This window comes from Urocitellus parryii, chromosome 10 (genome assembly GCF_045843805.1).
Source record: "Urocitellus parryii isolate mUroPar1 chromosome 10, mUroPar1.hap1, whole genome shotgun sequence".
Classification (NCBI taxonomy): domain Eukaryota; kingdom Metazoa; phylum Chordata; class Mammalia; order Rodentia; family Sciuridae; genus Urocitellus; species Urocitellus parryii.
In genome coordinates this window covers 87,163,876-87,285,771 of record NC_135540.1, presented here as the reverse complement: position 1 = coordinate 87,285,771, position 121,896 = coordinate 87,163,876, and the positions used below count along the sequence as shown (strand labels likewise).

General features: G+C 40.2%; 1 protein-coding gene across 2 annotated transcripts; it reads left to right on the top strand.

Moving 5' to 3' along the window:
* Positions 1-5,567: 5,567 nt before the first annotated feature.
* Parm1 (prostate androgen-regulated mucin-like protein 1) lies at positions 5,568-108,715 on the top strand. 2 transcript variants are annotated; one of them, XR_003302558.2, is made up of 5 exons: positions 5,568-5,851; positions 72,135-72,839; positions 94,067-94,145; positions 105,005-105,208; positions 107,820-108,714. XR_003302558.2 is itself a non-coding variant. In XM_026408462.2 (4 exons), exons 1-4 carry the CDS (start codon positions 5,809-5,811, stop codon positions 105,087-105,089), a joined length of 912 nt encoding a protein of 303 aa, XP_026264247.2. In that variant the 5' UTR covers positions 5,568-5,808; the 3' UTR covers positions 105,090-108,715. The 2 variants fall into 2 exon arrangements, 1 of the variants encoding a protein (XP_026264247.2); XM_026408462.2 differs by having other exon boundaries at positions 105,005-108,715.
* The last annotated feature ends 13,181 nt before the right edge of the window (positions 108,716-121,896 follow it).

Below are 121,896 nucleotides of genomic sequence, written 5' to 3'. Positions count from 1 at the left end.
ATAAGAGGTTTTGTTATGGGCATCATATCTAAGAAGCCAGTTCATTTCTTCCTGATATATTTTAAGGGCTTTATCCTTAATTAAAAATTACTGACACATAGTTTATTGTCCTCAAAGAGCTCATGCAACTTCAAACAATGTTATTTAAATCAGGCAAACAATCATGTTTCATCATGCCCTTTTAAAACTGCCCTGTTCAAGCCCATATTTCTTAGCTAAGTTCCAAATTTACACTTTTGCATGCATGAATCTTTCTGGTCATTAATAAAAATAAGAGGATGGGAGTTAGAGATAGAAAAGCAAAGTGATGGGGACAAGTGTGGCAGATCCAAAGGAAATATTCTTGCACAGTAGCTTGTTTGGAGAGTCATAGGAAGCCAAGACAAAATTCATCAAGATCTTGAGACTGCTGCATTCCTGCCTTTGAGGAGTAGAGGGGGAATGAATAGGCTATCGAGATTGTTCAGCACTTTCCACTCCAGCTAAACTGTAGCAGGAGTGGAATTACTAAGGATAATAGTCACACAGGTGTGTGAGTCAATAATAGCTACAAGAGATATTAATTTTTTTCCTTGTAGTTTGGACCCCAAAATATATCTCTAAGTTTCTTCTCTAATAATGGCTGACATTTATAGGCACTTAGAATATGCTGAGCCTTTTATGTATGTATTCAATCCACCTACTAATGTTGGGAGGAAACTATACTATGCTTTTCCACTACTGTATTTTGGAAGCATGGAACTTGTTGCTTTCAGAGTTTAACAGCTAGAAAGAAATTTTGCCTCAGAATGAATCATCTCTCAAGTGTCACCTGTACCTGTTTTAGAATGATAGTTTGATTAGGACTTAGAGTTGTTGTTGGAATGGGTTGTTAGAAGACTTTGGGTCTTCTGAGATGGGTTGAAAGCATTTTGCATGTGAAAGGACATGGATTTGAAGGGACAGAGGGTGGAATTTTATGGATTAAATGCATCCCACCACTCTAAATTCATATGTTGAAGCCCTAATCCCCACTGTGACTACATTTGGAAACAGGGTTTTTAAGGAGCTAACTAAGCTTAAGGGAAGTCAGAAATATTTCTTCTAAGGACACCTAATCCAATAGGATTAGGTGTCCTTATAAGAAAAGAGATACCTTGAGTGAGCAAGACAGAAGGTCACATGACTAGGGAGCAAGAAGTCTGCCCTCTGTGAGCAGAGGAGAGAGGACTCACCAGAAACCAACCTTTCCATCACTTTGGTCTAAGACAGTCAATCTACCAAAATTTGAAAAATAAATTTCTGTCATTGAAACCACTTGGTGTGTGGTATTCTGTTATAGCAGCCCTGTCAGACTAACAGAATCTGAGGCATAGAAATGCCAAGCAATTAATTAGTCACTCGGTTAGTAGACAACAAAAGGGAATTCTGACCCCCTCCTCTAACCACTGCACACACTGCCTTTCCAGCCCTATTAACCAAGTTATTCCCTCTTAGCCATGATGAAACCAAGAGTTCAGAAATAACACTTCAATATCACCTAATGCATATTATCTAACATCATATATATATATATATATATATATATATATATATATATATATATTACAATAAATTCAGGATGTCAAAAACTAAGCCAGCCAAGGGCTTTTGTTTTGTAAGATGTTGAAAGCCCACAATACTAAAAATTCATTTTAACCATGATCAAAAAAGAGTGAAAGTCAGAAAAATACAGATTTCTCTTAGATTTTATCCCAGGGGAGTATTATTTTTAAAAAAGAAAGAAAGAAGGAAAAGGAAAAGCAAGCGAATTCTAAGAGGAAACTGGCTTTTGCTATAAGGCATTAAAGGGAAACATGCATATTCCATTCTGAATCCCACTGAGCATCTAATGGTCCTCCGCTGTTACATCTCATAGCATCCTTTGTTTTCCTTCATAGTTAAATGCTCTGCATTTTCTCAGTTTCTTTATTTTAAAATTAGGATAGTATTTTCTATCTTTTTAAGTTCTTAGTTGGCACTCCCTATAATGAAGGGCATATTAACAAGAGAAAATAAACAAGTTTATGAACACGTATGTTCACATATATATGGAAGATCCCCATAAAATGAGAAATTCTCAAAGAAGAGGCTTTGAATTTAAGCTTCAATACCATCTGCAGCTGAAACAAGAAAATAATGATGCTGGGCTATAGCAGCTGTGAGCAAGTGACAAGGGGAGGCTTCATAAAGAAGTATAAGATTTGCTATTCAGATTTGAGTGGGTGCCTTCTCTACTGATAAGAGTCTCCAGCACATTAGACTCATCCTTCTCTTCCCAATAGTAAGAAGATAATTGTTTCACTCAGTTTTTTCATTGTTGTGACCAAAATACCTGACAGAAATAGCCTAGAGGAGGAAAAGTTTATTTGAGGCTCATGGTTTCAGAGGTCTCAGTCCATAAATGGCCAACTCCATTGCTCTGAGCCCAGAGTGAAGCAACACAACATGTGGAAAGGAACCACTAGAGAAAAGATGCTTAGCTCATATGGCAGGGTCATGAAACAGTGTGGGCACAGGGAAGATGCATCCTTTCCTTTCAGGGCATGCTGCCAGTAACCCACCTTCTCCAACTCTGTCCCGCCCTCCTACAGTTACCACCCAAACTAGGCTGAACTGATTAGGTTACAGCTCTTATACTCTAATGATTTCACCTCTGAATATTCCTGAATTAACAGGGGCTTTGGGGGGACACCTCATACCCAAATCATAACAACACCTATACAAATACAGGTTTCCTTCATAAATTTAAATTCCCTTTACAAAAGTAGCATAGATGACATATTCTGCTTATACTATCTATCATAAAAAGTGTAAAATTTAAATAGATGAATATATATATATATATATATATATATATATAATGCTTAGAATAATTCCTAACACATGGTAGAAGCTCAGTAAATATTGATGGATATTATTGTTTACAGCATTTAACATAATTTTGCTGCACATAGTTTTGTGACTATTCATTCAATATTTGACTCTCCACTAGAATGAGTTTCCTGATGGCAGAAGAAATTAAACACTGTGGCACACATCACAGTTCTTCCTTGCTATTCATTTCTTCTCTCCAGTAGGAGCCAGAAGGAGATTGTGCTTCCTTGCCTTCTCAAAGTTGGGCATGGCCATTGACTTACTTTAGTCAATGAAATACATACAGAAGTGTCATGTCTGGTTCTATTTTCAAATGCTACTCTTTATTCTTCACTTCTCTCTTCTCCCACCTCACTGAATGTGGAAGTAGTGTTTGATCTAATGATATAACACTGAGTCCTCACATACAGGACAGCTACTCTGGGAAGTAAACTGGATCCATAGTAGACATTGATAAGCAAGAAACAAACTGCTATTGCTTAAGCCTCAGAGACTTTGGGTTGACTTATTTCAGTAGCATAATCTAGCCTACCCTGGATTTTGTAACCATTACATTTCCACGGTATATCATAAAGTCTGGCATATACTAAAGTGATTAAATGTGCTTTGATTAAATTAATAGATTAAAAAGTTTTAATCAGCAATTAAAATGAATGATTTTAATTAAAGAAATTATTTCAACTTGATTCTGTGTACAATCAAAAGTCTTGGAAATTTTAACTGATTAATACATAGGGATCACTATCCTTTAAATATCAAACCATTATCTTTGATAGAGTCACATGTGCTTGCCACTCCAGGGGGACCCCATTAAAATTTTGCGTTTTGTTGAATTTCAATTAAATAAACTTTTCTGTGACTTGGTCTTTGAAACCTTTATTCACTTACTTAAATCACCCCCATTTGAAGGCACCAGTGCCTCATAGAATGTCCCTGCAAAGCTCCATCTGTGTGTGTGGTCCCTGCCTCCATGACAACCAAAACCCAGATGCAGAAATTCTTCATAATCACTTAGATTACACTAGAAACCAGAAGGACATTGAGGTCAAAAATGATTCAAAGAACATGTTTAACAAATTGAATTTGCAGTTTCTACCACCAGGGAGGAGGTAAGGGGGATAGGCATTTGTTTGTGGTATCTTTTGGTTCTCATTTCAACAGAAAAATATGAGCCCAGTATATACTCATTGTGGAAGTGAAAGCAAGATCTGTGAGGGGCAATGGTGGGATCAGACAGAAAATTGACCTTGCCACAGAAAAAAGTGATGATACCCTAGAGAGTGAGGAAAGAGCCCTGTGTATGAGAAAGAAGTCACAGATTAAAGGTGTTCTCCAGAGCTGCTAATGGTACCAGGAAATCCACTTATTTAGGAAGGTTCCTCAACTAACTCCTGGAGCTCCCAGTTCTGGTGACTAGGGGACTGTCAGACTCATAAACACAGGTAGCAGGAGGATCTGAAATCTGATTTGAGGGGTAAGAACTAAGTAAGTGTAAGTCATAAGAAAGGGGGGGGCAGGGAATAAAGTGAAAGGCCAGTTTTGATCTGTTCTTCAGAAAAGCTGTGGGCTTTGGAGAGGCAGCAGAGTACAGAAGATGAGCCAGGGTGCCTACTTGGGTGACTTATTATTACCTTTACTAGTTGTGTGATCTTGGGCAAGTCTTAAACCTTCATTTAAACCTCTCTGTGCTGCCACTTCCATCCCTGAAGATGACTATACATCAGCGCCCATCTCCAGGGATTGTCAAGGGGAATAAATGACTTGATTAAGACCTGTACAGCTGCTTGTCCAGTGCCTAGCCCACAGCAATCTTTCAGGAAATGCCGGCTTTTGTTATTATGGGCCTGGTGCACAAACTATTCTTACCAGCTATGTAATCTTGAGCATGTTATTTTTCTTCTCAGCAACTGTTTTCTCATCTGTAAAATGGAGTGGTAATCATTTTCATGCCTTGTTGTTTTAAAAGGAGATACAACACTTTCAATAGCACCTTGCTCACTTATCTCATGATGGATATTCTGACAGTATTATTTCTTCTGATAGATAGGAAGCTAAATAGGAAGCGAAAGACACCCTACCTCTGAGAGGAGGAAGTGCAGTGGACTTGAATGTGGGTGAAGATTTAACATACACTCAAGAATATCTGGAGGGACGAGGATCAGTTTCTTCATAGTTGGAAAGAAATGTGCTGGTTCATCTCTTTAAAGACTGTAAGCTCATGTAAGAAAAGCTGAGATGGATTCTTGAAGACAGAGATCTGCTCACACTTTGCATCCCCCTTAACATAGTGCAAGGCGCTCTAAGCATTTAGAATCCACTTAAACCAAGGGTCTATGATGGACAACATAATCCAAAGTACATGTATAAAGACACGAATTGGTGTGAATATACTTTGTATACAACCAGAGATATGAAAAAATTGTGCTCTGTATGTGTAATAAGAGTTGTAATGCATTCTGCTGTCATATATAAAAATTTTAAAAAATTAATTAAAAAAAAAAAAAAACCTAGGGTCTCCCATACTGACTTGACTGTCCAGCAGAGGCCGCCCTGGGCCGTAGCTCCTGGGGCCTGAGAGCTGCGAGGGGGAAAGCCAGCGGGGGGGGGGGAGGCCCTGTCAACGCCTTGGGGCCCTGGTGGGAGGGGTTTGGCGGCGGAGGCGGCCCGGCCTCTAGCTGCTAGGATGGAGCAGAAGTGCGCTGGAAGCCCGAGGGCACGCAGCTGACTGAGCCGCGCAGCTTTGCTCGCCCCGCCGCCTGCCACCTGGGCTGCCCCAGCCAAACGCGTCTGCACTTCCCAGCTCCTACCGCAGCCCGCTGGTCAGAGAGGGAGTCTCCCGCGCTCGGAGCGCTCGGTCGGCCCCAGCAAACTCCTCCCGCCGGCACCAGGCTCGGCACTGAGCACCGGGATACCATGGTCTGCAAGACTCTCCTCGCTCTGTGCATCTTCACAGCAGGTACTTAGCGCAGACCTCAAGGAGGGGCCAGGCTCGGTGTGGCCCCCGCGGACGTAGCTGGGGCTCCACCTGAAGCCGGGAGACTGGGAAGTAAGTCGCGGCTTGCGGGATCCTGACTGGTGCGAACCTCCGGGGCTGCGCGCAGGTGTGTGCGCACTTAGATTTGGCAGTCTTGAGCGGTGCGGGAGGAAAGGATGAAAAAGCCTTCCTACTGCAGCCCGAGCCCGCACAAACTCTGCTTTGTGGAACAGGTGGCTGGCTGGCACAGCACATTTGAAACCCCCTAGGGCTATACTGTCTACTCCTCCTTTGCGTTCTTCGCCTTGGTCCCTGAGCGCACCCGCCAGAGTCCGGATCAGACTTCTGGTCGCGGTTCGGCCTGGGGAGGGATTCAAAAGCAGGGGAAGGAGTGGGGTTTCGGGTAGTCGCATCTCGAAAGGTTTAGGAGGTGACTGCCTGCCCAAGTGGGGCTGGTTTTCATTCCGGGTTGGCGATCTCGGGATCTCCAAGGTCCCTTTTTAGTTATACTTAGGTACGATATGGCTCAAGAGGTCCTAGGGAGGGTGGACCCGGCTGGGGTCAAGCTCGCGACTTCACATCAGGGTTTTTTTTGCAGGTCTTTCTTGTGTCCGGGAGCCTTTCAAAAATGTACCTTTTGGAAGAAACTAGAATGTTGATTAAAGCTAGCATTCCCCTCACCCCAATTCCACCCATTTCCCCATTCCCACTCCTCACACAGGCTCCGGGCCAAGTCCCCACGCGCGCGCCTCTCAGGTCTTAGGACTACCCGCAGCCACGACCTCAGGCGGGGGGTTCTAGGGAGAGTGGAGCAGGCAGACAGAGTTCGTCTTGGTAGGGGCTGGAGAGAGGGCTAGACAATACTGAGTCTAGAGTTGGGTATCCAGCTTCTCCCCTCTGAGTTCCTTAAGGTTCCTGTAATTGTGGCCCTGAGTCGTTACTGTCCCTCGAAAAGAAACTACTGGTTCCCTGGCAGCTTACAAAAGACAGATTTAAGAAAAAGTTTCCAAAGTTGAGGTACAGTGCGGTGTTTTCTCTACTTGCTGAACGTCTGTTTTGGCGTTTGCACGGTTTGGAGACTCATCTGCTGACGGTTCCAGAACACTCCGGGCTCTTTGGCTTGTGCTGCCTTAGGCTAGGATGAAAGAGTGGATCTGGAAGGTGTAATCTGTCATTGGTCGGCAGCTCTTGGATGGCCTCGCATGGTAATTCCACAGTCTTCAAACCAAGAGATGTTTAGGAAATGAAATGGAATGCATCTTTACTTTTACCTTAAAATCTTTTCAGGAGGCTCAGAAAACCTTAAGCGAGGCTGTAGATGGGCTTGTTTGCTAATTTGATTTGTAGCTGCCGCTTTATTTATTTTATATTTTTATATTTTGAACAGCCCAGGCAATTGACAAAACCGGAATTAATCCTAGCAAGCAGTTGATTGTAGCATTATTTTCCTAAGCTCAAGATTTTCTTTTTTTTTTAATCCAGTCTTACGGTTTACCTCATTATTATGAGAGAAGGAATATTGTCTTCATCCACTGCCCCCAGAGAGGGGGCTGGTGGGCCAGGGACTGGCAGAGCAGCCCCATCCATGCCCCCACCTACATCTGTAGGGATCAGAGCCAATAAGATCAGGATAGTTCCTGGGCTCCTGGGAGTCAGGAAGGCACCCTGCCTCTTTCCCCTATTTGGTCTCTATGGACCTATCCCAGAGAGCCATGGAACTAATGGAAGCTTTGTTCTTACCTCTGAAGCTTGTGCCTCTGAAAAAATCTCTTTAGGTTTCAGTTCATTGTTAAAGAGTTACTTGCAATATATTGTCAGGAAAATAATACAAAGATCGTTGTAAATACCTCCTGAAATTCTTTGCATTCAAAAGTAAGATGTTTTCAGAATCTAAAATATTATTTTTCTAGGAGAAAAAAAAAAAAACCTGATGTGTTGCAAAGAGGCAAGGGGGAAAGGGTTCCCCAGAGTAGCAGGCATGTTTCCACACCTATCCTAGAGCTCCCCCGGCTCACTTCTAATAAGAACTTCCCTCAGGCCGTTGTTTCTTTTCTGTTTTCTACCTTTTTTCCTCCAGCTTTAGAGGATTTAACAATTTTTTGTACAATCCTCAAAATGATACCTTCTTGAGCCAGGAAAAGGGTTGGGCAAGAGCCTATTATTATCCTAATAAATCCTCTCAATATATATATAGCATTTCCTCCAGGATTTATAATGGACATTTGAAGATAACCTGTGCCTTGTCAACAATCCAGCCCAGGTAGATCTCTACATTTACCCACCTGTATTTTAAATAGTAGGAACAAAAATACCTTGGATTAATTTCAGTTCTCTCTTCAGTCCTTATTATGGTAGGACACAAGCACTGCTTAAAAACTATTTTAAAAAAAAAACACCTCTTATATTATGCCAGTATAAGGTATATAGGAGAACTGCTTTTAAATTAAAATACAATCTGGAACCTCCAATGTTTGGCCCCAGAACCAGGCAGGAAGGGAAGATGGCCTGTCATTGGGTAACTTTCATCTTTAGACTTTTCCTGCTCACTTGTAGTTTATCTTCCTTCAGTCCCACCACCATTGTTCCCCTTTAATATTCTATGTCCCAAGTTTTTTAAAAAAACTCCTTCACTGAGATATACTGGAACTTTCAATTATTTTTTAAATACTCAAGGATAATTAAAGAGAAACACCTAATAGGTAAGAGAGGTACAAATCCTATGATCCTACTTTTCCTGCCCTCACAGAAGTCTGGCCCTGGTCTCCCTCTGGGAAGAGTACATTCCACACCATTGCCAAACACTCTAGGCATACTTATTGATCACTTGTAAAGAACAGCACAGTAGATTTCCAGTCTGCCACTCAGCAAGGGATCTTTTGTGGATTCTAAATATGTCAGATAGCTCTTCTCCAGGTAACTAATACTTAGAATGTCCATATCCTTGAAGAAACCTCTCTCCCTACAGGGTTATGGCTCTGTGCATACTACCAGTCCTGATATGTATCAGTTCAGTAACCTTTTCAAAAATATATTAAACAAAAAATGCATACACATTTAAAGGAACAGAAAGTTGCCTTTGGTTTGTTATGGGTGGTAGAAAAGAGTTGTTTTCATTCTTTTAGCCCAGTTAACCACTATTCCCCTGAAATTTGTGGTTACAGTCAAAGACAGGTCACCTCCTTCATAGGAACCCTGCTCTGAGATGATGGAAGTTCTTCATTGTTCACATTTACAGAAGCATCATATTCTGCAGCTAGGTTGCTTGGGTACAAAACTAAGCTTTACTACTTATTAATTGTGTAATTTAGGGCAAATATCTTAACGAATCTTTAATTTTTACATTTACAAAATTAGGGGAAATAAGACTTCATAAGATATGGAAGGTTAAATATATGAACACACCTGCAAATAAAAAGTGCTAGGGACATAGTAATGTGCAGTTTTAGCTCTTATTGTTGCAATTCGTATTAATAAAATTTGCTATAGTCTAGGCAGGCTATCCTCTTCAAAAGCAAAGTTTATGTTTGCACTTGGACTATGTAAATCAAAGATCTCAACTAATATTTCAATGCCAGCTGTTCCAGCAAACCCAATGTCAAATTAAGAAAATATTCAGCTGAGTCTACTAAATGCCTAATTTGAAAAGGTTAATAATGTGCCAGCTCAGATTTAGCATAACAATCCAAAAAGTATGCAGTAACAAATAGAAGTAAAGTCTCACCATTTCTTCTAGAAGGACTCTTGCAAACTACTGTGTTTCAAACTCCCAAGTCAGCTAAACCTTAAAGGTCGGGCACTCAGTGCCACAAAATTCTGGGCAATGCAGATAAAACAACTTAGAAAAAGACAGGTCATTTTTTTCTGACATTTTTCAGAATGGTTCTCTCCAGAACCCAGAATCATCAGTAATTGCCAGATCCCTAATTTAACTTCAGTATTTGGACCTGGCCTAATTGTGCTTGTGTTTTCTTAAAGAAAATATTGGTTAAATATTTAGACTGTTTGAGCAGATTTTCTCAAACAATAATTTCTCCTTTGGGTCAATTGCACCCACTGGAAATGGTGGAAAGTGACATGTTTTAAATGTTTCAGAAGGGATTAGTTATCTTATCTCCTAAAAGCAATCTGTATCAAATGAAAGGAATTTTGCAGTAATAGTTACAACAGTGTGCTTCTTTTTGAAAATATCTGTCACTGAAATTTAAAAAAAAATGTTAGTTAGGAATCAGATATTTGCCTTGCTTATGAGATATCAAATGAAGCTGACACTTGGAAAAGTTAGTTTCATGTAGAAATCAATGGTAGTTCTTAGAAGTGGTCAGGGAGTTAAGTGTCTACCCAACATTTTCTTTTTTCTTGGAAATGCAAAGCTAGTAGGTTAATGGGCAAGCCAGGTGACTATCAGTTAAGGCTGGTTTGTGTATGTAGTTTATAACATTTCTTTTTTTAGTTGGATCTTAAATTATTCAAGTAGCAGGAATTGCTGTCACATCAGGTTTTCTGATATGTGAACTTTTAAATGCTCATCACAGCCCTTTCTACCAGCAAGCCCATTTTCTTCACCTGCCTTACCATCGTTTAGGGATCTCTGCCATTTTATAAGTAATAAAAATCTTTAAAATAAAATAGAGAATTATGAATTCTTTTCATCTGCTTTCCATTGGTGCAGGGAGGTATAATGGCAATTAAAAATATATTATCTTAGTTTTCTTTTGGCTCATGTTGCTGAATTTAGCTAATAAAGATACAGATTGCCCAGTCAAATGTGAATTTCAAATAAACTACGATTCTAAGTATGTTCTATAGAATGTTGAATTCAAATTCTAACGAGTGTCCTATATTTTGTCTGGCAACCTGAATTTGGCCTTTCATCTGCAGTTCATCTATGCAATGGGTTTGATGTAAGATCAGTTTTAGTTTGAATCTTGCCTGATAGAGCTTTGGTTGCACTGTACCATTTCATTAAATATAATCTGCTTGTGGGAAACATGGAGATTTAAAAGCAGCTGTCTTGGTTAGCAACCACGTGGATTAGGATTCAGGGGAAGCTTTCACTCCAGTGAATTATTTTGATTCTGATAGCATATTTGTTAACTGAACATTGTTGTGTGCTTCTGAACAATTGGTGGAATTTCTATGGCCTCCTTGACCTACATTAATGATCCCCTCTGACCCTTCCTTTAAAAAAATATATTTCTCATAATTGCAATGTTTTTGCCTAAGAACTGGAACTAGAAACCTTCTAGAATATGTCTGGTAACTGATTAAAAAAGAAAATTATAGAATAGCTTTGCATTTTAGTGCTCTCTTTTGTGCCAAGATCTTAAGACATCTTACAAATATTAATTATATAAGTTTTATAAGCCCTGCTGGGTAGGTTTATTGATATCACTTAAAAGCTGCGGCTGTTCAGAGCCTGAAGCAATATATTAGACAGAATTTTTTAAGGCAGATGTTTTTTTAAAAAATCTCTTAAGCAATTGAACTGTGTTGGAAATGTGCACCCTTTATACCTAAGCTGAAATCTATGAATTGCCAACTGTTCATTGTTTAAAAACTTGCAGAAAATTACCATGTGTGATATTTAGAAAATATGTCTATTCAGTTCAAAAGGTGAGTAGAGTATATCTTTGATGATAATATCTTTCACTTACATTTCAAATTTGACACCTGATTTTCTCTTCCATGGGCAAGGAAATGTGGATATGGGAACTTTAGTCCAGGTGTTGAACATGAAAGGATTTAGATGAGAGACAGTTTCATTTTTTATTTGGCTGTGGTTGTAAACTTAGAGCTACCATGCAGACTTCCACTTAGATCACATTATATTTCTTTATATAGTGTTAATAAAATGTATGTCATGTTTTACATTGTGATATTCTTACCAACTTCATGTAGTCCAGAGCATAACCTTATTACAGATAGGTTATTGGTGCTGTTTATCTCTCCTGAAATGTTTTCAGTTTTATTGGAAAAGCTTTTTACGATCTCTTAGTCCATTCAGGCAGCTATAAAAGCCTGGTTCTATAAACTGAGTAGCTTATAAGCAGCATACATTTATTTATTATAATTCTAGAAGCTGAGAAGTTCAAGAGCAAGGTGCTGGCTGATCCTGTGTCTAGTGAGGCCTCCCATTCTGGTTTGTAGATGGTGCTTTTTCATTGTGTTGTCATGGTAGAAAAGGCAAGGCCGCTCTCTGGGGCCTCTCCTATAAAGACATTAATCCCATTCATGAGGACTCCACCCTCATGACCTAATCATCTCTTGAGGGCTCCATCTCCTCATATCACCTTGGGGGTAGGTTTTTAACATATGAATTTTGGGGGCATAAAAGCATTTAGACCATAGCATGACCCCACAGGTAGACAAGAGACAGATACCATGAAACAAGTGTTGAATATTTATTTGATTGTTAAACACTCTATACTGTATGACCCTTGTTTTGTATTGCAATTTGGATTCTTTAGGAAGAACAGTAGCAATTATTGCAAGAATAAAAGGGCATTCTTTTTATGTGTTATTTAATAGTTACAGTGCACTGTCTATATGTGTCTAGGGAAATGTTCAAGACCCCAATTGTTCTGTTGAGTTAAAATATGTTTTATTATGAGAGAATTTCAGTATATCTCAAAATTATAAACTGAGAGGGACCTTTCTGCCACTTGTTTATCAGAGAACCTTAAAAAAATCTGGGGACATCTATTTCTTGGCGTGGGAAAAAGACAACTTCCTAGTGGATCGCACACTCTGCCAATCATGGGAATTCTTGCTGTTGATGGGCTCTGCTGTGTGAGAGGCAGCACCAAAACATGTGCCATCACCACATTCAACTAAAAGGAAACCCTGGATATTTTGTATTCAAAATTAAACTGTTGCCCCATAAGGTGGCACAGGCCTATAATCCTATGTCTCAGGAGGCTGAGACAGGAGGATCACGAGTTCAAAGTCAGCCTCACCAGCATCGAGGGGCTAAGCAACTCAGTGAAACCTTGTCTCTAAATAAAATACAAAATAGGTCTGGAGATGTGACTTAGTGGTTGAGTGCCCCTGAGTTCAATCCCTGATTAAAAAAAAAATTAAACTGTTGATGGAGATAATGTTCAATGACATTCTCTCTCTCTGATCCCTGATTCTCTCTCTCCCTTGCTCTCTTTTTGAAAAGCTAATCAAATAGGTCAGAGCAGGAAAAAAAGACTATCATTTTTGGGGTAAAGGATCATTCATCATTCACATTGTAGGAAAATGTTGTGGGAAGGGGCTATTTCAGCATTTCTGCATAGGCTGTATAGATTGTTATCAATCTAATCAAGATTGCATGAAACTCAGAAAATATAAGAAGCCTAGATGAGAGGGGGATGATAATTAAAACTATTTGGTAGTACAAAGGCCCAAACTACCTCTTACTGCTGCTGCTACTGCTGCTAGTGCTGGAAATTAAAAAGTAATAAAAGCTGGGAGATAAGTGATACTTCCTCAAATGTATATGAATATAAAGTTTATATTACTGGATCATTTTAGTTCTGTGAAAGGTTGCAAATTGAGTCAGATTAAACAACATGGCAGCCCCTGTGGCAGGTAATTATCTTCAGCATTATGAAGCAGAGTATAGAATAAGAAAATGTCTTCTACTAGCCACAGTGGTCAATGTCTATAATTCTAGCACTTTGAAGACTTGAGCCCAGGAGTTCAAGACCAGCCTGGAGAATGGGGTGAGACCTGGTCTAAATAAATAAATAAATCCTCAATGACTGATGGTGTAACTCACTGGTAAAATGTGTGCTAAAAAAGCAAGCAAGAAATGCCCTGAGATGTCAAAATGAATTCAACTGCATGGTTTGGGTCATTTAAGGAGAGCTGAGTGGCCTGGGTTGCTCGTTGTCAGGCACCTTTCCTAGGCTGTATTTTAAAAATAGTCCTATTGTGCATATTCTCCTTTAAATGCTTACATAAAGAGAAACACAGCCCTGATATTTATCAGGTGAAGATGGAATTTGTGTTATTATATATGAGAGGCAACATGGTATGTAGAAGGGGGCTTTGGAGTGACACAGGCTAGCATGAAATGCCACCTCTAGAATCTCAGTTTTCTCCCTCATAGTATTATGATACTATACATAGAGTGCCATGTGGATAAACATTTAACCAGTGTCTATTAAGCACCCACAACAAAGGATAAAGATATTTTTTATTTTGCTTTCTTTCCATGGCTGCCTCCCACTACTAGATTGTAGTGTAAATGAAAACAGAAACTTTAGCTGTTTGATCTGAGGCTATATCCCCAGGAGAGTGAGACACAAAGTGGGAGCTTAATAAGTATTCGTTCTATCAGTTTTTATTGAGACTCTGCTTGTGCTAAACAGTATCCAAGTATCTGTAGACACACTAACAAATGAAATAGAATTTTACCCTTAGGGAATTTACATTCTTTGTGGATGAGAAATTTTAGTGTAGTCAAAAGAAAACCCACAGTTGAACAACTAATAGCCATCTCAAACCCAACATGTCACAACTGAGTTCCTAGACTTCTTTTCTTCTCCCAGAGGCTCCACCTGAAACCTTGATCATCTCAGGGAATGGCAACTCCAACTTTCCAGATGCTCATACTGATATTCACGTGTCATCTTTAGGTCCTCTTTCTCTTTCAACACCCCTCACCCAATGGTTCAAGACAATCTGTTTGCTGTACCTTTAAAGTATATGCAGAGGCCCTTGCCCTTGCCCTGGTCTGAGCCACCATTGTCTTTCTCCTGGACTACTGCAGTGTCCCACTCCAGATCTGCCAGCTCTCACCTTTTCCCTCCCAAGGTCCGTGTTCTACATAGCAACATTGGATCCATTGGAAATAGATGGGATGTCAAAGTCAAAGTCTTTACAGTGACCTTCAAGATGTGCATGAGCTGGTGTTCCATTTGTTTTCCAACCCAGTCTTCTACTGTCTCCTTTGCTCACCGTGTAGAAACACTGGCTTCCTTATAGTAAGCAGAGGCTGGTTCCTCTGTCTGGAATATACTTTCTCTAGCTATCCTTGTGGCTAATTCCCTCACCTTCTTAAAAAAAAAAACTTTTCTGTTAGAGCTTGCCATTACTACAACAAGAAACCTGAGATAATCCACTTAAAATGAGGAAAGGGTTAATTTGGAGGTTTCAGTCCAAAACTGACTGGCCCCATTGCTTTAGGCCTGTGGCAGCACAGGGCATCATGGTGGGAGCACATGACCTAGAAGGACTGGCTTATGTCAGGGTTCAGGGGGGAAAAGAGAGAAAGAGACCAGCATCCCAGAATCCCCTTCAAGGGCATGGCCCCCAATGACTTCAAACCTCCCTGTAGGCCCTACCTCTTAAAGGTTTCTACCACCTTTCAAAGTGCCAAGTTGAGAGCCAAGCCTTAAACATCTGAGCCTTTGGGGGACATTCCAGATCCTAACTATAGCAACTTTGCTCAAACACCAACTTCTAAATAAGACCTACCCTGATCAACATCTTAAAACTGCAGACTGTGCCACCTGCCAACACCATGTGCCCAGTGCCCATTGTCTGACTCTTGCCTCTTCTCTATCATTAATGTCTGTCTCCCTCCACCCCTCCCCCTTAGTTCTGAATAAAACACAACTTCAGAAGGCTTAGGCTTTCTTCTCTTTTGTTTGCTGTTGTATTCCTCAGTGCAAGAACACTGTGTAGCAAACAGTGGGTGCTCAAAATCTATTTGTTGAATTGAATAATTAAAATATATTTGGGGGGGGGGTCTCGCAAAATGAAAACTTATTTCAGATTTTTCCTTAGATCACCCAAAAACAAGACACTGGCAGACTTGCTTATGTCTAGTGATTCTAAATAGCTTTTAAAAAGCAATGGTCAGGCCTTTAGTCTTCACTGAGGATTACAAAAACTAAAATTTAAAAAATCAGCTATATTTTTAGCTATGCACATACAAAACTCTTCTTTTTAAAATGTAAGCTTTAAGCTTTTTTTTTTTTTTTTTGCCATGGACATCTTCTTCAACTCTGTGGCCAATTAAAATGTCACCTTTGAGCTCAGCTAGGAAGGGTACTGTTATCTCCACCATTTGAACATTTCCGAGAGTTCTCTGAATAACTAAAAATAGCCTGGTGATGAAAAGTGATTTGATTCTAAAGGAAGCTCAGTTGGCAATTTTTCCAGTAAAGTTTGAGAAAGTTAAGTAAATTTAGCTGCTGAGTGTTGGAAGTGTAAGCTAGTAACTAATAAACTCAAGAACCTAAAGGGAGTTTTCTTGGGCTTCAATATACCACCTTCCTTTAATGATTCTGAAATATGAATTGTGTTTCAGACTAAGGAACAGAAGTAATGCTGAAGTTTTCATTCAAATCAAACCTGTTTCCTGGGGGTGGAGGGAGGAGGCATCATTTACCCTGGTGAGATGACACCTCTTGACATGGCTGTTATTAAAGTCACCCAGGTTGGCATATACCCCAGCTTCATCATGCTGTAAATACTCCCGATACTTTTTGACTTACTGAAAATAGGAATGATTAGTTATTTAGTAGCTGCCAAAAGGAATGTGAGCTTTAAAAACATAACAACATACTTGTCTTGATTATATCAACTTGAGGAGCAACTTATAAATAAAGCAAAGAAGGGGAAAGATGAAACTGTTAGAAACATTGGACTTGCTGGTTCCTTGAGGTCCATTGCTCATTCTGGAGGAGGGCAGGCTCTCCATCCTCTTGAAGTTCAGCAGCCCTGGCAGTAAGCAGAGTTGTGCAAAGGAGAGGAACCCTGACCTTTTACTGGAGGCCCCAGAATTTGTGTCTGGTATTGTGAGCATGGCACTGGAGTGGCCATTCCACCACCTCTCCTCCCCTGGGTGATACCATGTTCCCTAAGTGATATAAAAAGCAGGGCCTAATATTTGACTGGCAGGAAAAGGAGCACACATCAACAAGACAAAGTTCATGATGCCCAAAAACTCAAAAAGACAAATGTGGTGTAGAAAGAACAAAAATAACTACCCTCACTCAAAAAGCTAATCAGATCAACCAGCATACATTTAGCATTCACACTGAGCAACAATAAGCAACTGCTTAAGTAAATGGGGTGGTTCATTGTGTACCAGTATGTAAAAAATGGTTACAATATATTAAATCAATATCTGGTAACTTTATATTTCCCAATATTGAAAAATCAAGAATAAAATGACCTTCTGATGAAACACTTAACGCATTATGCATATATGTGTGTGTGTGCATATATGTGTGTGCCTGCAGAGAAGAGTTTGGAATGATGTAGTGGTTATCTCTGGCAAGTGAGTTTTGGGTCAGTTTTGCTTTTCTCTTTCTTTTTCAGTTTCTGTCACTGTCTCTGCTTCTCTCTCTCTCTCTCTCTCTCTCTCTCTCTCTCTCTCTCTCTTTCTCTCTTTTTTTTCTCTCTCTCTCTCCCTCCCCCCACCCCATGAATTTTTTAAAGAAGATATTATGAATATTTTGACAACTTTTAATGTGGCCATAGTAACTACTAGGTGACTGTTTTAATTCTCCAACTCTTGACTCAAAAAGCAGTCTGACGAGCTATCAAAAATAAGGTCTTAGAGAAGCAAATAACCTCAGAGAGGTTTCAGGGCATTGCTGATGTAATGAGCAGGGAAGATTCTGGGAAGGAATTGACCTAAGGTAATATTACATTTTTTAAAACTAGAGTCCTTTATAAATCATTGATTGGGATGACCGGCTTGGATAGTATTTTAAGGGGCTCTGAGCCAACTTATCAGTATTTAAGTTACATTGTTAGGTTTATATCTTTCATTTAATCTCTTCCGATTTTGTCACTTAGAGAAGCAGTTTCTGAATACATTATTCTAAGTTTCTCAAAATGAAAGTTGGCAACTTAGATATTAAATAAGAAAAATAGCACTCAGAAGAATATGTAATTTGTTTTTCTCTTGGCAACATTAAATTTCTTATATCATCTTTTCCATAAAGTAATCAATAAAATGTGGTTTGGGCAAATGCTAGAAGATCCATTATTAATCCTCCATGGCATTATCAGAGAACACATGTAGGTGTGACCAGGGAAGGCAGCTGAGCAGATAGGACAGGGAAAAGCTTTGGCATAAGCTAGGCCAACCCTCTGTAATTGATAAAACTAGACTCATGGCTTGGGTAGGGGAGTTATGTTTTTAAGTTTTTCGTCTTACTAGGTGTCACACATTACGCTACATTGGTTTCATCTGCTACCTCACCTAATCCTCCCAACAATCTTCTGGGGTAGGCAATACTGTTCCCATTTTGCAGATCAGGTCACTGCAAAATGGGAAAAGAACTGTGGAGAATACAGCTAATAGGTAGCAGAACAGAGTTTATAACCTACATCTCTCATCTTTACCCACCTCTTCCCCCACGGCCTTGAACTGCCAAATTAGTTTCTAACTCCTTTTGTGTCACCCACTCTGATTTTTTCTCCATCCCCACAGATACAGTGTTTTTTGGGAATCTTAGTATCTCTTCCTAAGTAAAGGCAGTAACTCCTAACTGGTCACCCTCTGTCTTCACATAGACCCTTACACAAATTCTTTGGATCCATTTAGTTCATGTTGAGTTGCCAGCTACTCTCTAAAGGAGGAGATACAGACCCCAATCTGCTTAATACTCTTGTGGGTACTCAGATTTTGGTTCCTAAATTCCATTTCTACTAGCAGGAATGAAGGCTCCTTGGAGAAGTGACTAATTCCAGGCAGATCTCTTTTAGGAAATGTATGAGTAGAATATCTTATTAAACCAGGAACAAAGATATTTTTGAAGACTGCTAAGATCCTGTCAGAAGAACTCAGAACCAATTCCTGAGGCTTCCAGACTGAACAGGGGAGTTGATGGGGGTAGCAATCATAGCAGCACATGAAATACATTTACTCCTAAGTTCAAAATGATTCCAGAAACAAGATAATAATGTGATGCAATCTTTATTGATCTTCATTGGTGTATGCCAAAAAACCAATATATTACTTAGGAAAATGGCAGATAACTAGAAAGAATCAAGTCTTATTTATTTATCTTATTCTGCTGTTATTTTGTGAAGGGTACCACTAGGTGATCAAATACTAAATGATAGGCTGATTGGACTTGTTCTGTAAACAATTGGGAGATATTAGATGCTTTAAAAAACTTTTTATAATGGAGAAATGTATTCATCTACAAAGCAGGAGAGCAGAGTATAATGAAGAGTATAATGAGTATAATAATACTAATTGATTGTCTTTGGCAGTATTTTAGCTTATAAGTGAAAAAAAGTGCACTAGAAACAGAGTATCACCATTATCACATAGACTAATGAGCTAGTGAATCTTGTCAGTGATCATCAGTGACTGCCAACGTCACGAAGTGTGTCATAACCAGAATTATATCTCCCAGTGGAAGGGTATGCCATTCCCTTTCAAACAGTTTTGTCAAATGAAAAGGAACCTACATCTGAACAAGCCTCTACATCCAACAATTAAGTTTCAAGAGACACAGAGGACTGAGGAAGATGTTCAACAACACCTAGAGAATGAAATCAGAAAATCCAAGGCAATGAAAAACTCTGTGGGATGAGCAAACTAGTTTGTCCAGTAAGTACACTGCAAGGGGAAAAAAGAGATTGATAGGAAGATGGGTGGAGGAGGGGAAAATTTATAAAATGAGAAGAGACTTAAGGGACATAGCAATCAATCACAGTTGTGGACCTTATTTGGACTCTCAAATCAAGACTGTAAAAATAAATGATGACATTTATGAAACAATTATGAGTCTGAACATTGAAACTAAATATTCTATGATTTATAGGTTTTAATATTTTAACTATGATAATGATGTGGTCCTTAGGTTTTCAACAACCTATATCTTTTATGGACACATATCATTATATTTATAGAAGAAATGCTGAGATCCTTTGAAATAATAAAGAGTGTGAAAATAGGAGGGAATGTTATAGGAAAAAACCAAAACTGTGGGTTAGTAGTTGCTGAAACAAATTGAAGGGAATATAGGGTGTTCATTATACTCTTCTCTCCTGCTTTGTAGATGAATACATTTCTCCATTATAAAAAGTTTTTTAAAGGAGTGACAAACAGATCTCTCAATTGTTTACAGAAACAAGTCCAGACATTTAGTCAAATGGCTTAGGATCTGAATCAGAGTCAGAACCAAAAAAGGTGGTAGAGGTAAGCATGGCATGAGAGGCCACAGAATCAGATAGGCCAATCTTGTTTGGAAAGGTTCCCCAACAAGAGAACACCTGCCGCATACCTTTAGCAATCAATCAGGCTCTTAGGCCATTCTGGAATGCCATTCTAGAATGCCATATCTGCTCTCCTTAGTTTATTTGCACATGTTGGCACTCCTAGTGTTTTCCTGTTCTTATGAGAGCAGGAATCATGTCATAGCTTCCTATTCCTTCCTTCCTTGTATGAACTTATATGTGGTGGGTACTCAGAGCTTGTCAAATTGAAATAAAGAGATGAAGGATCAGAGATGTGGAGCCCAGGGTCGAGAGAGTAGCTGACATTAGACTACAAAACTCATGAAAATCTGTGTCCCCTGACTGCAGGGACTCCAGAGTTCCTTTAACCTTGTTCTTCTCTCCTTAAGAATTAAGATTTAAGGCACTGATGGTCTCTGAGAGAAGTAATAGATCAACTTAGAGTAGCTGAAAGTTATTATGTGTTGCCTTGTACAGGCATGCAGAGACCCCAGCCTCAAGGGAGCTGTCTATAGGAAAAAGTATATCTTGGTAGAGAAAGTGACCCAGGAACTGTGACACCACCTGGATCAGGAGTTTCACAGAGGGGCGTTATGAATGCAAGGAAAACCAGAAGGCCTCAGAGGAAGCACAGAAGGGAGAAGAGCAAGAGGTTGTGGAGATCCAGGTTACCTGCTTCCTATGATGGCAAATCAAATGAAATTTGGAAAGGAATTACAACCACTTGCTGGACAAACTTGTTATATTTGGGCAACCACCCTCACATGCACATCCTTATAAAATAAAACTTCACTCTAGACTAGTGAAGGCAATAAAGATTATCTTTTAAAAGATCCACAGACAGAACTAGCCAGTGCTAAATCTCAGGGGAGATTTTTCAGAGGAAAGAGACAGTATGCATATGTCCTCTGAAAAATGCATCTATTTGTTGGTTTCTGTACTCAGTGGGAAAAGAATAGGAGCTGTGTTTCTGTATAGGAAGGTCTTTTCATTTTAACATTGCAATCCAGTTTAACCTTTGAAATGTGTTGTCAACACAGAGCCTAGATGAGGCCTATAAACCTGAGTTCATGATGGCCAACATGTCCTATGGAAATGAAGAAGAGGTACTTGCCCGTGGCCCCTTTCTCCTTTTTAACAGGATCTGCTCTTTCAACAGAAAAGGAGTGACAAAGAGGGAGTTTCATTTATTCTCTGGGTTTTTATGTCACTTCTCTTCCTTTGAACTTGGGACTCTAGAAATCCATCTTGGTGTCATCAACCAAGATTAGAGGAATTTGGAATGTAAGTGTGCCCTCCTGGCAGAAGAGGATATATTTTTACTATATTTTTAGTTACCCAGCTGCCCAGGTTGCCAGAAGTAAGTGTCTTGTCCCTGAACATCACTCCCTACAAACCACTATGAGCTACTTATCCCCTTGAACCATGCCAAGGTCATTCTTGGGATAAATACAGATTATCTATTGTCAGAGTTTCCAAGAGCTGCCATAATAAATTAGCACAGACTTTCACAACAGGCCTCTATTCCATCACAGTTCTAGAAGTTCAAAGTCCGAAATCAAGTCTTCTTCTGAGTCACACTCTCTCTGAAGCTTTAGGAAATGATCTCCCCTTACTTCTTCCAGTTTCTGATAGCCGTAGGCATTCCTGGACACAATGATGGCAGTAAAATTTCATTCTCTGCCTCTGACTTCACATAGCCTTTCTCCTGTTTTTTTTTTTTTTTTTTTTTTTTTCCTGTCTGTGCTCACATTTCCTTCTGAGAAGGACGTAAACCAGTCATACTGGATTAGGACCCACCCTAATTCACTGTGACCTTATCTTAACTTGATGACATCTGCAAAAACCATATTTCAAAACAAAGTCACTTTCACAACTATTAGGGCTTAGGGCTTCACATATCTTTGCAGAGAACACAGTTCAACCTTATAACAGTTACATTGTTTTTACAACTAACCATGTTCATGAAAGACCTTCCCCACAGATAAAAAGTAGCTAATAACTTAATCAAGTGTTAATCAGTTCTATTCAAGAGAGCAGTTGCTATCGCTTGAAGTACTTTTGTTTTTTCGTTTACTTCTTTGTTGTTCTTGATGGTAGAAGGCTGATTTAATACTATTTAAATGAGATATTTCTCAACTTGAGTTCTGCAGGCATTTGAAGGGCAATATTTCTCCAACCTTCATGGATTTCTGATCACTAAATAACTGTAGCACCCTGCAGGCACAAATTTAAAAAAAAGCAGGGGGAAAAAAAGGAAAGAAAGAAGAAAAGGAGGGAGGAAATACTTTCAAACACTTTGAAAATATCAGACTCATTGAAAACCAATAACCTAAACTAATGAGGGGTTTAATGTCCCTCCTTAGAACTCCAGCAGAGTGGATTATACTAAGCAATGACAGCTCTGGTTACCCTGCCAGCCTGCCAAATGTGAGAGGCCTCTAGAGGATTCAAGAACATTCTGATTTGAGCAAGGTTAGTGGCAGCCTGAATACTATTTTGGATGCATATGGCAAATTTTGAGCACCATTTCAATTCTTCTCTGCCACATTTAATACTACGTTGTTGCTTACAAAACTGCCTGGCTGGGCAAGGTGGCACATGGCTGTGATCCCAGCAGCTCCAGAGACTGAGGCAGGAGGATCACAAATTAAAAGCCAGCCTCAGCAACTTACCAAGGCCCTAAGTAACTTAGTGTGACCTTGCCTCAAAATAAAAACTAAAAAGGGCCAGGAATGTGACCCAATGGTTAAGGGCCCCTGGGTCAATCACCAGTACCAAACAAACAAACAAACAAAATCAAAACTGTGCCTGCATTGGATTAGGAAGTGTATAGAATATGGTAAAGCTTAAAGATATAGGCAATGAAACTAGCCTTCTTCTGTGTTTTAGTTTAGGTAGCAGCAATATAGAAATGGAATATTTCCTCTGTTGGTATGGGGAAGGATCCACTTTCAAAAAAGGATCTTTTTGTTACTATTGTTCTATGTCATGTATTATTAGATGAGGGAACATAATCCATAATCTTTCATTGTGACAAAATGCATATATTGTGACATTCTAGAACAGTGGCTTTCTCTTTGCTGGTGTGAAGAGTGTGTGTGTGTATGTGTGTGTGTGTGTGTGTGTGTGTGTGTGTGTGTGATGAGTAGAATGAGAAGAATTTTTAAATGGAGACATTAAAGTTTATATTACAATTTTTTAGGGAATATTAATATATAATGGATTCAGACATTTCTATACTATAAAAAATTTATTTTCTTCCCCCAAAACATGTGGAATATTTTATATATTTAAGAGCCATAATGATATCCATCAATTTCTTCTGATTGAATAACTAAGATGTATATTAGGTGAGCATGAGCATTTTTTTTTTTGGTTCTGTAGCTATCTATTGGATGTTCTCTTAGATTTTCTTTTAAGTCAGAGTGAAAATCAGCATTTGAAACTCTAAAAAATATAATGTCACTCATAGGAGGCTTCATTACTTAGAGAGTTTGCTTATATAGGTAAGAGAAATATTCTAAAAACAAAGTGAGAGGTCTGCTGTCTAAAACTTTACTTATTTGAATTATTCTGTAAAAGATAAAACAATTTAAAGCTCTGATACTATAAACAAAGCTCCTTGAAGAGAACTGAGTTCATGCTGAGATAAAAAGTCGGCTTCATTATATTTTAAAATCCCAGGGAGAGTCATTGTGTTGCCAAAGCAATGTGGTAAAGCAGCCTGGGACCCAAAGTTGGTGCCCAGGAGACCAGGAATAAAGAGTTTTAGAGGCTTTGAGGGTTGTTTCTTTCTTTTTTTTCCTCCTAAAACAATTACGATTAAAGAAGTTAATCTGGAAATCTGAGGTTATGTAAGGGGTGAGCAAGTCAACCAGCTCGTATATCTGGTTCAGGGCACATGCTTAGGATGAGCAAACATTTCCATGGAAGATTGTACTTTATGATAATTCTTCCAGAATGAAAGAAGTGGGAAGAAACATTAAAGTTTGAAAAGTGATCCCCGCTGCCACCGACATCTGAGAACCCCTTGGCCTCTCCAGAGATACCTGAGGGAAGCAGAGGACCAGCTGGGCTCACTCCGAAGGGCTGGACAGGACAGGGAGGGAAGTGGGTCACGTCTGGCGGAGCAGCTGTCTCTCTTGGCAGCCCGGGTTGCTCCTGTGGCTGGCCTGGCCACCTCCTTTCAGGGTGACATGGGTTGTAGCTTGAGACTTGACATGAACGTGAATCCCAAACTGAGAGTGAATCTGCAATGTAATCCTCTGAAGCTGTAAGGCTCAGCATCATGAGAAATTCTCGAGATTGGTGGGAAAAGAACATTTCCTATTGAAGCAGGAACTTCCCAGGAAGAACCAAAAGCCTTCTGAGATGGTGTGTGAAGGGTCAGGAGTTCTGGGGCAAGATTTGATTTCTCCTTGACTTGGGTGTTGGGACAGTGGGAAGACACAGAACTTTGGAACAGAAGAGGAATGATTGTTTGGCATGTGCCATTTGACACTTCACTTGCTAGTGAAAGTGTCATTGTTCATGTTCTTTCTTAAGCTGGGTCTATTCTGGTCAATCTTTTCCAGCAGTGGCAGCTTGTATTTGGAAGTGTGCCTGTTTTTCTTTGCTGAGCATTAACTACAAGGTTTTTTTTTTTTTTTTTTTTTTTTTTTTTTTTTTTTTTTAAGAGAGAGTGAGAGAGGAGAGAGAGAGAGTGAGAGAGAAATTTTTTAATTTATTTTTTAGTTCTCGGCGGACACAACATCTTTGTTGGTATGTGGTGCTGAGGATCGAACCTGGGTCGCATGCATGCCAGGCGAGCGTGCTACCGCTTGAGCCACATCCCCAGCCCTACAAGGTTTTTTAACAACATAAATTTGACTTGTGTTCCACTCATAATGCCAAACAAAAACATGCTGCTAGTGTTTTGAAATTACACAGAGCACAATGTGTAGCTCCAACGTTGCGGTACGCTCAGTGTCTCTACCTGCTCACTTTCTTTTCACTTTGTGGTGCTGATGGCCCCTTCTAGTGTCATGGTCAGAAGACACCCACCAATGCTGCCCTGCAGGAGAGCAGTTTCCCCTAGTGGTGATGACAGAGGAAAGGGAGTAAGTCCTAAAACCCGTCTGTAGTGGCAATGATGTCCCTCATCATCCAGGTTCCTGTGTGCTTATACAGATAAGCATTTCCTTCATTTCATTTTTATAAAAATGCATCTTTTTTTCCCTTAGCATCAGACCTAAGTAACACTCAGTTTTTCTTGTGACAATGAATTTGCCAGAACATAGGCAACTAGTTAGGAGCCATGTAAATTCAGAAGACTCTGTTAACTGTTAAACAAAAAAAATTATCTGAGAATTGAGACATATCTGCATGGATACATTTTCCTTAAGAGCCTTGGACAGTGTGGTTTTCAGAGGAGCACTCGATTAATTCAGTCTGTACTTTCTTGCTAAACAGCATCATTTTGAGTACAAATTCAGTTTATATTATGGAAAATGGGAATATCCTGGTCCCTGAAGTATTCCAAATAACAACTTACTCTATATAATGTAAGTTGCAGATTTTGAAAAATGGAAAAGAAAACCTAGTTTAAAACTATATTTTAATCATTGTGGTAAGATCACTGATAAGTTCCTTCTGTGACCTAGCAAGGAGTATCAGGAAGTCTGTGAATTTCCTGAAATTGTATCAAACATCATGTTTATGTACTTATGTGCATTGTTTTTCCCCCTTGGGAGAAGATCCATGGATTTTCTTTAATACCTGAGTTCTGTGCTCCCAGTAGGTTAAGACCATCTAACATCCATTTGTGATTAAATTTGACTATTAAATGATTTAGGCCTTCTTTGAAAATTCATAAGCCTCCTCTGGATGTTCTGGTTCTTGAATAATCTTGAATCAGTGCGGTAGCTCCCTGTACAGGTTGCTCTTACATGCATTCATCTTGCCCTCAGGTCACCTTTGAAGGCAGAGAATGACCTCTCAAGTTACAGATGAGGAAATGGAGCACAGAAAGTCTCTGAGGTGTGTCCCTGGGCATGGCAGGCAGTCAGGGTGTTTTGGCTTCTTGCTGTGGTGTGCTTTCCATTACAGTCCATTATGTAGATTATAATAAAGGCAATTTAATGCACAAAACTCAGTATTTTGGAAGCCATTTATATTAGCAGAGGTCTCTAAGGGTTAGGCCCCCTAAGAACTGATCCAAAGAAATCAGACTACTGGCAAGTTTGAATTTTAATGGAAAAATTGAAAATAATACTCAGAGAATAGAGTTCTTCAGGTTCCTGTTCTTTAGATTCTAATTACATCTTTGTTGTTGTTGTGTTCATGAAACGCCCGTGGCTTCCTCAGAAGCTTTAGATGCAGCGTGGCATTCAGTCCTCAAAAGCTTTTGGCAGTCAGCTAATGCTCCCATTGCAGAGATGAGAAAAATTGAGACATCAAATTATGGTGACATATACACAGTCAGAGATTAAAGGGCAGAACTAGAACTCAATGATGACTCCATAACCACAAGTTTGCACTTGTTCATCGCATCTCAGCTATCTCTACAGTGTTTCTGGGACATTAGGCATAAGGGAGGGGTGCACAGGCTGGGATGTATGTTGCCTGGTGAGACCATTTTTTAGGTTCAAGTATTGTAGTGAGAACTATCTGCAAAAGAAATTCCATAGTAAGACAAACAGTGCATTCTCTAGAGTCTAAGGTGAAAACTTTTTTTAAAGTACGGAATCGTTCTCCATATCAAACAAACAAAAGACAATATATCTATGACCAGCAAGAAAACTACTGAGAATGAAATCTCTCCCAGCTGGAAATGCAGCCTACAACTTTTTATAAGAACATTTATCGTGGACTTGCACTTTTCTCTTTCCAGAAGAAAATGCAGCCTGATTCAAAACAAGAGGATGGCAAAAAAGATTTAGGACGAGTAAAGCTATTGCTACTCCCTCTATCTTACTGGATTTTTGCAAATGCCATAGAAGCTGGAGCACAGTTATCATCATCATCATCATCATCATCACTATTATTTTGCCAACTTCAAGCCTTTTTCCCAAATAGGTCTATGACATTGTCTGGCAAGATGGTTTTATGATCAGTCTGGCCTCGAGGTACATTAAAGTACACTGGGAAATGCATGATTTATGCATTTTGATTTTGACTTCTAAGAGATTTATATCTGGGCATAGACACATGAAATAACAGATAGTGGTTTGCCCAGTATAAAGGAATCATTCAATTTCAGCCAGTATGATTATATCGCCACGGTGATGGAGGAGCAGCTTAGACAAGTCCTTATTACAAATCTGCAAAGAACTTAGGTTTGGGAGCGCATGACACTGCTTTTGAATTATAACTCTGATATGTAACAGACAGGTAAGAGGAAAACAATATTTATTAAATCTAATAAGATGCCAACCTTTACATTAGATACTTTGCAGACATTTTCATATGTGACTCTATAACAGCCCTGGAAAGTTGGTATTATTTGTTTCTATAAGTTTCAAAACAGATTTAATGAGGCTCAAAATTTGTCCAAAGCTATAACCAAACACAACAGGCCCACCCTTTGGTAAGAATAAACCAATAAACAAAACCAGGAAATAAAGAATGAAGAGAAATTTATTACTAGAAAAAGTAACAAAAGCACTCCCAAAGCAAAGTTTCCCTGAACAAAGAAACAAGGAGGGGTGACTCATACATATTCATACTGGAAAGATTCATCCTCACATGCAGATATGGACACACTCCTGAGCTTGCTAAGTTCTTCTTCATACATTGCTTGTTCAGAAATGGTGGACAGGAATGGTTCCTAGGCAGAGAATTTAGCATTAAAATGAGATTATAATGAGCTAATCTTACTCTAGTTCACTCCAAAGTGTGATTTTAGCTACTTCTTTCTGGAGAGCCTTATCTGAAATTAAAAAACAAACAAATAAACAAAAAAACTGAAGGAATGTTAACAGCCATTTCAAGGAGCACCAGCACCCTGCCCCCATCCACACACACAGCCCACTACCAGCAAGTACAACTGCTTGCTCCTAAGAGCTCCTGCCTAGCAGCTTACAAGTAGAGCTAGTGGCTCCCAAATCTGAACTCAGATCTCTCTTACATGAAGTCCATGCTTGTTCTATTTTTCAGTGATATTTTCTGGGCTTCAGTATCTCCATCTGTAAAATGAGATGATTAAGCATACCTTTTAGAATTATTGGATTACAGGAGATTAATTTACCCAGAATAATTCTGATATGCAGGACATCTTTGATAAATGGTATTTTTCTTCCTACATTTTGTTCTGGTAAAAGCTCTGATTTTTCTGTTTGATTTGTCTGCTAGGTTGATGAGAATTTTTGTTTTGTTTTAAAATTTGAGCCTACCTCAGCTTTCTCTAAAATGCAGAAGCACAAAGATAGCTCAAAATAGTAGTGCCTCCATGACTCTTGAGGACAGGGAAAGCCAGAGTAACATTTTGTTCTTTCGTTATCTGTTTGGGGTGAAGAGCTGCAAAGAGCAGGGTGGAGAATAGGGTGGTGCTGTTCCCTGGGAGAATGTGTGGGACTGCCAGGTGTCTTTTAACTGTGCACCCAAATCTCTGCAAATAGCATTTATATTAAGCAGCTGCAGTCCAGTTGCTCTAGGGAGGAGTGGAAGCAAGACAGCAGAACTGTGTATTTCCAAGTAGCCCCTGTCTTTGTAAGCAGGTAGCCCAGAGTGTTGTCAAACCCTGGTGCGTGGTAGAAAATGTGGACAGAAGGTCACCAGCATTGGTAAAGTAGGCAGCAGTAGGAGGTGATAGACTGCTTGGAGAGATGCTTAGGAAGAACTATTTCATCTGAGAAATATTTTGTTTGTTGTTGTTGTTTGTTTTACTTTGCTCTTGAAGGTACTGGAGCCCTCTGCTTGCAGGTAATGAATGGAATCTAAAGTGGGCGTTCCAAGAACAATAGAAAGCATATTGATGAGCTCTAGTGTTTGCAAAGAGTGATGACTCTTCATCTTAGAAAAATATTTTTAATTGATTTTTATTTTTTAATTACATGACAGCGGAATGCATTATAATTCTTATTACACATATAGAGCACAATTTTTCATCTCTTTTTGTATATAAAGTATGTTCACACAAACTCATGTCTTCATGTATGTATTTTGGATAATGATGTCTATCACATTCCACCATCATTGCTAACCCCCTGCCCCTTCCTTTCCCCTCCCACCCCTCTGCCCTATCTAGAGTTCCTTTAATCCTCCCATGCTCCCTCTCCCAAACCCACTATAAATCAGACTCCTTATATCAGAGAAAACATTCGTCATTTGTTTTTTTGGGATTGGATAACTTCACTTAGCATTATCTTCTCCAACACCATCCATTTACCTGCAAATGCCATGATTTTTTCTCTTTTATTGCTGAGTAATATTCCATTGTGCTTTCATTGACTCAGAACCTTCTATGACCTGGGGATAGACACACACACACACACACACACACACACACACACACACACAAATTAGGGCACTGGCTTCATCTTGATGAAAACAGTCTGATAGAAGACTAGACCTGTAAATAGATACCATAATGCATTCTAGTGGGCTTTGTATTTGAGGTGTGAGTGGAGTGTGGTAGAAGCCCCAAAACAGACGAGGTAACTATTTCGCCTGATAGAGAAGATAGTCAGTTTTTACAGGATAAATAAGAAGTTGACAAGCAAAGAAAAGGAGAACAGGGTGTGCATTCTAAAGAAAACATGTATACAGGATCAGTATCCACAAGGGGCATTGTGAGGAACTTGTAAGGCATGACCATAAGACAGTGGGATCAGAGACCAAGCTGGGGGCCAGAGTAAAACTTGTGGGATCTGGATTAGGACAGTCACGCGGGCTCAATCCCTAGTTCTGCCACTTCTATGGTGTGGCTCTGAACAACTCAGACACTATGAATCTTGCTTCCCTCTTTTATAAGATGGGCATAGTGCCATTCCTATCTCCCAGACTGGTTGTGAGGATTAAGTCAAAATGGCCTTTAAAAAATTCTCACAGGCAATCATGCTCAATAGACATCACCTCTCAGTAGTATCCATAAGAGCAACTGTTACTTTTAGAATAAAATCAACAATATTGCATAAGAACTTAAATGATATTCATATTAGACTTCTCAAGGGTCTTTTTGAAGAAAGATCTAAACCGGGGATGGCCAATTAAACTTTCTATTATGTTGGAAGTTTTTTCTCTGTGTGATGTCCAACTCAGTCTGGCTACTGAGCTTTTGAAATGTGACTAGTGTACCCAAGGAACTTAAATTTTCATTTTGTTGAAGTTAAATAGCCACATATGCTCTAATTACTACTCTGTTAAGACAGTGAAGGTCTAGAGTCATGAACTCATTAAATATTTTACTTGTAAAAGACATTAGAGATTGAAACAAAGCTCTCATCCTCTCCTCCTAAAACAAGTCTACAAATATGAAAATGGAGGGTCAGGGAGGGAAATTGACTTGCCCAGTTCACATAATTAGTTAATGACAGACCTAGTCCTAGACTCCAGCAGCTCTACTGGCTCTTATTATAATGAGATCTGATTAAATTGTGATTTTTCCACTTTAGAAGGTGCCTATTGCCCAAGCATAATGTCCTCTGACATCCCTCTCAGCCACCTCTCCTTCCTCCACTGAGCACATTTCTGTTCCTTTTTTTCTAATATAATACACAAGCTGCACCCTGTAGATATGGAATAATTCATAACTCACTGACAGATATTTAGTTCCTTGTTTTGACAAGTGCTAATAGGAACACTATGTATTGGTAGCAGCTCATTTAGTATGAAATACCCAATACTGTTGTTTCCATAACTAGTTCATGTTTTTGCTACTGTTGGGCTATTTTTAATTTTTATTACTGTACCTGAGTGCTAAATGCATGTCAGCAAAAATATGGATCTTAAATAATTTATAAAACATGAGTACAAATTGTTCATTATTAGAAAACTGAGGTTATCAAGTCATTTAGCAAAGTCAGTGGTCAAGAAAGGATGATCAGGAGTTGGGGGGAAGATGGTGGAATAGGAAACACCAGGAATCTGTCTCCCCATCTAGAAAATAATTACACTGGAAGAATCTCTCTGACTTAACTACTTTTGAACGCTGGAATCTTCTAGAAGGATTACAACTTCCAGGGAAAGGATTGAATGAAAAATTGTGATAAATTTTAATTTCAGCTCACAGCTTCTATTCTGGGTAGTAGATACTCAGAAGTAACTTGCAGGCAGGTCATGGGAGCTAGGATGAACAAAAAAAATGAATCTGTCCTCCAAAAACTTGGGGATCTATCTCCTTATTACAGGTTGCTGCTTCTTGGAAGTGAGGACATATGGTGGAGGAACCATTATTGTTCTCACTGTTTCAGGCCCCTTCCCCATTGACCGAGGTAACTTCCAGAGTAGCCAAAAGGCCAGCAAAATTTTTGTCTTATTTTTTTCTGCCTCCCTCCCACTCCCATTCATTTTCTCCTTCCCCCTTATAGGAGGCAAACATCTAGAGAGTATGAAAAATTTAAAAGCAATCACATAGGGTTGAGGCAACAGCTTAGCAGTAGAATGTGTGCCTCATGTGCAAAACCTTGGATTCCAAGAAAAAAATAAAAGCTACCACATATATGCAGGGATTTTAGAAAGTCACAGCACATGCTCAGGAAAAGGCACAGGCTTATAAAAGACCTGAGGAGACCCTGTGCTTGTGACCACCACCATGGATATGGTCTACAGTATCTAAAACCAAAATTAAAAATTAGTAAACCTGAAGAAGGGAAAGCTCTAATCTCCAAAGTTATTACATTCCTAGATTTGAATATTCAGTTTTCAACAACAGTAAAATAAAGGTCACAAGACATACAAAGAAACAGGAAAATATGTCATAGTCAAAGGAAAAATAAAACAACAGAAACTGTCCCTGAAAAAAGACCTGATGAAGGCTTTATTAGACAAAGACTTTAAAATGACAATCTTAGTGATGCTCAAAGAACCAAGGAAGATGTGGAGAAAGTCAAAGAAATAAAGTATGAGCAAAATGATAATAGCAATAAAGAGAAAGAAAGCCTAAAAATAAACAAAAAGTTTGGAGCTGAAAAGAAAATAACTGGAGTGAAAACTTCAGGGATTCAAAGGCAGTTTAAGGCATACTGAAGAAAGAATCAGTGACCTTGAAGGTCAGACAATAGAAATTATTCAAGCTGAGAAAGACAGAAAAAATACTGAAGAAAAGCAGAGAGTATAATGGATCTGTGAGACCTGCATCTAGTAGACCAACATACATATTATGGGAGTCTCCGGAGGAGATGGGAGACAAAGATGAAAAAAGATATTATTCAAGAAAGTAATGGCCCCAAACTACCCAAATTTGATGAAAAATATGAACATAAACATTCAAGAACCTCACTGAACTCCAAGTAGGATGAACTCAAGAGAAGCCCCCCCCACACACACACAAAAAAAGATTGTAATTAAACTAAAAGCGACAAAGAGAATCTTAAAAGCAATGAGAGAGTGTCTCATTACATGCAAGGAATGTCATAAGATTTTCATCAGAAAATTTGGAGATCAGAAGGCAGTGGTCTGATATATACAGAGTGCTGAAAGAAAAACAAAAGATTATATGCAGAAAAACTAAACCTCCAAAATGAAGCAGAAATTAAGACATTCCCAAATAAACAAAAACTTGAGGAAGTTCATTAAATCTACTCTGAGTACTAAGAGTTCTCTGAGCTGAAATGAAAGAATACTAGATAGTAACTTGAAACCATATGAAGAGATAAAGATCCCAGTATAGATAAATACATGGACAATTTAAAAGTTAGTATCATATTAACTTTGGTTTTAACTTTACTTTTTGCATTCTACATTATTTAAGAGACTTAAAATACTAATTTTTAAATATTAATATTATTATGTATTAGTCAGCTTTTCATCACTATAATGAAATTCTTGAGGCAATTAACTTTCAGCAAGGAAAGGTTGATTTGATCTCACAGTTCTGGAGATTTCAGTTCAAAATAAGTGCCCCTTTGCTTTGCATCTCTGGTAAGGGCAGCATATCATGGTAGGATCATGTGCCAAAGCAAACTGCTTGCATCATAACCCAGGAAGCAGAAAGAGAGGGAGGAAGAGGGGAAATCCTATAGTCCCCTTTAAGGACACATTCCTAGTAACCTAAGTATCTCTTATAAATCCCTACCTTCTAAAATTACACAAACCTCCCAAAATCACAATCCTGGGGACCAACCCTTTAACCCCTTGCACTTTGGGCAACATTCAACATCCAGAGAATAGCAGCTAATATTCTTGTAACTTTGGCTTGTAACTCCACATTTAGTCCTCTACATATTTAAGAGATTTGTTTATAGAGTTGTTAGCTTTGCTTTGGGACAATGTTGTAGTTTGGATCTGGAATGTCCTGAAAGTCAATTTTGGGAAGTGATTAGATCATGAAGCCTCTGATCTCATCTGTGGATTAATCCTTTGATGGCTGATTGGGCTACTGGGAGGTGGTACCTCATTAGAGGAAATAAATCACTGGGGACAAAAATAAAAAATCAAATAACACAAAAGAAAACTATAATGCAGGAAATAAGGGACAAAAAGCTCTAAAGCATATAGAAAAGAAAAAGCAAAATGAGGGGCTGGGACTGGTGGCTCAGCAGTAGAGCGCTCTCCTAGCACGGGTGTTACCTGGGTTCAATCCTCAGCACCACATAAAAATAAAGGCGTTGTGTTGTGTCCATTTACATCTAAAAAATAAATATTTTTTAAAAAGAAAAGGAAAAATGACAGAAGTAAAGGACCCTTTACTAGTAATTACTTTAAATGTAAATGGATTAAACTTTCCAAACAAAAGACAGAGATTGAAAGAATGGACTTTGAAAAATGATTCAACTATATGCTAACTACAAAGACACTTACTTTAGATTTATTAAAGATACAAATAGATTGAACATGAAAGAATGGGAAAAGATATTCCAAGCAAGTGGTCCCGAGAAGAGAACAGAGGTGTCTATAATTAAGTCAGCCACAAAAAGACAAATACTGAATGATTCCTCCTATAAAAGGTATCTGGGGTAGTCAAATCCATAAAGGCAGAAAGTGGATTTGTTATTGCCAGGGGATGTGAGTGATTGCTTACTGGGTTCAGAATTTCTATTTGGAGAGGTGAAAAATTATGGAAATAGTGGTGATGGTTGAACAGCATTGTGAATATAAATATTATTACCAAATTTTACACTTATAAATGGTTAAATTGGCAAATCTTATAGTATGTATGTATATATACATACATACTCTGTGTGTGTGTATATATATATTTAAATGTTTTTTATTTCCCCAAAGTATATTTTATATATATAGTATATCTTTCCACCAAAAATAGAGACAGAGAGGTAACCAAATACAAACAAGTCTTTGAAGCATCCCATGTAGTTAATTATCCTTGAACGAAGAGGCAGAGGTGCTGATAGCACTATTGTTGTATCTAATCTACATAAATGTATTTGTTTCCTTCTGCAGAGAGAAATCTCAACTGTTAGTTGCAAAAGACCCTAGTTAAGACAGGTGGTGTCAGGGAGTTTGAGTAGGTACTTCAGATTTGCTGTCTCATTCCCCTCTTTTCCTCTACAGAGGTATTGGTGTGGAAGGAGCAAGGATTGGTAGCTAGGGGAAGTAGGGACAAGTCAGTTAGCATTTTGTTCATAGTACAAACAGCACTATTCTATGACATCAAGGAAGTACTTAACTTTTGCTTTCCTGAACACTTCCCACTGTGCCCTGCATGAAGGACAACATTCATCATCTTGAACTTCATCTTAACCTGGCCCTGCATAATTGCTGAGGTCACTTCAGTCTCTCCACACCAAACCTGCTGAGGTCTATTGTACCCAGAATATTCAAGGAGGCCCTGCTTTCACTTTCTTTGTTGGCTAGTTAAGCTGTTATTTATTCTTCAGGTCTCTTGCAAATATTGTTCCTGGGATAAGTATTCCCTAACCCTACTCAAGAAAATCGGTTTCCTCCTACCCCACAAAACACACACACACACACACACACACACACACACACACACACAAATAGACTCACTGAATTCTTCCTTCATGTTTTCTTTATGACTTTCATCACAGTGGGTGATGATACTTTATAATTCAGTGTTTGGTATCCATCTATCTCCTACTTAGACTACAGATTCTATGAGAGTAGAGATTGGGTCTGTTTCATTTACTACCCTATCCCAAGGGTCTTTTTCAGTCCCAGATACTTAGTAGAACTTAGTAAATACCGGTTCAATTAAAATATAATTCAATAAGAGAATAACTATTAATGGGTAGAAACTAGCTATTTAGCAGCTAAATACAAAGAATAATTTTTAGTTGAGTGAGTGAATGAATACCTTGCCTTTCCTTCAGAGAATTCTAGGTTAACTCTACTTCTCTGAGAAGTCTAGGGGTAGTCTTGACTAAAGACAACTTAGGACACACAGATAAGGAATAAGTGGCAAACACTAAAGCTAAGTTATTAGTGAATTTGTGATTACCTACACTTAACAAATGTGTCTTTTAAAAAAAATAAGAATGTACAATGCTAAACATTTGGACAAAGTAAGCTCTTAACAATTCCACCACCCAGAAACTAGGAGAAAGACAATTGGCCTCAACCCTGCAGTTCATTTTGGATGAGTGGACACCACCCCAGAGTCACTTCTCACTGACATATTGTGGGAACAAAACTTTTTTTTTTAATAAACCTCACTTTATGTTAAATAAATAAGTTATTTATGATTGAAAGAATATTTCTTGTTTACTGTCCCTATGTGCCTTCTGGGTAGATGATTTTAGAAGGGCCTTTTTGAACTGGATAATTGTTGTGCAGGTGCAAAAAGGAGTTGAGAGGTTAGGTAATGAGGTGCCTGTGGGTTGGAGCTGGTGGATTTCAGAAGCTAGGTGAGTGGAGAATACAAAGGCTGATTTTTTTTAAGGGGAAATAATTTTTAACAGGAAATTCCATTAATCTGTGTTATAATACATGCAATGTAACTGTTTCCTCCTACCCCTCCCCTCCCTTCCACCATGAAATTATTGGTAAAATTCCTCCCTAATGCCTTGGGTACTGGGTTTCACTTTGGATAGTGATGGGATATGAGGAGTCATGCCTCTGAGATTAGTGAGCAAAGTCTGCCACATTTGCAATGTGCAGAACAATCACAAGTCACCACAGAAACATGATCATGTGATAAGAAGGTCCCTGCACTTCCACAGTGTTCTTTCCAAAAACTATACACCCAGGCTAATCAAGAGGACATCAAACTAACCCATATTGGGTGACATTCTCCTAGATACCTCCAAGTATTCTCAGGACTGTCAAGTGATTAAAAACAAGGAAAAATTAGAAAATTGTCACAGACCAGAGGAGACTGGCATGACAGATGAATGCAATGTGGTACCTAGATTGAATCTTAGAACAGAAAGAGAATATTAGTTGAAAAATTAATGAAGTCCAAATAAAAGCTGGATTTTACTTAATAGTAATTTAACACTATTTTTTTTTAGTTTTGAGAAAAATAAGGTATTAACAATGGAGAAAAAAACAGTAACTCTCTGTATTATAGCTATAACTTCTCTGTAGATATAAGATTATTCCAAAAGAAATAGATTATTTATAGGTCAAAACTTAGCCAGGCATACTGGCACATACTGCAATCCCAGAGACTTGGAAGGCTGAGGCAGGAGGGGTGCAAGTTCAAGGCTAGCCTCGGAAATTTAGTGAGGTCCTAAGCTGTTTAGCAAGACCCTATTTCAAAATTAAAAAATAAAAAAGTGCTAGAGATGTAACTCAGTGGTTAAGCACTCCTGAGTTCAATTCTCAATACCAATAAAATAAATAAAACCTTAAAACTTATAATAGTTTTAAATAGTCAATGTGGCCCCTGGTTAAACTCGTCGCAGAAATAAGTAAAATAAATAAAGTTTAAAAATAGCTTACTTAAAATAATTTTTAAAGGAAAAATTAAGGTCCCTGCTAGTGGATAATGACATTTATTGTCACCAAAGTGCCTTGAACCTTTGCTACTGTAGCATGGTCATAATTGTTAAAGATAGAACTGTTCTGACATTTATTAAAATGATCAGGAAGAGTTTATTCAGGATTATTGCAATTGTGTCAAGGTAACCATAATAGGGAAAAGAGCAAGCTTAACTCCAGATACAGCAATAAGGAAAAGTGGGGATTTATAGTCAATGTGTGTGTTGGTGGATGGAAAAATCACTGAGAGCTGACATCAAGATTAGGAGGATTCTTGCCAAATCAACTTAACAGGATTTTTCTTCAAGACAGTCCAATGACTTACACAGCAAAGGGAGCTAGGGGGTGGCAGGGAGGGGGAGGGCGCGGCTTGCTATGAGAAACTTGATCAACTGTGTAGGGTAGAGGGATTCTCACTAAACTGACTTAGGAGAATTCATGATAAGACTGAGCCAAGTAGGACAGGGCCCCAGGCAGAGGCCTAGTTGAGAAGATGGCTGAGAGAAGCCTGACTAGATTTGGGTGGAAGAGACAGTCTATTTCATGGTCAGTCACATTAATACCCTCTGATTCCAATTTGAGTGGTGCCTGCTCTACCAGCATTTGCCTGATAGCTTGACTCCTCTCCATATGATTTAGTTGCAATCATAGTCTTGGCATGATACAGCCTGGAAGCAGATTCCACCTGTGACTTCACATCCAGAGTCTACATCTTGTCTATTGGGATTATAGAGTTGGCCAATTTCCTCCCAAAATGATTGGGTTGGGGGCTTGGAGGTGGCAAACTTTGGGATTAGGCATATGATTTTGCAGATGACTTGGTACCTAGCATCCCCCAAGTAGTCCTCTCCTGGGGCCAAAAGCCTTGAAAGATGCTGATATTTCTAGTCCAAAGATGCTTTCTTAGATGTAAGAATTTTATATTTAATACAAACAAATTCTTCATAAATCTGCCACTTTAGGTAAAGAAGATAAACAACAGGAGGACTTTGATTTTCTTCTATGCCAGTCTAATACATCCATTCAAATTAACATATCCAGGTGTGGAGAGCTTAAAAAAAAATTGATCAATTCAGTCTCTGCTTTGCATTTCTCTTGGGGCAGAATGTCATGGGTTGTTTGTCATTTGGGTAATTCCTGGAGCAGTGCCTGCCACGCAAAGCCAAAAAGATTAAATGAGAACAGTCAGGCAATTCCAAACAGAACCAGTTTTGATTTCGCCCTGTATTCTGACCTAAAAGCATGTGCACAATAGCCCCATTTCTGAGCCTAGCTTTGGCTGTGGAGATACCCTAGGATCCTGTCTGCAAGAAGATAGATTGTATCACCAGGAGCATTAAGGCTTGTTAGGGAGGGCCATCGGGCCAGCATAGATTGACATTGGCTGCTGAAAAATCAAATTTGAAGGTGGTTCTCCACACACACACACACACACACACACACCTCTACCTCTCTCTCTCTCTCTCTCTCTCTCTCTCTCTCTCTCTCTCTCTCTCTCTTGGTTTCAGTTCAAAAACAAAAAAATTCATACTCTAACACAGTCTGACTCTTCCAGCTTCATAAATATTCTGAAGGGACATGAAAGAAGGTCTTAAAATCCAACCAAATACATGTCTACCTGTGAGGTCTTCTTGTTTTACTGTTATTTAACTTATGATTTTTTCCCTAGGGGCTACTTTAATATATGGAAAAGGAGAAGGTGATACTGTGGCCAGAATACCAGGCAAAATGTAACCATTATTAACAAGCAACATATGGACAGATTGTCAGACAGTACCCCAGTGCTTTGGTGAATTACTTAAGAGCATAAAGCCCCAAACACAGAATTCTGTTGTCTTGGAAGAGACTGGCAAGAAAATATAAGTGTTTCATTATTTCTGAAGTGCTATAGGTTTTCTCCCCTCCTTTCATTTTTCTTCTTACAAAGCTCTTTAATTTTAACACCATCTCTTAGCCAGCTTTCAAAATAAAATTAATGTATGTCTATGACTTCATTTCACTTTAGCAGTTTATAATATTTACGGACAAGCCAACCATAATTTATTTATAGAATTTGATCCCATTTCTGTTGTCTCCTGGAAAGCAGTGGAAAGAGATCTAAATATATCAGAGAAATTAGACATTGAACTTTGCTTTCCCCCAACCACAGCAAATAAAATTATAGCATTTGTCTCAAGACAAAATTAAGAGAAAAGAACATTGTATCATCTGAAAATTAGATTACTAAAATATCAGGTCTAGATAATTGAGTTTATACAGGTCAGGAAATAAGAAAGTTGATTTATTCTGGTTTTAAGTCTTACCCTTTGTGTGGGTGATGAATTTAATAATAAGTCCTTAGCCTTTCCTGAATTCTATGCCATCTTAACTTCAAATAAAATTTGATATGTTTATAGACCACACCCAGATTATTTGTTGGTGTTCATAGAAGTTTGAAGAAAATATAATGCTAGCTTATGAATTAATTGAAACAGAAATTAACTGTGAAATTAGCCATGATCCCATGACATGATCCTATTGACTGCAGAAAAAGAAGTTTGGCTCAGTTGTCTACTGTGTTTTCTTTGGTCAGTAATCATCCTGTTTATTTATTCATTGGTTCGTTCTAGAAGGAAGAAGATTTCCTTCTTAATCATTTACTTCTATTTCCTCATTACCCAAAAGTAGAAAAATACATGGTATAATTTCTTTGGGAAAAAAATTAAATGAAGCTTGATTTGGGGAAGCTATCAATATAGAATTCTAAAAATATAGGCAAATCTATAAGATTTTTTTATTTCTAGTCATTCTGAGAATTATGGTATGTTCCCACACTAAAGAAATGCTTTGAAAGACAATAATAGATTATGGGCTGCTGGTTTGCCAAAGTAGTTCATGTTCAAAAATAGAAATAACCTTTCAGACAGAAAACCATTCTGGGCTGAATATAGGCAGGCAGGTAAGCATGCTTGGTGGCCAGTCACTCCTTGTGGTTGACTATGGTGAGTACAGATCATGGTGAGAATGAAGGGCTTCTCCTAATGATGAGTGAGGAAGAGCCACTGGGGTCCTCCTGCTGCTCTCTGTCCCTTTTAGAAGTTTCCTAGGAGCCAAGCTCACAGGACCTTGGCAGTGGTGTTGGGGGATCCGAGAACCCCTCCTGGTTGTTGGTGTATAAGGAGGGTTTGCAGGCACACAGAGGGAAAGAACAAACCTGAACTCCTACTTAACATGTAAGAACGGACTTAAATACCAGGCATACAGCGCCGCACTGAGAATGTTGTAACCTGCAAGTTGCAGGCAAGCAAACCCCCAATGTGGCTGCAGTGGCCCTCCCTCTTTCTCAATGCTAGCATGTGTGTCCTGCTACGCAGACTCGCATGGTGGCTCTCTACAGCCAGAGGAAACAGAGAGGAGGCATGTCCTCATGTTTCATCATGAGGGCTAAAGTGCCATCCTGTTGCAAAAACACTCAGTGTCTCCTAGGAATGAGGTGTTTTCTCAAGCACTGGTCTGGACACAGTTCTGAGACTGTCCTTTCTTCACCAGGAAGGCAAAGAAAAGAAAGATCAAAACACTAAGTGGCAGCGTGATGGAACCGAATCCCTCATGACAAGGTGGATGCCTTTGTTCCTGTCCCAGCATGGGCAACGGGGCGACTCCTTCTCCTTTGGGTGCCCTTCAATAGCTTGTTATCAGCCAGCAGGCCACAATAAAGTAGCCCAGGAGCAGCAAGAGTGTTGTTTGCTTCTGTTTTTGAGATAGTAGAAATGGATGTGCATGGCACTCTCATTTCAAGATCAGCTGAGCTGCCAGACCACCTCACAGGGGCCCAGTGAGTCTGGGGGCCACCTTTGTTGTTGCCAAAGTCATGGGCTCACTCAGAAAATAAAAGCAATTTATAGCCAGATGAGCAGCATAGCGGAGTAGGCAGTGACAATGTTTCTACCCATGTATGCTACTGCTCTGAGCTTAAGGAAGCATATTCCATATGAAGAGTTAGAGGTCATACCTCCCAAGCAAGACTTTGAAGTGATAATGTGTGAACAGGAAAGATACTTTATCTGGAATTTTCTGGGGCCTCAGCCAGATGAGACATTCCAGATCATTCTCTTCCAAGCTTAACTTGTGACTCGATGCCACCCTGGCCAGAGGAAGGACTATAGAGGGAACTGTCCTTTGTGTGGCTCTGTCCCTCTTCTCAAGTCTGAGGGGCTTCTGGGTCAACCGGGACTTGTGTCAGCCATTAAGGCACATAGTTCTGAGCATGGCAGACTTCTACCATTTCAGCAGTGGCATAGGAGTTGGGAAGAATCTTAAAGCTCCTGCTGTGTTGTAGAAAGAAGGGCCAGGCTTATGGGAAAAATAAGATCATCCTCATCCATCCCACATTTCAGTAGGTCTAGAGCTAGTAAAACATTAAATCCAACCATGACAAAGCTATCCCACTGCCTGGCACGTGGATTGCCTACTTTATATGTTTTACTGAGCACATTTCCAATCTAAGGATGCTAGATGCTAGATCTCAGATTGGCAGACAGCTACCCAAGCAGCTTCCAACCTGCCTGCGTGTGTGCAGAGCAGCAATTTAATTTTTATGTTATCCTAAGCAAAACCTAATCAGGAGGCAAATGTTCCACAGACTAATTTCGTTCTGTTTTTCAGAGCCAGAGAGAAATCCCTTGGAGTGAGAGGCCATATAGAGTTGTGGGAGCCAGCTCACAGAAGGCAGGGGCCTCATCCCATCCCTGGCTCTGATCCTAATTATTAGCTGTGTGAATTGGAGTAAGTCATCCAACCGCTGGACTTCAGGTTTCTCACCTGTGAAATAAAACTGCATAGTAGTGGGAGTCAAAAAGAGACCTAACAACTGAGTAATGAGCATTTGAGGGCAAGTTGCTTATGATAGTGTATAGCTCATCAATTCTAAGCCTGTTCATTTTTTTCTTCTTTTCTTTTTTCTTCATCATCTTCTTCTCCTTTTTTTTTTTTTTTTAATCTTTGTTTTTACATCCACCACCCCTGGAACTAAGATGCAACTCACAACATCATAGATCATGGTTTATGAGAAGCCTTTTGTCTCTGTTCTTAATAATACATAAAATAACAGTGTGTCTGATAATAGGCACTTTTTAGATTTGTTTTCTGAACAAATTGCTAAACAGAAAGGAAAGCAGGTGAGCTAAGCAAGTACTCAGGCCTCTTTTCTCTTTGATGTTCTGAATTCTGATTTGCTGAACTGTCTATTCCATCACCTGCTTCTGTGGTGGGGCAAATGAAGAGCTGATATAACCTTCAAATGACCTTGCCTCTGATCCTAATCTCCCAACCTAGTCTAGACTCTTTCCAGGAGATAATTCTCAAAGTTTTTGAGAAGTCTGAGGTATTGAAACACATTCTTTCTCCAGCGCCAATTTGCTGAGTGGCATCTGCCCATACCAGGGGACACAGGACATATTTTATAGCCACAAACGTAACGATTTTCTGTCACAGATACTTTTTCATTCCCATGTAGTACCTTAAGGTCACTGGTAGTGATTCTCAAGGTCACTGGCAGAATGTGACTGGGGTTGTACAAGGGTGAGCAAGAATGTAGACATGTGTGCCCTGTCTCCGAGCAGAGCAGGATGAAAACACTAAATTCCCATATTGTGCCGGGGGGGGGGGGGGGCAATTCTGCCTGCATCACCTTCCCATGGATCAGAGAGACCGAGCAAACATGAGCTGGAGACAGCGCCACATGGCTCTGGAATCACCTGAGTATCTGCAAGCTCTTGATCTGGGGGTCACTGCTTGTTGCCCTAAGCATTAGATTTATTTAATTTTGTTTTTGACAATATTTTTTAAATGCCTGTGACATCCCTCTCCTTTCAACCATATTCTTCATTTGGCTTTGGAACCTCTCTTTGTTCCTTTCAGAACCTCCACTTACCACTGAGTTGTATATTTTTATGTTTCATAGCAATAAGGAGGCTTCATAAAGAAGCACAAGTCTCAATTAAAACCTTTCTGAAACCTTTGCCTTTTTTAAACATTCACCAATGACTCTGAATGATCTCAAAATTCTGTCTTTTCATGCAGTTCTTCAGTAGCATTATGCAAGCTCTGGCATTCTGCCATAAATAGCTTCTTAGAATCAAGAGTTATATTTGAGAGGCTTGTCATTTACTTTAACACACTTGTGAAAATTCTCCTGGCAAATACACAAAGTAGTACTCCACCACTTAGGATCAGCAGAGACCCGAAGAACGTGGTCTAGGCACAGTCTAACAGGTAACTCTAAATTCTCAAGGTTCTTTTATTTGAAGTATTAAGTCCTTGATGGTGTCTGCCTTGATGGCACTCTCATGCACCCAGAAGTAAGGTGAGATGAAAATTTACAATTTGGGAACAGGAAGTTTAAGGACAGTGGAAGCTCATACAGTATGGTAAAAAAGGTATGGGTTTTGTTTTCAGTCAAATGACAAATCAAGTCATAAGCTTTGTCCCTGAAGTGCCATATGATCTCTAGTTCTTGGAACCTCTTTTTTCCTCATTTGTAAATAAGGAGACTATCATATCTTGAAGTGTTATTCTTATTCTGAAAATTATACAAAATTAATATGAAATGTACATTCTAAAATCCCATCACATAATAGGTATTTAAATTTACTCCTTCCCATTTCTATACTACTTTTGAAAGCTTTAAATTTTTTCTTGGTTTTAATTTTGGTTTTGGTTTTTTGTTTTTCAACCAAAAAGGGTAAAAATCTGGATGTTTTCACATATACACATTGTACAGAACACAAACTTTAAATAGAAAAATTAATGAAACCTCTTGTCTAGGAAATGCTGGAGAATATATGTGGAAGAGAGTCACATTTCTTCCCCCAAAATATGAACAGACTTTCAAAATATTCAAAAGAATAAACAATCTCAGCATATAAAGCACTTTTATATGATTTATAAAGATTTCAGCATCTTATAAACAGCCAAGGATTCTCACTGTACCCTAGGATTAAAGCACATTCCAGGGGCAGACTGGGGCCATCTGCCTTGTGGAGGTTACTGGAGAGTCAGGTTCCTTGTCTGCATGTAGTTTCTGGAAAAACCCAAACTGAATACAGCATTGTGTCCTGAGGATATGGATAACCTCTGATCGTCCCTAGGAACATTCTTGCACAGGCCTCAGGATGGGCATGAAGTTGAATGTACATTCTTCAAAGATAGTGACCATACTGTCCACACTATGCAGATTCCCAGCTCTGTCCTCTCTCCTGACACAAGTTCTGATGGTGTTGTCAGGGAAATCCAGGTCATCACACTCAGGTTTCAGGACACTGGGCTTCTGTATTAGGAAAACAATGGATTGTATGTGTGTGTGTGTGTGTGTGTGTGTGTGTAGAGAGGGGGGATTTGTAACGAAGAATTGGTTCATGAGATTATGGAAGCTAAGTAGTCCCACCATCTGCCATTGAGAACCAGTGGTATAATTCAGTCCAAATCTGAAGCCTCACAATCAGGAAAGTAAATCATATAATTTAGTCTAAGGCCTGGAGAAGATGAGATGTCTCAGATTGAGCAGTGAGGCAGAAAATGAAGGGATGAATTCTTTCTTCCTCTAGTTTTTGTTCTCTTTGGATGTCAGTGGATTGTATGATGCCTCCCCACTTTGAGGAAGGCAATCTATTTTACTGAGTCCACGGATCCAAATACTAATTTCACCTGGAAGAACCCTTACAGACCCACCCATAAACAACGGGTGCTTGACACATAAAATTAGTCATCACAGATCAGCAGCTCCCTTCTGATACAGCAAAGATACTGGGAAGGATGGGTCACTGAGAATTGTTGTCCCTGTTTGATACCTTAAATTCTTAGGTATCATTTTTAGAACAAACATAGGAAACACCTGATTAGTTAGCTGAATATTGGAGCTAAAAGTTCTGATGACACACAACCAGAGAATTTAGTTAATGAGAATTTTGCATTTCCTAGTCATGCTACATTGTGACTTTTTTTTAAAAAACAAAACAAAAGCATGCAATGTGAAGTTCCACCCAGAAGCAGTTTAATGGTCTCAATTTCCTTCATTGACTTTATGAGTTTGGAGGAGTCAAAAGATATATATAACAGCCGCTGTAAAAACAAGGGAAAGTATATTCCTTGCTAAGTTTTAACATTTCCCAAAACTTTACAGGAATCTAAGTTCCAGAGAAGTTTGTAAAAGACTCACAATGACTCGCCTTTAATTCCTTTAATTGTGTCAGTTAATTAGTTTCTTGTCTTGGTTAGACTAGTTAGACAAGTAAATTAGTAGTTCAGTGAACTCTGTATTATCATATAATTAGTCCTCCCAATGGCTGAGTATTATTTTTTTAAATAAATTTTCCATTTTTATTTTTCTTAATTAATTTTTTAAATTCCAATTTGTTATATATGACAGTAGAATGCATTACAGTTTATATTACACATATAAAACATAATTTTTCATGTCTCTGGTTGTACACAAAGTATAGTCACACCATTCCTGTCTTTATACATGTATTTAGGGTAATGATGTCCATCTCATTCCACTGTCTTTCCTATCCCCAGGCCCCTCGCTACCCCTCCCACCCCTTGCCCTATCTTGAATTCATCTAATCCTCCTGTGCCCCCCAACCCCATTATGAATCATCTTCCTTATATCAGAAAAAACATTCCACATTTGGTTTTTTGAAATTGGCTAACTTCACTTAGCATTATCTTCTCCAACGCCATCCATTTACCTGCAAATGCCACAATTTTATTCTCTATTAATTCTGAATAATATTCCATTGTGTATATATACCACACTTTCTTTATTCATTCATCTACTGACAGGCCTCTAGGTTGGTTCCACTGTTTAGCTATTGTGAATTATGCTGCTATAAACATTGAATTGGCTGTGTCCCTATAGTATGCTGTTTTTAAGTCCTTTGGGTATAGACCAAGGAGTAGGATAGCTGGATCAAATGGTGGTTCTATTTATTTGCAATTTGTAGGAATTGTAGAAAATTGGAAGACTCAGACAAGCACAAATCTAATAGAAACTTCCTCTTCCCACTACCCAAAGATCATCACTGTTCAACACTAATTCTTGAGTACATTTTTCAAATGAAGTCAATGACTCCTGAAATTAAGGTTTGAAGCCTGCTGCCATTGGCAAATGTGAATCTGCTCTAGAGGCAACGGCCCTGCATTTACAGGATAACTTTCAGAAACATTTCCCTCTGGGAACATTTTTAGAGAACTTCAGTCTAACTTTAAAGGAAAAAAAAATCCAAAGCAATTTCTCCAAAGATATGCCTGAATTAAGTTGCCATTATTCTGAGACACATACAGTTTAGTTCTAATTCCCTTCATACAGAAAATCACTATCACCCCTTGAGTCAATCAGCTCACTATTCAGAGGATTCTGTTCGGACCCTATAAAGTACAGTTGTTAGTCTCATGCATTCCTTGTCTGGCTTTCCCATTAACCCTGTAAGGGGTCTCTGTAAAGGTTTCCTTTCCCTGTAAAGGAAAAAATAAACCTCAGGTCCTCAATGCCATACCTCACCACGGACACCATTAAAAAAAAAAATCCAGGGACTAGACAATGCCATGTATCTACAATAATAACTCAGAATCTTACACTAAGTTAGAGGGGAAACCAGAGGAATTTCCTACAGCCCAGGACCAGGAGAGGTGTCACCAGGTCCATCCAGAGCATTAGTCTTCTCTGTCCCTCTGACACCTTTATATCCATTGTAGATCTCAGTACATGGTAGACTCTTGTGGCTTTGGTCACTGACTACAGTCTGAGAATAAGGTTTTATGGAAAACTAAAATCTTTATTCCTTTTCCTGAGGGATTTTTTTAAAAATCATAGCTCAAAACTATATTTGAGGGATATCTTTGAAACATGTACTTTCCCGACTCAGAAAATAAAACAGACTACATCATTCTTGATTTTCAGGATGACTTGAGGTCACGATCACAGAACTTCCATGATGCAATGATGTCACACTCCCCTTCCCCAACTCCCACCATTTACTTCTCTATCCCACTACTTTTCTTCTCAGGTTGGTCCTGGAGAGTCTGCTTTTCAACTCTAACCCATGCCTGGGCACTTGTGGACATTCAATTATCAGTTCCCTTTCTCCCTCACCCCTTCATCTCCCAGTAAAGCAGTACTTGGGAGACCTCTTGTAGTCTTTATTCGTTATGTCATTGATGTATTTTTTCCTTTTTAAAACTTGTTCTTTTTAGTTATACATGACAGTAGAATGTATTGACATGTTATACAGGGAGTACAATTCCCATTCTTCTGGTTGTATGTGATGTAGTATTACATTGGTCCCGTATTCATATATGAACATAGGAAAGTTATGTCTGATTCATTCTGTTTTTCCTATTCCCGTCTCCTTCCTTCCCTTCATTCCCTTTTGTCCCTAAAGTCTTCTTGACTATTTTTGTTCATCTCCTCAGAAATGTCTTGGACCACTAAGAGTTAACCACTTAGTATGAATTATTAGTGTCTCTTGTCCTTTGAGGAAAAACCATTCTGCAGTCATCTGGGATCAGTAAAGGATCTGTGTGCCCCTCTGGCTTCCATACCAACTACAGTATATTTGAAAATGATGATGTGAAAACTGAAGACCACCTTGTATTATAGACCAAAGCTTTACTTTACTGAACAGTAACTTAATGACCTGAAGCCAGGTTTAACAACCTTCTTCATGCCTTGGCACACATAGAAAATTATCATATTTGTGTAGCACACTGGAGTGAAGGGATGAGGAAGACTAGCCACCCTGGAGGCTGGGGGTTCAATGTCTACAATTACACCTGAAACCTACTCCGGGCACTGTGTTGAGAAGCCTGACATAAAAGACTGTTCTGGGGTTGAGGTTGTAGGCTCAGTGGTAGAGTGATTGCCTAGAACATGTGAGGTACTGGGTTAAATCCTCAGCACCACATAAAAATAAATGAATAAAATAAAGGTATACACAAATTAAAAAAAAAGACTGTCCTGTTTCCAAAGAAACAGAACTCACTTAGAGGAGTAGGAAGAACACTGCATTTTATGTATACCAGAAAATTCCCTTATTATTTGAAATCATTCCTTGGAGTTTTAGTGGAGTTTCCTTGGGCTTAGAGATTAACAAAATAAAAATTGATAATTTAAAAAATCTTTCATTAATATAATACATACTGTTTTAAGTTCTTTACATGCATACCAGGAAAGAACCACAGCCTCATGAGACTTAGGGTCAAATTCAGTCTAGTTGTGCTCAACCCATTAGTTGAAAGTAGTTCTTACCTTTTTAAGGGTTGTTAAAGAAAAAAAATGCACAAGGAAGAATATGCAATGGAGACCTTATGTGACCCCAAAGCTTAAGATACTTACTATCTGGCTCTTCAGAGAAAAAGGTTGCCAACCCATGACCAGAGGATGGCAAGAGGACTCCAGAAAAGATCCCAAAGACATGAGTAGGCCAGCAGGAGGGCTGGCCTGCCCAAGTCCAGACAGTGCAAAAGGAGACACTAATTCCCCATGACATGGAGGCCCAGCTGACAGCTGTGCAGGCAGCTGTGCTTAAGGATCTAGGACCAGGGCTCAGCACCTTTTACAGTGAGTAGGGAGCAACCCAGACTCCATCCCCTGGGGAGTTCATAGTCATACCATTGTGACCTGTGTCACCTCAACTTGCTTTGCTGACTGTGTGAGTGGCTACAGAAGTGGCTTGGCATCAAGAACCACCTGGCACACTTAGCAAGGACAGGCACAGATGCCTGGGTCCCTGGCAGACTTTCCTGACCAATAAAGTTGTCCCTTTCATCCACACCACAGTCCTGAGAAAGAGGTACTGCTATTACCCTATCTTGTGATTGGAGACAGATTCAGAGAAAGGAAAATAACAGAATAACTTGCTTAAGGTCAAAAGTAACTTGCCTAAGGTTGCAAAATCAGTATGAGGGGAGCAGTGACTTAATCCTGATCGGTCTGCAGAGCACAAACAACATAGGATTGCTTCAGTTCATTTAGCAGGAAGCCAAGAACCACAGGACTAGACTTAATATACCTGAGAAAGCAATTCATTGTTTTGCCCTCTTTTTAATAACAATAATGCCAAGAGATGGCATTTTTTTTACAGTGCATAGGGCCTATGATGCACAAGGAATAATAACCCATTTTAAGATTTATGTTAGGTTTCAATGCCAGCAAAGCCTGCCAAGACTTTCCCTGATTAAAAAATGGATTTGGCTTAAGTTTTACCTTTCCCAGTTATCTTGAAAAAAGTTTCCATTGCAGTATGAAACATGAAACACAGATTCAATTATCTTCCTCTAGCTAATGTTTGAACTGCCTAATTACACTAAAGGCATTAATTGTAGATATTACGAAAAGCAGCTCATAATAAAATATTACCTCATGATTTAACCAGGCTCATCCATGAAAGAAAGTCCCAAACATTTTCCTTCAAACCCTTTGCATTATTCTCTCTATGTTACAAAGGACTGATTTCTATGGATAGCATAGAAGCAGGTGCAAGATGTGTTGTATACAGTGTGTGTGTGGAAAATGAACACAAACAAGAGAAGAGACTGCTGGAAATAGGAGTGTGAGCTTGCACACGAAGCTCAACAGCAGTGGCCATTGATAGCCCTAACATGAAGGGGACAGGGCAGTTATAGGGATGTTAATGATGTAGGTAACTAAATCCCTGAAATGGTTTATGCAAAAGTGGAAGAATTAAAAGCAAGAAAGTGGTCTTTCTCATAATATCCAAGAACAGAGAATTCAGATAAGTACCAGGCACAATCAGAACATCTCACTAAGGAAGCCTCGCCATCTCTATCCTCTGGAATAATGTGTTCTCTTACCCCTGCTCAGCTGCTCCAGGGGAAGACCATGCCACGGTTAATAAGCTGGGCTCTGGAGTTGGACTGCTGGACTCACATCCTTCCTGTGCCTCTTCCATTAATCTCTCTTTGCCTCAGTTTCCTTAACTTCAAACACTTGAGTTGTTTGAAATCTGTGAGAATTAAATGAGGTAGTACCTAACACTAAATGCTTGAAATTCTTTGGGCTTCTCTTTCATATTTACTTCCTTTGTTCCCATCTGCGAATTTGCATCCTTCACACGGAAAGATGCCCTTACAACTTAAAGACGTCCTTTACAAATCAGTAGGAATTTTAATTCCTACTTATGCCCTAGTGTTTCAGTCCCAAATATGATTATTTCTAAAAAGAAACCTGATTGGCCAATCTTGAGTAAGATGTTCACCTCTGGTCCAATCAGGTGTTGCTGGAGGACGGGATCAGTGTCTGGGTGTGACCACAGAGACCCATTATTTTACTAGTCTGGAGTGTGAGTTCTCAAAGAAGACTTAGCACAACCATAGTATTTTACTAATTATAAATAAAATAGTTGTGAATGAGAAACTGAATATTCTAATAGTCATATCTGTAAACAGTTTTATTAAGGAAGGATGAACATAAACCAAACCCTATTTTGTTGTTAAATGGAATCATGAAGTAAAATCTCTTGTAAAGACTTCTTTTAGATTTGAAATAATAGGTACACTAAATATTCATATTGTTTATTGAAAATCAAAGTATTTGAGGTGTTAAGACAGGGTCAATAGATGAAAGTGTGAAGTTTTATTAAAGTTTGCCACTCAGCTTGCCACTCATCTTGATTACGTTTTGAAGAAACCAAACTTGTTGGATTCTGTACTTTTGTGGTTGATCAATAAGAACAGAATTAGTTTCTGCTTTGAGAAGTATTAGGTCAAATACAAAGAAGCAAGACAACACCTACTTCTGGGGATATTAAATGATCTATGCCCTTCTTTCAATTATTCAAGACATAAACAGATCATAAGTATCCTTCTGATTCTTGTTTGATTGTATTATTTCATTAAATCAGAGAAGAATTCATCTCTGTTCAATTCAGCATTTACTGTGTGTCATGTGAGATCCTGGGCTAGACTCAGGGAGTAAAGTCAGGAGGAGTGAGATGTGGTCTGTTTCCTTGAAGACCTTGTTGTTGGAGAAGTCGCACATTTATACAATGGTGAGAGAAATGGCCACAGGCAGCGCAGACCATTACTGCTATGGGAGACTCACTGTGACTGTGAGAGAATGGCCTTGCACCAGCTGGGTGGAACCAGTTCAGTTCAGCTCTGATATCATCTTCCTGGAAGAAGTGCCAGGTTCCACAGGCTATGAGCTAGGTCTAACAGGACTCCATTCTGCTTCAGACACCAGTTTCAAGAAGAGGGTTGTCACCTACACGTCTGACCAACTGGCTATCGGTTGGGAGTTCTCATGATTACCTCTTCAGGTTTGATTAATTTGCTAGAGTGGCTCACAGAACTCAGGGAAGCATTTAAAGTCATCAGGTTACTACAAAGTTTATTACAAAAGATGCAGATGGCTTAAATGATGGTGCATCCTTGTAATCCCAGCAGCTTGGGAGGCTGAGGCAGGAAGATGGGGAGGTCAAACCAGCCTCAGCAATTTAGCAAGGCCTAAGCAATTTAGAGACATCCTGTCTCAAAATAAAAAGTAAAAAGAGCTGGAGGTGTGGCCCACCAGTTATGTAGCCCTGGATTCAATCTCTTGTACCAAAAAAAAAAAAAAAAAAAAAGCAGATGAACAGCAAAATAGAAAAGATGAATTGAACAAGCCAAATGGGAATGGTCACAGAGAGTCACCTTTAGGCCCTCTCTGGGCATACCACCCTCCAGAGACCTCCACATGTTCACTTATCTGAGAACTTATCTGTCCTTTCTGAGTTTTTATGGAGGCTTTGTTATGTAGACATGATTAATTAAATCATTGACCATTGGTGATCACTCAACCTTCAGCCCTGGAAATTGGGGGTTGAGGGATAGAGCTGAAACTCTCAACCTTTTAATAGTACCTTTGTCTTTCTGGTGACCAGGCCCCATCAGCCACCAAGCATACATTTAAAATAACAAAATATTCTTATCACTCTAGAGATTCCAAAGGCTTTAGGAACTGAATGTCAAGAAATGGAAAACCAATATTATAAGATATTATATGTCTTATAATATCACAGAAAGATTCACATAGCAATGCTATGTAGGATGGATTAGTTATGCTAGAAGCAGGTGCATGGGGGATAAAGTCTAGTAGCAAGGGAGTAATAATGGGAATACAGAGGAAAAGACAAATATGAGAAATATCAGAATATTAAAATCTGTAATATTCTTGTGATATAGTACATGTAAGATTGCAGAAGAAGGGGAACATTTGGAACTTGTAAGCACACAAGATGAAAAGAGTAAAAAATCAAGATGTCAAAGATAACTCTAGTTCGAGTTTACCCAATTAGGAGATAGAAGGCATCACTAATGAAAACAGGGACCACAGAGAAGGATCAGATTGGCAGGGAAGATGAATTTTGGATACGCTCTCCTTGAAGTGAGAGCAAAGTGTGTGTGTGTGTGTGTGTGTGTGTGTGTGTGTGAGAGAGAGAGAGAGAGAGAGAGAGAGAGAGAGAGAGACTTTCATATGTGAAATTATTTCATTGACATCTTCATCTGTAAAATCAGTTTTTCCAGCTGGAAGGAGAAAGAGTTTTGTAGCTACAGTATAAATAGGGATTAGTGAGTTCCTCCAAAATACTGTTGGCCTCAACACAGTATCAGAAACAGCAAATATAGTTCAGGTTCTGTTTGTGATCCAAAACACAAGGACTTAGGACCATCCAGGGAAAGTCTTAGAAAGTTACAAATTGCTACTGGACCAAGAACCTAAGTGGGGAATAGAAGACTAGGATCAGGAGGTAAGGAGTGGATCAAAACAGCCATTGTCAACCAAGCTTAGTATATAATTAAGATAATCAGATTAATTTTGCCAGATGGCAGAATTTTTCACCTGAGTTCACCTTTAAAATATTTGGCACATAAATGCGGGTTTGAAGCCATCTGGTATTGCAAAGATGCCACTCAGATTTTAACAAAGATAATAACTGAAGCCATCAGATTGGATGTCATGAAGGGAATCTCCTGTATTTATAGATGGTCTGAGAAGTTAGATATAGAAAAGACTGAGATAGGAAAGGATCAAAAGAATATACTATTTTGCAGGCAAAGGGAAGACTTCACATGTAACTTTTCCAAGAGAGCATGTAAACAGTGTTGCATATTTTTCAACATGCACATCATAGCACTGTGCTAGGTGTAAAAGAAGTCAGCTAATATGAGTCTGACCTCTAAGGGCACTTTCTCACTAACATAAGGGATATATGAAAAGTTATGGGAGTCAACTCTTAAATATTATTGAAGCAGGTAGAACAGATTTCCACTTCTGAACATGGAGTGATAACAGATTTAACTTTCCATGGTAAAGAAAAAAAACTAGAAAAACAAACTAATTAAATCAATCAATAGCTTTTTGACATTGGAAAATGAGCAGTAATCTGTAGGAGAAGGGAAGCAACCAAAGTAAGTCCTGCACTTCTTCAGCTTGCTACCTAGACTGAGTTTACTGGAACTTAAGTAAAGCCAGGCAGTATCCCTGAATTGAGAGAGCAGAATTGAGAATTTCAGAGGAAGACCAAACTTCTAGGAGTCCCCAGGCAGGGTACCAGAGTTTCATAGCAAGGGAGCTCCAGAGCCAAATTAACCATAGCACCGCTCAAATGCAAGCTGAAAGTATCAAAATGTTTCCAAATAATTTAACTATTTCCCAGGACAAAGTTTAAAAACTAATGCAAAAATAATAATAACCCCTGAATGGTGTCAATCATCACAATGTCTACCACCTAATTAAAAATTACCAGGCATGTAAAGAAGCAATAAAAATTGACTCATAATGAGAAGAAAACTCAGTCAGTGGAGCCTGATACAGAAATGATAAACATGATAGAATCAGTAGAAAAGAACATTAAAGTAACTATGATAAATATACTCCATATGTTCAAGGAGATAAAGTAGGAACATGTTAAGTACAGGTGTGGAAGATTTTTTTAAAGAGCCAAATCAAAGCTCTAGAGAAGAAAATTATATTGTCCTTGTGTTTTGGATCACAAACAGAACCTGAACTATATTTGCTGTTTCTGATACTGTGTTGAGGCCAACAGTATTTTGGAGGAACTCACTAATCCCTATATTTGTATATTGTAAAAAAGAAAAAAAATGCACTAAATGTAAAATATATATATATATCAAAAATAGTGAATTTGAAGCCAAAGCAATAGAAAATTTCAAAATAAAATGGGGGGCAGGGCAAAATACATAAATAAATAAACTGACAGAGGAACAATGAGTTGTGGTAGAGCTAAGTACCACAAAATAAAGGAGGGGTACAGACAAAATATTTGAAGACCTAATGTCTAAAATTTTTCCAACTGTGTGGAAAACTATAAACTTGGAAATCCAAGAAGCTCAATAAATCCAAACAAAAGAACATGAAGAACATCAAAGCACGTGTTAATCAAATTGTTTAACATCAATGAAAAATTTAAAAAAAAAGACTTTAAAACAGACAGAAGGAAAAAGAAACACAATTAGTAGCCAGAAACAAAGATCAAAATAGTAACAAAATTCTCATTGGAAAAAAACGAGTGAGAAGACAATAAAATAGCATCTTTATAGCACTGAAAGAAAAGAAATGTTCAATTTAGAATTCTGTACCCAGCAAAAAAAAAAAAAAAATTATCTTTTAGAAAACAAAGGCACAGTAAAGACTTCTTCAGACAGAAAAATCAGAATGTTCCACCAATAAACAAGAGATCCTTCAGGCAGAAGAAAATGGTACCAGATAGAAATCTGAATCTGAATCTAAACAAAGGAATGAAGGGCTCTAGGAATTAGGTCTTCTTTTTAAACAGAAATAATAACATGGTGTTATGAGCTTTGTAACAATAAGATATGGTTCCATCTTATTTGTATCTGAATAGCTGACTGATCCACACTTCCTGGTACAATCCCTTGGCCTTATAAAAGGAGAGCCCCAGAGACTTGATACTAATGGATACAATACAACAAGACAGATAGGATGGCATCCAGGGATGAGTTTGTACACGCTGACTTCCATCTTACTCGATCTTGCTCCTCACTTGCTTACTCAGAAAAAAACATCTGTCACGTCTTGTGTTGCCCTATGGGGAAGCCCCATAGGACAAAGAACTGAGAGTAGACTAGCCAAGAGCCATAGAGAAAGAGAAGTCTCCGGTTCAAAAGCCCTCCAGGACCTGAATCCTACCAACCTTGATGTGAGTTTGCTGTGAAGTAGTTCCTTCCCTGGTTGAGTCTTGAGATGCCTGGCCCCCTGGCCAGCACCTTACTTGTAGCATTATGAGAGATGCGGAGAAAGGACCCAGCTAAGCTGCATCCAAACTCTTTACCCACAGAAACTGAGGAATAATTTTATTTTTAAGCTGTTTGGTCTGGGGGGGTTGTTATGCAGCAACGTATTATTGCTACAACAGGAAGAGGAAATGGAAGTATGTGTGATAATAAATATAAAATATCCCTTTTCCTTATTTTTTATGTTTCTTCAAAATATATGTAAAAAGTGTTGTAAAATAACAACAATCAATTGTGATTTTATAACAAATGAAGAAGTGAAATGTATGACAGTTTTTTATTTTTAATGACAGGAAGACCAGTGGTTGTTGGAGACTGGGCTGGGTGTGAAGGGTAGGATTACAAAGGGGCAGAAGGAAACATCTGGGGTGAAGGGTCTGTTGGTTCTCTCATTTGGTAATTGGTCCATGGTTTCATGGGAGCACACAAATGTCAACTTTTAGCAGTTTTGTGCACTTTGAGTACATGTTGCTTATTATGTCAATTATACTTCAAAAAGAACAGATAGCAGAGTTTTAGAGAAGAGAAAGTTCAGAGAGGGTTGTAATTATTACAAAGACTGCACAGGGGACCTAGCAATTAGGTTAGGCTTTGATGAAATGGCAGAGAAATGTGGAGAGGTAATTAATGCAGAGGGTAGAGCATTGGAGAGCCAAGAAGCAGGAATTGTTCTGGTGTGTGGAAGGGATGAGGAAGTCAGTGCCCAACACTGAGCAGAGAGAAATGTTCTTCCTCTTCCTTTCAAGGGTAATTTCTTATTGAAAACTGATGAAGCAAAATCCTATAAATCTAAAACATAATTGCTATTAGTTTCAAGAGATGTTGATGCATCCTGAGCTCTAAAATTAAGCCACTTCTACTAAAACAACACCAAATCTTCTTAAAATGGACACTATCACTTTAGCAGGTGACACTAATTGTCAGGGTATAGCTTTCCAAGGCAGTTTCCCTACATTAATTTTTCTAAGACAAGACCAAATGCTTTAGTTCTGTTCATCATTGGCTACTGCATATCATATACTTAAACCTTTGCTGTTCCTTTTTAGCCTACAAAAGATAAAATAAATCAATGAAAGCAATGCAAATGATGCATAAGATTGCCACTATTATAAACATGAAAACCAAAAATACTGGGAATTCTTCACCCCTCAGAAGCTGACCTCCTAGGACCTATCTTTTCCTGGTGCTCAGATGTTTGAGAAGTACACACAATACAGCACAATCCAAAATAGCTCTCATAAACCAATACAGATATTACCTGAAACCTTTTTAAAATTTAAGTTCTTGGAAACTAAAAGGGCATACCTTAAGACATAGCTGTGATGAGAAATAAATTTGGAGAAGAGTAAATAAGATCAAGTGAAAGAAGGGTTTTTTGAACGTTAATTAAGGATTTTGAACTTAACGAGGAGGCTTTTAAGATCTACAAAAGTATTAACTTAGAAATCATGCGCAGGGTAAAATTGGGCTGGAAAAGAGTGAGATGGGAAGGATATTTAAGTTGCCATCATGCAATAGATTGGGTAAGATGTGATTAGATTGTGAAGAAAAGAAATGGCAGTATAATCCCAAACATATTTAATATAACATAATAACATGTGCAGAATGCTTCTCACGTGGCTAGCACTGATCTGAGTGCTTACATGTGGTGACTATCTAATTGCTATATATTTATGGTAGAATGTATACCATATTGCCCATATATTGTATCTTAGAAAACAGAGGCACAAAGAGATTCCATAGCTTGTCCATGATCTCAGAGCCAGCGAAGAACAGAGTCCGGGTTCCAAAGGGGCAGTCTTGCTCCAGAATTCCGCATGACCTCTGCAGTCCCTCTAGCATTCACTGCAGATGGGCCATGTGATAAGCCACTGGGAGCGTTGTTAAAGAAACAGCCAACCCCAAGTGAGATCCTGAGTGCATTTACTCAGCTCCATGGCTTCTCTCCTAGTCCTAGACAGTGTCTTCCCTCTGCATGAGCTTCTAGCCACTTTCTCTGCCTCCAGCCATACCAACCTCCAGTTGGTTCTCCACTCTCACCAGAGTGATCTTCCAAGAGCACAGAGATGATCACACCTCCCAGCCATTCAAAATCACTGGGATAAAGTCCAAAGCTATTATATGTACCTTACAAGATCCTCTACGATCCAGTCCCTGAGGATGTCTCTAGCCTTTTCTCTCTTGCTCTTCTCATTTTACATTCTAGTTTCCAGACATAAGACTTAATCCTCTCTCAATTCTAGGGTTTGGGACATAGCCCTCTTCAAGTTGGAAATGTTGTTCTCCCTCTGTCCACACCCCACTCTTCATTCTTCATGAACTCACTTTGACCCATCTCCCACATCTAATCTGAAAGGTGACTTCTTTCAGAAAATCTTCTCTGATACCCTATCCTGCACCTGCCTTAGGCCCCCTCCAATGTACCTGGACAGTGCCATCATGAAATACACTGCATTCTAGCCATGAACTTAATAATTGGTTTGTTCCACTGAATATTAAACTCTCTGAGGTGGTGATTTTTTAAAAATTAATTATATAATTTTTAAACTTGTTTTAATTAGTTATACATGACAGTAGAATGCATTTATGCACTTGGATATACATAGATGAGTTGTAATTTCTCATTTTTCTGAGTGTACATGTTGCAGAGTCACATTGCTCATGCATTTACATATATACATAAAGTAATAATGTCTGTTTTGTTCTACTATCTTTCCTATCCCCACATCCCTCCTCTCTCCTCCCTTCACTTCCCTCTACCTAATCTAAGATAATGCTGTTCTTCTCTAGTGCCTCCCACTTTATTGTGAATTAGCATCCACATAGTAGAGAAAACATTCGGTTTTGGTTTTCTGGGATTGGCTTATTTTGCTTAGCATGATATTCTCCAGCTCCATCCATTTACTGGCAAATGCCATAATTTCATTCTTCTTTAAAACTGAGGTAATATTCCATTGACTATATATACCATATTTTCTTTATTCATTCATCTATTGAAGGACATCTAGGATGGTTCCATAGTTTAGCTATTATAAATCGAGCTTCTATAAACATCATTGTGGCTGTATTACTGTATTATGCTGATTTTGAGTCCTTTGGGTATAAACCAAGGAGTGGGATAGCTGGGTCAAATGGTGGTTCTATTCCAGTTTTTCTGAAGAATCTCCATACTGCTTTCCATAGTGGTTGCATAAGGGTGGTGATTTTGTGATTTTTGTTCCAAACATTAGCATAGTATACAATACTTGGTGGGCTCTAGTTAATTTTTAAATTAAAGAATAAATAAGGATTGGTTTTGATAAGTTATAGAAAACAAAAGTGATAAAGAAATCAAACTTTCTTAGAATACTTTAAATCTGACTAGTACTAGTGGCAGAATCAACCAGCACTTAGGAAACATGTTTTGGAGGCACAAAGGTGGCAAGAAATCACTCAGTTTAGATTGACCTGTTGAATATGGTGCTAAGATGTCATCCAAAAAGAAATTCCCTGTGTGCAGCTGGAGTGGATAGGATCTGGGCTTATTTGAGGATGAGGTTGGAGATCCAGACATGTTAATTCCTAGAGATTTTACCACTTTTCCCTTAGAGAATTCTTTTTTCCTCCCCTTGCTCAATAGCATTTACCTAGATTGTTACAGCAAAACAAATAAAAATTATTACTAGACATACTCCTTTCCATGTTATGTGTGCAATCATAATATGGAAGGAGAATTAATTTTCTCTGCATCTTTCAGAAAGTTTGCTTGTATGTCTTATAGTGTGCTGTTTCTTGCTTAGATAGTGAATGAAGGTTGGTTTGTGATAGGAGCCAAAGCTAAAATACTCTTGATTCAATTATACAGTGAGTAGAAATGCTATTTCTTATCTTGCAAAAGAATAATTTTGGCTTTTTCATACATCATTATTTGATAAGGACTTAGTAAAAGGTACATTTTCTGCATGAAGACTTGTGAATGCAATTACAGTCCCATAGCCATACCACGCTGGAGAGCTGGAGCTTCAGCCTGCAAAGACCTGACTAATAGTTATTAAGTGCTTTTAGAGCAAAATGTGAATCTCTGGTGCTAAAAGCAGCTCTGAGCTAGAGCAGAGGCATGTCAATAGCATGGCTGACAAGTATTCCTGCCAAAGGACAGGTGAGCATCTATTCTATGGCCTAAACAATGACCCACTGCTTTATTTCTGGGTAATTATGTGAGGAATTTGTATGTTTGGGGAAAAAAAAAGTTGTGTGTATTGGGTATTCAAGTGTATAATATTTCACTCTACTATAAACAAATGATTTCCCCTTAGTAGCTTCCGTATCTATATTCCTCATTACAAAAAGACCTACAGGGTTTATTACCCACAATAGTCTGATATATCTGGGCCCAAACTCAGCTTTGCCTCTTACAAGCTATTTGACTTTGGATTAGAACTTCAGTGAGTAGGGAGGGCAATTATGTAAAGAAGGGAAGCCCAGAGGAGCTGGTTTGATGAGTAAAGATAAACCATATATTAGACCTACTGACTTAGGGTATAAAACCCAAAAGGCATTTGGAGTTAGAGGACTAGAATGCAAGAGATAACACAAAGCTGGATATTTAGATCTGGGGGTCACCTTTAAAAGACAGCCATGAAGTAGAGTGGACTCGGCTTTAAATTACACTTGTGTGTTTGGGGGAGTCACTGTGTAATACAAGCACTGCCAGAGAGAACGTAGGAATATATCAAAGAAGTGGTTTATGAGATTTTAAATGGGTAGTTATTTTTGGAATAATTTTTTCTAAGCAACAATTTACATTTATTCTAAATAAGTCTACCAAAAGCAAAATTATTCTTTGTGTTGCGCTATCAGCAGAGCCAATTTTTCTACAGTTCCCATAATTCTCCTGAGTTAGCTCACAGTGCCAGGTCCTGTCCTTCCAAACTGGTATATTTAATAGTATCTGTCAGCAATGGCTGCAGAGTAGCATTTTAATGGATCCCAAAGATTTTCATCAGGATATGATGTACTCCAATCACAGTGACAGAGACACCTCCCCAGATGGCGTTGCTGACACTCCCCTTAGCATAGGTGGCTCTGCTGCCGGCATTCATGAGATGCTGGGGGTAGCAGCAGTTGGGGGCTGTTTAACAAATGGAGTGCTGAAGATATTTGTGTGGCTATGTGTATCCCAGTAGGGATTTAAGTTATTTTAAGCAGAGATGCAAAGTCTGGTGAGTAAGAAGAACACGCTCCATCTTTCTGGAGTAGTGAATGTGTTAGGTAGCAAAAGCACAGGTCTGGAATTTTAGGCAAATTAAAACTCTGAAAATGTCTTCCAGGGTGACAAATTGGGAGATAATTAATCACATCAAATGAGGATTCGTCATGGAATTTCTTCACACAGCCATTTCCCCTTGCCACTTAAAGTATGTGATTAAAATTTATTACCCACAACATCTCTTGCATAAAGCATGATTCGTTGTGTTGATTTCATCTGATTTAGTTCATTTTTGTAGAGGGGTTCTCTCCTACAAAATTAATATGTGACCTTAATACTACCTTATCTTACTCTATTTTGTACTACTATAATTGAATACCACAGACTAGGCATTGTATGAAGACTAGAGGTTTATTTCTGACAGTTCTGGAGGCTAGGAAGTCCACAATGAAGGGGTTGGCATCTGGCAAGGGCCTTCCTGCTGCATTATTCCATGGCAGAAGGTGGTATGGCAAGATAGCGTGCCTTCATACGAGAGGGAGAAAGCACATGAGAAGGGAACCAGACTCACCCTTTCCTCAGGGCCCGCACTCCCATAGTAACTAATTCACTCCTGAAATGACAGCAGTAACAGCCCATTCATGGAGGCAGAGCCCCCATGACCTCATCAGCTTTTAATGACCCCACCTCACAACTCTTGTCCTAGGGATTAGGTTACAACACATGGACTTCAGGAGCCACATTCAAACCATAGCACACCTAAACTGGAAGTCACATTTGCCCTACTTTATGATCTTGGTACTTTTGGTGTGAGCCACAAACATGTGCATGCTCCTGTAACCTCTCAATGACTGGATTTCTGATCTTCATTCAGGGAAAGCAGGGGTACAATATCCCTGCTTCCCTAGGATGGTCTGCCTGTCTTTAACAGCATGTCAGGACTTAGAAACATTCCATGAGGGAAAAAAAGACCACAAAGCCGCCTTCTGGAGTCTCTGGCGATGGGCTGGGTCTACTGTATAGTGTGGTTCTCTCCATAGCATCCATCCTCCAACCAAGTTTACTTTCCAAAATGACCCCTCACAACAGAGAAACCAAGTACAATAGTGAGGGGCCCTGATGGGAAAGAGGGTTAATAATGAAGGGAACCAGATGTCCTAGAGGAATCCACTCATCCTAGAGGTTTGTCCTTGAAACCCAAGCCCTACCAGCCCGGAACACACCAGTGAGTGACAAACCGCATTCTCATCTAAACATCTGTAAGGGACAGTAATCTCCAGGTTCCAAGAACTAGATCCTGACCAGTAAAAGTTTTAGAACTTGCAGTTTAGGATGCAGTTTAGGGAGCAGAAAAAAACAACTGAAGGAGAGAAATCCTAATTTCTCTAAGTATCTTTCATGGGTGTTTTACTTTATCACTTACTAATCCCTTTTACCTACTTGTTTAACCCTGTCCTCTCAGCATATTTGACCAAATAGATAATATATGTAAAGAAAAGGTGGTAGAGGAGGGAACATCACTCTCCCAATATCAGAGGCCTTCACTCAGAAGGCCAAGTCCAGGAGATAATAAGTGTCCCCATATATGAGGAGGAGACAGAGCTGACTTGCAGGGGTCGAAGGGCAGACTGTGAAATACGAGGGAATGCAAGCCTCTTCCAGAGTGCCTTCCTCCATCCCATTCAGATGCCTAGGTGCCCTGCTCAGAGCAGGAACCTGGTACCTAGTTGTCAGATTGGACCTAAACAAAGATTGAATAGAATTTTAAAAACATAAACTGCAAAGCGATGCTTAAAATTTAGAAATGATAGTAGGACGGCATTCTGGTGAGTGTGTTCTAGCTTGTACCTCATAGCACTGATAAAGGCAGGCCAGCTTGTCTAAAAATAACAAGGCCTGGTCCCTGGTGGCTGTTGAGTGCTCTTTCTCTGCCTCTTCCATGCCTGGAGGCACTCAACAGGATGCATGTCATATCAAGACTCATTTTGAAAACTGCCCCAGAAGTTTCTGAATTTTTCTTTTAATGAGGTGGAAAAATACAAATTACATTTAGCTGGTGGTTTTTGTTTTTTGCCTTTTTGGTATGTTCTGTGGTGTGTGAGGCAGCTTGGCTTTCATTAGGCAACAGTCCAGAGAGTACCTTGGGGACTGACCGGTCCAGCTGCCCATTACTTTGTTGAAGGATGTGTGAAACTTCTGCATCCCTGAGGCTCACAGCTAATGCCATCAGGAGCATCCCTCCAATAATGCCTAAAAATGCCTTTTGAAAATCATTAACTAATTAAAGAGGTGAGGGCATTTGGGCTGAGGTTCCAATAGAAGTCAATATAAAAGCCTAATATTTGATGAGCTCTTATTTTGTGGCAAACATTGTGATAAACTTTTTACCTTATACCGTTGATATTCCATGCAATGGAAAACCTGATCAGCAGTACCTTAATTACCAAGTATATACTATCTATTTAATAGGAAGTCTAGACATAGATTTTTTCAGGTTAAGGGGAAAGGTTCTTTTTCTCTTTCATTTTCTTTATCCTTAGTGGATTGACTTTCATCCTTGTCTTCACAAGATGAGTGCCACTGTGCCAGACATCACATCTGCTTTAAAGACGAGCAGGACAGACAAGCATTAAAGATAAGCTCGAGAGAGTTCCCCTTCCTACATATTCCTTTTATAAGGAGACAGAACTTTTCCAGGAGTCTCTTAGCCTAATATTCTAACAATTTTATTGCATAGAACTGAAGTACATTGATACCCTTTAGCTGCAAAGGACTGTAGAAAGGTAGCATTTAGCTTTCATATTCTCTATTTAAAGATAGCAAGAAGGGATTGGAAATGGCTGTTGGACTAGCCAAACAATGGCATTATCCTTACATGAATTATTTATTTAATCTTCACAATAACTCTTTGAATAAAGATAGTATTATTATCCCAAGTTTGTAGATGAGGAAGCAGAGTGATTAAGAAACTTATGCAAGGTCACACAGAAAATAAATGGTTTGGCTTCTAGTTTTAACCATTGCAGGCAACTGTATAGCATGGTGGTTAAGAGGGCAAGTCTAAAGGTAGGCTACTTTCTAGAGTTTGAATCCAAGGTGTATTCTTTTCTAATTGTATATCCTGCAAAGCATTTTAAATCCTCCATGTCTCTGTTTTCTCACTTATGAAAAGAAAATATCAATAACGCTCACCCTAAGTATATTGTGAAGATTAATGATTTAATACTTGCAAATTGCACAGAATATGGCAGATTTAAAAAGTGTTCAGTGAGAAGCTATGAAGCAAGAAGCTTTATTTGTAATAGCCCTAATCTGAAAACAGCCCAAGTATCCATCACTAGTGGAATGGACAAAGAAATTGTGGTATATTTGAACACATTTACAATACAATTGAACACAGTCCTTTGGTGAAAAAGGCTGAGCTGGAAATACACACAACACAAGTGAGTCTCAGAATGACTGAAAGAACAGAGATTTAAAGAGTACACACTGAAAGCTTCCTCTTATGTAGAGTTCAAGTGCAGGCAAAACAAAGCTAAGTGACAAGAGTCATAGAGGCACATTATGAGAGGACACTGGGAACTTCCTGGAGTTCTGGAAGGATTCTGAGTCCCTATCTGGGTGGTGGTGACACAGGTGTGGACACATATAAAACTTTATTGAGCTGGATACTTAAGATGTAGGCATTTTACCACATGTAAGTTCTATTTTCATTTTAAAAATAAAGAAAGAAACCATGAAACATTCATGACCAGCCTCTTTAATAGAAAACCTTAGATGAATTGGTTGCAGAGAGAGAAAGGGACATACCAGTGTCACAAGCTATAGATCTTCTCTCAGAAGGTCCCTGCTGCCTTCTCCAGGATCAGAGAAAACATCCTCAGTCATTTTCTTAGTGTTTGCCCTGAAGCCATCCCCAGTCTCTTGCCTGACCATTGATGGCCAGCGTGGACTTTGGAGGTGAAGCCAACAGCAATACAAGGCCTGGCTGTACTTCATGGGTGTCATCCTGTGAGCAGTCAGATTGCCTGCTAACTCACCAACAAAAATGTTGGAGTGCATCTGCCTGGGTGTCCCAGAGACCTGCCCCTCTAAAGGCAGATTGCCAGGGAGCTGACCACTCAGTGGGTTCCCGTTCTCTGTGGAACAAGGAGTCATGGAGGGTGCCGGCAATTGAGCTGGAAGCCATGTAGAAAAAGAAGTGGACAAGTGCCTGTGGGCCACCTCAGCTCTCTGGGCCATCGGAAGCCTGAAAAAGACCCTTGAAGAAAGAAACTCAGTGCAGAGTGATTGTATGGGCTTTGTTAAGTTCTGATTCTTTGCAGGGTCTCGGGGATAAGAAATGACTAGATTGGGACTCGGGATTGAAAGAGGTGGATGGAACAGATTGCCACCCCTCAACTCCGCAAGAGACCCCTGAATTTTACAAACATCCACACACAAAGGCATGTTTCTTTTTAATCCCATGAGGCATTTTAAGTTTAGGTCAGTCATTGAGCAAACAGGAAAGGGACCTGGGAGGTGACCTGGGCTGGCAGGGCAGAGGGCGTGGCCTGCAGCACACAGGGAGGGGAGGAAGGAGAGAATCACTATGTGAACCAGAGCGGCTGCTTCTGTTGAAAGCTGGTCACTGGTAAATCCTGAAGTGTGGCCTGCATCTGCTCCTTCCCTTCTACATGGGAATGTCTAAAAATCCTCCTGAGAAAAGTGAGGCATGGGGAAGAAGAAACTGCACATAAAGATGCCTAGGGCAACCTGTCCAGGTCACCTCCATCCTGGGTTTGGGTGGACTGAGGTGCAGTTTTGGCTTCCACTGCCCCAGCAGATCCTGGTCCCTTAGCTTCAGAGTCACCAGAGATCCCTTGTTAATGGCCTTCAGAGACCTGGATGGGGCACAGACCGGGCCATGGCTACAGCCACATCTTAATGTATAACAGTTGCCTATTTGATATTGTCCATGTGGGATTCTGTGTATACTCTTTCTCTGGACCCCACAAATATTAGGGTTGAGCCTGTGAAAGGGAAGAAACAGAGATCATGACATTGTCCTTCAGGAAATCCCCCAATAACTGAACATGTTTTTTTTCCCTTGCTACTACCCACTACAGGAGGCTGTACTCCCTGTCAACCATGAAATGACTTTTAAAAAGTTATTCGCCCTCCTCCATTGTCATTCCTTCTCTCCTCTGTCCCACCTGAAAAGCTTCAATATGGTACCCTCAGAATTTTAGGCATGTGTCAGCATCCCTGCTCACACAGCCTCCCCAGGGGCCAACCACCCAGCCTGGAGGCAGCAGCAAGTATTGGGAAGCATTTGACTGACAAAGACAGATGTTGCTCCTAAGAAAAAAAGAAAGAAAATGGCATATTTTTTTTCCCCAGGAAGCACAAGATTCTTCACAATGTTATTTTCTCATTAGCATTCATAGCACCCACAGGGAGCCTGGTGATATCATTAGTACTGATTTAAAGGATGGAGAAATTGAGTCATATGCCAGGTCTGCAGGTTCTGATTTGGTGGCCAGAAAACAGAAGCTCTTTCCTCTTTTTGGAATGAATTATATCTCATTTCCATAAACAAAACACTCCGGAGAATACAGCTTTTCTACTTGAAACGAGTATCTTCTTAAACACAGTTGGATGACTTTGGGGCATACACATTCTGTCTAGACATATGCTTTCAGATACCATATGGTTGGACCACACTCTGATGAGTAATGCTTTTGCAGATGTTAGATGAACTTTCTAGAGTATGGGGTGTCCTCAGCAGCCCCAACCAGACAACATGGGAAACTTGTGGGGGCATGTCTCACTCAACCTTTTAGACATTAAAACCCAGCTTTGATATTGAAAAAAAAAAATGTGTACACACACACACACAGTCAGTATTTCAAGAGCTGATGACTCAGGTCTATAACATGCATAAAGAAATGACTGCAGTCTCTGGAAGAAAGCAAATAAAAATAACAGCCTATTTGGAGGCCCATCCAAAATTGCATGTTAGTTGATCATTTTTATAGAACTTAAAAGCTAATCCAAGAAAGGATTTATTCCTGCAATGGTGACTCAGCATATAAGCCAAACAATATTCCTGTTTTTCAAGGGGTAGAAAATCCATGTTTTTACCCAATATGTATCGAGCACCTTTTCTATGCCAGGCACTAAGGCAAGAAAGGCAAGTCACAGTCCTTGTTATCAGGGCTCCCGACGTGATCCGAGACAAGTGCAGCAAGAAATGATGCTTCATGATACTGTGCGCCACAGTGAGTCTGTGTCGAGTGCTGCATCCACACAGAGAAGGGTTCCATCCAGTTGTCATTATTCAGAACTGGAATGGCAAAAGGGGAGTCTGGGAGGAATAGTCAGGGTAGGAAGAACAGCAGGTGCAAAAGCAGGGAGGCAGATGGTTCTAGAATATTTCAAGCATTCATTGTGATTCAGATTGACAAGATCTCAGGCCCATGGGGGTGGAGTGGAGAGACCACAAAAACTGTTGTGTTGTGCCAGAGAGCTCAGGATTTATCCCCAGGACATGTACAATCCTGTGATAGGATTAAGAGAAGGGAAGGTTCCTACAGCCAGACAGTGTTCTTAAGATCACTCTAGGGGTCCTTATTATAGACTTTATTAGGGGAGACTGATGAAAATTGAGGGTTGATTGCCTTGCAAACATAGAGGCTAGACTTCAAAAACACCCTTACATCTCCCAGTTCAATACCACAGAATGATTGGCAGGCTGGGCTCGGAGCAAGACAATTTGGGGTTCAAGCTTCAGCTGTGCTGCCTATTAGCCTGGTAAACTTAGGAAGTGATTTAACATTTTTGAGCCTCTGTCTAATTATCTGTGAAACTGAGATAACAAAGGTGCCTACCTTGTAGAGGTTATGTGACGACAAAATGAGGTGACACTCGTAAAGCACTCAATAGAGCATTCAGCTCCTTTACTCACTGTGTGTGTGTGTGTGTGTGTGTGTGTGTGTGTCCCCTTGGCCTTTCCAGAAGTCCCCTGTGGTGCTGTGTGGAGTCACTGTTAGCAATCACTCAGCACGCAGACCTCCAGCCGCCTTGGGGCCTCAGCCAGGAGGGCACAGGCAACACCTGGCTGACTTGGCAACAGCAGGGGATTGCTTAACTGTGTTTCAATCAAGTTCCACCAAATTGGCAAAAAGCTTTGTCACATGTTTTATCAGGTACTCGACAAGCCTGGAGCAAGAAAGGAGAAGGCATAAAGGGAAAAAAGAGTGAGCAATGCAGACACTGGCCCAGGTTGCTACTCATGGAATCCAGGAAAGGTGACAGAGTTCAGACCATTCACTGACCTGCAATCCTGATACTCAGGTGGGTCAGGAGGTGCAGAATGCAGACTCCCCAGCCTGGAGTGTCTTGTAACTCCTCTCAGCACTAGGAGGATTTGCCTGCAGGTCCCAGACCTCAGCCCCTACATCCTTATTCCTAATAAGGCCAGAAACAGGGAGGAAGCCAAAATGAAGCTCTTTCAAATACCAGAGAGATGTAAACAATGCTATTGGTCTCCCCCATAAAAGACAATACACATAGAAATAAATAATTTTCTATCCAACTAAGAATCTGGATGCCTTTTCTTCAGAGCAACAATCTGTCAGCAGTTCCTGCAACATGGAGGCTTGAGTCAGAGTGAACTCCAGCCAAGATCACCATTTGTAAACTCACAAGGAGGAACTTCAGATTCGGTTGCACTCATGCCCTTTGACCTCACATTGGGCTAATTCTCAGAGATATCTTTCTGGAATCATTCCATTTCATGCATGTGGACCTGTCCATGGCTAGGCAGGGCCCACCATGTCCAGCATTGTCATCCTGTTTTTAAAACAATGCTTATTCACCTCTATATGAGAAATTAGTGGGTTTGATCTCTTCATTCTGTTAACTGCCATTTTTCTTAAGGAAATATTAAAACTGATTTTCCCCCCAACCCCAGCCCAAAGGAGAATAGCTTTCCTGTGGGTGGGAAGGAGTATGGGGGCACTACATTTGTTTTACCTCCTTCAGTTGCCAGTCTTCCATGGGCTCCCACTTGCTTACTCTGTAATGAAGCCTGCTGCAGTAAGATTTACCAGCCTTCTTGAGGCTGGGGCACAATGTGTTTATGGGGGCAGAAGGTGGAAGGTCCAGTTCTGACTCTGTCTTTACACAGTTCTTTCTAGGCAGACACTGCCCGTTCACATCACTTTTCCTTTCTGTATCTGTCCCCCTATTTGCAAATAAAAGGTTATACCCACTTATCCCTTAGGCCCTCTCCAGCCCGGAAATTGTTTTTGGAAATCCTAAGAAAACATTTATTCTTCCCTGTTAGACTTATTAAGTTTTATATCCTTCAGGAAACACAAGCTGTACGTATAAGAAAGCAGAAACCATATTTCAGAATGTCTTAGGGTTTTGGAATGTCGAAGCCTTAGCCTGCGAGTGATGGTTTAGAGATGTGGCCTTTGGGAGGTAATTACATTTTGATGAGGTAATGAGAGTGGGTCCCTCATGATGGGATCATTGCCCTCATAAAACACACCAGAGCATCTGTACTGTCTCTTTCTCTTCCCTTCCTCCCCCCATCCAACTTTCCCAAGGAAAGGCTATGAGAGAAATAGCTGGTAGGTGACCATCTTCAAGCCTGGAAGTGGACCCTTGCCCGAAACTGAATTGACTAGCACCTTGATCTTGGACTTTCAAGTTTCCAGAACTGCAAGAAATAAGTTTATTGTTAAGCACTCAATCTGTGGTAGTTACAGCCGTTCAAGTGGACTGCGACAGCCAGCATTCTCTAGGAGAGCCAGGGTGTCTTAGCCTTGGCTGTCTTCATGCATCAGGCAGTCAGGGCAGCATGGAAGGTCCCATCAAATATGGCAAAGCAGAGGTTTCGAGTGTCTCATTCAAGTGATAATCACCTACACTGTCACACAATTTCAAGCATCATTGGTTTGTTAGGAGTAGAAACTACCTGAACTAGACCACAAAATACTCTAAATAATTACATAGTAGTTAATCATGAGAAATGAATGACCATTTCCAGTCCTCTTTGGAAGAACATAGGGTAGGAGTATGAAAGTATATTAATAAGAATTAAACAAGAAAATGGGAGTCTGCAGCAACCAAACTCATTCTTGGAGCATGTCATCTGTAGTACTGTAAGGATTTCCATAGTGAAGTTTTTAGCTCCACTGGAAATGACAATGCAGGTGTCACCCTGAACAACATAGATCTGAAGCAGCATCATGTACATTCTTCTCCTTTCAGAACCGATTCAAATGTCACCTCTTCTAATGACTTTTTTAAACGTCATTTGAAAAGGACATTTGTATATTTTACATTCTGTATTCTCCTTATAGAATTTATTAATCTTTTCTCAGGGCTCTCATTGCAAGTCAGTTTTACTTTTATAAAGTACTTTCCACATCATACTATAGGAAATTGAATATCCTTTCTGTCCTATTAGACGGAGAACTCTCCAATGGCAAAGCCATGGACATAGAATCTGCTCATTAAAAACTTGAATGAATGAATGAATAGATGGCTTCTTTAAAGATCTCTTGTTTGTCTCAGACTTCCAGAGATACTTTGACTGGGCTACCAGACAGAGGTTCTCTGCCTCCATCTGCCCATATATGATTCTAATGAACAGAAGTTAAACAGAGTCATCTTTTTGCCCTTAGAATCTTTAATCGGCCACAGGGACTGCCAGGAAACAGCCAGTAAGTTCCAAAGGTCACATGTGAAGTTCCAATGTTTTAATAATATTTATCCTAACTGTTGTTTTGTTCATATTTCAAGTACTTCCTGATGTGTCTTTATTCCTAAAACTGTTGACTGTTCATGGCCATCAAAAGACTATTATTACAGCATGGAATACCATGTAGCCTGTTTTCCTGTTTAGTATGACTCTCTTGTAATTCATAGTCTTGATCAACTTATTTTTATTTTTTATTTTTCTTTTCTTTTTTTTCAGTGCTGGTTATTGAACTCAGGGCCACACACATGCAATGCAAGTACTCCAAGTACTCTACCACTGAGTTATATCCCAACCTCCACCAACTCCTTTTAAATAAAATCTATTATTTTGATGAAAATCCAAATGTTAAGTTGAATACAGACTCTGTAGCACAGTTTTCTATCAACTCCCAAATCTGTTGCATGGGGTAGAATGGTAAGTCAGCAGATTTTATGTGACTGCTTCCCCATTGGTCTTTTATCCTTTCTTCTATTCTGGTATCTAGCCTAAGTTCTCCTCCTTCAGAGTCTTGATCTTGGTTGGCCTTTACCTATGTGCATGCTTCAAGGAAATCTCCCAAGGGTATGTAAGGTTAAATAGTTGAAACCTAACAAGACAAGACGTCAGCAGTGGGCATATGTCATGGTGGAATAACAAAGAGTTAGACAAGAAACTTAGCCTCTGATAGCACCAGATATTTCCAGAGTAGTGTCCTCAGGACTTACTACTGGATTTGATGTGGTGTGTGAGGGACAGAGAGGCATGAAGGATGGTGTCCCAGTTTTTAGTGAGTAAATCTGTGAATGGGGGTCCCACCTAACAAGCTGGAAATGAGTAGGGAAAAACTACTTGGGGGAGGAAAAGGAGGTGGGAAGGCAAGCAAGAGAAGTATTACCCAGAAGGTGAGATCCTAAACCTGTGTCTACCAGAGCATTAACTAGCACATAGAAGCTGCTCATTAAACAATAAATGAATGGATAAAACAGATGGATAAATGAAGGATGGAAGGGAGAGACAGAAAAGGAATTTAAAATTCTATAAAACATGAAGAACACGTGGCAAAATGATATGATGGTGAAAAGCCCAGGCTCGGATTTCAACAAACTGGGTTCCAGGCTCAGCATATATTTCCAAACCTCAAATCACTCCTGCTAGCTTCTGTTCTGGGACCTCCCGCCTCTTTCTTCCTCTGTTGGAAAAGTGCTCACATATGTATTCATCACATCCACCAGGTTCTGCTTCCCTGTGCTAAGTGCCAAGGGCCAGCGAACAGCCAAACAGGGAGGTCCTCTGCTTTTGCTGCAGGGTGGGGCGGAACTGAAGTCCCTCTGCAGATACAGCTTCCTTTCCTGCCAGTCAGCACACAGGTCCGACCACACCTCTCTCCCCACTACATGCACCTCAGCATCCCTCCAGTTGATGTGAAGCCAATGCCCCAGCCATCCAGTCAAATTCCAGCAAGTCAGCTGGCTGGGAGGGACAGTCTCACGAGAAGGGGATGAGACTAGTTCACTCCACTTACTTGAGCTGACTGACCCACTAATTGCTCTTACAGAGCCTTCAGGCTGGTTCCTACAGAGAGTCACAAAGCAAGAGGAGAGCAATTAGTGGGAAGAATATTTTTTAAAAGTCACCTCCACAATCATGGAGGGCACAGTGTAAAATGAGAAATACCTGTGACAGTACTGGAAAACAGCTGCGGGGCAGGCACCTCACTGCTATTTCATATATTATATGGTTTTCACATAGTAACTGCTTTTGTACTGGCTCTTTCACAGGATTGAGGGTCCAGAGCCTGCCTACATCAACCTTCTTACCTGTTTCTCTTCCGGCAAAAATAACCCCACCGGCCTCCACCTGGACCAGCTCTGCACAGAACCCTGTGGCCCTCACGGCGTCCCCAGCCAGTGGCGTTCACAATACCTCGGTACTCCCAGTCACAGACATAGCCCTGACATCTGCACTGCCCAAGCATGTGTCCACTGAACCCACAGAAGAGGCAATCACCAGCCCATCCCCGAGCTGGGAAGGCACAAACCCAGGCCCGTCACTTCCTGGGTTCTTATCAACCAGCAGTGTGGTCCATGTGACACCCACGTCCGAGGAACACAACGCCAGCAGTCCTGAAGTGAGCGTGCCAGCTGAAGGGTCGCAGTCCCCTACATCCCTCTCCCCTCAAGCTCCAGCCTCTTCACCCTCCTCCTCCTCCTCATCCACCTTGCCACCTGAGATCCCTTCTGCCTCTGTCACCTCCAACCACAGCACCGCTGTGACCAGCGCCCAGACCACAGGAGCTCCAGCTACATCAGAGTCCCCAACAGAGGAGCACAGCTCTGGTCACACACCTACTTCCCGGGCCACAATGGAGCCAGTGCCCAAGGAGAAAACACAGCAGGAAACTGAGCCCAAGACAGTGATATGCGAGTCCGAGACCACCACCACCTTCCTGATCATGCAGGAGGTAGAACACGCGTTAAGTTCAGGTGAGTCTCCATCTAGACAACACAAGTGTTCTTGCCCATGCTGAGACATTAAGAACCCATTCTGTTACCCAAACACGAATCCGTTGGAGTTTTGGAGTGTGACACCTGAAGGTAATGATAACTTGCAAGAGTTTCCATAAGAATGCGAACGTTAATTTTTGTCACTTGATAATTTCCACATGACATATTATTCATTAGAGCTGATGGTCACCTACCTGTTTTGTCTCCTTGTCTTCTTACCATGTCACAGAGATTATAAATGAGTGATGCTATAGAGTGAGAGGATTAATGGCACGACCTTGGGTCAAGCCTCCTAGATTTCCATTCTGACTCTGGACCTTGAGCAAGTGACTTCATCTCTTTGTGCCTTTGTCTTTTCTCACATGTAAAATGGGCACAGAATAGATTCTACTGCATACTGTTCTTGAGGAGATAAAATGAGATTTTGACATATAAAGTGCTTAGAATAGCTCCTGGCAGGGAGTAAGTGCTCAGGAAATATCAGTTATTATTCAGCTCAGTTTTAAAAGAAGTGTTTACCTCTTGGAAACCAGTCAAAGTAGGGTAGAGATGGAGAGAACTTGCTTATTCTTTATTGTCACTGATGTAGTTCATGGGAAAGGCAAAAAATTTTACAGGGTATTGCATTTGTTTTGATTCTCCCAGCAACACTGTAAAGTTATTATTTTTATCTTCATTTTGCAATCTTAGAAATTCTGATGGAGCAATATTTAGGGTCTTTTCTGAGGCTACACGTATCTGCCACCAATGTAAATTTTTTGAAACTGTAAATTTTAGGGTGTGGGATGGGAAAAGGCTTTCTTGAGAGCACTTGGTCATTTGGCTGAGATAGAATGAGGTGAGAACAGCCAGAAGGTGAAGGGGCAATGGAGCTGCAGCTTCCCCTGGGTGGGCACAGGACAGGCACAGCTACCTAGAATATTCTGGACAGGCGAGGGTCAAATGAAAGGCTGTCACTGAGAAGAAATCCATATCTTTTAACAAATAATAAATGAGCACTATGAGTAAAAACCATGCTAGACAGTGTGGCATGAAGACAGAATGAAGATTAACAAAGACCTGATTCCTCCTGGAAGAGTCCACACTGCATAAGGGAAAAGTCCCAAAGAATTGTAAATTCCTATTTCAAAAGGCTCAGAATATCAGTGAGGGTCCCAACAAGAGAGACTCTCAAACTGAGATAAAGGAACGAATTACGAAATCTGGCAGGGGAACAGGGGACCCACAGGGGGTCTTGATCAGGCCTGAGAGGGAAGAAGGGAGTAGTGACCAGAACCCAGAAGGGGAGAGGCCTGTAGAAGAGACGGTCTTGATGGGAGCAGTGACTCCTGGTTGAAGGACACCTCTGTTCCAAGGTCAACTGCCTGTGAAGGGAGCACTCTGCCTTCCCTCTCCCTCTCTGATATGGATACAGAAACCAAGAAAGCTATTAGTAGTCTCAACAGTTCAGTCTCCTAGATGACTACTCACAGAAGGGTCAGGGGTAGAACTGCAGAGGCCAAAGGAGGTTATCTAGTTCCCATCCCCTTGGTACCCTGTTTATACCTGCAGGCCAGCACTTACAGCACGACCATGGGTGTGCGCCTTCCGTCTCTGTCTCTATCCTGCCCCCAACCCCCAGCCCCACCACCATGACCCCACCCACCCTCCCTCTCATCATGCGAGTAACAAACATCTGTGGCATTGAGGGGTGCCTGGAGCAGAGTGGGAGTCTTAAAGACTCTCTCTAACAAAGTGGACATCCAAGTATGGCCTTGTAGACATGGCCCCCCCATCGCTTTTCTCTTTCCTGGTTCAGTCTTCTACTACCACCTGTGTGCACTACTTCCATTTTCCAACTGGTCTCCCTTGTTCCACTCTCTGTCCCCTCCAACATAGTACAGACATGGAAGATCAATAGTCCTGAACAAAAAGTCTGAATCTGGCATATTCAAATCCTCATAATCTGACACATCCATTCCTTTCTACAAGTACTCTGGTTTCTTGAATTTTTTTTTAAGAGCTCTGTTCTAATATCTCATCTTGATTTTTAGGCCACATGTCTTGATATCTTCAACTCAGCTGGGTCATGAGCAAAAATTTAGTGGCAGAATTGGGTCAGAACCTCTGTAGTTCTAGAGAACTTGCACACAGTAGAACTCCAGAGTAAATGAATGAAGGAATGCTTGCATGGATGGGAAAGAGATTGGCATGGCAGGTGAAGGGGAGATAACTGAGCATGGACCAGTGTGCATTTCACAGTCCAGAGAAGATTTATCCCTCGTGATCTAGTAAAGAAAAGAATGCTTATTGTGCTTGATGTAGAGTGTAAGTTCTGATTTTTGAGTGTTAGAGTTTTTCATAGTTCAAGGAGAGAAAGGTCACAAGCACAAGGAACTCTTCACACCTCCTTAGTTTCTGACAATGAACTGAGACGGGTGGAAGGATCTTTGGGACAAAGTGGTGCAATCTCAAAGTTCATTTCAAAGTTTCTTCAAACTCTGTCCTGGAAGTCTGAAGTGTCTTGCTCAAGGTTACACAGTTCAGTGGCAGAGATGGCCCCAGAGCCAGATCCCTAACCCACAGTCAAGTCACTGTCACCACACAGCATTGTTGCACTGCTCCCGCTGAGAATCTGCCTCCAGGATCTGGGGATGTTCTTATTCAGTGACGTGTGTGCTGTCTCTGGTAGGGGCAGCATAAGACCAAACTTTTGCAGGGTCATCTGGCTTATTCCAAGTGGGTTCACACAACATATTTCTCTTAACCAAGGACTCATCTGCTCAACAAATACCAAAACATGGTCACCAATGAATAATTTTGAAGCAAGACAAATGCTTTGGATGCTAAGCCTGACTACAGGGATTGGGGAAGGCTCCCTAGTGGAGGGAGCTAGGAGCTGAGCTGCAGGAGATAAAGGGGATTAGGGCTTAAGAAGAGCAAAAGGGGATTTCAGCAAGGGTATTTCTTGTGCTTGTGTGTGAAGGTGAGGCTCAGGGGCATGACAGGTAATTCTGCACACACAGTGCTACAGAGAATTCCCCCACCCCGCAGTTGTGAGCACTGAAACCGCCCTTGGTGAGGAATCAATGCCTTCCACATTTCCAGTTCTGGTGGTTAATTCTCAGGCCTGGTTTCAGCAGACCTGTCAGCAGCCATGGACCAGGACAGTTATGGTGACTGCCCTCATCTTTAAAGCACTGCCTCCACTAAAGTCCTGGACAAGTTCTGTCTTGGTACTTCATCTATTCTGACCTCTGCCTCACTTCACCCCCTCACCCTGCTACACCGTACAGGTTGAGCAGACCAGGGCCACCACTGTCTTCTTCCCTCCACGATCTCTCCATCTTAGAGTTCCCTTCCCTCTCCTCCTCCCTCCACACTCATTCTTGAGTTGATTGCACCCTGGTTCATGACTTTAAATGACATCTGTATGCTGATTCCCTGAGATATAAAATTCTATCCCTGTTTTATATCATTGAAATCATATGAGATGAGTTCCTCACCTCTCAGTGTGCTCCTCCCTCTCTCTTGCCCTTTTTTCTTTCAGTTCCTTAGGCCAAGACCCTGGCAGTGATCCTAGACTCCTTTCTTTCTCACATACTCCCCATCTGACCCATCGGCTCTGCACTGATCACTCCTCACCCTTCCATCATCTCTCAAGTGGATTACTCTATCGTTCCTGTAACTGGTCTCACCACTCACCACAGCCTTGTCACTTTAAAACTTAAGGACTTTAGGGTCTGTTTGATGTTTGTCCTGAACTCTGCATTGCTGTCTGATAACCAGCCTCAGCTGCCTCCTAGTCAGAGGAAGAGTTCAGAATCCAAATGCTCCTCTGACCTTGACCTCTTTTTCCAAGGATGTGGCTGGTGCTCATGTCAATCTTCATATCTGAGCTCTACAAGGTCAAAAGTGAAGGGAGGGCTGCCTTGTTAGGCTGATGCCTGTGTGGCCAGTTCAGCAGCCAATATCCAGTTGTGGCTTTTGAACATATGAAATGTGTAGTCCCATTTGAGATGTTCTGTAATAGTAAAATACACATTGGATTTCCAAGACCTAGTACTAAAAGAAGAATGGAAACAATATTTTTTAGATGGGTTGCATGTTGAAATAATAACATTAGGGTAAATAAAAACTTTTTTTTTTATAAAAAGCTCAGAACAGATTCTGCTGCTCCTTGGCTATAACTTCTATAATTGTTTCCCCTCTGAATCAGAGTAAAGGGCAAAGTCTGTTTTGTGCCCACAATGCTCAGCATGATCTGAACCTGCATGGCCTCTTCTTCCACTCTCAAACACGCTGGCAATCTTTCTGTTTATTGAACATACAAATAATACTCCTGCCTGGGCCTTTGCACTTATTGTTGCCCCTGCCTTAAACATTCTGTCTCTCCAGGCCTTTAATGGCTCTCTCCTATTCATTGTCAGGACTCTGTTTAAAGCCTTTATTCACTTCCTTATCTGAAATAGGAACCCCATCATTGTTGGTCCCTCTGCCTCATTTTATTTATCTTTTAATTGCTAACTATTTTCTGACTTCATCTCCTTTATGAGATGAGTGCCTGTTTTCTATCACTGGACTGCCAGGTCCATGAAAGCAGTGGCCTGTTCACAAAGAGGAAGATGTAACTTATATCCCCAGCTTCTAGAACAGAGCCTGACCCATGGTAGGCTTTCAATAACATTCGTTGAATCAATGAATTGAAGAATATATCAGCTAGTTTCAGGGAAGTTGTTTAATTTCTCTGAACCTATTTTATCAGTCAGACAGAATAGGGCTAGCATCAGCATGATGGAGTTATTCTAAGGTTTGGATGAGACAATAAATTTCACTATTAAGCAGTGGCTTAATCAATGACTGTGTTCATATTTTACTACTATTCACTGTTATTATTCTTGTTACTACTATTTTGCTGTAGCAGTTATCATCATTATTATATTCACCATAACTAGAAATACCCTGTATCTTTAACACTGAACTTTCACTATGAGCTGAGAATCTGGCTAAGTATTAGGAGTATAGCCATGAATAATACAGTCATTTCTCTCCTGAAGTTTGCAGTGTAGCATGTACAGAGCATAGAAAGTAGCATAGTTTGACAGACCCAGGCTGCATGGAGGGAGACATTGCAAATGTAACAGGAAGGAAGACCTCACAACTTGTGCTGGAGAACCATTGGGAGTACGATAAGGTAATGATGTCCCTCTCATTCTACCATCTTTTTAAAAAAATAGAGAGAGAAAGAGTAGGATAAGGTAATGAGCTACAAGCAACAAGTCACTGATAGTCACCAAAGGCTTTCAGTCAGGACTTGCTAAGAATTATATATCTATATGTTTTTAAATTATATCATTATAGTTACACATAGTAGTTGGGTCTATTAACAGTACACACAAGGAATTTTATTTAAATCCCCACTTTTTCAACCCCTCCTGTTCTCCTCCCTCTGTTCTACTGATCTTCCTTTCTCTCCTTTATTTATTTAGTTTTGATTGGTACTTTTTACATAGGCACAAAGTTGAAATTCCCTTTGGTATATTTATATGTGCATATAACATTATTTCCTCCCCTTTCCCATCCTTCCTCTCTCCCTCTCATTTTCTACCTTCTACTTCACTGATCTTCCCTATATATTTATGATTCAATCCCCCACCCCTAGCTCACTTCCTTCTTTGCCATATTTTGCTTTAGCTTCCACATATGAGATAAAACATTCAATCCCTGATTTTCTGAGTCTGTCTTAATTGCCTTCAACTGACAGGAGAAATAGCTAGGGCAAGTGGCAGGCAATTCAGGACTTAAAACACATATAGCAGTTTATACCTTGTTTCTGATTTGTCATTGTCCATGACAGGCTATGTCACTTAACTACTCTAACATTAAGGGCTCTCAGATGTAAACTGAATAAAAGAGCAATCTTTCAAGTCCTTTGGGCTTATCAAACTATGACAATTGCCTACAACATTTATCCTGTGAAGAAATGGCAGTTATATTCATAAGAGCTTACTTGAAAATTGGGCTCATCCCTAACAGGTAGCCCTTCATCTGATCCATGGAATCATCCATTGAGGGGAACTCAGTAGTGTCTATGCTGCAGGTGATAGAATAGATCCAAAGAGATTAAATGTCTTATATTCTCTGATAAGTGACCAGGCCAAGATCCACTAATGCTAAGTCATTTTGCCCCACTGTACCTATCTTACCTGAAGCAGTAGAGACACAAAGTCAAGGAAGGACTTACAGCCCCTAGCATTACAATGGAAATTAGCTATATGGGATATTGTCAGATGTCACCAGCTGGGTCTAAGGGGTAGAGCTGCTCCATGGGAGGAGAAGCAGGTGGCCATAGCAGAAGAAACTAGTTTTGATTGGTTTTTATTTTTCAGCCTTTGACTTTTAAAGGAAGACAGAAAGATGTGATGAGTTAAATGTGGGTGATCTTGTGTTATTAAATGAGAACTCTTCATGTGTGGAAACTCTGACTCCAGTTTGCTTTTTATCCCGTGAATGAAATTGAGTGGTTCTGAGCATAGTTCAGGACTCAGTGAATGCATGCTTGAAGGATGAGCTGACATTGCAAATCAAGTTACATTCAAAATGTCATCAGTTCTGACACATGCAAACTTTAAAATTATATCCAATCTTCTCTCTTCGAAGTGTATGTTCTCTTTTGTTCATAAGATCCATGTGTCCACTTGTCTTATATAGCCCTGTATTTTCCATTACAAAGAGGATATGCAGTTGTGGGAATTGGTGAAATCCTTTGAACTTTGAATTGCTGGTTGAGCTCCAGCATTTATTTAGTATGAACTATGCTAATAAGTAAGTACCTTAAATCAAGGTCATTGAGCATCACAGACATCAAGACACTTCTCTGTACCTGTGAGGGACATTTGCTCAACCAGACATCCATATCACTCATGACAAATATAGATTTGATAAAAGAATAAGATAATAGGAAAGAAGAAAGAATAGTTTTAAAGTATGCCTAGAAAATGTTTAGGAGTGAAAAAAATTGTATTCTAGTGAGTTAATGATCATATTTAAAAACATTAAAAAATAAGTTAAACATGGCATAAACAATAATCTCATATAAAATATAGTTGTAAGAAGATCATGTAAAAGTCCAGAATGTATCAGAAAGCAATAATCGGTAGGCTCTGGTTTACAAATACCGCATTATTGTACATGTGCAGGCCTGGGCCTCTTACAGTGAATGACACATCTTTCCAGGTCTCTCTGTTCCACTTCCTATCTCCTCTCTATCACTAGGTCTATTGATTTTGAATTGTTAGTAGGTACCACACTCATTCACTTCTTCTTACGCTCATTCTCAAGTCAAAACTCCCATAATCCCACAGCATCAACCCCTTAACCAGCCCCTCCTCTCCTCCTCTGCACCGATCTCCCCAATCTGACTTATTCTCCATACAGCAGCCAGAATGATGATAAAATCCAACTCTGATCAGATCATACATAACCTGCTATCACCTACATCCCAGCCCCTTGAGGGTATCCTCTGCTGTTAGGGTGAAGCCCTCAGCCTCTAATTGGCCTCTATCTGCCAACCCTGGGTCAGCCACACTCCTGCCTCTCCCTCTCAGCACCACCCATGCTGGCTGCCTCTCCGGTTCACCCACCTGCTGCTCTCTGACTTAGGGCCTTCACTTGTTGGGATGCTTCTGCCTGAAATCCTCTCAGGACACAGCACTTTGCCTGGTAAATTCCGATTCATTCCTCAGATCTTCGCTCAAACGTCACTTGCTCTGGATGTTTCTTGTGGGCCTCCCCATCTATCTCTGGCCTCTCTGTTGTACACTGCCACACTTCAGTCACATCTCTTCTTCATGGTGTGTGATTATATACCTAGCAGTGTGGCTCCTGGTTCACAGCCTTCACTTTTTTTTTTCAAGGATGGGCCTTTGTCTGTTTGGGCTCACAAATGTGTTCTCAGCACCCAAGAGTGTCTAGCTCAGTAGGTGTTCAATAAATGTTCAATAAATCAATCAGTCAATAAATGAGTGAATTTTGGTGATGAAATATCAAGCGTAAGGTCATAAACCCACTTATTTTCTTAGCCTTATTAATCCTGACCTTTAAATTGAGAATAAAGAGAAATTGAAGAGTCCCACTATGCACACAAAGACTCCTCTGACACTCATCACTGTAGAGAGTGTCAAGGGATTTCTGCAGCCACACTGGGCTTCTTCCCTTGCTCCCCATTTCCCATCACACCTTTCTGTTCCCATCATTCTGATTCCTACTTTTGGCTTTCCCATGGGCTGCCATGGTTACTGTTATAAGCCTGCAGTCACAATTTTTTTTTCTTTTTTTGCCCAATTCTTTAAACTTATGCTAAACCATAAAGCTAGCGAAAGCAAAGCAAACTCCCATAAGGAGCTCCAACTGTCAGGTTTTATTTTAGTTAAAAATTATTCTGAATTCTTCTCTGTACTTATATTTCTCCTATGGCTTACTTTTACTACCTAAATCTTCATCTACTTTTGAAATATTTCCAGAATGCCCTTTGAAAAATATATGTCAAGGTAATAAAGTCAACTATTTACCATTTATGTTGTCATCTAGCAGCAAGACAACTCCATCATACATTTTAATTGTACCAATGTCACCTTTTATTACATTTGGAGAGTTTATGTCCCTCTGGAACAATTTTTCTGTTTCAAATACTTTCACCAATAATAGATGACTAAAGTGATTCTGGAAATGCTTCCTGAGAAAGAGAGGTTTAGCTTACAAGCACAGCTAATGTTGTCAATGAATCTACAGCTTATTGGCTCATTGGGAAAATTGTTTGGAATGTGTCTGATTCCATATCCAGAGCAAAACTTTATCATCACCTTCTAACTCAAAAAGCATGCCTTTTTTAGTTACAAGGTAACTGGTCAGAGAAGTGAGGATAGATGAACAACAAGCCTTCAACTTATCAAAAAAAAAAAAAAGGGGTTTAAAAGTCCTGCCCCAGAGAATTGAGTGAAGAGTAGTATATCAGGAAATCACATTAAAAAATAGTAAATTGATACTGTCCTTAGCATGACTTCTTTCTCAGGAAAGAAAAATATTGGCCAATAAAAGATGGCCTTTTATTTTGTAGTATCTTGCTTTCACGGTTAAACTCATAGCCTTCAGGGATAGACCACAGGCTCAAAAATGAAGGTGACCTTACATTAAATCATAAAATCTCAGTAAATTCATGAGCATGGGCATCGGAAATACTTTATCATATTTCCATTTGGAGAAATTGTGAAGTAATTCCAAAGGCAGGCTCTGTGTCAGACTGCCTGGCTCAAATCTCACCAGAGCCATTTTCTAGTTGGGAGGCCAAAGGGCAAGTTCATTTATCATTGGGTGTCATATTTCCTTAATCTATAAGATGAGGGTACAAGTATAATACTATACCTGTTCTACAGGATTCTTATGAGGATTAAATTAGACAAGTATATAAAGTCCCTCTTACATAGTTAGCACTAAATAAATGTTAGCTATTGTTATTACAGTTGGGTCCTTAATCCCCAGGTGGATATTAGCAAGAGTTTTGACTCCTCTAGACTTTGATTTTCTTAACCTGAAAACTTGGAATGTTTGTAAAACACTTTAAGACTCCCAAAAGGATACTTACTGTGCATATTAGGCAATAAAAGTCCATTTAAGTACCTGCCAACAGCACAATACAGAAAAGGATAATCCAAAAAGTGTGAAGGAGAAAAATAACTCTGTTCATGTTTGGAACAGTAACACTTTCAGAAAACTTGGGAAATTCAAAGGCAAGGGCTAGAGAGTTGGAACAACTAGAGATTTCTAGCTGGAAATAAAAACGGTCTGCAGGACCTGGGGCAAATAAAGCTGAGCAGTAGGATTGAGTCTAGGCCCCACCTGCTTCCAACAGTCAACAATTAAGACCTATAAATTGTACTCTTCCCAAAACTTGCATTAGAATTTGGAATTTTTTTTTTCTTTCCAGTCTTTTATCTCTTAAACTTTCAGGGTCTAGTATGGCATTATGTAAAAATGTGAATGTGTAACCGATGTGATTCTGCAATCTGTATTTGGGGTAAAAATGGGAGTTCATAACTCACTGGAAACTAATGTTTGCAATATGATATGTCAAGAGCTCTGTAAGGTTTTGAACAACCAATTTAAAAAAAAAACTTTCAGGGTCAGAGTCTGGGAAAAATTAAAAGTTAGTAACTACAGTGTCCAAAAGCAGGTTCCTACATGGCCTTTGTGATTATTACATGAGGACAAGGTTAAATTTAGCTAATAGTTCCTAGGAGATCTTTTCTCGAGTCCTTGGGACTATAGTAAATACATCAAAGTTGCTTCCAAGAAAGTATTGGGACAGGTGACCTGAAACTGTAACTCTCTGCTCCCCACCCAGATTCCATGATAAAAATAATACATTTGTACATTATTTGGCAAACAGAGTAAATACTCTACCTCTGAGAGTTCCACCCTTCCTTCTTGCTTATGTTCTTTGAACCAAGAGAGGCAGGCAGTGTAGAAGGTCTTGCTTGTGAGGCTGCCTAGCCCCTGAGAAAATGGGCCTTCCCCTATGGACTGGATGATTCTCAAAAGTCATCCTTATTGGAAAGACAGTGTAATGAATCTGACATTACTGTCGTACATACATATATAAATACTCCACAATGAATCCCACCATCATGCATATCCACAAGAATGGGGACGGGGGTGCAGCTGGGGTTGTGGCTCAACGGTAGCACCCTTGCCTTGGATGCATGAGGCCCTGAGTTTGATCCTCAGCACCACATAAAAATAAATTAAAAAATGATAAAAATATTGTGTCCATCTACAACTAAAAAAAATCTTTAAAAAAAGAATGGGGGATTCTAATTAGAGTAAGATATATTCCATGCTTATGTAATTATATCAAAATGGATTCCACTGTCATGTATAACTAAAAAGAACCAATAAAAAAGTGGGTAGAAAATAATGAAATAATAAATGGAGAGCAATCCAAAAAAAAATATCATCCTTATTTTAAAAATCTGGCTTATTTCTTCCCTCAGAATTGTTTTTATCTATAGTCAGACTTTGAAGTAATCATTGAGGTAATAGGATTTTCATCACTGAAGTAATAAAGAAATGGAGAAGGAGGTAACAATGACAAAAACTTCTTTTTTGCATCCGTGGAGATAAATGACAGCTCATGACAAGACAGAGGCAAACTTTTGGTAATACATTACCAAAAAGGCGTCATTCACAAAAGATGATTGAGGAGTTGGGATACCTAACCTGGCCCTAACATCCCTACTTCCCTGTAGTTTTGGTGCAGAGAGAGCCCTCAGGCCAACTGAGTAACATCAATGCTCCCAGGCACCACTGAGCAGGAGCTGCTGTGGGATACCCAGCTTGTGCAACATGAAAGACAGTCACTGTGCTTTGAGAAAGGGGATGAGGAACATCTGCCATTCTTGGAAACCTCATATAGACTGCATTACACAAAGGAGAACTGAGACTAGGTGACCTAAAGAGGTAGTTAAAATCAATTCCAAGTGAGAAAAAGATCTCATTCGTGTTGGGAAACTTTAAAAACCATGGTAACTGAGATCTGTCCTGACTGTGTGTACCCTGGTCTGCATTAGTTGCAAACCTGTGCTCCACACCCTCCCCGCCAACTCTTTAAAGTACAGCTGATGTGTCCTCAAGAGAGGGATATGAAGGAAGAGGAGGTAAGCACTTGGCTTCTTGAGTGCACATCTTTCTTTATCTCAACCAAGATTAATATTTCTATTCTGCAACATGAGCTTTAAGTAAGCCAAGTGCTTCTTAGATAAAACTAAAGCCAGTCTCCAAACTAGGTCTTCTGGTTACATGAAATAGAACCAGATATTGATCCTAGCCCAAAGTTTGGATTCCAATTCTGCCCACTAACCAATCTTTCTAGCTTCTAGTCAGAGTAGAAACATGGAGCAAAAGATTCCAATTGTGATAACATTTGGCTAATTGATAAAGTTTACCTCTTACATTCTGTGTGAAGAAATGACTAAATAGTTTTTAATGATTTACTTTTAGGGAAGACTTTTTTGGGAAAGGGTCTAACTTAAAGAGACAGGCTTAGAGGCCGGGGTTGTGGCTCAGTGGTAGAGTGCTCATCTAGCACATATGGGGTGCTGGGTTTGAGCCTCAGCTCCACATGAAGGTGAAATGAAGATACTGTGTCCATCTATAACTAAAAAATTTTAAAAAAGAGAGAGAGACAGGCTTAGGTTGTGTTAATTAAAAACACTTCTGTAGCATATTTGAATTGCAAGCTATATGCTTCAAAAGAAGCTTTTTTCCCCTTACATCATAGCTACTAATAAAGTTCAATTTTAAAAAATAGCTGCATTTCAGAAGACATCATTTTTTTATGAATTACTTATTTTGAGCCTAGATAAATAAAGAAGCATAATTTGGTATTCGTAGCTTTCAGGGACTTCCAATCTGGAAAGTAGGCCAAATTTGTTCACATGAAATCATTAGTTTAACAGTGTATTTAATACATCTCTATCTTGTATGCATGGTATGCATAACTACCAACAGCTACAGATATCAGTATCAGTTGTATTCTAGAATAAATTCACTAAATTGTGCCATACAGAGTAAAAGCAAACATCTAGAAAAAGAAGACTCAAAGTAGCAGCATTCATCTATCATCAGGAATGATCTCTCAGAGACGGTTATACTATAGAAGGTTCTGCAAAAAAAAATGGTGCATCTCTCTCCCCAAATCACATCCATAGATCCTGCTCCCCATACTGTCAAGACCCAACACGATGACTGGCTCTCAGAGTTCCCTGTGACTTGGACCTGAGGACCCAGCCCTTTTCATGCTCCCTATTCATTTCCTTGATACCTTCTTATGTAGACTTTGGTTCTGTCATTTCTGTAAAACATGTGAACTTTGGAAAGTCACTAAGTCATTCCTTTGCTATTTCATTCTGTTAATCCATAAAGTAAAGAGGCTGAGCTATACAAAGATGTCAACAGGCCTCCACCCTACAATCAACATTTGTGCTAGTTCACAAAGCACTCCATCTCATCTGCTCCTCCCAGGATCCCTAGGAACTGGAAAGGGCAGGGATCAGCCCATTTTTAAGATTAGGACTCCAGTCAAGGTGTTTCTGTTTCCATGCCCAGTGCTGATGCTTCAAGCCCAGAAACATCAGGTGTCTCTTCTCCTAGCCGCTTCCCACTGGAGCCTTCGTTGCTGTCTGAACAATTCACTCCTATCTCTTCCCAAGACTGCTCCAGTTTTAATACACCCTCAGCTTTACTTCTCGCTGTTACCAATAGAAATACAGTTTGGTGCTACCCATGTCTCTACTTACCTTCCTGTCTGTCTTTCCATCCAATCCTACACTCTCCTATTTGGCTCCCAGGGTCTGATGCTTGTCACTGCATTGGGGTAGGGAAACCTCAGAGCTGTGGCCTGTTGTTCTCTGAATCCCATACTGTCCCAGCTCAAGAGGAGCCCATGAGCTCATTCAGAACAGGCTTGTGGGATTGACTGGGCATAAAGAGGAGGAGACAAATTTAGCTTCCCTTGGCTTGGAATAGAGAAGGAGGAAGAACAGAAGTGAAATCCAAGCAGAACCCAAGGCCAAAAGTCAAAGCACCTTCAATAATAGCAAAATCAGTATTTGCCTAGGTGGTAGTATTTGAGAACTAAAGTTTTCTTTTTTCACCTTTTCTCCCCAGTCATAACACACACACACACACACACACACACACACACACACACACTATCACCATCACCATCAGTTACCATATATCCTGAGTTACTTAGTCCTCTGTATTCTCTCATCTCCCATCAAAAATATTTGAACAAAATAAATCACATCTATACTAAATATGTACAGACATTTTCCTGTTATTATTTCTCAAATAAAACAGTACTACAAGAATTTGTATAGCATTTATAAGGCATTGGATATTATAAGTAATCCAAAGATGATTTAAAGCATATAAATAGCTGTATGTAAATACCATGCCATTTTTTTTAATAAGGGACTTTAGCATCCTTGGATGAGGATCTCCACAGGGAGTTTTAGAACCAATCGCTTGTAGAACGGAGGAACTACTGAACTGCCTCTGGCAGCACTCTAAGCAGCTCTTTCAGGCCACAATACTTTCTAGAAACAAATGACGTGGACCTTGTTTAGGTGGCTGTTCTGTGACTTCTGTCTGGTTCTAATTAGTCCTCTTCTCAATGAACTTCAATTGTTCAGCTCTGACCCACCTTCAGTAGTTCCTATAAGAGGACCCCAACCACCACTCAGGCCCTGACTCCTGAACATCCAACGAAAAGCAGACAGGATGACCAGAGCTGCGGTTTTATCTGAAAGTGCACCTGGATCAAGCACTAAAGCCCAAAGGAGTGGGAGAGCCCAGTGGGCAGCAGCACAGACTCTAAGCTAGGAATTGCACACCTGCCCTTCTAAGTACCAGCTGTGTAGTTTGACCCTTCCCATCACCGTGCCTCAGTTTCCCCAGCTGTAAAATGGGGAGAGCAGGATTCAGTAAGGAGAACACTTCAGTGCTTGGGAGATTTAAATGAGTTAGATTACATGAAGCCCATAGAAAATTCCTGCGTAGAGTAAGCAACAAGAAAACATTAGTTGCTATTATTATTCTTTTAATACCCTTATATTTTTAATATATATATATATATATATATATATATATATATATATATATATATTTTATATATTCTGGTTTATTGTACATGATGGCAGAATACAATTCATTTCATATTATACATATAGAACACAATTTTTGAAGACACTGATTGTACACAGAATATTTGCACACCATTCATGTCTTATTCATGTATTTAGGGTAATGATGTTTAACTCATTCCACCATCATTCCTACCCTCTTGCTCCCTCCTTTCCCTTCCCACCCCTCTGCCCTATCTAAAGTTCCTCCATTCCATCCATCCCCCCACCACCACTAATCACCATTATGAGTCTGCATCCTCATATCAAAGAAAACTTTCAGCTTTTGTTTTGTTGGGATTGGCTTTCTTCACTTAGCATTATATTCTCCAACTTTATCCATTTACCTGCAAATGTCATGATTTTATTTTCTTTTATTGCTGAGTAATGTTCCATTGTGTATACATACCAAAGTTTCCCTATCCATTCATCTACTGAAGGGCATCTAGGTTGGTTCCATAATTTAGCTATTGTGAATTGTGCGGCTATAAACATTGATGTGGCTGTGTCCCTGTAGTATGCTGTTTTTAGGTCCTTTGGGTCTAGTCCGAGAAGAGGAATAGCTCGGTCAAATGTGGTTCCATTCCCAGTTTTCCAAGGAATCTCCATACTGCTTTCCATATTGGCTGCACCAATTTGCAGACTCACCAGCAATTTATGAGTGTACCTTTGTCCTCATATTCTTGCCAACACTTATTGTTATTGTCTTCATAATAGCTACCATTCTGACTGGAGTGAGATGAAATCTTAGAGTAGTTTTGCATTTCTCTAATTGCTAGAGATGTTGAACATTTTTTAATATATTTGTTGATTGATTGTATACCATCTTCTGAGAAGTGCCTGTTCAGTTCCTTGGCCCATTTAGTGACTAGGTTTTTTTTTTTTTTTTTTAGTGTTAAGGTTTTTGAGTGCTTTATATACCCTAGAGATCAGTGCTCTATCTGATGTGCTTGTGGTAAAGATCTACTCCCATCCTGTAGGCTCTCCATTCACCTCACAGATTATTTCTTTTGCTGAAAAGAAGCTTTTCAGTTTGAATCCATCCCATTTATTGATTCTTGGTTTTAATTCTTATGCTACAGGAGTTTTATGAAGAAAGTTGGGGCCTAAAATGACATGATGGATATTTGGTCCTGCTTTTTCTTCCATTAGGCGCAAGGTCTCTGGTTCAGTTCCTAGACCTCGATCCACTTGTGTTGAGTGTATGATGAGAAATAGAGATTCCATGTTGATTATAACTGTTATTATCATTGTCGTTCTTGGAAGGAAGGACAGTATTGTCCTAAAGATGGAAAAGCCTCTGCATAATAAATAGAGATTCAGGCACACACACAGTCTATCAAGCCCCTTTCCTTACTAGTCACATCCTCCAGCATATTGACAGACAGTCTTTGAAAGGGAAAGAATTCCTTTGAGACAAATGTTCCTTTCCTCTTGGTGACCTTGACTGAAAGAGCCTCTGCACACTCTGAAGTGGCCACCTGCTCCTCTTCTCCATTTTTTTCCCTGAATATCTGGACCAGGAATAAGGAAAAACAGAGCAAGAATAGTGATGAACAGTCAAGAGGTTTGTTCAACACTCTTCTCAAAATAGATCACAGAGGCGTGCACACGCACCCACGACCTTGGTCAAGTGCTGGTGTGCATGTTCTAGGTACACAGACTGCTGAATTCACCAGAAGCATTCAGGTCAGGACTAGGAACTATGGGCAAGAGTAAGACACACACCTTTTATTCACCCTGGAAACTCTACCAGCACCTCCTCTGCTCCCAGCTCTCACAGAAAGAGCAACAGCTTAAAAAAAAAAAAAAAAAAAGAGTCTATTATGTTCTTTCTTTCATAGGCTATTTAGCTTCACCCCAGAACATCCCAATGTATTCATTTTGGATATTATTGCAAGCATTTCTGCCAAAGAGTTCAGATGCAATATTACTTTCATGTTTAAAGGTGAGGGCAGGGAAGAAATCCCTCAATGAGAAGAGTCCCCAGAGGAACTTGGGAATATTGCTAAGCCCCTATAGACCAGAGAGCACATTCAGTGAGTATGGGGGGATACTGAGTGGACAGGAGCAGAGTCTCTCTGAGGGTGTGATAAAGAGAAGGCATACCTGTCATTGGGTGAGTTGTAGACATGGGGAGAGAGGCTCCTTAAGATGATCCTGCAGCTCATCCCAGCAGTGCCTCAGTGTAGTGCTTGACCGGATCTGACTAGCAGCAAGGCCTTCTTGGAGATTGCTGGGGCAGCTTCCTGGGTACCACCAGACTCCAGTTGGATATTCCTAAATTAATACCCCTCCATTCATCTCTGGGGACTCACAGGTATGGAGGGGAAGGGACTGATATGGTAGAACCACAGATATAATCACAGGACTAAAGACTCAGACAAGACCTGGAACAGAGGATTCCAAAAAGAACAGGTAGAGAGCCTGCTGCTTGAGAACTTTCTTAGCACAGTGACTGGGGTCAGAAAGGTTCCAGTTATCGCTTTTTCCCACCAATACATTCATTTGTTTAATATTAAATAAAAGACATTATATAGACACTGTGCCTGGTGCTAACAGCATACAAAGAGATGGAAAGAGCCACAAGATGGATGCAGAAGGAAACAGGCTGGAGAAACAGAGCAGCTCTGTCGCTTGCTTGGGAGGGTAAGAGAATGCATCTCAGACGCATTGATAATTAGGTCTTGAAGTAAGAGTAAGAGCTAACAAGCTGAGGAAGGGCCAGAGGAGGGGAGTGTGCTGATGTTTAAAATGCAAAAGCTGGATGCATAGTGCTGGGTTCAATTGCTAGATCAATCATTTACCAGATGGAAAAACCTCAGTCACATTCTAAACTCCCTGGCCCTTAACTTCCTCATCTATAAAATGGGAATAAGTCCCCTCATCTCATAAAGAGAACTAAACAAGGGAAGAGCTGTAAAGCTTTTGGCACAGTGCCAGCCCAAAGTAATCACCTGTAACATGTAAGCAGCTATGGTTATTCTTGAGCCCATTTATTCTTGTTCTGAGCCATTTGGAAAGTGGCAGAAAGGCACATAGAGAGATGCCAGGCTTCCAGGAAGCACAAAATTCAAGGAGGCTTTGGTTTATGGATCTTTAACAGCTCTTCAGTGAGGCAGAACATGTTGGCACAATGGAATGTTCTAGCACAGTGTAATATTCCTGTATCTTGGCTTATAAAATAGAAAGAAAAGTGTCTCCAATTCTCTGTTAGTTTCTGCTCATTCCAAAGCTGTGCACCATGAGTCACATCCAGCCTGTAACTCACAAACCCCAATGAGGAAGAACTGAAACGCCAGCCACCTGTCCCATCCTTCCACTCCCAGGACACAGCCCACCAAGGACTCAACACCTTCCTCTTGGGGCAAAGCCTCCCTGCCTCCAGCCACACTATCTTCATTTTTCTTGTCCCTGCCACACCTTGAAAAGAGAGAGAGGAGGAGGACAAGGGGGAATTCCAGATTAGTTTAAACAAAACTCAGGGGAAATGACATTTGTTTTCACAAGGAGGAAATAAAGCCTTTTCAGTTACCGTTGCTAATCTTGGCTCGGCAACCCTCTTATGCTCAAATCATGAAGCCCTCAGGTGTGGAACTTCCCAGAGCTGAGGTGACCAGAAACTTCTGAGGCATCAGCTGCTGAGGAACTGGGAGCAAGTTCAGGACACAGGATCTTCTAGACTCAGGGATGGCAAAGGTCTACTTCCAGAAGATTCTGGCTCCCATGGCTAGCACCTTCTCAGACAAGCCAGTGGATGGCAGAATACTTAATAAAGAAGTCCAAATATTTGAACTGTTTTACCTCAGACCTTTTGGCTTCATATCAACTCTCAGAAGTGTCCCTTTGCCCAGCTGCCCCCAAGTGCTTATCAGGTTGGCAGTTACTTGCAATTTCCAGCTCTGTTCATACTCGATGATGTCCTCTATGGACAAGGAAGGGTAGCCTTGCTGAGCCCCATTTGAAAGACAGGTTACACCCAGAGTTAGAGAGTCCCCTGTCACATGAAGGAGAAGCAGGTCACTTTATCACTTGCTGTCTCAACAACAACAAAAAAAGAACAGTGCTGGAGTTAGAAACTGCCCGATTTATCTTTAGTTAGAAGTGGTATATAAATAAATCCAGTAAATCTCAAGAGTTGGAGGAGACCCAACTGCAGAGAGTTAGGGAAGAAACTTTGGAAAAGGTCAACCCCAAGATTTCCTGTATGAAACTATCCCTGGGGCAAGAAAAAAAAGTCTTATAGGCAAATCAACTGTATTCCTTCTCTTCTCCCTTTTTCTAAAAGGGAGAAATTAAAAGGTCAATTTCTTTACTGCTCCTAATTGCAATGACTGTATCTTTTTCAATCTTAAAATACCCCCATTACTTTACCTTGTGGTTATAATCCTTTCACAAGCTCTTAAAAGAGCTGTTATGAGGCTTCAGTGAACTTTGAATTGTTCCGATTTCAGCACAGTTTGGAAGCCAAGAAGCTAAGAGCCGCCTCACAAAGTAGGAATGGAGGTTTCATAAAAGGATCCGACCTCAGACTTTCTCTACTTGACCCCATTGCACAGCTGAGCATTCAGTGCCATTATTTTTTTCTTTATATAATAAAAAGGGAAAGAGAATTATACTGATAATTATACTAATCTAACTCAAAAGGACTTCAGGAGCAAAGAAATAAATACATGAGTGTCCAGAAGTGTTTTACTCATTGCAATGGTTGAATGTGGTCAGTCTCCATAGAGACATCAAGAGCTAGTCTTTGGCTTTATGTTAGCAATGATCCCCTTTGGTTCTCCTTAAGAAATTATGAACCACTGAAAATATGGGTGCCTAATATAGCCTTCTTCCATCAAAAGCTTTTGGGGAGTTACTAAAGTGCTAATAAGTAGCTTTGCTTCTTAACTATGCTCTAAATCTTTTGGTGGAAGGGATAATGAAAAGAACGATAAATAAAAGCCATTCATATCAGGGGAAAAAAATAAAAGGATGGATGGAAAAACAACCTAGAATGATAAATCTCCAGAAATGAGGAGGAGTGCCACCACTTTTGAGACCTAATACGTGAGAGTCAGGAGTTGGCCTGGGATTGTGCATTTGGATAGTTGTGACATTTCATTCAATCCCCTTAAAGCTATGTGAGGTAAGTAGAACACTCTCATTTCTCTCTTCATGCAGGTGAGTAATGCAAAAGCAGGTAGGGTTAAGTAAACAGTTATGGTCACACAGCTAGTTATGGTTGGACCACACATCAATCCACATGTCCGACTCCAAATCTCTTATGCTCCCATTCATTGGTTGAAGTAGTAAATGATTTCCCAGTGGACTGAAATAATCAGTGGGTCCCTAACACTAGTTTTAATACCAAACTGTTACTTGAAGTATTAGGGACAAGAGCCTGATTCTTGGAATTTCTAAGGTGGAATAAAACTGCAGTTTATACATTAGGCCAAAGCTCACACAAAAGGGGTATTGTGCTCTGGAGCAGTATTCAGAGGCAGTATGGTTATTCTTACAAGGCAATGTGCTCAAAGGATTTTTTTTAACTGCCCATTAATAGTTGATTTTGGAACCAGATTTCAAACTACAGAATAAAGCATTCATGTTACTTTATAATTGTATCTGGTTACCTAAACAAACAACAACAAAAAATTGTGTTACTTACTAGGCTTGACGTTATTTTGTCCATCAAACTGGACTTTATTCAAATTTACTGTTTAAGGCTGAAAGCTGGACACCCTTCCCAAAAGGAAGTTCTACAAAACATTTTGATATGCTGGCATCATTCAAATGGGTGCATCTCATATCAAAGTGACCCTTTTAAAGTGGACACTAAAAATATAACTTCATGGTTTTGGTTTATTTAAAGAAGCAATCAGATTACTTGTAGTGACCCTTGAAGAAGACATCCTATCTTCCAATATCTCAAAAATGATGGAAGATGAGCCAGAGCCTATAAAAGAAGACATCAAGAGATTTAAAATCCACTGTCCCTGTGAACAACAACAGCAGTAGCTGACCACTGTCATTCTTAAAAAAATAATCAAATATAGCTGTATACTGTTCTCTGAATTCCAAACTAACCAGAAGTTCTTAATAAATACCAAAATAATATAGACCATTTACCAAACTTCAGTTGGTATAAAAAAAAAAGTATTCTAGTAACAGAATTAATATCTTGAGTTTTGGGGGCTGGGGTTGTGACTCAGTGGTAGAGCACTTGCCTAGTATGTGTGAGCCACTGGGTCCAATCCTCAGCACCACATAAAAATAAATAAACAGAAATAAAGGTATTTTGTCCATCTACAACTGTCCATCTACAACTTCCCTGCAGAATGATTCAAGTAAATAACTCTTTTCCCTTCCAAAGGAAAAATGGAGTCAGGTAAGGGTGAATATTAGAGAGGAAAAATGGGGTCAGGTGAACTTGGGTATTAGCCACTGTGGTCATCATGTTCTCCCCTTTATTTTCTGTTCTCTGCCTTTCCTCTTTTGCAGGCAGCATTGCCGCCATTACAGTGACCGTCATTGCTGTGGTGTTGTTGGTGTTTGGGGTCGCAGCATATCTGAAGATCAGGTGAGATACACCTCAATCCTCTTTAAAAAGAAGATGATTCCATTTTGTGGGGCTCCAGGCCAAGAACTGTTTCACTGAGGTCTTTTTTTCTTAATTGATGTCATAGTGCTCAGAAATACAGGCAGAGAGGTAAATGTGGTCAGTGTATCCCACACTAATCAAGAGCAGTCAGTCCAGTGTCTGAAACTTGGCAAAGCAAAGCTAATAAGCTGAAATATGCAGCCTGATGGTGTCATGGGATGAGATGAACCTGCAGTCTCTGCCTTTCAACCTTGTCACCACCCTAGGGGAGCCACATGCTCAGGGAGTGGGATCAGTGGTTCCTAAATATGATGCTCTGCACACTCATCTGTGGATTTGTACCCGATCTGTTAATGAGGTGTTCACCGGTTTTAGAGCAAAATGTGGAAAATGAAAGGAAAGTGTAGCATTTTCCATCACACACGTGTAATCCCAGCAGCTTGAGAGGCTGAGGCAGGAGGATCATGAGTTCAAAGCCAGCTTTAGCAAAAGCAAGCAACTCAGTGAGACTTTGTCTCTAAATAAAATACAAAATAGGGCTGGGGATGTTGCTCAGTGGTCAAGTGCCCTTGAGTTCAATCTCTAGTATGACCCCCTAAAACTGGGCTTTTTTGTTTCTCTAAGATTATGTCCTTATATTTTTAGTTCTAAAAAGTATTTTCTTTCACAAAATGAAGATGATCATCAATGACAGCTGAGATTTTACTTTCCATCTCTAACTGAAAGCTGCTGTACTGTGAATCCACCATTTTTTCTATTGCTCTGTGAAATCCAAAAGTCTCAACCCCACATTATTCACACTCTCTGAGTGTCCTTCCAGCTGTAAAACACCAGATGGCAAGTGGCAGTCTTATTTGCCAGTCTGTTCAGTGCCTGTAACAAGGGACAGAAGGACATGTTTTGCCATGGTGAACACAGCCACTCAGTGACCTCCAACACATTCCCCTCCCAGCCGAAGGTACCATCTTTATGGAAGCTGCTCTAACCCATCACTCCTTCCCTTACAATCCCCCAGGGGCTGGCTCCCTTCTGCATTCAGAATTGAATTTCAACTCTCACAGTGGCCCTAGAGGTCAGTCACAGACCTTCCCCTGCCTACCTGGTCTGGCTCAGCACACCTTTGCCTCCCTCCAGACCAGTGAGCTCTGCAGACTGGCTCCCTTCCAATTCTTAGGACTTACTGGGTTCTTGCCTTCCCAGGCCCTTGGCTCTCCCTAGCCCCCACCCTGAACTAGCTCTTTTCTCACATGGCAAATGTCAACTTGAATCTCTGACAGACTTCTTTCCAGTTTGATGCCTCTGTTATTTATTCTTTTTTTTTTTGGTGGGGGGGCATGATACCAGGGATTGAACTCAGGGGTATTTGACCACTGAGCCACACCCCCAGCCCTATTTTGTATTTTATATGAGACAGGGTCTCACTGAGTTGCTTAGTGCCTTGACATTGCTGAGGCTGGCTTTGAACTTGTGGTTCTCCTGTCTCAGCCTCCTGAGCCACTGGGATTACAGGCAAGTACCACCACACCTGGCTGTTATTTATTCTCATGGTATCTTTATTACTTTCATCCTGGCTGTTATCAATGTCTACTATTATGTTTTCTTTTTCATTTATTTGTTGGCTGGTTTATAGTTTCCTCTACAAAAATGTGTTCTCTTGACTTGAGGCAAGAATTCAAATTTTTCATAGCAATCCAACACTGGCTATAGGCAGGCAGACTGGAACAGTGATAAATATTCAGACTCCAGAAGCAGGGAGACTTTAGTTTGAATCCCAGCTTTACCACTTTCTAACAGTGTGGCCTGACCATGTTACAGTGAGTCACTAATCCTCATTTCCTTCTCCTGTGAAATAAGGTTACTACCTGGTAGCATTATTGAGAGAATAATGGATATTGTTTCCCAAGTACATAACACTGCCACCAACATCATCATCACCATCAATATCATAGCAGTGAACTGTGAGGAAACATAAGCATAGACAGAAAGATAGATAGACAGACAGACAGACAGACAGACACAGACAGATGGATGTTGAGCATCAGCCATGGGCTGGGCATTTCTTTAAACACTGACCACTTGACTGATGAGACACAGTCCTGCCATCATAAAACTTACTGCACTTAGGAAATGTTATTAGCAGGCCATTACAAACCTGTTCTAATGATGGCTGATTAAAATTACATAAAATGTTATTTTAAACTATCTTTCCCCAATGCCCTAACGCCAGATAAATTCAATGAAAATATATATATATGTGTGTGTGTACATATGTGTGTGTGTATATGTGTGTATGTATGTATGTATGTATGTGTATATATATATGTATATATATATATTCAGTTGTAGATGGACACATTCCTTTTTATTTTATTTATTTATTTATTTTTATGTGGTGCTGAGAATTGAACCCAGTGCCTCACACATGCTAGCCACAACCCCAGCCCCTCAATGAATTATTAAATTGAATTAATCATTGTTTCTTTCCCCCATGTAGGTTCTCTCTCCTAAAAATAGAAAGGTCCACATGGTTTAAATATAAGGTTGCTGTTTATCTATTGTACTACTTAAGTGTGTCACTATAAACTTAAGGATGGATAATCACACCCCTGGTTTGGAAACCCCCTAAGAAAACCCCCTTTCTGTGCCTCTGTTAATTAATTTGGCAAGATGATAACATAGGGAGATTAATAGTTCTCATGAATCTTAAGGCTATGCTAAACCCCTTTCAAGTGTTATTTTGTCAGATTCTTGGAAAACCCCACTAAGCATTCATCAAAAATATAGTTGGCTTCATTGATGCATATGTGCTATATGTGGTGTGTATGTGTGTGTGTGTGTGTGTGTGTGTGCATGCACACGTGCGCATGCAAGTGTGCACAAGGTTAGGCTTTACCTTGGCTGAAAGTCTATTCTTTTTCTATCCTCCCAGAATTCTGAGGAAAATAACATGACAAGGGTTCTATTATCTGTGGTCTTTTAGCTCACTTGGCCAGAGCAACCAGTGACTGAGATCACAGCTCATAAGGGAACACATTAGCTTCTGGCTACAACCATGGGCTATGGCCCTGACCCAGCCAATGTCCCTGAAAATGCAAGGGGAGAGGCCACTGGAAAAGATGGCCTCACCACCAGGACACCATGCTCCTTGCACCACCTGCCAACCGTGGCTCAGTCCTTTTACCTTTTCCCCATCTCATTTCTTCCAAAGGCTTTGGTAGACTCATTAACCATGATTTTCACACTCCTGTTCTCCAGGGACCTTTGACCTCTAGTTTTGTTCCAGTGTCCCCTGCCAGGAGAACTGTATCTTTTTATAGCCTGAGCCACTTTAGGATATGGCTTATAAAACTGAACTGCCCTAAACCTACCAGAGCCCTCCTGTGCCAGTGATCCCTCTTTTAGCCAATAGCAGTATGGTGTAGACGGAGGAAAGTGAGCTTTGAAGTCAAGTTCAGTGCTGCACTGATCTTCCTACTGATTCCTTAGGTAGCCTTGGTCAAATTATCATCCCCCCCATCCTCGATTTTTACAAAGTACAAAAATAGAGCTAATAGTACATCTCTTTCAAGGTTGTTTTGAGGTGAAAGGAAGAAATGGATGTAGAGAACATGGAAAGACCATAGCATGAACCCTTGGGTCTTAATCACTCTGTGCCCAGTTTCTTTGTCTGTAAAAATGGCACTAGCACAATGACAATATATAACTCAGAATTGTTTAGTGCCTGGTGTGATGTGAGTGGCCGAAAGGCTGGCTGATGTTTTAGCGCAGCAACTGCTGTCAGAACCGCTTGGCACACAGGTGCTCTATGAGACGGAGGCTGCTAGTTGCGGCCCATGGGTTTGGAAGAATAACCCCATCCTTGTCATTTGCATTCAGTAGGTATCAAGGATTCAAAGAGGGGGAGAGGAGGAGGAGGAAGATAGCACAGCAGCCCGGTTTTCTAATTGTGTATTGTCGTGGCCAGCTTCCATGTTCCACTTTGGCAGAGGGGAGGTTCTGAAATGCCGGCGCAGTTAAATTCATGTTATATGTTCATAAATAGAAACGTTCTCTGGGAAGTGTTTATTCTAGGGCTTGTTTGCAACTTTAAAAGAAAGCAAAGTTCCTGCCTATCTGTTCCAGAAGGGTGTCTTTAATTAGCCATGATTAAAGAATGAGGTAAGTCCATTTTGTTGAAGTTGGTTCCAAAGTGTTTGTCCACGAGATAATCTCCCTGTGCAACAGACTAAGTCTGCCGTGGCCAGAGAAGTGGACCCTGCTATAATTAGGTATGCCGGTAACCCAGACAGACAGCACAGCTGTTTCCTTCACAGAACTAAATGTGATCCTGATTTACAGACACAACAGGGCCTGGCCTTTAAGGCGTTTTTGTGAAAAGTCACCTGTTTTACTTTATGCCTTATAGTGATTACATTTCATACCACTGATTCCTTCTGATTGTTGCTGTGCTTAGAAAGTAGGCCCAGCCAGCCACAAAAACGAAGATCTTCTAGAACGTGTTATCCACAGGCTTTTCTCAGATCAGCTTTTGGAGTTGTGTAGATGTAGTTTAATTTTCAAATTCAATAGCTCTCAAGGTTTTTTGTACCTGAGAATTAGGGGGAGACCTTATGAGACAACACAGTTTCCTGGGTCTTCTCTCCCTAGACTCCAATTCAGTAGATTCAGGCAAGGCCCATGCATCTGCATGTCTAACCAGCACACGGGGGATGCCGATGCTGCTGGCCCAGAGCGCACACTCTGGACTCCCCTGCTTCATCCTCATCTCCTAACACTCTTAACGGCCACTGTGCTGTTGGGTTTCCCAGAAAACAGCCCTATTGTTTCATGCCTCTGTAACTACGGACATGCTGTCCCATCTGTCAGAGGTATTTGATTCACCCCTTTGATCTGTCTGATTCCAAGTTGTCTGGAAACCTCTTCTGGCCTCCTTGGTTCCACTTGCTTCCCTGTTCTTGAACCCGTGCATTCTCTGCCAGTGTCTCCACTAGATCAGTACAAATCCCTGGAACTACCTGACATTTCATAGCTGCTTTAAACACTTATTGGATGAGAGAATGATTCTGGGTAGGGAAGTATGGGGGTGAATATTTATTTCAAATCATGAAGAAACAGGTTTGGGGAAGGGGAAGCCATGGGCATCTATTAAACCACACACTTTCACTGGTCACCACGTGACTCGGGAGTTGTTTACAGATAAGTAGATGGGCCAGTGTGCAGACCCCTCTGTGATAACTGTCTGCCCATAGTATGGAATTTGGCTGATAATTTTTTTAAAGTAAACAATTTTACTCTTCAGAGTAAATTTGATTATTTAAACATCAGTGTAAATGTAATAGCTTAAAAAAACCCACACTATGGCAAGAGGATTTTGAAAATAATGTTTGGATATGTGTCTATCATTGTGATTTGGGGGATGAAATCAATAGGATCCTGAGTCGTGACACAGATGTGTTGTCTGCACCTGGCTCAGGCCTTTGCTCCTGCTGCTTCCTCTGTCTGTAGGATGTATCTCAGATATCCATGTGGCTCATCCCTCCATCTCCTCTATGTCCACTCAAATAACATCTTCGTGACACCTTCCCTGGTCACCATATTCAAAATCACAATCCCTCCCTCCCATTTGGAATATCTCAACCCTCTTCCTTGCTTTAATTCTTTTCCACCACCTTTATTACCATCCACCATATTATTCATATTGGTCACTTACATTTTGTGTCTCCCCCCAGCTAGGATCTAAGCTTCCTGAGGATGGGGATTTGGGTCCCTTTAGTTGACTCAGGCATCTCCAAAGTCCCACAATAGAGCTTCCTTCTTAGATGGTAAGTTTTCAGTGAACAGTTACATGAAAGGAGCCAGGCAGGGAAATGACAATCAGGAAGAGAGAACCACCAATGAAAACAAAGAGGAGACAGTGACAGCTGCACCAAACAGCTTTGCTAATGGATGATAAGAGTGGAAGGCTAATTACTAATGGCTAATGAGTTGCAAGTTCAGCTGTGTTTTCCCAGCACTAAGCCATGTCTTAATCATCTCTGCATCCCTCCTTCTTAGGCCATGACAAGCACTCAAGACTGAAAGGCAAGACTTGCTTGATGAAAAAGGAGAGGACTTCCAAGGTGGGGTGGGGGAAGTGGTGGTAGCCATCTGAGGTAGAGACTCAGAGAACTGGGGGTTAACCCTAGTAAAGGAGATGTTTTCTAAAATACATTGTTTCAACACAGGTGAAACATCTCACTCATTCTTAAGGACAATTAAGTATTAATGTTATCATTATCTTAACCTAGGTGCTGTTTTTATAGCAGTGGAGGAGGCCTCAAACAGATGTTACCACATTTACCAGTTGTCATCAGCAAAGTGTCACCAATTAGGGGTAGGAGTGGGAGTGTTGCTGTTCATTAGAGAAAAGCTAATAGAGAAGGAGAGAAAAGAGGGAAGGGTGGGAAAGGAACCATTCTTATTTTGCCCTCTCAGATTCTGCTTTTAGCTAACTAATAGAGTAGAATCACAAACTGAGAAGTGCAGTGCCATTGATGGGGACCGTGGACACTATGCTGAGTGCTTTAAAGCCACACCATTACATGGGAATTTAACTCTAATTATTTTTCCCCTTTCTAACCTTAAAGTCATAATGGTGGCTTTGACCTTTGCCATTCTTTAATGAATTTTTTTCACTTCACTCTAGTTATATTGTACAACGAGTTGCTACGGGCCATATGAATTGCCACTGATACTGACAAAGCCAATTCCAAATACACTATTTGTATGCTACTAGATATAAACAGTTATCATAAAAATTATAAAATAGCCATTGCACCAAGAGCAAAATATTAGGTGTTCGGATAAAAGAAAAGCAACACATACTCTCCCCCCCAGACTTTGCCATCCAAGAAGAGCAAGACACAGTGACAGAAAACCGAGCTGTGTTGGAGGGGTGCCAGTCACTATTAAGAAAACAAGTAGGCAAGATTGCCTTGACCTGACAATGACATCATTTCTACAGCTTGTTGTTCAGATTAAAATTAGATGAAGTAATGCTGCCTTATAGAGTCAGGAAACCTTGGTTTCAGTAGCAGTTATACCATTAAATAACAATGACAAAATCTAAATTTCTTGGGTTCCACTTTCTTAAAATTGGGAGTGGGAGGGGTTTTTGTTTGTTTGCTGTGTTGTTCTAACTTCTTAGACTCTCCAAATGCCAATCTGAAAACCTTCTCATTTTCATCCAAAATGTGCCATGTTTTAAGAAGTTCTGACCTAGAGAGAGAAGTTCACTTTCTATTTATTTTCCCCTCATCACATATGCACAAAAGTCTTCCTGTTTCTACAGTAGTATTGGATTTATTCAAACCTGGCTTGAATCCCAACACACCCAATTCTTCTTGATTAAGCTCATGAATGTATTAAAACAAGCCCTACAATTTCAGCAACTCCCTATTTTGGTTTATCTATATCTCTTGCAATTTTTTCCTCGTTTGTCAGCATTTTCTCAACTCACTGTTCATTCAAGTGGGAAGGAAAAGAAAAACAAATGCAAGGATCAGTCTTTTTATTTTACTAGTGTTTGCATAGTAGATTACTATTATGACAATACAACAGACTCAGGTACAGTATTGAACAAATAATCTTGCCTAAAATAACCATAAAAAACAAAACCTGATAGCCAGAAGGTATTTAATCCTCTGATCCCACTTTGGTATAATAATAATTTGTAAAATTCAAATAACAATAATATAAGAAGCTGATTTTATAACTATGCCTGGGGTATAGTTTTAGGCATTCCTGGTGGGAAGGAGAGTCACTTTTCATTCAGAGTTCTCACTGTTTTCAGATTTAGCATGTACTTGTACAAGTTTCCTTATAATAAAAATTAAGAAGTAGTATTGGCCAGTACTTTCTGTGTATTTACCGTGTGCCAAGCCTTTTAATTTGCATTACCTCATTTAATTCTCCCAATAACCCTAATGCAATTTTTTTAATTCTCCATTTTATAGATGAAGGAAAAGGGATTTAAAAACACATTCAAGACATATATCTATGACTGAACTGACATTTAATGGGAGTAAATTGATATGATAGAAATAAAAATGCTGGATAAATTAAGTTCCCTTATAAAGGTGAAGCTGTGGTGCCTCATCAATAAAAGAGCATGTTTATCAGATAAATGTTTGCCAGATTTATCATGCAGAAAATTTTGGCTGGGCTCCAATGTTATAATGCTCAGGATTTCACTCGTGCATCCTACAGCTTCCATTTCTCAACTATCCTGTTAAAGGACTGTTTGGAGCTGGAGGTTTCAACCTGGGGGAGTGCCAGCCATAGATAATCCATTGACCTTCATTTATCAAAACTACCTCCCCTATTCCTATAAATCAAGTGTCTGGGTTGCTGTTTGTGGTGCCTCTGCCTTCCCACATCCAAAGAAATTGAGTGTAGGTCTTTAGGTCCTTTTCTTCTATCTGAACACTTAATATTTTGCTCTTGATGCAATAGCTATTTTATAATTTTATGATATTTAACTGTTTATACCTAGTAGCATATGAATAGTGTATTTGCAGTTGGCTTGGTCAGTATCAGCAACTAATTTGTGCTGGGCAGAGTCTATTGTGGAACATCTCCAGGTTTCCAGGTATATAGATTGAGCATAAATCAGAATTTTGAAGGCAAAGAGTTTGAAATGAGCACAGCAAGGGCCTGATCCTTTGCAGAAAGTCATCTCTGCAAATCCCTGGCCAATGAAAATGAACCTCAGAAAAGCAATAGCAGTTACTTTAGCAATAGATATAAGTAGAGCAAATACTTTTGTGTGTCTCAGATTGTATTTTAATATTTTTATTTGTTTTAATTAGTTGTACATGACAGTAGAATGCATTTATGCACTTTTATATATCATACATAGATGGGATGTAATTTCTCATTTTTCTGAGTGTACATGTTGCAGAATCATATTGGCCATGCAGTCACATATATACGTACAGTAATAATGTCTGTTTCATTCTGCTGTCTTTCCTATCCCCACATCCCTCCCTCCCATCACTTCCCTCTATCTAATCTAAGCTAATGCTATTCTTCCCTAGTGCCCCTCGCCTTATTGTGAATTAGCATCTGAATATTAGAGAAAACATTCATCCCTTGGTTTTGTGGGATTGGCTTCTTTTGCTTAGCATAATATTCTCCAACTCCAACCATTTATTGGCAAATGTTAGTTGTTTAATTTTCATAGCTAGCTAAGAGAAAGATTAGGAGGAGTTAGCATGCTTTTCTGCACTCTAGGATATGTGGTTTCCAGTGACGAGATACAATAATTCACCTGCTAGCATGAACCTCTGAGGCACCAGATGCTCATTTTATGGTGTGCTTCCAATCCTACTATTAATTTTAGTCTTAAAATGACCATATCCCTCATCAGGAAGCTCCCATCTTGTGGACAAATTAGCTTTTGGGGGAACTGAGGATGTATTTTTTCCAAACACTGCTTCTTCTACCAGTATTTACTTATGATTTACTATATGCCAGGTATTCTTTGTGGTGCTTGAGACAGAGCAAAGAATAAACAGAACTCTGTGGAGCTCATAGTCTAGTGAGAAAAAAGGGGCAATGGCAAACCAAATAATTAGTATGTTAGAGAACAAGCTAGGGAACAGTACATGACACCCTGACACAAGGCTCTCCTGGGCATGGGAATGAAGAGGAGGCCATTGTGGTTGGAGTTGAGCTAGTACTGAAGACCTCTTTTTGTGTGGAGGGGGGCTGTTTGCCGGAGATAGAACCCAGGGCACTCCACCACTGATTCGCCCCCCAGCCCTTTTTTGTATTTTATTTAGAGACAGGATCTCATTGAGTTAGTTGCTTAATGCTTCACTTTTGCTGAGGCTGGCTTTGAACTTTCAATCCTCCTGCCTCAGCCTCCCAAGGTGCTGGGATTACAGTTGTGCACCACAGTGCCTGGCTAAAGATCCCATCAAGGGTCAGATCCTTTAGGGCTTTTCAAACCATTGTAATAACTCTGGCCTTTATTCTGTGTGAAATGAGGAGCCATTCAAAGGCTTTTGTATAGAAGAGTGATAGCATATGACTTTGGTTTCTTATAGAAATAATGACTGTGTGATGGCTTTCCAGAATGACCCACCAAAGCCTGCTTAACCCTCACTGCCATAGAACCCAAGTGCTCATCATACCCTGGGGGTCTGAGCTCTGAGCACTGGACTTAGATCCAGGAGGCAGGAGTTTGACTCACAGCTCAGTCAAATGACTGTGAGCACATCAGTTAACATCACTGAACCCCATACGCCTCATCAGAGGAATAAGGAAAAACTCTTCCTTTCCCTTTGGCTTTATTTTGAAGATCAAGTAAAACCCGAACATGGAAGCACTTTGTGAATTATAAAACACAATATAGATGTCAGGAGAGGTGATGACAACAATGGTAGTCAATATTATTTCAAGGAAAATTAACTGCAAGGACTAAATCAGAAGGCTGGGTGCAAGCTTCCCTCTCCCTTTGCTTCTTATGAAATAGCTATGGAAATGGCGCTTCCTCCTCCTTCTCCTGTATTGCAGGTAGAAGAGAAAGACAAGGACCCAGTTGATCTCAATAGAAAGTGCTAATTAGGCTCCCAGGTGGACCGGTCGTAACTCACAGGGTGTTGGTAAATGGGGGCCTTCCCAGTCTTAGGTCGTGGATTGGTCCATTGCCAAGGTGCTGTCTTAGTGGGAACATCATGTCTCTCCCTGTAGCTGGCCTATAGGCCTCCCAGGTTCAGGTGGCACGATATTAGGCTGTCCTTAGGTGGATGACTTCTCCAAGTGACCATAACCCTTGTCTTCTTTCTCACCAGGCATTCCTCCTATGGAAGGCTTTTGGATGACCATGACTACGGGTCCTGGGGAAACTACAACAACCCTCTCTACGACGACTCCTAACAAAGGGCTGTGGCCTGGGCTGAGGACTAACTGTTCTTTATTTATAAGTGCTTATCCAGTAGAATTCATAACAAGTACCTGATGCACACTGAACGACAATCTTAAGCCCTGTTGTGTTGGTATGGTTGTTTTGTTTTTATCCCTCTCCTCTGGCTGCTACAACTCTCCCCCCCCCCTTTTTTTTTTTTTGGTACAAAAGAACCATGATTTAAAGGTGAGTGGAGGCCAGTTTGCCACCAAAATGGGCCAGACTTGCACTGGCCAGGGTAGACCACCATGGTGGAGGCTTCAGCACCACTGAGGACCTACTTCAAGAAGGATGAAGGAAGAGGGAGTGAGCTGTTTTGTTGGGGTTATGTTTAGGGGAACTTTTTGTTTGGGTTATTTCTTTACTTTCTGTACATTTTCCATGTGGAAAAAAAGAAGTCCTCAGAGGATTTCACCCTAATGTGTGGAAGCAGGGGTTTCTCAGATTCCTTTTTAATCTCTCTTTTATCTGGTTGTCTCTACAAGCTGGCTAGCTGATGATTCTTAGCTGCCTAATTAATGAACGATGAAAATGGGAAGTTCCCCAGAGGAGGTCAGAGGGTCTAGAGGCAAAGCAGCAGGCTGCTGTTGGATGTCAGCATGCCCTCTACCTGTTCTCTTCCAGGTGGCTCAAATGCACCTGGAATCCCAGCTCACAAGCTCTCAGACAAGATGTGTTCCAAAAGAGAAGGCTATGAGATGAGCTTAGTTAAAGAAGAGAAAGGAGAGGCATGTGCAGGTGGGGGGAGCCAGCATAATTGTCAGAAATATCCACTAAGGCTTGGAGGAACCCATATGGTCCTTGCCTCATGCCCATAAAGCAACTGGTTCACTGCCTTACTGTCTTTTACATAATGACTGCAAACTTAAAAAAAAAATTTAAAAAGAGGCACTGTTCTCTCCACAGTTGCATTTTGAAGCATTACCATAGGAAACAGACACCACAAATTCATTTATTGTCCCATTTACTTACTTTAGTTCTTCTTCTCTTTAATATGAACACCCACTTATTGGTTATCTAGTCTTAAAATCCTGCTCAACAAATTTGGGGAAGCTATGGTTCATCTTTGAAGGTACCCATTTATTTCAGTCATTCTCAACCAGCAGGTGACTTTGCCTCCCCACCTTAGGGACATTTGAAAATGTCTGTTGACATTTTTTAATTGCCATGATTTGGGAGTACCACCAGTGGGTAGAAGCCAGGGACACAGCTAAACCTCCTACCATGCACAGGACAACCCTTTACAACAAAGAATGATCTGACCCAAAACATCAGTAGTGTTGTGATCAGAAAGCCCTGATGTATTAAAATCACCCCTGTGGCAGAAGGAGACACTCACAGTTTAGTAATGCTCTTTTATTTTCAACAAAATGAAGCAATGTATCATTTTTATCCTCAAAGTGTTGTGTCTGTTGGCTGATAATTTCTTGGCATGATGGTTATCTTTTTATTTTTTTGTGTGTGTTTCTGGGGAGTTTTATTTCAGGGCTCCGCCTATGTCCTCCTCTAACATCTGATATTAGCAATTGGCATCTTCTGTCCTGATTTCATGTAGCAGAAAACATACATTTCAAAATGTGTCATCCCGTAACATCATAGAAAACTCAAAACTGCATCGATTTAGATTTCTCAACATGGACCTTGACACTATGGCTCTTTTTAGGAAAACCACTATTGCTGTGCTTTTCGGACCCCCTCAGGTGTCAGAGACCAAGAGCAGTGCCACTTCCCACAACCTACTCTCTGGAAAAAAAAAAAATCTGTTCCTGAACCCTTTAGGTGCCAAAGACCCCAGAGGTCTTCTATGACCAGAGTCAGCAATGAGTATTAAAAGCTTCCAGGAATTAATGTTTTCTGAACATTAGATATTAAAAAAAAAAAGACATGGACCTTCTCAGAAAAATGGCAAAGACGGACCAAGAGCAAGAGCCTCCCTTCTGACTGTATTTGGCCTGAATAATTGTCCCTCTTCCCACTTCCAATCCCATGACAGGGCTTTCAGTTTGGCAAAGAACAAGCCCATAAAATCCAGATATTCCATATTATTTTTCCCCCCTCAACCAAAAACATTTTGACACAAGGTCCATGAAACAACTTTGGAGAAGTCCACTTCTGGACCTTGCTTTTGTCATATGCACTGGGTCAGAGGCACCAGCCTCTTCCCTGGTACCCTGGCCTATTGTAAGTCACTGAAGCAATAAGCATTTCTCCACACTGAAAGATGCTGTCATGCAAGAAGAGCACCTGCACAATTAACTGATTACTTCCAAATGCTTCTAGCAAAGACAGGGCCTAAAGCAGATGAATTCAGCCAGGTGACAACTTCCCTCTTAATCCAGAACACTCAGTGTGAAATGCCTAAGGGTAGAAACTGATTTTGCCAAACTTGTATTTTTCTGCTTTTGAATTGGCCAAAATATTTTAGCAAGTTTATTCTAAAAATGTTATTGAAAACACACCACATAACATATCTGAAATATATGCCAATAACTAATGTCCTTCACCTCACGGAGAGTCTGTTCAGGTCCACTCAAAGGAAATGGCCCCAGTAGATCTTATACAACCACATCCCATCTGTAGGTAGGACTGGTCCTAATGCTTTAAAGAGAATGTCAGAGCAGGAGGGAGACAAGCAGCCTCTCTTTGATGGATTGCAAATGATCAAAGAGTGTGATTCAACTTGCTATTTTTTTTTCCTGTAGCCCTGATGAAGTCTCCTGCCCTCCCTGCACGTCTGCGTCTTCGTTTCTGAAATGGGGTTGATGCTTTCATATTGACCTCACCCCATACTACCTCACAGATGTGTTGTGAGGATCAATGAAATCATGTCTACAATGTTTTCAGTTTCTGGAAAAAAAATATTTATAGACATTTTAAGTATTACATAGATATATAAGTGATCTCAGTTTCCTGTTTGCTGTTATACTGATGTGTTGTTTTACTTATTCTGTAAAACTGCAATTATGTCATAGCCACATCAGACAGTGATTATAGCTCTGCTGCCCCAGTGCAGCTGAAAGACAGCAGGGTTAACTGTGCCTGGGATCAAAAATGATGGTTTCCATCTCTAAAAGAAGGGACAACCCAGGACATAGGTCTCACAGATTCTTGAGTCAGGATCCATGAGGTTAGGGTAACACAGAATGTATACCTGAGCTCTAGCAGCAGTAGACCTCTGTCCTTCACTATCCCAAGGTCTTCTGGATTCTTTGTGGGGGTCAATTGTGGTTTGACGTAATCTGTTTGCTCTTCATCTTGCTTGCAAAGGTGCATGGTTCAATCCCTCGCATCTGGGAAATGAATTTTGCAACTGGGCCAGATGCTAATTTGCACGTTGATTCACCTTCTTTGCCTTTGCCCTTTTATTTTTTTCCCTTGGAGGGGAGGGCAAATGAATGTACCATTTCAACTTTGATCTTGAAAGTGCTAGTTGGTATGGGTATTAGTGCTAACCAAGAATACATTGCCAGATTTCTTTCTTGGGGTAAGTTAACCCACATAATTGAAAGATGGAAAGATGTGCAACTTCTTTGATATTTGATGTCACTGTATCTACATTTGTTGTAATACATATTGCATACCAATTATATCAATTAAAGTTGTTAAAAGCTTGTGTCTGGTTGGAGTGATTGACATTTTGATAGATTTTGTTATTTGAGCTATTCGGTTGACAGGCTTAATGCTGCTCATATTAAGAAGCTCTAACTTTTCTTAAAGAAAATTTATCCATCATCAATAAATTATATTTTCTGCAGGGCAGGAAGTTCTTTCTGATCTTAAAACAGAATTGAAGCATGTCAGCATTGAAGAAACTTTCCAAGCAGTGATTTCATGCTCAAATATTCTGCATGCCTTATAAAAAAGATGTAAAAATAAGTGCTTTGATTCACTGAGTTGAATGGCAATACATAATTGAGTCATATTAAGGAATATTGGCATTAGCAATACATGTGATACTTCCTTCATTCCCCTTTAAAAGATTAAATTCAGAATATTCATTCTCACCAGACATGTAAGTATTGAGCAGCCTCAGCCATCCAAAATAAAATTGTGACTCCAAGAAGCTAACCAAATATTATTCTGATTTTGAAGAAAACAGCAACAGCAAATCCATCATTTTGCTGTATGGTAATGGACCACCTGCAAACTAGAAATTGTTGATTAAATGATGGATGTAAAGTTAAAGCCAGGTTTAGTAAGTTTAATTACCTGGCTTCCAGGGACACCACATGGAGGACTGACTGGGAAAAGTGAAGATAAAGAATGAGGACAAATCAGAGCACGGGTGGCCCACACTTGTAATCCCAGCATCTTGGGAGGCTGAGGCACGAGGATCACAAGTTCAAGGCCAGACTTGATGATTGAGTGAGACCTTGTCTCAAAGTAAAAACTAAGATTGGAGTAAGGACATAGTTCAGTGGTAAAATGCCCTGGGTTCAGTCCCCAGTAACAAAAATAGAGGAAGAAAAAAAAAAAAAAAAGGAGGACCAAGCATGAAACGAGAACTTTCAATTGATTATCCAGTGCTATAGTTTAGATAAGGATCCACCACTGGCTCATGTGTTAAAATTGGGTCACCAATTTACTGTCCTGCTAGTGGGAGATGGTGGAATCTTTAGGAGATGGGGCATGATGAAAAGAAGTTAAGTTATTGGGGGCATATCCTTAAAGGAGATATTAGGACTCTGGCCCCTCCTCTTTCTCTCTCATTATTTCCTAGCTTCTGTGAGGTGAGCAACTTCCTCTGCTACTTGCTTCTTCCATGGTACGTTGCCTCACCTACAGGCTCAAGAGCAACAGGCAAACCGACCATGGACTGAAACTTCTGAAACTTGGAGTCAAAATAAATCTTATAAGTTTATTATCTCAAGTACTTTGTCACAGTAACAGAAAGTTGACTGATACATTCGGTTATTTCTTAAGGACCAGCTATGGACACAAAAACAACTAAAATAGAGTGCAGTGATCTAGATCTGAGTTAGTGATTTTCTTGTGGTTGTGGTGCACCTGCAAATGCTGGGAACTTCCTATGCAAAAAGTATAGGTCAAGATTGCCCAGTTGATGTGGTGACACCCTGCCCATGAAGGCTCTGTGTAAAGCACAGAAGCTGTATCAGTTTGGGCCTTGATCTCAGACACCAGCTCCCAGGGACAGAGGATTCTGAGCATAGACAGATAACCACAATGTTTTACCAGTGCTATGACCTCCAAGCCTGCCTACTTAATAGAAACTTTGGACAATTGGCTTCTTGGGTGCCACAGGAAGCTCCTATCATTGCAATGGTGGAATAGCTACAAAAATGTTTCTAGTCCTATAACTTTGTAGTGTACAAAGAACAATCCTTCTATAGTCTTTAACTTCCTGGTTGTGAGACCATATATAATAAACATGTGGAGCCAGCTCTGGGTCACTGTTTTTCTATCAGAGATCAGTGTCCCACCTGATCCCACTTTTCTATGTGTTTGTGTGTCTTTCTTAATCACCCATCACCACTCACTGGTTTATAGGGTTCAGCCATGCAGGTCATGTCACAAAGACCACATTTTTTCAACTTTGACTGAACGGAATTGGTCAGAAAGCACTTTAAATGTGCATATAAACAAAAGACTTAATAGGAATGTGTGGTGTTAACACGTTATAAATTCTTAGGTTCAATACAACATTTTTCCTATGGTATAGCTTTTCCGTGTCAGATGATTATCTGCTTCAATTATTTAGTGACCTATCTGCGATCTCTAACTCTCTTAACGTTCAATACCACTCACCAATACCTAGCTAATATTTTGTTCTTTGACAAAAAGCAATAAATCAAAAATAACTCTTGAAATTGAAGAATATTTGTTAAGAGGCAGAATCTTTTCCTTAAAGGATGTAGTCTAAGAAATGTAGAACGGAATCTACTGACTTCACTAAAGCACCATTCATCAAGTGGAGTCAACAAATGTACTGAGTTTCTATCTTAAACAAAAAATTAAATATTTTAATTTAATTTGATATAAAAAGAAATGAACCAAGTATTCATTAGGAAACTTAGGTGCCTTCTATCTTACAGATGTGGAAGCTGAGGTTCTAGGATATTAAATTCATTCATCTGCATGCTGAACCTAGGTACCCCAAAATGAATAAGGTGAATAAGATCTCCCAAGTATTTTCAGTTTAGTAAGTGGCAAGGGTGGAACTCTATCTGTCATCAGAGCCCTTAGTCTTTTTCCACCCAAGGGACTGAGATCTGATGAAAATATAGCCTGGATGGTAAGACCCTCCCACCTCCTGCAAATATGGGACTTTCCACCCCTTGCAAAGGCCCCCTCAGCTATTTCAGGCAGTCTCAAGGGTGTCTGGCATGTAACTGAGCAAGCCCAGTCAGCTCCCAAACACATGTTCCTTGCTAGGCACTGTTACCTTTCTGCTGACTCCTGCTGTTGCTGGGTTGTGTACACTACCAAGAGGGAGACTGCCCATCTTCCTGTCCTGTCAGGACATCAGCACAGGGCCCCATGGTCTCATGGAATTTCAGTGAAAACTACTCTTGGTTTCTGCTTGTGATCTCCCTGCTCTTCACAGGAATCAAATGACCACAGCAGCCTAGAGATGCTGCCCTGGGAATCATTCCTGGCTATTACCCTGAGGCTCTATCATTGGGCCAACTTGAATTTCCTTGGAGTAGTAATGATCATAGCTGACTCTCACATAGCACCCACTGTGAGCCAGACACTGTTCCAAGTACCTTACATGAGTTACATAGTATTGATATTTCTATAGCATAGATGAGGAATTAAGGGCCAAAAGTGGGAAGAGATTTGACCAAGGTCACAAACTGGGTCAAGGGTAGAATTCAAATGCCAACAGTTGGTCTCCAGGGTCCATGCTTTGGAGAATCCTTACTCCGTGCTAGAAATCCCTACCACATATACTCTACAGCCATCAGACAGGACCGTCCCTATGGGACAATCTGAGGCACCCAATGCAGAGATGAGGTCTTCTGTTATGGCTTAGATATTAGATGTCTCCCAAAGCTCTTGTGTAAGAAAATGCAAGAAAGTTTAGAGGTGAAATGATTGTGTTATGAGAGTCTTAACCTAATCAGTGGATTAATCCTTTAATAGTGATTAACTGAGTTGAAAGTATAGACAGGTAGGATGTGGCTGGAGGAAGGTGGGTAGCTGGAGGTGTGTCCTTGGAGTTTATAATGTGTCCATGATGAGCTAGAGTGTGTCCCTCCCTCTCCCCTATCCTTCCTGGTGCTACATCCCCAGCTGCTTTATTCTGCCACACACTTCTGCCATGATGTCTTGCCTCTCACCTCATGCACCAAAGAATGGAGTCAGCCAACTATAGACTTAGAGCTCTGAAACTGTGAGCCCCCAAATAAAATTTTCCTCCTCTGATACTTCTTGTTGGGTCTTTTGGTTGCAGCAATGAGAAAAGTGATTAAAACATCTCTGTTAAAGGAAAGTCCAAGAGTGACCCACTCTAATGGTGTCCATAACTGGGTAGATCTGAGGACAAATACCTGTGTAGTAAGGCTTGTCACCACAATAGTTTGGGATGGTTTGGAAATAGCAGGGGCCCAGAACTGGCAAGCTGTGGGCAGCTTCTATCTAAATCCTGGTACTTACAAATCACTGTATTAGTCCATTTTCTGCTACCAATAATACAATACCATCAACTGGGTAAGTTATAAATAAAGGAAGTTTATTTTTGCTTATAGTTCTGGAGATACAAGGTCAGAGGCCTGTGTCTGGTGATGAACTTCTTGCTAACAGAATTCCAAGGTGACACAGGGCATCACATGGCCAGAGTCAGGGAGGGAGGGAGGGAGGGAGGGAGTGTGTGTGCGCGTGTGTGTGTGTGTGTGTGTGTGCGTGTGTGCGTGTGTGTGTGTGTGTGTGTGTGTTTTCTGGTTTCTTCTTAAAAAACCACCAGTCTTCAATCATTGGGGCTTTACCCTAATAAAATTAACTATTCCCAATCACTTCCCAAAAGTCCCACCTCTAAACACTATAAGATTGAGTGTTTTTACCCTCTTTATACTTCACAGTGAGCACTCAATTTTAGCATGAGTTTGGGATACAAATCATTTTAGATATTGGATTTCAGAAGCCTACATGTTAAAGGCTTATTCACCAGAGTGGCACCACTGAGAGATGGTAGATCCTTTAAGAGGTAAAGCCTAGTGAGAGAGAGGTCACTGGAGGCATGTTTTTGAGCAGAATCATGGAACTCTGGCCTCCTTCTTCTCCTCTTCGCTCCTAGGAGGTGAATGGTTTTGCTCTGCTATGTATTCACACGGTGATGTGCTACCTTGCCATAGGCCCAAAGCAATGGGGCCAACCAGTCATGGTCAGGAACCTTCCATACTGTGAGCCAAAACAAACCTTTTCTCTTGTAAGTTGATTATCTCAGGTATTTCATTACAGTACTAGAAATCTGACTAACACGGGAGAATGACCCATAGTCAAACTATAGCATTCACCCACTCAATCTGCCAACTCAACATCAGAGGTTTCCCCCAGGCTGACCTTTCCCTTATTACCAGATCCACACACAGTAGCTGTCATTAAACAGTCTAGAGCACTCTCTTGTTCTCCTCCTAATCATAGGCATTTGGATAGAATTCACTGCAACAATGCTGAGCAGAGAATCTAAAAGTTCAAGTCAGTTGTAAGTGAGCTTTTGTAAGGAAGTGTGAGAGATAAGCCTTCCCATCCCATTTACTCCTTGAATGTGTGTTAAACTTTTTTTTTTGGTACTAGGGATTGAACTCAGAGACACTTGACCACTGAGCCTCATCCCCAGCCCTGTTTTATATTTTATTTAGAGACAGGGTCTCACTGAGTTGTTTAGCACCTCACTTTTGCTTATCCTCCTGCCTCAGCCTCCCGAGCCTCTGGAGTTACAGGTGTGCACCATCATGCCCAGCATGTGTTCGACATTTAACAAAGGATTTCATGTAGACCTTAGAATCTTACACAGACTTTAAAAGAACAGGAGAGAAATGGTTAGAAAAGCCACCCGCTGGTAAGTGCTCAAATCCTAGGGTTTCTGGGGATTTGCCACCATCTCAGGCTGCAACAGGAAAGCAACTGGTTCTCAAGAAACCACTAAGTAGCCTCTGCTGCCCACACATACAACACAACCCTTTCTAAAGAGGAATGGCTTTGCCTTTTTTCAGTTCCATGTTTTGTCTCAGAACCTCTTACAGACAAACTCCAGCCAGAACTACACAGGAAAGGGGATCCCAAGAAATGTTCTTGTCTTCTGTATTGCAAGGGAGATCTTAGAAAATAGTGGTAACAGTGCTGAGCTCAAAGCAATCACAATCCCATCCCTCTTATCCCAGATTAGAACTTCCCAGGAAAGTCAATAACAGCAATATGTTAGCCCTACCGTGACACAATTGTCCCTTACATGACTAAGTATGCAACAAAGACTTCATTGCTCCATGTGTCTCTGAATCTCTGGGAATAAACGTTGCTTTCCTAGTTTAATGTTCCTTTGATTTCAAATGATAGGGTTAACTACTGTAACACACCTTTATATCAAATAGAGGGGAATGAGAAAAGACAGACCATATATACATATATAGGTCTATGTACAAACATATGTATATCAAAGCATGGAAGAGAACATACAAAGATACTGAAATTTTCCTTTTTGTCTCAGTCATATGACTATATTGTTAATTACACCTTTTCCCTTTCAGTAACCACTGCAGGACCCTCTTGACCTAGGTCAAGGCCATGGCTCTTTCCTTGGTAGAGTGACTCAAACAGCTAAAGGAAAACCTGGGGACAGGAAAAGAGAGAGGGAGCTGCTGAGCTGGATAAGGTTCCAATTATTAAAAAATTTTAAAAAACGATCAAAAGAAAAGAAATTTGAAAAGGGACCAGCTCACGTTGTGCATAATGTGCCAAATACTCTCTCCTCCCTATTTTCCTTGTTCTTCCCTCTCTCCTCCCTCAAGGCTTCCAGCCCACCTCACTCTCCCCCCAAAAATATGTGAGGAGTAAAAATAAAGTATAGGTTCAAAACCATTCTCAGCACTTCGCATGCTACGTGCAGAACTGTGGTTCATTCCACACCCTTGTGCTCCCACAAAACCCTCTCGGTTCCCCTATCTCTGCTCTTGAGCCTCTGGGGAGAAATACGCATTCTTCCAAAAGCTAGAACTGGACTTTGATTTGACTTTACTTGAAGGAGAGGGAGAAGAAAGAGGAGAAAGTGAAAAGAAGGAGAAGAGTTTCTAGGGAGAGTAGGGGCAGAGCAAGAGCAGGGTTTCCTTTAATTTATTCACTTTCAACTTAGAAGTGCCGTGAACCATTCCACACACCCCCACCACATCCCACAAATCCCCTGTCGTTTCTTCTCGTGAGGAAATTCTGGGCTGCAGATGGTTTTGCTGAGCTGCTGATAACCTGCTCTGGAGCTGATGTGCGGTTGAATCAAATACGTTTAACTATGATAGGATGAGTAATCCCCAGTGGCAATTAATCTCAGGTCCTGAGGCTTAGGGACTATTGGAGGGATTGTCCCATTTCCCCCCTGAAAATCCATTCCTGGAAAGCAGCCAAACTCATCAAGCACCCCACTCAAAGGGGCACAGACGTAGGTCTTGCGTGTCCCTTTTCAGGGTTCCCAGCATAACCTGGATGTTAGCCTTTTCTCTTCCAGTGTGCACAGGCTGGATTTTATGTCTGTCTCCCATGGGTAAGATTTAATGCTTCATCCACCAGAAATCAGGTAAATCCTTGAGCCTAGATTCTTGGGCACTGACCTCCTCAGCCATTTCAAGAAGCTAGCAGGTGGCTCTTTGGTTTAAAAAAAAAAAATTCTGGGGGGAGTGCATAGTCACTCTTTCCTAACCCTCCTGATCTCTTAGAAAATGAGTCAGCTGGTTCCTTGGAAAGTAACAAGCTGTCAATCTCACTATAGTCAAACCATGAGCAAAGAAGAACTAGTAGGCTGCAAATTCTGACAGCTTTATATCCCTTCCCCCTTGGTTCCTTCTCTATGCTAGAGACACTTGAAGAAAGAAGAAAAGAGGAATAGAAAATCCAAAATTCTACCTGATTAGAGGCATATGGGGATTGAGACCCACAGGGGTCATTTGCTCACAGAGAATCTCAAAGTCAACCGGAAATTATAGCATTGGAAGCAAAACATTTATTCATTTGTTTATCTATCCATCCATCTATCCACTCAACAAACAGCATTCATTTATACATTCTAGAAACAGTGAGATGAGATATAACCCCTCAGAGAGTCCCCATCCTCAAAAATGTTTTCAGTCTAAAACCAAAGCAGCCTGATCTATGGGTCTGTAGAGGGATAGGCACCCAGGTAAAGCCATGTTCAGGACACTCGCAGAGCACAGGATGGGGCCAGAGTGCCAGGCAGTGACAAGTTTCTGTCCCTGTTCCATACTCCCAGACATCTTTGATTCTCCTACCATCACGTTCTGCTTAATCAACCTGCTGAGCCTGAACTTGCTTGCTGGGCTGTCCCCATATACATCCATTCTTTGTCATCAGTCACAGATTTCATCTTGGAAATCTGATTTATTCCTCCTAACTTCCCTGTTTGAATTGAATCTAACCACTCCTCTTCCACTCTTTGTCATGCCCCAGCCATGCCCTGAATGGAACTTGATATGTATCATACCTCGAAATGTGGAGGAAGCGGGGCATCATTTCTCTTGATCTTGCCATACTCTCCTCTGGTTATGATTCCCTAATGAGATCCAAAGAGCTAAACCGATCTTTCTGACTATGTGGAAGAGGAGAAGGGAAATGGCATTTGACAAATGCCTACTCCGTGAGGATGGTACAAAGATCTTTTTAGAGAGCAAGAAACTGAGGCTCAGAAAGGTTAAATGACTTTCCTGTGGTGACACAGCTAGTAGGAGGCTGTCTGGATCTGAACCCTGGACCTTTGTCCTCCAAACCCCATTTTAGCTCCCGTGGAAATACTTCTCAAGCTTCAGTACACATTCAAATCACTGAGGATCTTACTAAAACACAAATTCTAATTCCTAGGTCTCGGTGGGGACTGAGATTCTGCATTTGTAATATGCTTCCAGATGTTGCTGATGCTGAGTTCCACCCTCTATCTCAGACTTTGAGAAGTAAGGCAATATAAGATACAACCTTCTTCTCGTAAGCCTAAGGAAACCTCAAGGGACCCCCAAGGGCCTAGTACTCAACAGGTGATGTCACCACCTTTTCCTCCAGGGCAGCAAAATGTGGCAACATATTTTGATTTTCATTTTTTACTTGTTGCTGTGATAGTAGAGTCACTGGCCTTCAGTATCTAAGAATCAAGAATGCTGCCAATTTTACAGTGTATGAAATAGTCCAGGTTGAGTTACTCAGGACAGCCTTGCACAGCAAGAGCTGCGCCACCTAAAATCCTTCAGCAACCTGTCAAGGAACTCAGCACAGTAGCCCAGGGAGGTGCACACGGCTGCCAGTTGTCATCCTCTTGGCTGCCTTTCTTCTGTTACTTGTTCTCAATCATTAGAAACATCAGCTCTGCCCTCCAGCTGTTCTGCTCCCAACTGTCATCGCTGACAGCTGCTTCATAGGATATCACTGTGCTCACATGAGTGCATGTTGATGTCTTGCTCTGTGGAACTGCAAGGTGTCAACAGAAAAGATGATCCAAGACGGGCCTAATCACAGAAAGGTGTGTTCACCGATTCCTTGGTGCTCTCAGAGAGACAAGGGATGTTTGCGATCACACAAACTTGGGTTATTTAGGAATGCCTGCAGGCCAGCTGATAAATTACCATCATTTTGCATTCCATGAGAACATCAAAAGGATTTTATTGAGAAGATGGAAGAAGAGCTGACATCGTGGAAGTTTCAGCTATGTGTCAGGGACTCGACAAATTCTTCACAAATATTATTTTATTGGATCTGTTGCAGGGAGTAATTATCATACACCTAGTCTCTGGAGTTGGTCTATTTGTGTCTGGATTTGAATATGAGCTTAACTCATCACTAGTTGTGTGACCCTGAAAAATTTAATTAACTTCTCAGTTTCTCAGTTTTTTTCATTTATCAAATGGAATCAGAATGTACCTCCATTATGAGGGTACTACAAATGTTTAAAAATTTAATACCTGCAGAGTGCTTAGAAACAGTAGCTGTCACAGAACAAAGACTATAAAAGTATGTTATTGCTAAGTAAAATAGCCATGTAAGATAAATTATTTCACCATTTTAGAGAAAAAAACTGAGGCTTACTCAAGTAGGATATCGCTATATGTGGTGAAATCTGTTTGATCAATCATAATAGAAACTAATATTCACTCAGCACTTATGTGTTAGATGCTGTTCTAATTGTTTTATTAATATCAACCTGACTCTCACAATTACCCTAAAAGATACATATTATCATTGCAACTTTACCATATGTGGAAATTGAGAAATAATGAGAAAGTAACAGAGACTAACCTGAGGTCATGTATTTAGTTAGTAGTGAATCCAGGATTTGAGCCAGAAGGTTTGGCATGGATCCAGTGTGCTACCATTGCAAAGTTCATGCCTTGCCTATCCATTTCCTTACTTGTTGGATCCCTAACTATGTGCCTAGCACTGAGAAAGGCAGACTTTAGAATTTAAAAAAAAAAAGAATCACATTGTTTATTTTCAAATTTCTAATTTCCTGCCATGTCTTGTTTTCTTGTTGAATAGATTATTGGCAAAGTAGGATGTGAAAGTAAACCTATAGTTAAGTCTCAGTTCTGCCAATCACTAGTACTGATGACCTTGGGTACATTATAGAAGCTCCCTCAGTCTCAGATTTCTCACTTAAAAACAAAAAGTAGATAGTAACACACACTCAGCAACTTTGTTTATAAAAACTAAATAAGATCTTTTTTGCACAGTGTTCAGTAAGCATTAACCTTGGCTCCTCTTTTCCTTTCACTGGGCTTAGAAGAATGAGAAACTGGTACTAGAAATGCAGATAATGTTGACACGTGATTTACAAATGTTTCTGCATGTCAGCTAGAAGACTTGATGTTTTACAAATTGGAGTTTGATTTCTTCACACAATTAAGATGCCAAATGATCATGAAAAGAAAACCCCCACATTTCAATACATACTTTGACAGATTCATATTTATAATATGTAAAAGCAGACATGTAATATAAAAATCTACATTTAAAAATATTTGGAATGGGGGTTGTGGGTCTTGGCTAATTGTTTGGTTCCTGAAAATGTGAGTCCAGTGGATTAAAGATGCTTTTGTTTCCTGGTATGCTCAGATGAGTCAGCCATTTTCATTGCTCAAGGAATCTGGACATGTTCAATATTTGGAGCACCCGAAATTTTCCACTGATGAGCCTGTGAGCAAGCAAATTGATTAATTTCACAGGAAGAGTTTCAAAGGTGGCTTCTCATAGAATGATCTGCTCCCTTTTCAAAAACATTAAGGACCCATCTTGAACACAACAGTAGCCTTCACCTTTCAGCTTCCCCTTGAAATCTGACAATCTGCCTACCAATTCTCTGTCTGAGGGATTGAAGATTGAACCATCCTTTACTTCTCTTATTATCTTTTCTTGATAGTTTCCCAAGCTCTATTTGTAAGAGGCAATTAACATCTTTGCCAAAATGTATACCTTAGTTTGATATAAATATTTTTTCACCTCTCAAATCATTACATCATATTGTCTTATCACTAACTCACATTGACTTCATTCTAAGAGCACATTTGTCCAAGCAGGGAGGTAACAATAAATACAAAGTTTATTCATTTTAAGGTTAAAGTCCTACTGATGACAAACTTTCTTCTCAAGTTAAACATCAAGTCAGGTGGGGCCTAATTCCAAATATATCATAAATCATGTATCATGTCTTTGCTTAAGATAGGAATTCTGGCTTGTTAACTAATTAGACTCACATCAAATCTCTCAGAGTTAGAAAAAGATTCCAGGTCTCAGTTGAGTTATTTTTGGCAGTAGGTAATTCCATGTCCCAGAGATGAAGTTCTTTGCATAATCAAGTTTTAAAATGTCAGTAGTAGTTTGGAGTGATATTAAAGTTTCTAGATTTTGAAAGGCTTCCAAATACATTTAAGTCTGTTTAATCTTTTCTAAGAAGTCAAATAAAAGCTGGAGCTTTTTGTCAGTTTTCATCACTTGAAGAGGATCCCAAAGCAGGGCCGTGGAAGCTGGAGTTATGTCTGCACATTTAGTCCTGAAACAGGCAGCTCTGTGCCCAGGGAAAATAGACCAGCCTTGGAAAAGCTCAAGTCACACGCTTGAAAAGCTTAAACAAACAAAGAGGAGTCATGAAGTATGTTTATAGCCCCTAATAAAAACCAATTCATACTGAGAATATTTCCAACCAAATATTCTGCCCCATTTCATTAATTAGTCCTTCTAGGAATTTGGGAGATTGGTGGACAGAATAATGCCTTAAACTCTGACAGTAAACTAGACCAGCCTACTTCAAAATTTTCTTCTGTTATTCATGTGAAAGAAGTAGGAAGGGTGGAAAAGAAATAGGTATTAGTCTAGATGAAAAAAAGTAGTCATTGGTCTGGAGGGAAAAAATGTAGCTAGGTCCAAAAATGTCTACAGACATTTTTTAAAAGAAAAAGTACAACTAATAAATAGACATGTAAAACTATTTTCAACTCTGCTAGTAATTTTTAAAAGTTTAAATATAACTGATGTACCATTTTGCATAATAAGTTTAGACAACCAAAAATAAATACCCAATTTTAGAAACTAAGATATCCAATGCCAAAGAAACTTCATATATTTCTAGTGGGATATAAACTGGTGTAAATCTGCTACAGGTAAGAAACCTGAGAATCATACTCCAAAATAAGAGATTTGTGTGCAAGAGGCTTATCCAGGAGTGATTTGGGAATTAACACCTGAGAGGGAGGGAAGGAGTTAGTATTGGTATTGTAAAATACAGTTGCAGCAAAAGCCTCAGCCAAGCTTGCAAGGAGCTCTGGGGCTGTGGCCCTTCTTCATTGCTCAAATTGGTGGGTATTATGGGTGCCCTTGCCTCCTCACCCTACAGGGCCATAACTTGGGCAAGGCAGCACTGTATGGCCCCTGACAACTCTAGAAAGAGGATTCCACTGGGAGTTTTCTATCACCAAGACTCCCACCAGCTGGGGGGATGAATGTACAGACCTGAGGGGCACCCAGGTGGTGCACCGTAACTCCTTGCACCGTTTAGATCTACTTGCTTCATATTACTAACATTCTGGGAGAAGCTCCTCTAGAATTCTGGGGGAATCTTCTGAGAGGAAGGTTAATAAGAACTACAGTCCCAGCCATTGTAGCTAATCTTGAGGCAGTAACAGACACTTATCTTGCCTGTCTTCTATCACCAATGCTGGAGTCCCTTTGCCCTCAACTAGTGTCTCTGCTGTCCAGGTGGCTAAGATGGCACACTCCCTTAGGGTCAGTCCTCAGGTCATGGTAGGTACACCTATGCATTTGCTGTTAAACTTGGGTGAATAGTAACCAAGAACAACTTGAAGGATTACCTGGCTAGAACAAATTATTTCTACCAGCATGGTGATTACTGTCTTCGCCTCCTGGAGTCTTTGGTTAAGACCTTTGATGTGACCAAGCAGCAACATTACATTAATAGAATCATGAAGTGCTCCTTGGTAGAACTATTCTTCCTCTACAAACCAAGACTACTAAGATGTCAGAACTCTGAGTTGCAGAAAAGAGAAGCATAAGTTTCCTAAAAATGTCCCTGGTGGGGCTGGGGCTGTAGCTTGGTGGCAGAGC

Excerpts from the sequence above, each read along its gene's own strand:
- Parm1 (XM_026408462.2), top strand. The coding sequence starts at position 5,809 with ATGGTCTGCAAGACTCTCCTCGCTCTGTGCATCTTCACAGCAG. Across the intron at positions 5,852-72,134 it reads TCTGTGCATCTTCACAGCAG|GATTGAGGGTCCAGAGCCTG; the intron begins GTACTTAGCGCA and ends GCTCTTTCACAG. Across the intron at positions 94,146-105,004 it reads GCAGCATATCTGAAGATCAG|GCATTCCTCCTATGGAAGGC; the intron begins GTGAGATACACC and ends CTTTCTCACCAG.